General features: G+C 41.8%; 2 protein-coding genes across 2 annotated transcripts; one reads left to right on the forward strand and one right to left on the reverse strand.

Moving 5' to 3' along the window:
- The first annotated feature begins 14406 nt into the window (after positions 1 to 14406).
- Positions 14407 to 15916, forward strand: POU3F2 (POU class 3 homeobox 2). The gene has a single exon (XM_048298848.1). The coding sequence runs from the start codon at positions 14513 to 14515 to the stop codon at positions 15821 to 15823; it is 1311 nt and encodes a 436-aa protein (XP_048154805.1). The 5' UTR covers positions 14407 to 14512; the 3' UTR covers positions 15824 to 15916.
- A 19109-nt stretch (positions 15917 to 35025) lies between these two features.
- FBXL4 (F-box and leucine rich repeat protein 4) lies at positions 35026 to 96647 on the reverse strand. The gene is made up of 9 exons (XM_048296892.1): positions 96570 to 96647; positions 90112 to 90276; positions 88933 to 89522; positions 79615 to 79960; positions 72374 to 72618; positions 63824 to 64037; positions 49665 to 49736; positions 48648 to 48960; positions 35026 to 40402 (listed from the first exon to the last, which is right to left on the reverse strand). The coding sequence occupies exons 3-9, from the start codon at positions 89439 to 89441 to the stop codon at positions 40239 to 40241; spliced, it is 1863 nt and encodes a 620-aa protein (XP_048152849.1). The 5' UTR covers positions 89442 to 89522; positions 90112 to 90276; positions 96570 to 96647; the 3' UTR covers positions 35026 to 40238.
- Positions 96648 to 144179: the final 47532 nt, after the last annotated feature.

Below are 144179 nucleotides of genomic sequence, written 5' to 3' on the forward strand. Positions count from 1 at the left end.
GAGCTTCCTGAATATGTACCTAACCCCTTGACAGCTTTTTAAACAGCACACTGACTATGGCAATGCAAGGATGATGCTAACATATCCAGAACTTCCTGGGACATATTTGTGTGGAACTGATAGCACTGTCAGCAAGATATGGGACAAGGCTCCGATAATAAACTGGGCTACATGGGCATCAAAATGGAAAAAAAGATGCAAAAAGTAGAAGGCAAGAATCCCAAGCCTTCTTATTTTTAAAAAAGTGAACATTTCAAAGTGAGTATCAGGCACCTGTTGTTATGTGCTAATGGAGAAATCTTTCCACCAGATCCACAGGGCAGGTCTGAGATAAGCAGCTGGAGAATGATAAGTTATCTCTGTTGCGATTCAGGAAATATAGATGCTTCAGATGCTAATGGTGTGTCAGCAGGGAACCAGACACACAGTGAACTGGGGTTAAGTAAGCCTAGGAAGGTGTTTATTCATGTATAACATTTGCAGAGAAGGTGACTCCCTACCTCGCTCCTGGCTGCCCAGAGGAACTGCTTATAACCAGAAGTACGCTCAGAGAAGTCAAGCAGAAAGGTCAGGCAGGGCGAGAGGTGAATCCCAGCCATGACAGCCCTCCCATGAGCACTGGCACTCCCCAGCTCTGCACATGTCCTGGGAAGGACAGGGGTCTGGCCACCTGCACCTGCCAACCACGGCACCTCGGCATAACCCAGGCAGGCTCCGGTGCCGGTGCCGGCAGAGGGGCACTGCCAGCGCTGAGGGACCGTAAATGTGCTGCAGCTCAGAAGAATTAGAGGTCACTTGTGCATCCTTTGGCACTGGGCTGGATCGAGTGTAGCTAAACCATTCCCAGCAGACATTTGTCCAATCTATTTTCAAAATCCTCCCACTGTCACTCTAGGCAATCTATTCTTGTGCTTTCCAACTGAAAGTTAGAAAGCTGTTCTTAATGTCTAATCTAAATCATAAGTCAACTTTAAAAATGACAAGTATGGTTAAAAGTTTTAAGATTTTTCCTAATAATAAATGTGATTTTCATTTTATTTCTCTGTTGGTTTCTGCACATTCAGGGTACTTTCAAATCACTTTTTAAAACATCCCTCTAGAATCATGATGTATAGAAACCATATTTATTATTTTTCACAAGAGCTGAGATTGTCATTTAATTACATAAATCCAAGAGTAGGAGATTTAAGGAGGAAAAAAATTGCAATAAAGTCCTGAGAGAGATGCCAACACTTAATTTAGCTGTAAAAGGTTTTTGGGATTTTTTTTTATCTGTATGCCTCACAGACCCATTGCCCAAAAATGTTCTGAAGTGATAGCAATGTCAAGCAGAAAAGATATCTCACCCATAACTAATAGAGAAAAATATCTCGGGTGTAGGAGACATATTCCTATGTATTTAGATACATATTCCTTCCTTTACCACTCATCAAAATCCCTTCTAACTATCCCAATCATGTGAACACTGTCTTTCAGTAGATAGTTTGCAAGACCCCATTCAAACCAGTTAATAGCAGAAGAGGTAGTTTCCTCCTGCCTCACTGAAGATGAACCCTTAGAAAACTGCCACTTTTCTCTGGTGCTTGAATTCAAAAACATTTCTCAAAAAAACCTGGACTCACTTCCTGATTCAAGCTTTTTGAAAGTGCAGCTAAGGTTGCTAGCAACCCTGATTCAAATGCAGAAACACAATAAAAACACAAACCGGAGCTCTGATCTTTTACATCAACAGCACCAGACATGAAGGAAAACTACACTGGCTCAACTTTCTAGATACACATGGCTGGGCACTGATTCATCCCTGGAGACAAACATGCTCAAAATTTACATCCTCAAAGCTTGTTATTTATCACTGGAAATACCCAGCTTTTTAACTAGGGTGTCACATTAATTTTGTTTAACTTTACATCCGTGGCATAGTCAGCTGTATCCGAGTGAGTTACCCTAGGCACTGCACTTCCTCCTAGAGCAGACACAGAAGCACAGCAGATGAGCTGTGCCTCCCCTTGGCTGCCAATGGCTCCTGCACTGCAGACATCTGAAGTTAGGCCACATTATTGTCACCCTCACTGCCTGCATCCTTCTCTCCAGAGCTACCCAGGGAAGAGAAGAGAGCAATTCCTGCTAAGAGACAAGTGACTGTCTCTCCTTACCATTTCCTGTCAGCAGGCTCAGGTCAGCCAGCCTGCCCTTTTCAAGGTGCCTGCTTATCAGGATTGTAATTGTGATAACGTGGAGTGCACTTTCGGGCTCTGAATTCCCTTGGAAAGCCAGATATCTAAAAATTAGGTATTGCAACCCTGAGTTTCAGACCCCTTCTATGTATCTAGCCTGAAGTGCATTGCTAGTCTCTCTTCTGGACCTTCAGCAAACGCAAGGGAGGGAAGAGGGCTTCTGGGTGTCCTAAGCTGTTTATCTTTTTCTTTTACCACATCACACTGGACCTATATGTAGGATGTGCCTTTTTCTTTATGGATATAAAACATTATCTACAAATTACATTGAAATCAAGAAGCAGTGGCTATGGTCTTGTCTTTTGCAGGCTAATCTAAGACAATAAAAATGGTCGAATGAAATGTCCAGGAGAGTTTCACTCCTAGAAAAGAAGAGCAACCATTCATACTCATTGTGTCAACCATGCACTTAGAATGTGAAGGCATGTAATTTCCAAATGGCCCAAATTTCCACCTTCAGCATTCCTACAGGGCATATAGCATCAAGCTGGATGATCTCAGCCATGCCTGGAAGGGCTAGTTCTGCTGTGCTATGCGCTGCATCTGAAGCCAGTCCCTCTCAACCTGTTCCCCGCTCCTTAGACTTTTTTCTTTGCCCCACTGTAGATTAAAATCTACAAGATGAAAATTTTTGTCCCCATTTCCAAAGCGCTGTGTGGTGATAGAAAATCTGGGCCTTATTGATGCAATCTAGCAACATTATAACCAAAAACTTGTAACTGGAAGTATCACACAACTATAACAAGGGGCAGCTCTCTCATTCCCGCCTGTAATGACCAGGACGCGTTCAGATAGGAAGCAAGGAAAGAGTGAGGTCTTCATCTCCCACCCTTAAGACCAAAGCAGGCAGATTTTTTAATGAATGCATTTATTTTTTTCAGCAGCTATAAATATGGACCTCTTTCTAAATAATGCATGAGCACTGTATGTTGACCAGGCTTTTCTGGATAGTTACTGGCTAGATATGTTGGTATAGTATAAAAATGCCTGTAAGAAAAATGAAGAAAGGAAATAATGGGGGGGTGGGGGGAGGCAGTACAAGAAGCCCTGCAATAAATTTGTGAGAGCTGGTAGAAGACGCTGCACCCAAATCACCCTTGAGTAGTCCAGCCTAACCATGGCTCACCATCCCAAAAGGTTTGAACCAGCAATGCCAAAACTCTGGAGCAAAAGGACTAAATCAGAGACCCTTTTGGCGGCATGAAGATCTTTTATTTTGAGCAGAGAGCAAGTTGTCGTGAAGCCATGGCAGGGAAAGCACACTGACACAGGGTCCCCCAGGATTACTGGTGCCAAACACAGAGCTACTGTCAGTTCACAAAATGCTTTACTGACATGCCAAAGATAAAAATTCTGTATTGCCAACTACCCTTACCACACAGCCCAAAACCTGCCATATGGCCGAAAGTACGACAATGGATTTCTCCATTCCTCGGGTTTGGGTGTGAATTGACAATGAGTCTAACATATAAATTACATCATCTTTTAACTTTTTGTGATATATAACATCAGACAGCTTTGTCTGGGACAATCCATCATGAACTAGTCTTGTTGACATTCTGGATTCTCTCTTCTGACCTTGTCCTTTCAGCACAGGCATAATTGTGCTTATGATAATTTTATTCCCAGTTAGGCAGTGATTTTGCACACCTTTGAGTTACAGAATAACTAAGAAGCCTGTTCTCTGTACGACTGCTGAAACAAGGCACCTTGAACCAATTTATGCTGAAGCGCAGTCCGGTAGTGTAGCAGTAAATAAAAGTGGATAAACTCACCTCTCTCAGTGTGCATAAGTAGGTTAACTCTCTTTAGTCCTGTTTACTGTTGACTATACCACAGGTGCACTCTCAGCTGGGGGCTCCCCACTGAGGAAGCACCAACCATATGTTTGCGCAGCAGAAAGTGGAGGGGGGAGATGTAGGACCCAGTCTTCACGGTGTGAAGGGTCTAGCAGGCAAAGGGAAGGAATCCAAGCTCATTTCTTCCACCCAGCTCACGTGCAGAGAGACTCCCATTTCAGCCACGGAGTTCTAGGCTCACTTATCATCACTAATTTTTCTGTACTTGCATATCATCATGGGGGTTTAGGGATTTTTTTAGAAATGTAACACTTTAGCAATCATCTACGGTGATGGGCAAATCTTTTTTGTTGAAGGATCGGCTGTTCGGTGTCACTTTAGTGGGAATATACAATTATTATGGTACATGAATTATTTGAGCTGTTCCCTATGAAGACTGATTGCCTTTCATGAGCCGTGTGTGGGAGCAGCAGAGAAATCCCTGCTGTTCCAACTGGTGTCAGCACCCCCAGACAGTCAAGCATAGCTGCAGAAGTGCAACTGTCTCGTCACCTGTAGCAGTGCCTGAGTCATGGTCCCTGCCCACCCTGCACTCAGAGCAAGGGAGTGATTTAGCTTGTTTCAAACCACTGGATTCACACAAATGTGAGAAAATAAGTTGGACTGCAAATACTTAAAATTAAACTTTTTTCTGTCACTCACCACAGCAGAGAGAAAGGGGCATCCCACCGCATCCATGTCTGCATTTTCAGTGAAGAAATGGTTATGTCAGCTGTAGCCTCCTCTCAATATGAAATGTCTGGACCAATTACTAGATTGCTATAACAAATAGGCTATTGCACTCCCACTGTGATAACTTGGTAAGCAGAGTGCTGGTGTGTTTTAGTTGAAGACCACTACCACCCAGTCACTTCTGCCCTCTTCAACACATTTTTCAGCCCGTTCAGCTCTGCCACTGAAGCTGACAGGAAGATATGCAGGAACACACATCCGCTTGACCAGAGGCAGAAAGTTCATTCCTAAAGAATCAGTTGTTCTAAAGCTGGAAAGAGTGGCAAACTGCAGGCTGCTACGTTTTTAGCTGCGTGCCACAATATTCTTTTGTGTGGTTTCTGGATCTGCTTCTGTTACATGTGTTTTTCAACTGTTTCTGGTGGAGGTTCTTGTTACTGAAGTGTGAATATTTTGTTGAAGATCCTGTTCAAGTTTGCAGACTGCTTGTGTGCTACAAGCTAACTTTTACTGCCCTCAGTGCCTCTGGTCCCCCGTCTATCCAACTGTATTTGCCATCAAATTTAAAATAAAAGATATTTTTTATTTATTGGAAAGATTAACTCCCTGGGGAGTAATGACTTGTTTTTAGCATTGGTCTGACTGCTTGGCCTAGGCTTCAGACCTGAAGGAGAGCTGCTACTGGAGATCAGGGCCGAAGAACAAGACAATTAACTCTTATCTCCTCCACAGCCTCCTCACCTACTCCATTTCTGGAAGCTGTTACTTAATATAGCATTAAACATAAATGGTTATCAATCCAGTCCAGAAAGTGGGCACAAGACAGTAATAGACAAGAAATTGATGTTTTTGACAAATACTGAAGCTCATGGAGGAGCAGTAACACTGCAATAACAGAAACTGAGTTTCAATTGAGTTGAAAAACCAATTATCTGGTACTATAGAATGAAGTGAGAACAAGGAAACATTTTATGATGTTATGATTCCTCTTCCTCACAGTTTTTCGAGGTGGGGAGGGGGTTGCTATGAGTTTTGCATTTAACTATGAGGCTACCAAAGGCCACCTCAGCTCTGCTGCCCAGTTGCTCTCCCAAAACAGCCTCTGGGTAGTAACATTTGTCCTAGTCGGGCTTCCTCGGACTTTTCTTCGGGAGCTTTCCTGGAGGCTCAGTACAAAGGCAGACACAACGAAGAACCATCGAGGCACAACCAGCATCCCACCACCAGGCCGGGGATGCTGCCGGGACGATGGAGCCGACAGGGTCGCCTGCCCCCGGCATCCTCCGCCCCGAGGGTGAACACCCACGCATCCGCCCCCCACATGCTACACCCCCCCCCCTTTTTTTTTTTTTTTTCTTCTATTTATTTTTCCCCTGCAGAAGTCGAGGGTAAAACCCTGAAACCCGAAGCCGTGAAACCGAGCTGCTTGGCCCCGCCGGTGGCACGGCCCCGTCACACACGCCCGTGTCCGCTGCGTGGCCCGGGCGCCGTCGGGATGGGAAGGGAGGCGGGGGAGTGGGGAGGGGACGGGGGCGCGGGCGAGCGCAAGCAGCAGGCTGCTGCCCGGGGTGACCGTGACCCGTGGGTTATGCGTGGGTGACCGCGGGGCTGGAGGGGTGAAGGAGCAAGGGAGAGGGGGTTTCTCATGGGCAGGAAAAGGCAGGATCCCGTGTGCCTGCGTGGAGGAGGGAGGGAGAACCGCTGAGGTTTTATTCTTGACAGAAGCAATTAAACTCAAATTAGTCGCACTCACGAGGTGGAAAGATAGCCCCATCTCTCTGGCCTTTCTCCTCGGGCCGGCCGACGGGGGCAGCTCCTGGGGCAGTGTGGGTGCCCGGGCCGCTCCTCAGAGCATTCCCGGGCGGCGGGCGAGGCGCCCCCGCATCTCCCTCCGCACCCGCGCACCCTCGGCTCTCCCCCGCCCCGCCCGGCCTCGCTCGCCATCACATCCGGGGCGGTGGGTGAGGGAAATTCAAGTTAAAAAAGGGCTGACCCAAAGCTGCTCCCCGGCCCCGGTCCCAGTCCGCGGTGAGCCCCCGGGGTTCGGGAGGAGTGGGACGGGGCCGGGAGCTCTCTGTGAGGCCGCCGGGTGCCGGCGACCGAACAAGTCCGGTCTCCCCAGCCTGCATTTTAATCCTGAAATCTGGAAATGGAAATTGTTTGATGTATGAGGAGACGTTATCTAATTAGGGCGTAAGAAATTTAATCTTTCCAGCAGGCAGGTCATATAATTAATGTTAATTTAACGCTCAAATTCTCAGTCATTAATTTTTATTCTCTTAAATGTAGTTTGGCAGGGCCCCCTGATCCATGGCAATGGATTTTACTGAATGTAAGAGCACACTTGGTCTTTGGAGTGAATTACTGGAGCCCTTCCTATCCCAATAACAAGATCACATCATGTATGCATTATTAAGCCATGTAATTGAATGGTCCATAGTTTGCATATCAGACTATTAAAGTAATGTGTTTTGCTTTTCTTCCAACACGTAATGTTAAAGCCTTTGCGAATATTTGGTGATTCTGATAATTATCACCAAATTACTACAAATGTTCTCTTCATTAACGTGATTTCTCTCAAGCATTTTTAAAAAAATGTGAATAATGCATTAAGTGGTGGCTTGTAAAGTGTTTTTTAAAATAAAACTTGTCGACTACAATTCGAAAATTAGAAAAGAAGAAGAAAAAGAGAGAAAGAGAGAAAAAGAAAGAAAGGAAGAAAGAAAGGGGAGAGAATTAACAGTTGCACAGAAAGAAAACAATTCTCCTCTAAGATTGGAAAATACGACTTTCCTTTTTTCCCTATTTCAGATAAGTGACTATACACCTTAAAAGTTTCACTTCATCGGGAGCAAAAGTGCATGCAATCTAAAGAACTGTCGATTGCAGATGATACAGAACAGATGGAGGCACAAAGTTGGAGCTTTTCCCTTTACAGGGGATAGATGGGGACATAGGCAGACAGACAGAGAGATTGATTTGAAAAGATACTGACCTCTCTCCTTCAGCTGCAATTTAACTTGTCCTGGGGGAAAAAAAGAAAAAAAAAAAAAAAAGAAAAGAAAATCTCACAAGTGAGACCTGCCTCCTCCCCTGTCGGCCTCCTGCCTTCCCCCGCCCCAAGTTCGCACTGTCATCTGAACAAACTGCTGCGCCGATCTCAGAAGGTGAATAATTCTCAATTAACTAAGTAACTAACTTTCTTTGTGCAATCTTGAGTCACTCACTTAACTAAATCTTAAGCCTTCGAGACCCTTCATTATTGCCTTCCCCCGCCACACTATTTTCAAAGTTCAATAGCAAGGCAACAAAAAACACTGCTGCAAAATAAGAGTCTCTTTTAAAATTAAAGAGCTGCTCATTTGCATCGGAAGAAGTTATTTTTTCCCCTGCTTTGAATTATTTAGGCACCAAAAAAAAAAAAAAAAAAAAAAGAAAATTAAAGGACACCCCACAAAGCCTCCCGCAGTCCGTGTCAGGATCAGTGTCACGGATGCTCTGCGGGGTGCGAAGCCACAGTGACCAAGTGGGTAGGCGCTGGATCAGGTGTGCTGTTGGGCTGTGCGACTCGGAGCATCCCGCCGGGCTGGCAGGTTGCTGCTCCGCAGCCAGCAGCGCTCGGACCCCGCCGGGCCGGGCGGCGGAGAGTGCGCGGCGGCGGGCGCGGGGCGGGGCGGGGCGAGGCGGCCGCCCCGCGGGGCCGGGGCCGGGGCCGCGAAGGCTCCGAGCCCCACCGGGAGCCCGGGTCGGTCTGCGGCCCACTCTTATTTTGGTTGGGAGCGGGCAGCGCTGCCGGCTGGAGCCGGGAGAGCGAAGGGAGCCGAACTGTGCTCCTCTGTTTGGTTTAGGGTCGGGTATTTTTTTCTTTCCCTCTCCCTCCTCTCTCTCTCCCCTTCCCTCCTCACTATAGCAACCAACGCCAGCCTGACAAAAATGCACCCTCTGTGGACAATGGCCCAGCCTTCCTGCTCGCCTCGCTCCTCTTCTTCCTCGCCAAGCAAAAGAAAGTTTCCAGCCCCCCCGGCCCGTTCTCGCCTCTCCTCCCGAGGCAGGCTCCTGTGCAAATCCCGCTCAGCCCCGCCGGGACCGTGCCGACCCCCACGTGGGAGGCTGAGGGCGGGGGGACACAGAAGTCGCCTCCCAGCCGGGGCCCCGATTCCCCAACCCGCCTTGGCAGCGGGCTGGCAGAACGCCCCTGAGCCACCGCCAGCCCCGCGTCCGTGTGCGGGGCCGCCCTGCGCGGCCAGGGCCGGAGCGGTGCTGCCCGCTGCCCCAGCGGGGCTCAGCTGCCGGCTCCTGGGTTCGCCTCTTTTCTGGAGAAAAACAGCATCCCCCAGTCTGGAGCGCTCCGCACCTGGGGGACGGAGCGGGGCAGTGCCGACCGAGAGCCTTCTAAGAAGGCGCTTCTCAGAGTGAGGAGCGGGAGTCGTGCCCAAAAGTGCCCCGAAAGTTGTAAGAGGGGAGGGAGGACCACGTCGCCTGGTAAAGCCGGGGCACCATTTATCTGAGCTCTTCCCGGGGATGTCTGCTTGTCTCCATCAGGCACGAGCACTGACAAAACAAACAAAAAAGCAACTGTTAGATTTGTCACAGAAAGCCGGGCACTTTTCTTTTTTTTTTTTTTCCCCTTTCTTCTCTTCTCTTTTCTTTTTTTTTTTTTTCTTTTTTTTTTTTTTTTCTTTTTCTAAAATCTGTTGCTGTGTTTCGTCCTGCACAACTCTCTGAACAGAGCAGGCTTTGGAAAGACCTTTGTGAGACCGCTTTCCCGAGCCAGAGAGGCTGAATCGCCTCCCCTCTCCTTCCAATTCACCTGCTTTTCACGCTAACAGAAACGCCCTTCCAGCTCCAGCACGGGGCGGTCATTTCCCAGCCAGGCTTTTGAACACTAAATTGCAAACTCCGTTGCACCAATCGCATCTGGGTCTGTCTCCGAGAATTCAATAAACAAGCTGTATTAACTCCAACCAGAATTTATCTCGAAGACTGATGGAATTCGTCTTTTTTTTTTCCTTTTGCTTCTTCTGCTTCTTTTTCCCCCAAGGCCTCATATTCACCACTCAAAATTTAGCAGCCTGCCTTTGATAAATTACTCAAAGTAATCCCTGCAACAGCTAAGTCTGACTGGTTGACGTTGCGTTAGAAGTCTTCATAGCGGTATCTGTCTATAAAATATTCACTTGCGGACTACAAAGGGTGGATCATTTTTAATGACAAGATTCAGAACTGGAGGATGAAGGGAAAAGATTAATATCCGTGAATTCAAATAATTTAATTTCAAATACTGAACTTAGAACATTATATCCCACTAGTTTAAACACTGATGCAGATAAAATACCAGATTCTCAGATGAATGAAGCGGCCGGAAGAATAGAGTTGTGGGGAATGTTGGAAATGAACATTAATACAAACTTTACAGGAACTTTTTTTTTTAAATTCTACACCTTTCTACGTTCTGTGTTCTGGGATAATCAGTATTCTAGCAGGGCAAAATGTGCATGATATTACATGTACACGTATGTATATCTATATACTCAGGGAGAGAGATTTTATTTTCTCTAGAGATAGGCGGAGAAATCTATTTAGATGGCAGATTTTAATTTCAATGGGTAATGTGAGCTTGTGCAATCAAAGTTATCAATTTCTGTCCTTTTTGTTTAGATTTCTTAGTTAAATGTGCTTGTTATATCTACCCCGAGGAGAAGCAACTTGAAAGTGTAGCTTTTGAGTCATCTTATAAATACATCCCTGAGGCTGCAGTTCTTGCCGCTTTAAGCAGTTTTCATTAAAGCAGCCAGCTGCCTCTTTGTGTAGACTGGATTTTTTTAAAGCAATCACTTGTGAAGCCCCGGCCTCAGTTTTGTCTCTCCGCAGGCCCTTAAAGTTGAAGTTTCATTCATGTCTTGGGTCTCTCCGCCGAATCAGACTCCTCGGAGCAGCACTGGAAAGAGCCACACGAAAGCACAGGCTTGAATACCTCATAGAGAAAGGTTAAAAAGGAAGCAGAGATCAAAACAATCCCATCTCACAAAAGGTGCATTAAATGCGCCCCAGCAATAAGCACAAATCTTCCAAGTTGGCCTTTAAAGCGAGCACCAGGAGTCTCACGTTTATTGCACCCAGCAATTCTCTGAGCGACTCTCCGCGTCTTTGCACTCCTGCCGCATTTCCTCCTAAAACAACATCTAATGGGTAGATAATAGACACGCGGAAAGGAGGCGCGGGGATTTCTCCCCCTCCTCCTTTCCTTTTAGCTGCGTGAGTCTATCTCAAGGTTTGGAGAGCAGAGTTTAAAAAAAAAAAAAAGCTTTTCACCTCTAAACACAACAGGCATATGCAAATATATATTCCCCACCCTAGAGCCGCACGCATCCAAACGCACATAGGAGCGCGCGTTTGGGGACCATTCCCCCAGCCCCCCGAGCCGGGGAGGCTGACGAGCGCCGGCTGGAAGCCGAGGCTCGCTAGGAACGAGCCGTGCTCGTTTTGTTGCTGGAAATGCAGCTTTCTCTCCGGCACGCACGGAGTTGAAACAACAGGGAGCCCAACATCTCGTCAGCCGGAGCCCGCCGCGGCAGCTGGGGGCGGGTGGCGGGCAGGGGACCTCTAGGTGGGGAGCTGGGGGGGCCGGCGGGGGGCGGCCAGAGGACTCCCGCAACCCGCCCGCGTCCTTCTGGATGCACCTGATGTGTATGCAGCACCTCGCCTCCCAGCCAGGAGTCAGCTCCAGTTAAGTGGCGCTCTATGTATTTTATAGCGAATATTCTCGAGTAGCTGCACTGCAATGAAGGAGATATCAAGGAGGCCTGTCAGTTCAAAGCTTTTGGGGTTGTTTGAAAATCTTCTTCACGTCAAAGTAAGCAGCCCTAGTATTTGAACAGCTGCTTTGAACAGTGAAAAGGGCTGAGCTGAATCAAAACACTGCAGTGTCTGCCCAAGACACCGCATCACCTTCAACCTGCTTTTATGCGAGCAGAGAAAAGGAAAGAAAGGCTGGTGAGACCTCTAATCCCGCGGGGTCAGCTCCGCCAGAAAGGGGCCACATGACTGTCTCTTTTACATCCCGAGTGGCCCGGACCTGAGCAGCGACCAGAGCCGGAGCCCGCGGCGGACAGCGGCGAGGCGACAAGACCGGCGGTCGGGCGCTCGCTCCCCGCTCCCCGGCACTCCTCTCCACGGGGGGAGATAGGAGCGGAGGATGCTTAAGGAGCGGTATTAATGACAGGGCTAACAATGATGGGGAGGACGAGGAGGTGGAGTCTGCGGCGGCACTGAATGCACCGGCCGCGCTCCTCGCTGCTCCCAGCTGCGCCTCCATAGGCGTGCGCTCCGCCGGGGAGGGGGCAGGAGGGACGGCGGGGGGCTCTGCCGGGGAGACGGGGTTTTGTCCGCCTCCTAAGGCCGCGGTGCTACTTCGGTAACTGTGATTACCGTCAGGCCGTGAGATCTGCCGCTGGGGCGGCAGGGGTGAGAGGCACACAGGACGGTGCCCGCAGTAGGCAGCACCTGCCAGAGGGCCGGGCGGGACAGAGACGGCCGGGGAGGGGGTCAGGAAATGCACGACTGGGCAGGCTGGAGCAGGCCTGGAGGGGTTTTTCCCCCCAGAGAAGTGTTGGTTGAATCTCGCTGACCCCGTGTCCCTTCTCCTGGTCGCGGCAAGCCGCGAGGAGCGCGGTGCCGCCGGCACTCCACGGGGACGAGCTGCCCGTGGGGCGTGCACTCGCCGTGCGGCCGGGACACAAGGGAGGTCCCTCTGACGACCACCGGGGTAGGTCCGTGCTCGGCGAGCTGGAGGCGCCCGCGCGAAAACCTCGCTCTGAAAACGACGCGTGGCATGGCCCGTCGTGTCTCGTCCACGCACGAACTTTTGGCAGCGGACCTGGAGGCGGGCTGGCTGGAAAGCCGCCCCCGGTAGAACTTCGGTGGCCCCAGGAACGGGGCGGGAGGGCTGGCCCGGGCGCAGAGAGCGGGGCGGCTCTCCCAGGACGGTCCCCGCGATGCCTTTGCAGAAGCCTGCTGCGGACTTGCCCTGTTGTTTTGTTTCAATTCACTGGTCTACACCTAATTGGGAGGAGAGAGACGAGAAAATGAGCATCAAATTATAAAATTCCTCGGTGCCCAGTTGTTTACACACGGGAAACAAAAGACAGAGCTTCACTTCACAGGCACTGACTTCCCTCTCCACAACCCTCGCAGAACAGGCAGTATTGTTCTTCCCTTCGCCTGCACCTCGAAGAAATGGGGAAAAAAACCCAAAACAAACCTTAGGAAGAATCTCCACTCTTTCATGGACAAAGTTTGCGCCCTCCCCTCCTCCTCTCCTTCTCCTCCTCCTCCTCCTCCTCTCTCCCTCCCCTCCCCACCCCCCAGCAGAAGGAGCTCTTGATACGCCGCTAAACTAACGAAACGAGGTAACTCCTGCTGCGCCCCTTGTCTCAGGGCACTGGATATCCTGTTTATGCTGCTGCTGTGTATATGTTTATGTGCAGGAGCCCATCCCCCTCTCCTCCACACCCCCACGCAGAGGAATATTTCTAGGCAAGGAGCCTTTCCAGCGCTCACGTTAAATACGATGATTTATAAACAACTCGCTGAAGAAAGCTGTTTCTTGTTAGTAGTACTAAATTCCCCGGTCCGCCCTATTGTGTTATTTCGATGAAGATAGCGGGAGCCTGCGACGCACACCTACCCCCGTGAGCAGTTTATTTTCGAGACAAAGCTATGAGGCTTTCAGCTCAAAAATGGGCAGCGAACTCTTTTCGCGTCGGCCAGGCTGGCGCTGCTCATTCCTAGGAAATCCGAATCCAGTTCCAGGGTCTCCTTCCTTCCTGTCCGGGCCGCAACTTCTTTCTTTTTCCCTATCCCCCTCTTTTTTCTCTATTTTTTTTTTTTTTTTTCCTTTCTCCACCACCCTCTCATCCCCATTTTCCGCATCCGTGCAGAGTCGCCAGCGCCGCTCAGGCGGTCCCGCAGGCATCCCGTCCCCACGGGACGAGACAAGCGGAAAAAAACCACCTCCGCAGTGCCGAGGTGCGAAGCCCCGACATCCCCGGAGGAGCGGTGTGCTCCGGCGACCACCGGGTGCCGGGAGAAGGGCAGAGCCGGCGAACAGGCAGGGGGCCGCCCGCTCCCCGCCCCCGGGGGTGCGGCGCTCCCCGGCCGCTCCGGCGGGGCTGGCTGCGAGGCGGCGCTGAGAAAGTTGGGGGCGGGCAGGCGGGCACCCCCCGGCCCGCAGCACCCACTTCGGGGCGGCGCGGCCGCGCTCCGCGCAGAGACGCGCGTCGGGGCGCGAGCAACAGGAGCCGGCGGGCGGACCGGCGGCGGCGGCGGCGGCGGCGGCAGCAGCATCCTCCCGCCGGTGGTGCGGGGCGGGCCGGGGCGGGGCCGGCGGCGGCGGCGCGCCCCTGCGCTCCCCCCGCCCCGCGGCCGCCGCTCCCCCGCGCCCCGTTCCCCCTCGGAGTTGGGTTCCAGCGGGGGCGGGTCGGGGGCGGGGCCGGGGGCGGGGCGCGGCCGGCGGGGAGCGCCAATGGCGGGCGGCGGCGGCGGCGGTCGCCGGGAGCGCCGGCGTCCGTCAGGGCGCGGGGAGCCAATGGCGAGCGGCGGCGGGGCGGGGCGGCCGCGCGTGCCTTCGCAGTGGGCCCCGCCGCGCGGGCCGGGGGGGCGCGGGCGCCGCGCGGCGCCCGAGGCGAAAAAGTAGCTGTCAAATGCGCGGCGCCTTTAACCGGCGCGATCAGTGCGGCTCGGCGAGTCATGGCGACCGCAGCCTCCAACCACTACAGCCTGCTCGCCTCCGGCTCCCCCATGGTGCACGCCGAGCCGCCCGGCGGCATGCAGCCCGGCGGCGGCTACCGCGACGCCGGCGCCCTGGTGCAGGCGGACTACGCGCTGCAGAGCAACGGGCACCCGCTGAGCCACGCTCACCAGTGGATCGCGGCGCTGTCCCACGGCGGCCCCGGCGGTGGCGGCGGCGGCGGCGGCGGCGGGGGCGGCGGCGGCGGCGGCGGCGGCGAGGCGCCTTGGTCGGCGGGCGCGCTGGGCCAGCCCGACATCAAGCCGGCGGTGGTGCAGGCGGGCGGGCGCGGCGACGAGCTGCCGCCGCCGCAGCAGCACCCGCCGCCGGGGCGGGCGCCGCACCTGGTGCACCACGGCGGCGGCGGCGGAGGGCACCACGCGGCGGCGGCGGCGGCGGCGGCGGCGGCGGCGGCGTGGCGGGCGGGCGGCGCGGCGCACCTGCCGCCCGGCATGGCCGCGGCCAACGGCGCGCAGGCGGGGCTGCTCTACTCGCAGCCGCCCGGCTTCACCGTCAACGGGATGCTGGGCGCCGGGCAGCCGGGGCTGCACCACCATGGCCTGCGCGACGCCCACGAAGAGCCGCCGCCGGGGCCGCCGCACCACGGCCCCGAGCACCCGCCGCCGCCCCACGGCCCCCACCCCGGGGCGGCCGGGCCGGCACCGTCCGCCGCCGCCGCCGCGCCCCCCGGGCCGCCGCCGCACCACGACCCGCACTCCGACGAGGACACGCCGACCTCGGACGACCTGGAGCAGTTCGCCAAGCAGTTCAAGCAGCGGCGCATCAAACTGGGATTTACCCAAGCGGACGTGGGGCTGGCGCTGGGCACCCTCTACGGCAACGTCTTCTCGCAGACCACCATCTGCCGCTTCGAGGCCCTGCAGCTCAGCTTCAAGAACATGTGCAAGCTGAAGCCTTTGTTGAACAAGTGGTTGGAGGAGGCGGACTCCTCCTCGGGCAGCCCCACCAGCATAGACAAGATCGCGGCGCAGGGCCGCAAGCGGAAAAAGCGCACCTCCATCGAGGTGAGCGTCAAGGGCGCGCTGGAGAGCCACTTCCTCAAGTGCCCCAAGCCCTCCGCCCAGGAGATCACCTCGCTCGCGGACAGCCTACAGCTGGAGAAGGAGGTGGTGAGAGTGTGGTTTTGTAACAGGAGACAGAAAGAGAAGCGCATGACTCCCCCGGGAGGGACGCTGCCGGGCGCCGAGGACGTGTACGGGGCCAGCAGGGACACGCCGCCGCACCACGGGGTGCAGACCCCCGTGCAGTGAACTCGCGGCGGGGGCGCCCGGCCCCTCCTCCTCCTCTCCTCCTCCTCCTCCTCCTCCTCCTCTCCTTCCCCAACTTTTGATTGTCCTCCTTTTTTTCTTTTTTATTTCTTTTTTTTAATTTTATTTTCTCCTATCTTAAAAAAAAAAGACAAAAAATCAAAAAAACGAACAAACGCGAAAAAAAGAAAAGAAAACAAAAAGCGAGCGAGCGAGAGGGCAAGCGCGAATCACAGCGGACAGACAGATAGACAGACAAAGCACCTGCACCACACTGTCCCATAGACGGTAGGAGGTGTGATGCTGTATTTTGACCTTTCCAGGCGAGTGCCCGTGCACGGGAGTGGAGTGGGTACCGCGCACGGGCAGGCAGGCGGGCACCGGCAGGGCAGCGGCAGGCACCGGCAGGGCAGCGGCAGGCACCGGCAGGGCAGGCGCAGGGCGAAGCGGTTCGCACAAAACTCCCTCGCTCTCTGGCCAAAACATACGGCGCTGCCCTGCCGGAGAGGGGGCGGAGGAAAAGGGGGGGCACAGCCACCGCGGGTCCTCTCCGCAGCCCCCTCCCGCCACACAAAGGCAGATTGCATTGTGGAATGTCGCTCGGTGTTGGCACATGCTGCTGTGTTTATTTTCTGTGGATCCCCTGTATGAATATATGTTAAAAAAAAAAAAAAAAAAAAGGAAGAAAACCGAAAAGCTATCCCTTTTGATGTAGACAGTATTTAACCGTACCAATTTGCACTGCAAGAAAATCGAAGTTTACATAAGCAAAATGTTTATTTTGTCTTTTTTCCCCCCTTCCTTTCCGACCTTAATTTTGCAAATGACTTGCATTTTCCACAGTGAGCGTTAGTCAACCAGTGACCGGTCTACAATATGTTACTGTGTTCTAGCCTTTGCTTTATGTGTATATGTGAACTTTTGTTATAAACAAGTATTCTTAAATACGTGTAATGCTTATTTTCTCCTTTTACCATAGCAAAAAGGATTAGTATATGTGTGTGTATGTATACATATGCATGCGTGCATAGACATACATACGTACACATATATATAATCTCTCTATATACACATATATTTGCACCTCAGCTTCCATTCTCCAGAGATGTGACTCTCATAATTGTTTAATATATGCCTTCAATGGCAAGAGTCGAGTTTGGAGAAGGGAGAATAATGCAAATCAACAAAGTAAACTTCATTTTCAGGCAGTGTGTCTGGGGGTCGAGGCGCAACCAAAGGGGGAGGAAAAAATATGTGCAGCCCTTCCAGATTGTGTCAGTGCGGGCAAGCAAGGCCTGGTGTGAGGAAGGCGGAGAGGGAACAACATGTTTCCAGAGTTTTCCCAGAGAAAGTGGCATTTCCTTGAGAGGGAAAGGGGATTATTTAGCTTCCCCACCACCGCCCCCTCAGCGCCCTTTCTTTCCCCTCCTCCCCCCGCGGCTCCCCTGCGTGCCTTTGGCATCCCCAGTCTTGTCGCCCAGGCCGATATCAGCCTCCAAACTTTCTTGTATTGAGAAGTTTTACGTCAAGGCAGAGCCAGGGAGAGCCTGAGGAGCTGCTGGGCCCGAGGTGGGGGTCGGGTGCTTACACCTGCCTGTAAACACTCGCTGCCCCCTCCTCTCCACAGAGACCGTGTGCATTTCTTTTTCACTTTACTTTTCATATTTATTTTATTTTCTATTTGTATCCAGCTCCTCTCCCTCCCCATCCTCCCCTTGTCCTTTGGTCAGATTGCGGTATAATTTATTGAAGGAAAGGACCAGTTTTAACTTGGGCAGCCTTGTGTCTTTCACTGGGGAATGAAATGAAGTGGGAAAAAATGCCATTTATCAATCCGTGTTTCCTCCCCCCCCCCCTTTGCTAATAGTTTTAAAGTGCATTTCGTGACATTATCTTGATGAGAAATGGTTAACTTTCCAAAATAAAAAAAAGAGAAAAACCCACGGGGACAAAAAGAAAAAAAAAGGAAAACAAAAAGGAAAACAAAAAGCTCTGAAGGGAAGCAGAAGAGCGGGACCTCGGAGCAGCGCATGTATGTGCGTGTGTCTGCGTGCGTGTTTGTGTACTTATGCACACACACAGCTATGCATATACATTAGAGGAACTTTATGATAGTTATAAATTCATAAAGGGATCATTTAGTCAGCACAAACGGGTGCTATAGAGACAAAGCATTTTTATAATCTAAAAGTTTACTTAGTTGAGTGTTGGACAATTATGGAGAAAAAACAGTGGAGCATTCTCTCGCAGAACTCTCCTATAAATATTGCATTCAGTAGCTAAGGCTTTAGAATATGTTTCTCATTGTCTTTTAAAATGCCTGTGACACTGGGTTTTCTTTCCTTCTTTCTTTCTCCCTTTCTTGCTTGCTTGCTTGCTTTCTTTCTTTCTTCTTGGTAAGACAGTTGATGATTTCTAAGAGGCACATGCATTAGCCTTTTTCCTGGTTTTCCAACAATTGTTAAAAAGATACGGGCACCAAGCTTTTCTCTTTTCTTTCTTTTTTTTTTTTTTGGGGGGGGGTGTTTGGTTTTTTTTTTGTTTGTTTGTTTGTTTATGTGTTGAGCTGCTTGTTATTTAAAGTGTTGAGGACTAGCGCCTAGTGAAGTGAATCAGATCAGGGCAGATCCAGTGGTAAAGGGAGGAAATGAACTTTCAGACACTTATTAATATGTGTGTAAGGTCAGACAACGGAGTCGAGAGGGTGTTTGAAAAAGCCTCAAACTCCAAATAGGTTTACTTAAAAAAAAGTTACCACGCAAACCTTACCACTATGTATATATGTTTAATATTTGTCCTTTGAAATGCAGAAATAGTTTCAATGTTTTCTTTGTCTATCTTACTTTTTTTTTTTTTTTAAATGCTACCCAGGGAAATATTTTCATATCATTTTTAAGTGGCCTGCCTCAATGTATATTTATTTCTTTTAAAGCAAACAGGTTCTGGAAACTGTTTTTCTGTAGCTTTAAATGAGTAGGTGAACAAAATCTATATGGGATGTAATTTTTTTTTTGGTTCAGTCTCTTTAAAAATACTTTGTTTTGGTACATTTGGATGTGCTTGTGGGGAAAAATAAAAACGCAGAGATCCTTATATATTTATGTTAAAGTAATATTTTATTATCTACATAAAACAGAAATGCACAATACCTTCATAGTTTCTTCTAATTATTGAAATATCGTTATTTTATTTTTAGAGATAGCACAGATTTGCATAGTTCTTAAGATTTGGAGGGAGAAGACTTATACTGAGTTGAGTTCTGTGTAAAAGAACCACCGTTCCTTTATATTTCGTGGAATTTTTGGAATAAATTTGATGCCTATACCGAGAGGTTCCACGCTCATAACTTTCAGGGTCTTGAAGGAGAGCCTCGGGAGCTGTGTTCATTGTGTCTCTCTGCAGATGAACCACAGCTGTGTGTTTTGGAGCATTGATTTCTGTGCGGGTAGGGCTGTCCTGCCTTTGATGCTGGTGGGGAGATCTGCTCCTCAAGTTTGTTGCATGTTCTGGCGGAAGGCACGGGGGAGAAGGGATTCGAGTCTTCTCGGTCTCTTTTTATAATTTAACATCTGACTCCTTAAAAAAAAAAAAAAAGAGAGAGAGAGAGAGAAAGGAAAAAAGCAAAACAAAAAGGCGGGGCTTAATGATGGGAGTACCGTTTGCAGGAGGAAGGAAGAATGCGGCTGCCCAGCGGGGCTGCGCACCCCCGGGCCGGGCCGGGCCCCGGGCCCCGCGGCTGTGGCCCCGGTTTCACGTTCGGCGTCTGCGGCTCCGTGTGACGAGCCGGTCGGTTTTCCCGGACGGGTACCGGCTGGGGACCCGCGGGGCTGGCGCGCTGACAAGCGACATCCAACTGCGCAGTGTTCGCACACGCGGCGGTGTGTTCAGGTCCTTCTTGGCTGGCTCGGTTTCCTAAGTGCGATATCTTGCTCTTCTCCCCCCTTCCCCTCCTTTACGATAGTTTCTGGGCTTATGAGATTTAATCATCTTTTCTAACTTCTAGTCAATATTACACTCATCCCGAACAGATTCAGCTAAATGATCTTATCAATAGTTTCGAAGAGAAGTGACAGAAAGAAGAAGTGTTTTGTGACCGCAGACGTGCTGACGGGTAAAATGTTGAAGCTGGGTATGGATTTAAAAGTCCTTGGTCAATAGCCCGCGGAACGGGCTGCGGAAAGCGAGCAGCCTCTGCCCTCTGCAGGACACTCGGGTGGGCGCCCAGGGAATATTTCGCCTTTGACGACAGGGCCCCGTTCTCGGGGAGCGTTCCCGTGTCGGGTGGACAGGAGATGACTTGGATGGATGGTGCCTCGCTCGGCGGGGCAGGCCCGGCGCCGCGGGGGCGGCCGCCTCAGCCGGTGGCGGGGTGGCGCGGCCGGCCGCTGTTCGGGGCCGGGCCGTCCCCGGCGGGGGTCCCTGGGCTGCTCCTCCGGGGCTCTTTGCCCAGCAAGAGACTGAGCTTAGGGGAGTGACTTCGGTCGTCCTTCCGGACTGGTTGTGGGGAGGCCGGCTGGTTCGGGGGTCATTCTTTTTATCTCCTTCGGTTTCCCTTTTAAGAGAAAGGAGAGGGGGAAATGGAGCAGCTATAGGATGCTCCTTCTGCAGGTGGCTGTCAGGGTGTGCGGCAGCTTCTCGGGCTCCCTGGCTCTCATTTCCAGTAGGGACACTGTCGTAGGTCAGATGTCAACAACAAAAGCCCTGTTTCCTCGGTTCGCTCTCTCTCTGGTGGAGGCCGAAACTGGAAGGCGAAGGGAGACTGCATATCCTCAAGTCTTCCAGTCTTGATTATTACCCCCAGTGTGGCCAGCCCCGCAGGGGCGAGAGGCAGTAGTCGGTGCTGCCCGACCCGGGGAGCTCCCGCCGCCGCCCAGCTGCGCCGTCTCTCTTAAGGGTGGGCAGTGGGGGCCGGAGTTTGAAAAGAGAGAAGCGGAGGAAGGGGAAGTAATCCCACAAATCCCCCAGGCTGCGGGGCAAGCCGGGATGGTGTCTGGCCAGGTGATCTCTCGGGCCGGGCAGCTTGTGAGAGCCCCGGCGGGGCCAGAGGCTCCGGTTGGCCCCGGCTCCGCCCCGCCGTGTCTCTCTCCGTCGGGCTTTGTTGGCGGCAGTTCGGGGTTCCCCCTGTGCCCCCTTCTCCAGTGCCCCGGCTTCCGAGAGCGCTTGTGGCTGTCGCGGGGCCGCGGGGGTACGGCGGGACTGTTCGGGCTGCCTGCGCCTTCCCGGTCTCCGGCCTCAGACCTGGCCCCAGCCTGGGGCTGCTCCCTGCCCTCCGGCTGATCCGATGGGGGGAAATCCTCTCCCTCGGCTGCCTACCCCTGCTTGCCGGGCGGCCCCAGGCCTCGGGGTTGTCCCAAGACGCGTTGTTGGTTTAGTGGCTCTTTGTTGCGGTGCCGTCGGTGAGGGGGGAAGAGGACGGATGTCCCGGCCGGCGAGGGGAGGCTACGGCCTCCGGTGGGTGATGAGGCGCGGGGGAGAGCGGTCACTGGCGGGCGGGAGAACTGGGCTTAGTCCGGCTTAAACCTCTGGCCTTAGGTACAGCACTGGCGGAGGGTGGCGGGCACGGAGAGTCCCCCCAGCCCGAGCTTGCTGAGCAGAGAGTGGGGATGGGGAAGGAAGGAAATTGCCTGCGGCCTCTTGGCAGTGGATGGGGCAGCCGCGGCCTTCTGCTGCCTCCAGAACGGAGGCTGGGCGTAGGGGTCTGTCCTGGGGATCGTCGCTCTCCCGCCTCCCCTGCTCCTGCGGGCGGCTGTCTATTTATTGTGCGTTTCGGAAGGGACGCAGCCTGGGCTGCCTCTCTGGCTTTAAATCTCGAGACGGAAAAGATAAAAAAACAAATTTTCAGAGTTGCAGAGGCTAAATTGGCACTCTGTGCTCGGGCTGCCGTCGGGGATGTAGGAAGATGCTCCGCAGAAGTGAGTTTGCCCCCGGCTCGCACGGGCGATGCTGGGGGAGTGGGCACTTCTCCGGGGAAAATTAGTTAGAGCAAAGGCAAAGCGTGCTTTAGCAGAAATAGTAAAACAAATAGCAAGGACTCGTCCTCAGACCCGACTTCTCATCAAACTATAAACCAAACAAGTGGGCTTTTAGGCAGGCGAGTCCCAGCTGCAGCGCGTGGATTCTCACGCCCCAGTCGGCCTCAGCCCGTGGCCTGGCCCACGCTGTGGGTCTCTTCCTTCGAAGAGCTTATCTCTCCCGGCCAACTCCCTGTAAATACCTCCGAAACTCGGCCAAGTGTCCCGAGTATGCCGGGATTTCGCGCAGGGCCCCCGGGGCCGGGAAGGCCGCCTGTGCCGGCGCGGAGACCCTTCCCCCGCAACCCCGGCTCCGCAGCGGCCCAGCGCCAGCGCCGCCAGACCCGAGCATCCCCGCGGGACGCAGGCATCCCATCCTGCCCTCCTGTCGGCAGGCAAAGAGAGAGAGGGACGAGGCAAGGACAGCGGCAACGGAGCGGCCGAAACTGTGGCAGCGTTGCCGGGAGGAGCGGCGGGTCGGCGGCGGGCGCTGCTCCCCGGCCGGGGCCCGGGCGGCGGGGGAGGGGGTCCGGGACCCTTCCGCCCCACGGAGGCGGCGGGTTTGGCCCGTGTCTGTCTGGCCTCGTCCGTGCCCCCGCCGGGGCACAGCCGCTGCCGGCCCAGAGCAGGAGCTCTTGCCTCCCTCCGTGAGTGGGGATAAAGGGCGTGGGGCCGCCCGGGGAACCCCATGGCTTCTACGGCAGGGCCGTCCCAGCGCCGGGCTCCAGCTCCCGCCCGGCTGCAGCTCTCCCGGCGGTCTCGCACCGTCCCGCCCGGCCGGGCTGAGCTGTACCGCTCCCTGTGTCCCTGGGCCTGTCCGCACAGATGACATTTTTAAGGATTAAAAAGAGCAGGCCGGTAGGAAGCTGGTGGCCGGTGTTTCTCCCCCCCTCCTTGCACGACGGTAAATCCTGGCAGGCAGAGGTAGCTCGTAAAAGTGATGACGAGACCACTCTCCCCCTCCTCTTCCCCGTCCCGTCTCCTCCCGTCCCGGGAGTTTAAGAGGCGCTCGTCTAAAAGTTAGGACTTGTTTTTAGCCAGCCTGACTCATTCATTAATTCTCTTTCCCTCCTTGATTCATTCATGTCTACAGTCATTCATTGCCAAGTCCATGGAGGCATCAGCTCCTTGGTCAGTAGGGGAGACGTACAAACAAGGATGGTGCTATTTATTTCCCTCTGCCTGTGGATTTCTAAGACGTTCAAGCAGGCACAATCATTAAACTAATTTGTATTTGATTGTTTGGGCGGACGGGGGTGAATTTTATTGCAGTAAGCATTCAAGCACGCACGCATCGCTGATTACCAGTATACATTAAATAAAGTTGTTTGTACACATTGTCTTACCACATATAGGCAGTCTTATTATTCTAATTACTCTAATTAGTGCATTGAAATGTTTTCTACTTGATTTGAGGAGACAGTGATTAGTTCTATTACTTCTTTTAACTCTTATTTCATGGAAAACTGTTGATGCATGTTCCAATTACCTTGTTTTTCTCTTTAATACAGCGTGGGCCAAAATTATTATGAAATGATATCGTTGGCGGGTAGAAACATCCATCTATTTTCCCTTTTTAAAAGAACTTCAATTTTATTATACTCCCCCCACACCAGATAGAACACCCCCAAAGCGTTCACAAGTAATTATTTCTAGCCAAAGCAGCACGTTTCTTCTTTACAATTTCTTCTGCTAGTGCTTTAGTACTTTGTTGTTGTAGCATTAACCTTTATAATTTTTTTTTCTTAAAAAGAGAAAAAAAAAGAGTCTGACATATACTTCACGCAAAGCTATTTGATAAGTTTTAAATTAAGGTTACTATTAATTGATAGGATCAGTTCATCAAACATGTTACTTCGATAGGGAATTGTAATTAAAACCTTAATCCCGTTTGAGACTTAGTTTTATCTTAAACACTTTCTTGAGGGATTTTTCCCCCCTTTTCCTTGGCGGTTGGTGCTTGAAGCACGGTGGGGGTACAGAGCGGAACCCAGACCCCACCTGAACAGGGAGGTTATTTCGTTATCAAAATACCCATCTTCGCTTTTGAGCCAGTTGAGGTTTCGTGTCGAGTTTTGGAATGTGTGTGTGTGTGTGTTGGCCTTTTGTGTTGATGTGGCGGCCACTTAAACCCAGACGGTGACAAAGCGGGAGGCGAGGATGGAATCTCGCCTTCCTTTCACGTTACAGACAGGGAGACTGGCTATTCCTCGGTTATAAAAATGCTGCTATTTTGTTGGCGTTTCCCCCTTCCTCTTCACGTTAGTTTGTTAAATAAATACGAAGGGATGGGGGAAAAATAAAGAAGGAAAAAAAAAAAAAAAAGGAAGAAACGCAAAACGCAAACCATCCCTTAAATTCTTAGAAGTCCAGGTCTGGAGGGAAATCTATAGAGTTACATAGGTAAATACTGGGCCTAGGCTGCTTATACTTTTAATATTTAAACTGGGATTATAGGGGATCTAGAGACGCCTTCCTAACCTTTGCCAATTGCCTGTGCGAGGAGAAATCCCACAAGATGCACAAAGGGGTGAGACGGCTTCCCACTGCCTCTGACAAACGACTCCGCCGCTGGTGTGGCTGGGGACCGACTTTCCCCCAGGGTCGACGTTGGCGGGGGACAGGCAGCGCTGGGCTTTGGGGGGTGTTTGTAGGTGGGGGTCCTGTTTCTCCTTCCCGCGGAGCATGGTCTCGCCCCTCTCCGTGGACCGGGCTCAGCACTGGCAGGGCTGCGATCCGAGGAAGGCGCCACGGGCCCGGGGCCGGGATTGGGGCCGGGAGCGGGATTGTGGCCGGGAGCGGGACTGGGGCCGGGATTGGGGCCGGGAGCGGGGCCGGGATTGGGGCCGGGATTGGGGCCGGGAGCGGGACTGGGGCCGGGATTGGGGCCGGGAGCGGGGCCGGGATTGGGGCCGGGATTGGGGCCGGGAGCGGGGCCGGGGCCGCGCGTGGAGTGCGGGCGCCCCCCAGTGGCCGCCGCCGCCGCCGCGGGGGCTCCCCCGGGAAGGGCAGGGCAGCATCCCGCATCCCCCTCCCCGATCCCAGCCCCCTCGCTCTCCTTGCGCACAAGGACGACGGGGCTGGCCTCAGGGACATCCGTCGGAAAGGTCGCTGGAGCCCGTGGTGCCTCTGGGCGGGGGATGACAAAGTCGTGAGTACGCTCGTTGTCTTCCCTTTCTTTTTTTTTTTTGTTTTGTTTCTGTTTTTTGGTGGTTTGGTTTTGGTTTGTTTGAGTTTTTTGGTGTTTTTTTTTTATTTTGGGGTTCTTTTTTTCTTAAATATACACACAGCAACATCTAAATCTCACGTTAAAAGTGTTTCTTGTCCTGTCGTCTGGATGGGATTAAAAAAAAAAAACCAATAAAAAACCACCACCCATGGTTTATTTGCAAGCCCCCGACAACTGGGAGAAGATGCTATTTGCCTCCCCTCCTCCCGCTGGGGAGTTGTGCAGTCCCTCAGACTGGCAATCCCTCTTCCTGCGTGTTGGATAGCAGGAAAAATCTCTGTCACTTCTCCGTGGCACAGAAGCAGATCCGCGTGGTCCCATGGAGGGGGACACCTGTGGGGCTCGGCTGTCCTGACCACGCTGCGTGGGCGGGGTGTTGCTCCTGCTCCTGCCCTCAAGCTTGCAGGGAGGTGCGAGCCCAGCGCCAGGCATCCCGCAGCCGCCGGGAGCTGTTCCCGCCCGCCGCACATCCCCCGGCAAGCGAGGGCACAGCCGGGGCGGCGGGAGTGGGACAGGTCCCGGGGCCCTGAACACACCTCTGCCAGCGCCTTCCCACAGGGCTCCTTTTTTTCTGGGAAAGCAATAGGCTCAAATCCCTCCATTTCACCAAATGGCTTCTGTTCTTGCTGAAGCCAAACCACCCCACATGCCAGACCGGTGTCACCAAACACCTCCAAAAAAACCTCAACAACCCCAAAACTCTCTTCCAGTGGAAGAACCGCCCATTTCCCAAAAACAGAGATCCGGGGACAGCCCTGGTCTCTCACAGAGCCTTTTGGATGCTGGCTGGGTGCTCTCTTTTTACACCCAAGCTCATGACAGCCTCCCCAGGCCATCTGAGAGCTGTCAGGAGTTCGGATCTGTATGGGCCCAGACCCTGCAGCAGCACGGGCTGGTACGACCACACAGGTTTACATCTTGTGTTTATTTCAGTGCTGCCGGTTTGTAACTACCACTTGCCACGCTGTGTATGTAGGTGCTGAAAATGTTAAAATATTGTGAATATCAAGAACCCAAGACATTCAGACATTCTGCTACAGCAGACTTCATTGCACTGAAAACTGATACGTGACATATCACGATCTCAGAGTCTCTTGTTAACTCAACAAGAAAATTGAGCTGAAACAAAATAAAACAAAACACCCAAGACAGATTAAGTTTTAGAAAGAAATAAGCATTCTGCACAGAGCTAATCACGCTACAGGCAGCCAATACTGTAACACTGAGCAGACATGGGAGAAAATAATCTGTTTTCCAGCTGAACATCAATGCTGGACTTGTTCAGATAACAGAAATGAGATGCTGTGGTACAGCAGGACTTGGAAAGGTAAGCCATGGCTACGTCTTCAACTACAGACCAAGCCTGTGTCCGTCCTACCTGTGGAGATAGCTCTGTTCACAGTAGGCAAAAAGCTGTAAGAAAGGTTCAGCGGCTTAAGGGAAAATATGGCTTTGTTCCAGGGACCCTTCCTAAACCAGCTGATAAGTAAGGATTGATTGATTTGCTAATAGGTCTGAGGAGCTGGAGAGCATTGGCCTTTTGCATACTAATTTTGCATACATGCTCAGTATATAAATCATATCCCAAACCAGAGGTTTTTAATTTTGGGTGCAATCGAGGCCTTTAGCTTAAAGCAGTGCCTCATTTAATCATGCAAGTCTGGCCCTTTGAATTGTGCAAGAAAGGGGACAGCCAACCCAGCGTGCCCACATGCCTTGTGCAGCTAGCCAAGAGAGGTGAGTGTTTCGGAGGACCTGCGGAGAGGCCTTCAGTCCATTCAGCCTCTCCAGCTGACCATGCAGCAATACAGGCCCAACGACAGTAGTGGCCAGGCTGCATGAGGTTTTGTATCTATAGGTTAGATTTCCCTCCCCTTCACTTCCCACAGGCTCTACCCACAAGGCTGAAATCAATCTCCCTCTCCCCTGCCTGGCTCGGCACCGTGACTCTTGCCCTCCTGCGTCTACATCTCTAGTGAAAGGGCAGAAGGGGGCTCACCCCAAGAACACACGCATAACCCGGTGGCTAAGCCTCAGCTGAACTTCAGTTAATTCCCCTTGGCCTGAATCCAAGGCTTCCCACATTCTAGCACTGCTCTACTGCCAGACTTGGACCTCTCACCAGAGGAAATCAGGCTAGCTGCAGTAGGCTCCTGCTACTCCTAAACACGCAGCCTACATGGCCACAGGCTGTTACAGGCAGGGGAAAGCCCCGTCATTTATATGTGCTGAGTGACTTCTAGTTAAGGTAAAATTCAGCAGTGACCAGAGAGTCTGGGGTAAGAAGGACACACTGTGGAGTTTGCAGGAGTCCTTAGAGGCAGCAGCTGCAGCAGCTGTGAGTGTTGTAAAACACGAGTAACAGCCTCATTGAAATGTTACAATTCCAACCTGTTACCCAATACAGAAGAGCATCCCAAGGGAATATGGGCCATTTTCTCATATCTGTTTTAAGACAAGATACAGCACTGCTATTTCTCAGCCAGAGGGAACAGCCTCTGCCTTCTCTGGACAGATCCTGCTATTGTGTGTGAACAGAGCCACAATAAAGTGTTCAGTAGCAGATAGAAAGATGCAAGAAGCTAGAACTCCTTCACTCTTCCAAATTTAAGCTCATTATCTCAGGAGACTCCAGGGGAAAAGTGTTTTTTATAAGGAGACAGTGCTGTTCTGAGGAAAAAGATATGCTAGGGAGCAAGACAGTACATGTACTTCCTTGCAAAGAGAGAGGAGAGTGTCTGCGTTCACTTAGTCTCCTAAACATTTAAGGGAACTGAAAGGTGTAAAAACTGCCTAAGGACTGTATATTTACAAAAAGGCAAAAAGAGGGGTTGTAACCCCACACCCCCACAACTGACTTCTTCCTAGCAGGTGACAGACAGCACTCAATCTTTAGCTGGAGATCCTTAATCCGTACCTCCTTTACGAAGATCTGCCACTTTGGGCAGAGGAGACACAGACGTGAAAGCCTCTGCACCTTTTGGAGAGCAGCAGAATGTCCACGGATCAATATTTTTACTTGAAAGCTGCCATAATTCTCTGAAAAGACTGAATTATTTAAAAGGATCTATATAAAAAAATCAGAGCAGCATTGTAGATCTCTCAGTTTAATCAGTGCCCACAGTATTTTGATCTTACAAGTCCTTTCGCTTAGCCAATTCAAAGATAGTGATTTATTCTTGCATAACATTTAAGTTCTCCAGGAGTCTCATTAGTAACAGATACAGTAAATACTACCCGGTGACACACAAATGAAAAGTGAATCAGAACTTCTTAAAAACTCTTCCCCAGGTCAAGCAGCAGCCACAGCACTGATAAAAACATAATCCAGGGCACCTGAAGGCTGTGTCCCACCATTTCTTTTCCCTTCCACAATCACTTAAAAAAGAGGAGCATCTTACATTCAGCACTATGTAGTGGTTCTAGAAAAGATATCTGCTGGGGGAATGAAAATTCCTGCAAATCATCCTATCATGTCTATCAATGAATGATATGGAAAAAAAAAGATGTGTTGAAAATAGCGTATCATCACCTTCAATGAACCAGATAATTTTGCAGACAAACCCTTTGCAATTACTAGACAGAAGCAACGGCAAAAGCACAATGAAGAATTCTCTAAACAGAGACACCACACAGTAAGTTCTCTGAAGTTTATCCCAAACACAGTAATTTTCCTCCAGATTCTTCTATGATAGGCCTTCTGTGCTACAGTAATGTTAACATTTATTATTAGATACTGGTACTAGAAAAGATAACCTAAGTAGATTGCCAGTCACATCTTTCTGTCACAATCAGTATAGTTCTTAAATAGAGACTATTTAATGTCTTTTTTTTTTTTTTTTTTTAATATTTTGCCTGTGGTGCACCTTGAGCCCTGAGCTTGTAGCCAGTTAACAAGGCTACATCTAAGCATGATTCATCCTTTTCACAAAGAAACTATGCAGACTGCATCACAGGGTTCCAACTGCATTTAGAGACCTCTTGGCCTGAAGTTTGAACTGAAATTGTTTGTGCATTTGCATCCAGAGGGGCGGGCATGGCCTTGCTACAAAAATGCTGCTGCATTTACTTTAACTTCTGAAGATATTTGTCAGTACAAAACTGCCTGGTCACGGCATCAGGGCATTTTTATTTCTAGCTCTAAAAAACTGTGAGGGAAAGCATTATGTTAAAATCTGTTTGTAATAATAAATGCCTACATTGTATATAATGACATTTGATTTTACCAGTGAATAAAAAACTGCAGCATGCATGGTATCAGATCTGCAGCATTCTGTTTAAATTTCAATCAAGATTGCCAATTGCATTGCAAAGTAACAGAGACAAGTTCGCATTTTTTAATGTTTTCACAGAACACTAAGCTCTCCTTCACCTGTCTGGACACAGAGCAGGTTAAAGTATGGTTATGGAGAACACATAACCCCTTTCAATTGCCCAAATAATGCACATCTGCCAAATAATAATGTAATGAAGTGTATTACAGGCTCTCAGGCATTAAAGTCTGCAAATCCTGAAATATTTTGAAATCTGGCTTTATCTATGTGGGTTTTGAAACTGTTTGCATTACCAGAAGTGCCACACAGAGGAAGACAGACACCTGACACATTTCAGATTTTTTGGTGTGAATTTTCAATACTGTGAAACAGGTATCAGCAGAAACAGGGCCATCAGAAATGATGTCTGAAACTGTACTCAGCAGGTGTCAAAAGTCAGCTGTGTTTTGTCCAAATGCACAGAACCCAGGTCCAGTCTTGTTCTTACACTTCTGGATAACTGGAAGCACCAGCAGCTCTAAGTTGATGCTAGAAGACAGTTTTTACACATTTGAAATTATACTGGCCTGAGGCAAAGCTGTGATACAAAAGCTGAACCCTTTAGGAGGTGCTGGAGATTAAAAGTCTTATTAAGAGTTTCTTTAGAGATGTTAGAAAACTCAAAGCTCTGTATCTGGTTTAGTTAATTGCCTTGAACAATTAACACTATCAGGAGAACCTAACACTCGAAAAATTTGTCTAGAAGAAAATGGGCACTGATTAAACCAACATCAACTTTGGAACACACAAAACCACTTTAGATAATTCATCAAAAGGAGGACAAATTCTAGCAAAGCAGTTGCTCATTTTAAATTCAACATTTGGGTTGTTCTTGACAAGTACAGTCCAGCTGATCACCTGTCCCCTTCTGGTGCCCATTTTCAAAGCTGCAGAACTCTTAACATTTTTGCTAAATTCAGAGTTTATCATGTTACTTAAGTTCCACATTTAAAAGCAACTGTACCAGTACGTACATAATTAAAGGGATTAAGAAATACCTTATGGTAGCATAATTTGTGCTAGAGTAGGAAATTATTCTTGAAAGAAATTCAACAATTATATTTTTCTTGGAGGTCTCTCTTGGTACATTGTAATCTCCGTATTCTGCTTTATATCCCATCTGTCTACATACATCTGTTGTCTCTTGCTCTGTACCACAAAATGTTTCAGGCAGTGAAGCATCTATTTTGTGTAACACACCTAGTTCCGTGTGCTTTCATAGGACTAGAGGAAGCTAACCATTAAACAATAATACACTTTTCTAATAATAATAATTTTTTTAAAAAGCTAGCTTACAAATTTATATCCAAAACCTTCCAGGGTGTCTTATTTCAAAATGAACAGTGATAAAAATATTACCAAAATGTTCCTCAGAATGCATCATATTGTGTTGTATTTCATTGTTTTCTAAAAGGAATGCACAAAAGGTCAATGAATGTAGACAAATAATTTATTTTTTATTTATTCATTATTTTATGTACACTTGGCATTTTGCAACAGAGTCAAAGGGAAACAAATTAAATGCAAAGCAAGATAAATATTACAGGTTGAATATATTCTAACACATTTCTGTCATCTCTGAATTAGCAGACACTGACAACTCAGGGAGAACATTAATTTGAACTTCTTTATACTGGTAGTAATGGAGTAAACTGCACAACACAGTATTATGACATTTTAAATGCTCCAACACAGCAGAAGAAAACAAGCTTAATTTGCTAAATAGAAATCATTGGTTAAATTTTAAAGATAAGAAGAATTTACCTTTGAATTAGCAACATAAGGCATTAGATAATTTCTCCGTAATAAATGAAATCCTTCATGAATACAGGGCTAACATCTCTGTTTTTTGTGTACGTGTGTGTTCAAGTAAACCCCGACCTCATACCCCAAAAGCACAAGTCAAAGGTATTCAAATGAGGAGGAGCCAGGTATCCATGCCTGAGCTGTGTCTGCAAATGCAGACACCTTTGGGTTTACACACAGAAAGAAAATACGGTAGCCAAATCAGAACAGAAGGAATACACCAATAACATTATCTTCCACTTACTCTCAGTCAAGCAGAACACAGATCAGGGGAAAAACCTGGTTTTGAAATGTAATCAAGTACTTGCCTAAGTGTAAAAGGAAAGCATGAGTCTCAGAGAGGAATATTAAAAACAAATATACAGATGTTAAGATAAACACTGCTAGTATACTAAGAGGAGCACAAAAGTAAAAGTAGGGCTAATTGCTGAATAGGAACACAGAAAACAGATTTGGGATCTAAGACTGCACATACAGAAAGAGCTCTTGGAATACTGACTATATTTAGGACTGCAGTGGTGCAAAGGAGTGGATATTAGCTTCGTGGGCCAGTGTAGCTTAACATCAGGAAAACAGTTCTGAAAAACACATCCAAGAACTGCTGCCCCTCCCTCCAGCTTGGTTTGGCTAACCACTGCCTTCACCATACTTTAAATACGCTCTTATTAGCCTTTCTAATCTAAACCTTCCAACATCTGTTTGGAAGGAAGGATCTCTGTTGAATTTATTGAAGCCAGTTAGGACCTGAATGTTCTCATATGTTCACAGTAACATTTTATACTTTAGGGCTTGAGCCACCATCATGAGGTGCAAATAAACAACCTCACTTTGGATATTTTTGTGGCACAGTACTGAGATGAACTATATAAAAATTAAGAAGCTTTGGATCACAATCTAGAGTGGCTATCCTCATTTATGTGAATTTGAATTAAAACATTTGCACAACCAACATGCTCCCACCTGCTGCTTGTTTAGTTTTTTTTTAATTGAAGCTAAATGCCCCCTTCCTTCTGCTGGCTTTAATAGCCAAACTGGGAGGGTAAAAAAAACCCCAAACAACCAAAAGGACAACCACTCGAAAACATAATTTTCTAGTTTTAACCAAGATATTTTGTAGGAAACAATCAAATCCAGTTCAACTAACAGACCAAGCAAGTGGTGGCCTTTGGTGGAAGCAAGTGAAGCTAGGGGACTAATAGAGAGCACTGAGGGGTAAGCAACCTCTTATTCTGAATCCACTCGTGCTAGCTTCCAACAGAAATTTTATTTGGTCTACACAGACCTCTGCTTTTCCAAAGGTCAATTCAAGACCTCAATTTAAGACTAATCTGATCTGAATTACCCTCTAGAAGAACCTATCTACCCAGTGACAGGACCTTAGGAGGCTAGTTTCCTAACTTTAGTATCTACTCTAGAGATTTAAAATTCAATGATATAAATATCCTCCAACTACAGAAAATGTGCTTAGAGGCAATTATCCCTTTTGTCCTTCTCAACTTGTTATTACAAAAAGGCATAACTTGCTTCTGGTGCTTACAGGCATAGCATGCACAGCACAGATATTTACAGATAGTGTCTGGAACTATTCCCTCTATTCCTGCTCTTCCACCTTTATAGAAATTAGTTTCTTTAAAAGGTAACACAGTAGGAGTTTCTTGTTACATTACTTAAACTCCTATTGTTGTGGCAGAAAATGGAGCATAGTATTAAATAATAAATACAATGCAAGTATTTTGTTGCTGGTTATGTGATGGGGGGCAGGGAGAGACCTACTATGTTTAAATTAATCCAGGTGTTGGGTTTAGGTATTTAAATGTGAAAGTCTGGAGATGCCCTTCCCTCTCCTCTGCACATATGAACAAATGTGATCAGGAAATTTCCCCAGGCAATTCACACACCTCACTTGCAGAGATCAGGCCAATCTCCACAACCCCCAATTCCACCATCTGCCTGGCAAGGACATGAACGCAAAATGCCACAAAGATGCTGAAGAGATGCAGTGGCTTTATGTTCACTAACAAGATCCAGAAAGATCACCATCACATAGACTTCACTGTGACAGCTGAAGGGCACCTGTAACTGTCTGTATGCCAAAGTTAAATCAGAAAGTGCAAGGTCTCCCTGTAAACACATCAATTCCTGGTTATTTCAGTTTATTTTCAGTAACTATTCCAAAGCAACTTCAAGTACAGGCTAGCCATTAGTTTCCAAATTACAACCAAACCAGCTATTTTAAATTCATTTCTGTTCGTTTCAGAACAGTGGGTATGTGCAGAAATCTGTGGCACTGCCCTAAAGAAAAATCTAGAGAAACCAAGGTCTGATAAAAGGGAATCCATCTTCTGATGGTGAGCAGACAACTCTTGACAATGGTAAAATAGTAAATATACAAAAGATGGGAATTCACTACAATTATACATGGTATCTCCCTAAAACACTCAGACATCTCAGTGTTTTGTAAACTTGGTCCTCTTTTTCACCTGAATTCAAATGTTTGTGTTTGACACTATGAACAGGTAACTCCTGTACTCAGCTTCCAACAGAGTAAGCAGGAATAACTGGCACCTACACCATGGCAATCTCGATTCAGCGTAAGGTCTATGTAAGCCAATACTAAAGATACACCAACTAAACTGTTCCTAGTGTATTACAGACAACTCAGTTTCTAATCAGAAACTATTGCCAGTGCCCAAGAACAGCGTTACTTTTCTTAGTCGTTGGTGTAGCTTTCAGACTTTGGAGTGACAACCATACTCCCATAAACCAATTGTGTGTTTTGCATGTTACAAAACTGCGTTGAAAACGTTACCAAAATTTTATTTCAGTAAGTTGCACTGCTAACTTAAACTGAGAGAAATGTTACTTCTAAAATAACAAAAAAAGGAAATGCCCAAGATTCTTATGTGTGTTCTCAACACCACAAGTTCATTATGATAGGTATTCTTTCCTTCCCCTCTCCCTACCTTCTTCAGCATCCCCTCTCCCTACCTTCTTCAGCAATCAGTACACTGAAGCAAAGAAACCAACCACAGGCATACCTCGGATCATAGAACAAAGAATGGATGAGTTTGGAAAGGGACCTCTGGAGGTCATTTGGTCCAGCCTCCACCTGCTCAAGCAGGGCCACCCAGTCAGTTGCCCGGGACGATGAGTATCTCCAAGCATGGAGACTCCACAAGCTCTGCAGGCAACCTGTGCCATAAAATGTGTCATCCTTGTGTGCTTCAGTTTGTGCCCACTGCCTCTTGTCCTGACCATGGGCATCACTGAGAATTTGGCTCCCTCTACTTCATTCTTATATCCATCAGATATTCCTATACATCAATTACACTTCTCTTGAACCTTCTCCAGAAACTTTACCATTTTTACTCCCAAACTGCAGTTTATTTGTCCTCAGAAAAGGACCACTTGCAAAAGACCTGAGCAATTAAGTCTTACATGCACCTGTGTGTACATGCATGAAATAGTTACATTAAATAACAAAAAACATGGCTTCACAGTGGTAGGCAAAGAAAAAATATTTTTATGTAGTTGATAAAAATGAAACAAAGAGACGTCATGACTTACTGCACAAACGTGTGCAAAAGGTCAGTATTAAGAGCATCTAAATGGTAACTCTTGATTTAGAAGTATGAGCATGTGATAGTATGTGGAAAGCTATGTTTCTGGGAAAGATAACAGCTGATCTAGAGCAAGGCACTTACTTTCCTCACATCTATAAGTAGCTCTGGCTACCCTTCTATGAGTTTCCAGATAAAGCTGGATAAGTACCCCTTTTTTTCTGTTCTCAACCTTCTTGACATTTGCATTTCTTCAGAATCCAAGGAAAAATGCATTTTCAAATAGTTGAAGGTATTTTTATTTTTTTTTATTTTTAGAAAAGGTGAACAAAACACGCAAGAGCAAAATTTCATTCCTCACAATGGATCCCCTTCAATTTAGGACGTCTGTCCTAACTGCACCATTTACCATCCTTAAATGAAAACAAGACAAGGAGAAACCAGAGCTATGTAACTCAAACAAAAGTAACAGTATTTACTCCATTAGCTGAAAAGGAAAATCTCACCACTGCCTCCTATTACAGAGGCTGAATCTTCTTAAAGAGACTCCTCCTGCTGATGCCCTTCTCTGAAGCTCATGAGGATCTGTAACATGCAACATTCATTTCTCAGCCCTTCCAAATGTCAGTTACCACAACTTGTCCTGTGCCTGGTAACATTTAACAAAGAGCACCTTCTTGCATTTCATTATCAAGTCAGAAATCTAAAAATCACAGAAATCATCATCTCAGTGAAGGACTAATGCCTTCATCTGGGAAAAAATGTTGACTGCATCTGACACAGCATGTGCAGATGCATTAAACCAGGAATTTTTAGTCTAGCAATTTCAAAAGCGACAACTTACAGAATCATTGTAAAAGAGCAGTAATGAACATGTAAATCATATAGATAAAGTCACTCCCATAGTCCTCATAACAAAATGCTACATTTTATCTAGTTTTTGTAAATTTAGCAGTCCTGCAGATGTGACATGGGAAATATATCCCATAAGATGCAATAAGTACACACAGTAAGAACCAGGACCCAGCACACAATTTTTGCAAATGCACAGTGGGTGACACTTCTGATGAAGTAGAGCAGTTAAACTACTCAGTCTTAATTATAGCAATATGAAAAATTATCAAAATAGTGGCAATACATTAATTACGTTTGTCTGTTCATTTCATGCATTTACAGAACTATACATACAGCCAGTTAGGTACACAACATTTTGGAACAGAGAAAAGGGATGCATTTCCAAAAAAGCCCAAAACCAAAAACCAAACAAACTAACAAAATAAAACAAATTACATACCAAAGGCATTGGCAAGGGGCAGAAGCAGATCCTGGCATTAAGAAAACTTCTCAAGTTTTCAGAATTATTTTATTTGCTTCTCTCTTGATGGAATTTGGAGGGGTTTAAGGTTTAAGGATGGATGTTGTTTGAGTCTTATTTTTCAAGACAGGTAGTACAGCACTGGATGGAATTAATCTCAGTTTTGTATCTAACCTGAGCTAAATCACAGCTTCCAGAGTCTCCAGAGAGGTTCTCTAGAACATGATTCATTCTACTTTCCTTAAATGTCTGTCTTAGGAGATTAATAACTCCCTAGAGGTGCCCAGATTCCTCCCTTGAAGTAGATGTCTAACTTTCAGAGAACTAACATTCAGTGAGATGAATTCTACTCATTGTGTACCACGATTACTGCACATCTTGTATCCGGAAAACTTAGCATAAGAGCTCTAAGGAAATACAAGGGGTTTGGTAGGTTTTGTTGTTTGTTTGGGCGTTTTTGTGTGAAACTTGAACCTCCAAGTACATGGGGGATTTATAAGGTCCAAACTCCTATGCAAAACTGTTCTATATAAGTCATGCTCACTAATGGACTTAATCAGGTATATCATTTAAAGAGCAGAAACCCCATCCATTTCCATAGAGCTATGTAGCCAGACAGCTCAAAATTACGAATACAAGTAAGTACACTACTGAATTAAAGCCTCGAAGAGCTGAGAAGATGCTTTAAATGGTAAAGTTATCATACTAGTTTTTAAAACTACCCAAGGAACTATATCTTTACCTATAGGCCATCCCAGATCAATTTCATACAAGAGGGTATGGAAGCCCCCCTTTAGTTTACAAACAGGAGCAGTTTGGAGCAAACCTCTTTTTGCGGACACGTTAGCCATGGGTTTTTAACATTTGTTGCCAAAGCACATATTTTTCAAAGCTTCAGAAAGACAGATAATCAAACAACAGGATTAAAAAAAGGAATATCCTTAACAGCAGAATTTAGATAACATGACTGAGGGACAGTCTAGTGATGAAAATAACAACCCAATTCAAGAGTAATTAAATTCCTCCAATGGAGGAATTGACATAATTAATTTTGGATTACATGAAATTAGAATATGTTTCCCTCTACACAACTGCTTTGCAAGGAGACAATCCACAGTAGTTATCGGACTTGGCATTCGCTCTTCGTACCCTGTAACACCTTTCAGGAGTAGACAAACCAAAAGGCACTTTGGCAAAGCAACATTGGAAACCCAGCACATCTCCTGTCCAGGCTTTTCCTGCTGCATGGCTGGAGAGGAACTCAGGCTCCAGGTACAGTAAAGCAACAGCTGAAAGCAGAACTGCTATGAAACATCTTTTGCTATTACACTCACTTCACAAAAGTAATTCCTACATGAAAAACTTAAAGATTCGTACACATTTAAGTTTGTACACACATCCAAAAAGATTCATACATACACACGAAGATATGTGTGTATATATATAATTTATGCATACATATGTATAAATAGACACACTTAAGTAGAAGATAGTGGAGCTAAAGAGACAGCGACCTACTCTTGTTTCTTTGTGATGTATAAGGAAGGTCTAAAAGCAGGTTGTTTTCTTTATCCTACAAGTATTACAAATGTCAAGTCTGGTCTAAATTCATTTTGCTGGAAGACTTCTTGGACTTATAAGGCCATAGCTAAAAGAGCTTCTTACTTCTCTGACTGAAAGTTGAAGTCTACAACTACAGATGGAAGCCATTCCCAATCATTTCTCAGCTCTTTGAGTTAATTATATATTGGCAATAGCTACGTTTTAAACAATCCAAATAAAAAGTCAACTTCAATTTATCTTCCAAATAACAAGAGAATTCCTGAAAAAACCAATTTCAAACAGAAGATGCAATATAAGAAAGAAAAAACATTCAGTACGAAAAAAATTTCAATTTAAACCTTCTTTACGCTACCTAAAAAGCAACAGAGAATGAAATTCATTACATGTACATGATTACAAAAACACTCATTTGATTCACTGATGAGAAGTTAAACTCTATTATCTACCAAGTTTACCAGTTTGAAGGCACAATGGCTATCACTTCATCCACATCCCATTCTATTTACAGTGAAAAACAAACACAAAGGATCTCTACAGAAAAAAAAGGACATAAACACAGAACAACCCCTGAGAAGTGAAATTTTACAACAAAAACATTTGTTTTGAAATTCTGTTCTTTGTAAACTGCCATTATCTGAACCTGTGTTCTCCTGTAACTAGAATAATAATGTTTAATACTCAATTACAATGAAAAATATAGACTAAAAAAGTTAGAAGTTCCCAGAAAAATAAACAAACCCCAAACTGATTGAGAGACATGAGGTCTCACAGAGAATCATACCAAAGCTGACATCTTTCAGTGTGGAAAAAAAAAAGTAAATCAATCTTAAGTTCTCTGACAATGCCCAGATTTCTTAAGAAAAAAATGGAATGGCATAATCTAGTTGGAAATCCCATAGTGCCATCTGTGTGGAGGAAAAAATCAAAAAGCCAACTGTGCATGCCCTTCTTTGGATCTGGAATTCCCCAGAGATTCAGCAAATTTTAAAAATCTGAAGAACTGGGTCTTTCAATAAAATCCGGTAAATGTTTTGTAGCTGTTTCGTGACATGGTTTATAAAGTATTGGCACCAGCACAAAAAGTTCAAAGCAGTCATTCAGGAGTCACAGAGATTGTCAGATTTTTAACGATTTGCAGCAGTCCTCTAGTAGCAGTTCGTTATTTACTGCATGAACTGAAGTGTTCTTTGTCACCGATCTTCAGAACAACACTGTACTTCTTGCAGACAAAGTCTTTTTCTTCTCATCCCAGTAGGTAATAAGTGCCATCAGTACAGGAATAACAGAACCAGTATCAAATGACAGCCTATATTTTATGGTCCATATTCATCAACAATGGTTAAAAAGGTAAAATTCTAAACCAAAGCTATACATAGCAACATACTCTAGCAGTGGTATTTGAGGGGAAAAAAAAAAAAGAGAAATGCTTCATCCAAGAAAGTGCTAAAGGAAGAAACTTCCAGAAATTGTCCACCAACACAGTTTACTTTCTCCAGAGGCTAAGCAGTCTTAAAGAGAAAGTGCAATAGTACCTTGAGCTAATCTCCTCTTGGAAAAACAAAACAAAAACTCCAAACAAAACAAATCCAGTACTAAGGTTTAGTGATCATAAAATCATCAAATCATATTGCCCTTGTTTCAAGCCCGTTATATTTTCATTGCTGTTTTACTGAACAAAGATGCTTTTTTTTACACCTGACAGTAGATTTGATGCCAGTGAAAGGGACAGTTGCTAATGCATTACCCTAAGTTCTACTTTTCATGGTACTCTGCATCCAGATGTATCACAAATCAAGTCTTGACCATGACAAAAATTTAAAAAAGAAAACTACTCCAGAGTTTTCTACACATTACCAGTTACAACATTAAGTACCTGGCTTAAATTTTGTATCTCAATACCAAGAAGCAGCTGTTAATTCTATCTTTCATTTCTGCTCCAAGTTCAGGTGGTCCGGGTTCTTGCATTTATCTGTTGTGTCGCTTAGGCTGGACTGTAAAACACCACTACATCTATTTCAGGTGAAGGAAGGGAGAAAGGTGTAACAGATACAACTCACTGCGAAAACTCGAAGAAGACAAAGTGCCTTTTCTATCTTTCTTATACACACTTAAACTGGCTTTCAAATAACTAATTATAGGCCAGATCATAAAATCTTATGCTGTAGGCCAAGCTAGAATGCTACAATATCTGTGTATGTATATACAAATACATATGTATACATTTATATATACACACACACGAGCACATGAAAAGGAAGCACCCATATTTTCCTTACTGCTAAATATTGAACTTCTGCTTTCACCTGGATATTAACAGTGTACTGTGTGTAACACCCTGTGAAGGGACATTTAAGAAGACATTCATTTGCTTCTCATTAAAGCCAGACATATGGCTAGTATTTAAAACATGCAGTGCCACCAATTAACAGAGTAAAATAATTCTTAGGTACAATATCAACTTTAAGAAACATAATACATTCAAATGTATTTTACCCATTTGTGTAGATAATTAATAGTTTCCGCTATTTCACAGCAGATTTATATTCTCCTTTAAAAAATCAGCACAAATTTACAGGAAAACAACTCTGTCAAACGAGTTCCACAGCAGCATATGTAGGGAGTCACTGGGTGAAACTCTTTTTTATGAACACATTAGGAAAGTTGGCATTCAGTTCTAGCACAACTCTATTATCAATCTGTGAACAGAAGGACACATCGAGTAAAGAAAGGTCTTTACAAGACTCCAGCAATTTTCTTAAAGATGCAGGGCTCACCATCCTCGTTCCTGTTCAAAAACAAAACAAACAGAATTGTAAAGTTACCAGGAATAGTGGAAAGTTTCAAGCTGTTAATACTGTGTCATGAAAAAATGCTACTAAACCACAACTTTTATCTAGAGAGTTTATATATCCAACACTACTGCAGAAAACTGCTGGCAGACACCAACTCACAGAGCTCCATCTTCAGCTAACTAGCACCCCAAAAAGCCATCTAGTTCAGGATCTTGTCTATGTCAGGGCCAATTATGTTCCCCACCCTCCTTACCTCCCCTGCAAAAAAAGCAGCAGAGTTTTTGAAGTAGCTTTTTGTGGTGGCCGGTTAGCCTGTGGTACAAGGGATAAAGAGTCCGCTGGTGGGACAAGTCCCTAGTACCAAAAGAACCTCCTCAGGTTAGGGTGACCAGAAAGGCTTCTCCCAGGATGCATTGTTATGTTAATCTACCCCAGTTCTGCTTCCCTGGTTGGCCCGTGGCCCCTCCACCCCCTTGCTACATGATACATTTCATATCCTAGAAAGTTCTCCATTCCAGGTTCCCCCCACCGGCCTCTGCCCCTCACCACTCCCCCAGAGCTTCTCCATCAGTCCCTGGCACTTGCCCCACTGCCATACTTAAACCTGAGCTTTCCATTGTTTTCGTCTTTGCCTCTGGAGTCCTTCACAGTGTAGAAGTAATAAACTGTTCCTGTGGAACTCCACGCAAAGACCCTTCCTGCCTCTTTGCCGCTGACCCCTATCACTGAAGCCGTCCGTGCATTTCTGCGTGCACGTGTGTGAGAGTGTGTGGCTGATCCTGCTGAGCGGCTTCGCTAAGGAGATGCTTTTAGAAGATCGCTGCACCCTGCGCTCTGGCACAGAAGCAGAGAGCCCAGGATAGCGATAGCTTTTCACTGGTGAATCTTCTCAATTGCCAAAATTTATCATTTTAGGGTTTTCTAAAGTTATCTTTCATGAATTCTACCACTATTCTGAATTTCTTCATACTTACAGCCCCTTCACAAGTTCCACAGTTTAACTACATAACGTCAAAAAAAAAAAAAAAAAAAAAGAGAAAAACCAAAAACTCCAGCCTATTAATTGCAATAATTAAGGTGCAATGGAAAGAAGCAGTGAGATCATTCCCAGTTTACTATTTCTAAATCGTTCATACTCCCATGCACATCTCTTCTGTTCCCTCAAGGCCATCTGTTTTCCAGACTCCCTTGCATCTCAAAATGACCCTTGTTGTGTTGTTTCTGCACTAATTTAGTACTTTTGAAACTGGATGACCAGAACAATACAGTACACTGAGCACACAGTCAGTAATTTTATAATACAGTCTTACGGCATTTTCTCCATTTCTTGTCTCCCTAATCTTCTCTACTCCCATTAGAATGATGCTGGGCAATGAGCTGATGTTTTCCAAAAATTGTCCACAGGATCTCTTTCCTACATAACAGTAGCTAATACAAACCCAGCCCCCTATATATTTTAGCTGATGTTATTTTGCCTCATGTGATTTGCATTTGATTCCATGCTTTCCTCCTGCTTTATCACCTGTTTAATAAATATCACAAGATCATGCTGCTGTTTTTCAGAGTTAATTCTTCAGTTTAAGATTTTTCAACTCTGAACACCTGTGTGTTACCCTCTGGAATTATTCACCCCTCTGCCTGGATTAGCAGACCCTTGGTGACCACAGCAGTGACATAACTTCAGTGTGAAGAGATGATACATTCTTGTCCTCTGTTGTTTCTAAAACACTCAAAATCCAGAAGACAGCTAAGTTACAAAAGCAGCACAACCTTGGCTAAAGCTTTTGAAAATCCAGTGCTCTATGGATTGGAGTAGTGCTCATGTTCACCAAGAACTCCAAGGAATTCTAAATGACTGGAGAGGCATCCTTGCTGCGATGCAGCTCTCCTTCAAAATATGGTAATGTCCCCTATATGTCCACTGACTGACTTTCTCATGGCTGCCACTGGTTTACACAGAGCAAAAGATGATCTTACTGTTTTGTAGCTCCTAACCCAAGCCCTTTACAGAAGGTTGTGCCATGTTTGTAACCCTGCATTACTCTAGCACCGAGGCTGATTTAGGAGACAGATCACACCAGAAATAAGATTTCCAGAGCCCTGTATTTGAGCTCATTTAGAACCACTACATAAATACCATTAAGTCCTAACAATTTATTATTATTCAATGTATTGATTTGTTCAAAAGCTTTCTGTATTGGCATTCCAATTTAAGGCAGCTTTCCAGGCTAATCTCCAGGAAAGAATGGCTCTGATGTAGAAGCCTGCTTGATCCCCTCCGCCATGAACACTAATGGACAGACAACAGTTCTCCTGCAACAGCCTGGTATAGGGGTGAGCCTTCACATCTGGACTATCTACCAAGCTCAGTCACTCCTGTAGATGTCTAACACATCTAGCTGAAGTACAGGATCATTCACCTCTAGCCAATGGCTCCTAAATACTTCATATTTACTGCCTTACTGTGATTTCATTTCACTTTCTAGAGTTCATCTTCCTATTTTCATTCTCTGAATGGGATTCAATTTCAGAAAGACTCCAGATGGTTTCAGTAGTCTCCAGTACTCTTCTGCATAAACAAGGGGGTATCTAAATGTGGTCTTCAATTATCCTATGTCAGGCTCTCAGATTAGTTGCTTTAAGACCTTACTGAACATCACCCAAGGACAGTCTTTGCTATCATGTCCCCAAATTTTATCTCCTCCACAGAGACAAAGCTTGTCATTATCATTGTGATTTTTAACTCCTTTATCACTATATAATCACCATCATCAGAACTGTTTGGTGGTTCATGCAACAGTCCCTAGGGCTTTACATAGAAATTCTGTAATATGCTTTATTTATTCACTTCATTTGACCATGAACTTTACCACAGCATCACTGTTCTACCATAAGGACCTGCTCTACCATTCCAAATGCAACTCTAGGAACAACACATTATGCTACTTATCTTTTTTTCCACCAAGCCTTAAAATTGCTACTACATCAGCACCTTCATCTAAACCCAGTCTCATTTATGCATCACAGCTTTTATGCTTCAAGATCCAAATGTGTGTTTCTACAAGCATGCTAGATTTAGATGCCTAGCTACAGATTTTTTGTGTAGGATGTTCTTCGTTCCTTCCTACCTGAACTTTGATAGTTCTCCTACCATTTCATCTAAGACTTTTAATAGATTTGCAACTAAGTAGGTCATCCTAAATTGCATGTTTTATTGCACCTGGGTTTTTTTCCTCCTCAGACTCAAAATTTTATGTTAGGAAATACCTTCTTCTAAAAGCAATCCAGTTGGGGTTTGGTTATTCAAACCACAGGATAAGTGAACATTATCTGTAGTCTTACTTTTATTTATACAATGTACAGTTAGTAAGGTATGTATCTTAAAAGCCCATTCAAAAGCATTTCAGAATTTTAATACAGCACATTTTCCTTTGTTTTTGAAGGACTGACAACGTAGCCTGCTAGTTAATTATCTATATAGTGCATTTTTCTTCTGGAGTTTGGAGGCTTTTGGACCTTTATTATTTACTACTTCTCCTCCATGGACTAATCAGCCATTTCTCAGAATACATACATAACCAAAACATTAAAATCTGCTATTTACTTTTGTTGTTCAGCTAATTCTCTGAAAAAATTCTCTTGCATCACCATTGCAAAAATCACCTCTGAGTAATGATCTCTTTGCTAGAACAATTATGTTTATTAGCTGTAAATAATTTAATTTATATCCATCATATATCCAAGTCTTCAAATTCTATAGCAGTTTAGGAGACCTGTGCACAACAGCTATAAAAACTGCCAGAACCCAAATTTCTTGGGCAAGGGATACTACTACACACAAAACAGTATTTCAGAGTAGCAACCTTGAAAATAACTAGCACTCTTCCCTCAAATATTCTGACTTTTTTTCCCTTCTTCCCCTAGACCAGCCAGACTAGCCTTTTATTCTTTACATTTTATTCCATCTATTGCACACAACTCAAATTCAAAATTTTAATGTACTACACATTTTCATGTTTGAATTGACTAACTACGTGTTGATGTTCTCAAGATAAAGCTGAAAAGTTTGACAGCTGGCAAGGGGGCAGTTGGGTTTTCTGTTGCTCAGGAAGGTGTGGGAGGTGTTGAAATGTAGATAGGAATACATGAATTTTGTGGTAACGAGGGTGTCTACTTTTCATTACTCTTCTTGTGCAGGACAGAGGCAGTTGGAACTTTTGGGGAGCGAGGTTAATATGATTTACTCTTCACCCTTGACAGCAGCTGAGAACCCCACAGCAAGAGAACTAAGCAGCTGATGTGATGTGCAAGAAAAGCTCTTGGCACTGTCAATTCAGGTTGCCACCTGACTTGTCACATTGCTCAATGCTGATCACAGTTTGAAGACTAGTTTTTTAACTACTGGTCTAGAGGTGTCCACTTAACTTTTGATAGCACTGGCTGATGTACTGCGTCACTACAGAACTGTCAGATGATCATAACTGGATCATTCTGACAGAGGGTGGAAATATGCCATGTCAGTCAGTGGAAAAGATGTGGGTTGGGAAGGAAATGATACTTGTAAGCAGCCAGTTCAGGATGTAGTGGGTAAAAACAAGCTCAGAACTAAAAGTTCAAGAGAAGCACATTGTCATGCACTCAGTGACACACTTGCACCATGCTTCCTCTTCCAAACTTATGATACAGCAAATATGACCAGCTCATGATTTTTTTGAACAGAAATTTACTTTCTATGTTTTATACAGCACAAACACAGCCTGACATCCAACAATGCTTTACATGGGCTCTTGAAAACCAGCAATTTTAATCTCCTACAGAGTTCTCTGACTCTGTAACAAGGAAATTGCCAAACAATTATGCTAAAGGACAGATGGGTAGCAAGCCTAGGACCTATCACCTTAAAACACCATCCAGGCTATATATAATGCGTATTTTGCACCACTTACAGCTTAACAAGATTTCTTTCAGAAGCTTAGACTCCTCCATCCCTGAAGCTATTATGATGATAAATAACCTATAACTGAAACAAGAAGTTTTCTCTGACAAGTTTGTAAGTTCTAACAGCTGCAGAGAGACACCAGTAAAGTATCTTCAACACTGGTGACTACAGTGAAGACACTCTGACCCTTACTTAGATAAGTGCTTGTATACAGCAAAAACCATTGCTTTTACACAGCTTTGTTGAAGCAAAAGAAGTTCCTTTACAGCACACAGTGCTAACCTAGCAGCAATACCTCTAGACCCTTCACAATGCATACACAAGCCAGACATTTCTGTACTTGGGAGATGACAAAGGATATAATGAGAGCACCTCTCATTCGTTCACATCACAGAGAAGACCCACTGTTCAAGGTTACTCTTGCAAAGCTGAGTACTGACCTCTGGCCTCTTACAGCTTCAGACCTGTTGTCACACTTCTACTAAAGGACAAAAACATACTACACATTTATGTAGCTTAAAGTAACAGGATGGCCCTGTATCACATGCATAAAGTAAGAGCACAAACAGACATTTATGACTTTCTTGGTACTCCTGCACAGTGAGAGTCTCACTCTTTAGTTCAGACAACAGAGACTTCTGCACTTACATGGGAACACCTGGCATATCTACCTCCAGATGACACGATGTGGTTCTACTTGACAGCTCTTTCTTTTAACCATAGACTGTAGTGGTTACTATATTCAGACAAAAAAATGAACAGTTTCCTGGCTGTTGCCAAAAAAGCAGGGTAGGTCCCTCACATATATTTTATCACCTTGTACTGACTTGTTTACAGCAGAGGACAACCTTTTTTTCATCCTACCAAGTATTTCTCTGAAGGAAGAAAGTAAGATTTTTTTTCAGATTATTCATTTTGCAGATATTTCAACTGGCTATCCCCTAGAGAGGATTTATCTGAACCCAGCATGCAGTCTCACTGGAAAACTTTGACTACAAATCCACCTAACTCAGGAATATTGGTAAGCACTCAGGGAACAGAACAAACTCCTTTTCCACCTTCACATGGTATTTAAAAAAAACCCCAAAACATTAAGATGTCAAACTGAATTAAAATGTGAATTCAAACACTAAAGAAACGTGGCAACAAGCCTTCACTGCTGTCAGAGAGGCAACAGAAGTAATAGACTATCCACAGGCTTAACAGAGCCAAACTATTCTCTGAGGAGCCTCTGGTGCAGTAAGGAGGTCTTTGCCCACTTTGTGGGCAGACACCAGGTCATTGCATAAGAAACACATGGAAGTGGGTGGTCAGGAGCACATAAGTGTTTCTGAAAGACTTAATTCACTACACCACTTGGAAACTTTTGGTGTCTGAACAGGGCAATGTGCCCCTGATAATTTCGCTACAAAGCAGATTCTCTTAAAGATATGCAAAACACAGTACCCCCAGTGGGCACATAGGCTCTACAACTTGTACTAGGGGGAGGTTTTTTCTGTTTATACTCCTTCTCCATGTTGCTCAGAAGGTAACTTTCTCAGTCAGAGGTGAGTAAAACTCTTTATCATGACGGAAGAGTGTACTGTGGGTACAATCTGAAGCCATATGCTAAACACTTTGCAATAATACATGCTGATAGCCTTAAACTTGCTTGCAACATTACTCACATTGATGTCTCTCAGTTCTTTGCAGTATCCCTCTCAACCTAAATGTAATATTTTCATTATAATTATTAAATGTTAGAAGTACACAGAGCTGTTGCAGTGCATGTGGCAGTGGCCACTACAGCAGAGCATTCAGAGGACTGATGGACAGGCCTCCAGAACACAGAGGTCTGATTCTCACCTTGGTTACAGCGAGCTCCCCTGCTCCAAGTTGTTCTTAGTTTACGTTTTAAGTTTATTGGTTCAGGAGTTCCCCACCCAGTTTTATGTATAAGTTCATGTTTATGTATTTCCCTTAGTTGCTTATGTATTAGTTCTGGAAAGTTCTCCCTTCTTCGATGCCCCATTGGTCTACTCATGTAATTCCCTCCCCTAAGTTATCCCCATTGGTTATTCCCCTGTTGTCTGCTCCTCCTCAGTTGGTTCCCATTGTTTTTTTCCCTTTGTTTCACCCCCCGCTATAAAATGCAGTGCTTTCCCCCTTTTCCTGGTCTTTGTCCCTGGATCTTCCACTGGCAATAAACCAGCTGGAAGCTGCACAGAGACTCCTCTCTCATCCTTTGCCTCTGCCGATGCTTTTACACCACCATTGTTTGGGGCTCGCTCCTTGCGAAGGAGCCAGCTTTCCCTGCAAGCTGCAGCCAACCCCTGCCTGCAGCAGCAGAAGCCAAGGACATCTGCAGCTGGACGCTGTGCTGCCTCAGGCAGCCCCAACAGTGTCACAGAGCAGCAACTTTATTCCCTTCCATTTAAATCTTCCTTTTTCAGATAACCTGTGAAAATAAGTTGGTAAAAACACGAAGAATTTTCTCCCACATTGATGTCACAAACATCCCTGCTGTCCTACATTATTATAAAAAGAAAACCTCATATGCCACCATAAAAGAGTAAATTCAGCATCACACAAAACTATACTTCTCAAAGTCCTTACTTGAGAGTTCAAAGTATATTTACTTTAGATTTCTAAAAATACTTTCAACTATGGAAGTTGCAGAGGATTAGAAATTTCAGATTTGCTATGCTTTTTAACCCTCATCACTTCCTTCCCACCTTACTAGAAAGTCTATTTAAGTTTTGCTGTTAATTACCCTTTCATCTTTATTAACTCAAATTCACTTCCTGATAAAAATGATGAAGAAATTCAGTATTGCAGAGTATATACCTATATAATATAAATAACAAGTATTTACTGCACAAAAGCAAAATCTGTTTATTGATCAGAGACTCATGCTATAAACGTACTTCATCACACTTCACAGAAATAAAACCACAAAAGCAGAAGGAATGATAAGAAATTGGATCTTCTGATAATCAAAAGAGAAAGGCTTCAGTTAAAAAAAACGATGGTCATGAAAATAAAAATTACTGGAAAAAATCTTGCACTTAAATTCTAGTTTAAGCAATTCATACTCAGCAATCAAATTATACGGCTGGTATAAATCCACTGGATTCTGAGTCAGAATTCATGCAGTGAGTAAAACATCCCTCTTTTTTTCCATGTGCTAAACCATAATTTTAAGAAATAATTATTTAAAAATTATGTTTAGAAGACAGTTTTGTCTTAATGACTCCTCTTTAACTGAAAGGCTTTCGAGACACAGTAAAACAAACACCAATATTCCTACATCCTCTTACCCAATATATCCAGCTGCCGTAAGTGCGTACAGTTGGCAGCGAGCTCCTCGATGTCTGTGTCACACACAGACCTGTTGGCCGTGAGAAAGAGCTTCTGCAAATTGGGGAGTTTACGTGCAAGGTTTGTGAAGCAGCCTGTACTGCTCTGTAGCGTAGGGCACCAACCAAGATCAAGTTCTTCCAAAAGCTGGCAGCCTGAAGCCAATTCTGCAATCCCGCTTTCAGTTATGTTTTTACATCTCCACAAATCCAGACTGCGAAGCTTTTTGCATTTTGCTCCCATCATGCTTGCTATAAGGTCATAGTCTTCAATCTGCAAGGAAAGCAAACACTCGGTGACGTGTAACATCGTTCCAGATATACAGAGGTGTTTCAAGGTTTGCTTCCTAACACACATAACAGATGTCTGAAGCATTTGTCATTTCTAAAGAGCTCTGAGAATTGTCCATTGTATGGTACAGTGAGATCTACTTTTATAAAAGACAAAAATAAAATAAATTTCCTATAAACCCCAAATATAGGTGTTTTTAAATTCACTCAATACTGAGGATCAAAATGCAGCAAAAGTTGTTTCTTTGGAGAAACTTCTTTTGCACAGTTGTTTTCCCTTAAAAAGATGATTACAACAGCTTTTATGACCACAGAAAGTGTAAGCACTGAAGAATGCTTGAAGAATTTACTTATTTCCATTTTACATTGATCAGTTGCTACATCTCCTTATGAAAGTCTCATTAACTACTTATTAAGTGATTATGCATATAGAGAATGCCCAAAAACTTAGAAAGAGGCTGAAGAACTCTGAGAAAGCCTACAAGCTATGTTTTAGGCCTACTAAACCAGTACGTAACCCTTAAGTATATGACCAAGCTGCATTCATCTTGAACCTTCCAAAGAGTAGAGTCTTGTATCACCGTCACACTTAACACACCTTTGTGAAACAAACCCAGACTGAGTTCCAAAGCAAGCGAGTGCACACACCCACACCCACACCCACCCTGAATGGGTGGTGTCACTCACCATGACACAGCTGCCCAGGCTGAGGTGCTGCAGCTCCGAGCAGAAGTTCAAAATACTGAGCAGGGCTGTTTGCTGCCACGGGGGAACACATCAGAAGGAAATATGGAAAGTGAAACAGAGAAGAGGTCAATTAGACATTAAAGGCTGTCACCGCATTTCCTGAAATACAGCTCAAAACTCTTTTACAGATGCCTCAAATGCCACCTAATGAGTCTCTGGGTACTTTACCCATTGATTGGCTTAAAGAAATGGTAATCGTTACAAACATTTATGCAAGTCACTTTGGATGGGGTTCTGTGCTGCCCTGAAGATACCCACACACCACTGACCTATCCGCTCATTTCCCATAGGAGAGCTTATGAAGAAGCGTGGCAAGATCAAAAAACAGGCAAGGCCAGCCTGCAAACACAGAGGGCTGGGGACACACCGGGAGAAGAGAGCAGGCTCTGACATTCACCCATCAGCTGCAGCCTGATGGAACTGCCAATAGAGCTGCACAGCATTAGGGCTGGGCTGGTGACTTTAATGTCAAAGGAGGCTCCGTGCTGACAAGGATGCTGACAGCCATTGAGCACTTGTAACTACTATCACGCACACTGAAACAGATATAATGTGTATTTTACAGTCCTGTTCCTGTCATTTAATGTGGCCATTCTTTGCCAAAAGTACTGCACATTGCTCAGCCTGAAATTGGACTGCAACATCAGATGCACCTTACATAAAGTGCACAGCTGTTCTGTTCCACAACAAAAGAAACTACAGATTTTTACCTGTGTTTCTAAGATACAGTAAAGACCCTTCTGCATTGTCTGTAGCCATATTTTGTTTTGTAGTTGGAAACACACACAGTGTGAAAAAAAGAACATAATCTGGGATTCACATCCCAAATATCTGTGCATCACACTTAAAACATCACTTCATTAGGACTTTGTAATCTATATGAACTTTAAAACAGGACTAGGCTTCACAACACATTAACAACAAAAACGTGGATTTCTACAGGATATCCAACAATTTCTAACAGAAATAAACCCCCAAGCAATATACAAGTGACAAAGTCATCGACTGCTGTTAAGTGTAATTACAACAAGAACACTAGTCAACAATGTTTGTATGCAGGGGTAGTATAATTTATAGTTTATTTAAATATAAATTTACTTGTTTTCAGAAAGTTTATAGTTAAATGCTTTACTTAGTTTCCTCAGTTTGTTACATTCCAATGAAACTTGGCAGAAATATGATCCTTCATATCGCCAAGAAGAAACATCTGATTCCTTGCACTGGAGACATGGAACAGGGACACAGCACGGGGTATTCACAGAGACCATTTCAGACATTTAATTTAGGTGTCTCCAGGGAGCAATTATAAACACCCAACACTTGACATGTATGGAATCTCGATTCCAACCTGGCCTTCTAAGATTTGATTTCCCAAAGGCAGCCTAAAAGTAGATGCTAAGAGTAAGCCTTCCTCACACGTATCTTGGTAGAAGTCTAGAAACTCACTGTCCCCATAAGTGCTTGACTTTCATTTTTAAAGGAAAAGGTAGCTAGGGAATGAAACACAAGCATTAAAAATTCATTACTAAAGAGGTTATTAAGAATATTTTAAGGCTGGTAAATGTGTAAATATCCAATTCATTTTAAATTGCGCCCTTAATAAGCAAATGGTTCATTTGGATCATTAAAGAGGAATAAACAAATAACTCAAAGAGAATGAGACATAGTCTTTCCTTTTCAACTCAGTGAAAGCTATGAGCTTTAGAACCTACCCAGACACACAAATTAAAAGCAAAATCCCCAAACTGCTGTCTGCAAACCTTACATATCGGAGCTAAACAGATCAGTCTCTGACTGCACACAGAGCTCCAAACAAGGTTTCTGCAGGTATTCAGATAACTCCACAGGAAAGCTGAATATACTGCTGCATTCTACCAAGTTTTTTAGTAATGGTTTCCAGACTGGAATTTAAACACTGGCCTGAAAGGCCAGTGAGAAACAGCAATCTCTTTCCTTAATTGACACAAACAGTATAAAAGTGAACAGTCACTCTGAATAGCTTGTACGATGTGGAATCAATTCCATGCTTCTTCAGAGAGGGGTGAAATAGAGAGGAAGACTAGTATTCATAATTATCTTCGTAGACAACTGAGCTCCTTGTGTTAACATGAACAGGAATGTCATGGATCTCTCGGAGTACCTTTTAGTCCCTCTCTTTTTTAAGACAGTCCTTCCTGTACTGACATGCACTGAGTCCACATTTTCAAAGGTCTTTTCACAATCTATTATTTTAAATCATTATTTTAAAAACCAAAACAACTTAAAAAAAACCCACTAGAAATCTGAGTAATCGAAGGGAGCTTGGTAGAACACCATGTCATTCCATCAGAAATCATGCCAAGTCAAGCTCAAGAGTAAACAACTACATACTCAACATTCATTTCACTGGCTATATTAATTCCTCTTCTGGGGCGCATACATGCCCACACACAGCAAACCAGATTTCCTTCAGACGCAGTGTCTGTTCTTCTGTAACTGAGGTGGGCTTTGCATATGTCATGTAAGAAGAAAAAACCCTTTGTGCATGCCTAGCTGTGTCTCAGTCAGTTGAGAACCCAGGTGGCAAAAGACATGAAAATAGCTGGAGAGAATGGCAGCTCACAGAATCCATATGCACTACATATAGAAGGACTATCATTGTAATAACCTGTCTGTGTCGAGCCATCTGTCAGTACAACAACATGAGTGACAACACTCTACTTAAGCAAAGGAGATCAGCAAGGCAATCACACGATCCTGGAGCTGTAACACAGGCCAACTTCCAAATGTTAAAGTGCTTCACAGGAAGAGCTAAGAGGCCACCTAAACTCCAGATCAGCAAGCCTTAACCTGGAGTCTAACTTCACTTTTTTGGCCAAGCACAGACAGTCAAATCAAAGACTGTCTAACAACATCAACGACATCTAACAACATTCTTTAGCCTACTAGCCAAGACATATATAGTTTGGAGATTTTTTGAGTTTCCGCTGAACCAAAGGCAAAGTTTAGCTTCATACATGCTCCCTTTTACAGTGATTGAGAGAAGAGTGGATGATTATAAAACCCCAAAATACACTAAAACAAAGAAACACTCTGGAAACAAACTTTAGGTAAGATTTACTTTTGCTTTGTGGAGTCATGGCTTCAGTGGTCTGAATTTCTTATGCCATCCAAGCCAAACCAAAACCTACCAAAACAATTAATTTTTATAAGACACCATAGACAACAGGAAGAGTTCAAAGTGGGTGAATAAAATGGTCTGCCCTATCCTCCATTCCCAGGAAAGATGTTTTCAGATGAGGAAAACATACAGTGACGAAGTTGCTTTCAGAGAGAAGACTTTGACGCCAAACTCATCAGAAGGATATGACAGTGCTGCTAAACACAACATTACAGAGCAGATTTCAGAAATATTTTAGGGCATAGTAGTGAGTCATAAACCTCAGAAAAAGGGAAGATGGTCTGAAGATTCTCTGAAATCTTTATATACTGGTACAACAAATGTCTGTCAGAAAGGACATCAACAGGGCTGATCCTGGCTTGACCTAGAGATGAGATTACCACTTGAAATCCTACTTTACTCCACTTAAGACAGGTGACAGGTCTGCCCAAACATCAAAGTCTTCCACTCTGTAATGCATGCCTGGATACATACAGTAATACCTACTGGAAGACAGTTATGTGCTGTGTATACTTCAAATAAATAGGTGATATTGGACTAAATTGTATCTTGTCTTTGTAAAGGCCTTGGCCATCACACAGGTTTTGACTTCGATGTTGCAAAAGCCTTGCTGGTTTGAACAGACAACCCACCAGCAGAGAAACCAAACACTGATGCCAGAGGATTACACTTGGTAAGACTGAATCTTGCTTGACTTTTTTCAGGATTTTTTTACATTCATGATCCAGCAGAAAGCACAAATCATTTCTGATGTTACTATGATAAAGAAAGCATCCAACTGAGCTTGAGCTCAATGTCTGTTCAAACAGAAAGCCCTTCTGTCTGTGGCAGATGGGACTCACCTGTGAAAGATGCACTTTGAATATTTGACTATTTACTCATTGCAGTTTCATTGTCAAGCACTCAGAGATTAAAAAAATATAAAAAGGGTTAAAAAAATACAAATGATGCACTATAATATCACGTAAGAGCTGCACTGCCATACAAGGTATGAAAACAAGTGCACCACAGTGTGACTCTGGAAGATTAAAGGAAGAGCTTAAGAAAAACAACAAAGTTTTGCTTTGGGTTGGGTTAGGGAAGAAATAATCTGCAGCTTTTAATTAACTTTCTATAGATAAATCTTTAAAGATACTTTAAAATTTGTTACTTTTTTACTGGAGACAAACAACAGGTTGTTTTTTCCTCTTCTCAGAAGAACTTTGACATAAATTGGGAATTCTTCCAGCCCCTCAACAAAACAAGAGCCTAAATCTTTTACAAGATTTTTATTCTTCTGCAATTTTTTCTTCAAATTTTTCAGTGAAGTTAATGCTAAGACAAAGGAATCTAAAGACTATCATAATTAAAGACTGCTTCCTCCCTTCCCTTGCTTGCTTTTAATCAGGGTTACTAATTCTCCAGTTAACCTTTTTGTTGAAGCAAAAATTGAATTATGCAGGATTTAATTTTGTATTTTTAGCATTAAAAATCCAAGTTACAAGTGAAAAGTATTTCCTTCAATACCCACCCCACATCCCTGCCTCAATGAGGAGAGGTAAATGTGGTGGTAATGAGGAGGTAGCTCTGCAAGGTGCTCTAAGTATTCTGTCTTCCTAAAAACTATCTAAGTCAATAACTTTTGAATTAATTCCTTAAAATTCTTGGAACCTGAGATACTGAAAGAAAGAAGAACTTGAGAACTGCAGACTAAGGCCAGGCCAGTGAAATCTCTGTCTCTCTCAAGCCCACCAATCACATCCATAATTCTCAGAAGCTGATTCTTTAGCAGAAAAATCAGAACATTCTTAGAACTGTACAGAAAGGCTCCTCTTTCATGATCTGGGCAGAAGCTTCCCTTTTGTTCCCAAAAGGTTTAAATTTACAGCATGGGATGTTGGAACTGGCTGACTCACCCAGAGAAACACACAACTGTGGGAACAGATTAGCTCAAAACATCTCTAACTTCAGCACACACACCATGAGCACTACTTGCTGTTTTTAAATTAAACTGTATTTTCAAATAGTTGATGTATCAGTATATCTTAAGCCAGTGAGCCAGTGAAGTAGTATTTCATAGGTGTCTTTGTTTGAAAGACAGGTGTCTGCCAAGGAAGGCAGAAGCCTCCCTTGAAATGAAATATGCAACCCCCTTCCCTCTGAAATATTATAATTTTGAAATTAAGGGGTTTCAGGCAAAGATATGAGGAATAGGAATATCAGTTCTTTACTAATGTATAACCAGTCAAACAAACAGCAATAACTATGGCAGTAACAGGAAACAATCACAAACCCAGTGCCAGCCTTCTCGGCTGTCAGGCCCTTTCCCCTCGGGTGCCGTTCCGCTCGCAGCCGGCAGGGGCGCTGGCGGCTCCCGGTGAGCAGGGCAGGTGCGATGGTTCCCCCGCGGCTGCAGGGGGCGCTCCGGAGCGAGCTCGGGGAGCACGCGGCACCGGTGCCCTGGGATCCCGGGAAGGGATGGGACAAAGGAGCTTCACAAACCCCTGGGCAGCCGATCCCCGTGTCCGGCCAGACCCTCGGGAACAGCAGGCTGGAACAGCAGGGACGAGCACAAATCCCGGGTGGCAGACAAGATGTATTAAACTCAGGAGCTGCAGCAGGAACTCCTGGAGGGCTGGGCAGGCAGGGCGTGCGGGGCTACAGAGTAGCGAAGGCTCAAAGCAACGGCAGGGGCAGGGCAGCTGCAGCTCGGCTCCCAGCGGGGCAGGGGAAGGCGGGCTTGGGAGCCCTGAGGTTTTTCCTGAGGCACCCAAGCAGATGGTGAACAGGTCCCTCTTTTAGTAAGGTGGGCTGTTAGGGTCCCAGTGCAACAGCCACTCCAGTGAGCAAGCTCTACTCACAGTAGAAGGAAGGCAGCCGAAAAAGCAGAAGCCTGCAGTGCTGATGAATTCCCTCCACCACGATGGCAGCCTCTCTCTCCGTCCAAACACCGAGAACCACAGCCCACAAGCCCAGGTGAAAGAGAGTAACCCGCTGGACCCCTCCCTCTGTGGCCAGGTCTTTTGCTTCTCCCAAGCACCCAGCAATTTGTCGCCCCAGTAACATATATGGGAAAAATTCCTCAAGAGAAAAAAAAGAAAACAGAAGGGGAACTCCCCAAACCCCAACAATAGGTACCACACCAAAAAAAGTTTCAGCGTACTAGAACTACCTGTAGTAAAAAACCCCATCAACCAACCAAGGAAATCCTCAGAAGAAACCAATTCTATTTCAATCTGAGTGCCACTATTGCTATAAATATTTGTAATTACAAACACCCCATGCAAATGTAAAAGATGATCTTGTCAAGACTGTCAAAAGTAATTAAAAATCTATAAAAAATTTACAATACTTATTTTTTCCTCCCTTTGGCATTATACAGCACTAGAAGAAAGACAAAAATCAACTGTTTGGGTGAGGGGATTTTCTTGGCACAGTCTGTGAAAGAACTAAGTCAGAAATTACTTGGCATGTGCTGTTCTACCACAACGATTAAAAACCTCTTTGGATGCGAAGCCAGAATTCTGCAAACTTCTATTAAACTATGCCTTTTGGAAGGTACAACAGGGCAAACCAATACTGCCTGTAAGTAAAAAAAAGGTCTACTTAGTGAATTTCAAGGTAGCATACCTCCGCATCTAAAAACCTACAATCATGCTGCAGTAGTCCCCAAAAGCAATTTTTTCTTACAGAAAGAAGAACGTAATACATTAATAATGCAGAAAACCAAATGTAGAGTAATGGTGAAATACAATTTTCATCTAAATCTGCTCCAACAAAGAAACTGTAAAACATGATTCCAGGATTATTTCCTCTCCCATTCATTCCCTGCCCACACAGTATTTTAAGGCATCAAGATAACTTCAGTTACGGACTTGTTGGTCTATGATACTTCAAAACAATTATGCTAAAGATACAAGGTACTGTGAGAGATTTATAGAGATGAGATGAGATGCATGCTTATAAACATGTAAGAGTCAGTGGTTTAACCAGTTAAAAAAAACACAAAGTTAGTTTTAGATAATTATAAAGTACTAGCCTTAGTTTTCAGAAGAAGTTTTCATACCTGCTGGTTGCCCAGAAAATACCCATCTTTAGACTACTTCCAGGATTTTGAGTTCTGAGGATAAATACCTATTCTCAGTAGCTTATTTTTTACAGAAAAAAACCCCACATCCAGGGATAGTACACTAACATTCAATAACACACAAAATACATAATATACTATTTCTTGAAACTAAACTTGGATCTGTGGTCTACACAGCTAGTCAAATCGTTCACCTTCTTTTGGTCTGCTTTCACTTCTCTATATGTTAATTTTCAGCTAAATGAAATGTTACAGAAAATGTCAGTTATTGAAACTGGCAGGGAATCATATGTCAAATTAGAACTAAATGGTGGCCAAATTTATTTAATGCTTAAGTCTTTCAGTTCCCCAAGCAATTTCATAAGGAAACAAATAGAAGTGATCACCTCACCCTTTACAAGGTAGTTTTTGTGGCCTTTTGGAAGAACAAGATGCCTATGTAGTCCCAGACAGAGATATCACTGCAAGTATCCAACCATTTTGTGCCCAGAAATGATTATACCTCTTAAGCAAGCTTTAACAATCCTTTTCTCAAATTTTCCAGAGGAAAAAAGGTAAAGCTTTGTAACAAACTGAACTTCCTGCAACTTAGAAAACCCTGTTATGTTATGTACAGTATTTCAAGTCCTCACACACACCCCTGTACAGAGTATCCTATATAGTACCACACATGTCAGAGAATCTCAGCCTTCTTTATATTTATCCTCATACCACAGCTATAAAATGAGTAAGTTGCTACTACACAAATTTTACTGATGGAAGAAGTGTGGCATACAGAAACCGTGCACCTTGTAACTGGCCATGGTCCCGGTCAGAGATCAGGAGAAAAAAGCTCCCAGGTTAAGTCCTCAGTTAGTGTCATCAGCACTAAGTCAGAGAATCACACAAGAGCTAAGTGTGGGAAGGAACTTCTGGAAACTGTTTAGCCCAGACCACCTGGCTCCAGCTCAGCTGTCATCTCCAACCTGACTGAAAAACGCTGTCAAGAGATGTAAGACCCAGTCCCTTTCTGGGATCAGCCCCCCACTCTGTCCTTAAATACCACAATCACAAGTCTATTTGAGTGATACCTTCTTATAGTAATGCAAACAATTTTCATTTATAGATTCAAAATAAACATGGCAGCAAATAATTTTCCTCTACAGTAGAAGCTGGCATTAGAACAGGAATTCTGTTCTCCCTCAAGCATCCATCAGCTATCACCTTGCAAGATACAACATGGAAAGAAACATGATGAAAAGGAAAATAACTGAAATGTATTTATTAAAAATCAGCTTCCCGTCTTCCCCTAATGCACTTGGATTACAGGATCATTTTTGAGATATGATTTTTGAGACAATGATAAAACTTTTGTCTCCAAAACTTTACAACATGTTTTAAAAAGCTGCTGCAGTATGAACACTTATAAGGTGGAATGAGCCTTACTACCAAGTGCAGGTGTAGCCTTTCAAAAGTCAGAACAACTTGGCTCCTCAGAAACAGACCCAGTATAATTTGCAAGCTGGGATTCAGAATATACAGGGGCACCTTTTTGTTCTCTACAGCTAATTGGCAGTGCCAGGGGCACAGCAGAGACTGGGACACAGCAACACAGCAATTACTGAATTAATTCAATGAAAGTAATAGTCTCAGCAGTTAATTAAATTACTGTATTCTGGTTTTGCTTTATTTGGTCAAATTATGTCCTCCCTTATGTCTGAAAATCTGTTTTACACCTTCATTCTTCCCCCTCACTTCACGTTACAGGCTCAAACAACCAAATTCCACGCTATCAGCCTGACATGAAATCAAAAAGCACCATCAAGGCCCTGTATCACACGATTATTTGTCACTGACTCAACTTGATTCCAAGAATCCACATTCCAGCTAGAGCCTTTCAACTTTTTTTTCCCCCACTATTTGCTTGCAACTCTTCATCCTAAAGATTCATACCCAAGCCAATGGAATTTTGTCCAAAGTGAAAACCCTTTAAACAATAGCTCTCAAAGGTATGATATGACCCATAACAGGTTATTTCTGAAAACTCTGTAGAACAGTTTTATGGCAGCATTAACTTATATTGCTCATGGCACAAGAAAATAAGAGCTAAAATTACTGCTACAATTCTTCTGCTTCTTTTTGGTATCCAAGATTCCCAGTGTCCTCTCTCACAGCTGCCCAAGTTCCAAATTTGTTTTTGGTCAAAATTATCAGAGATAAAATCTATAAATACAAAACTTGCTTTAAAAGGTGTGAAAAACAAAATCCTTTGTCCATTGTAATTGGTTTTGAATTTAATTGATTTTGTATCTCAAATATAATTCAAATACAAACTTTAAAAACTTCTTCTTTACACATTAGAAAGATTTCAGAATGTCATGCAACATGAAATATATAATCTTACATTAAAATTTACACCCATCAATAAGAAGACTGACAAGTTCGCCTACTGTAATTGTGGCTTTGGTGTCTTTAAAATACAATTTTGGCTGCATTATTTATATGGACTAAATACTTCACAGTAAGCATTAAATTAAGACAATTTCATGCTTAAGGATAAAGATATTGCCAGTTACTATATACAATAATACCTCCACTGTGTGGTAGCCGATTGGCCTGTGGCACAAGGGACAGAGAACTCTTGGTAACACAATCTCTGGTGCCAGAGACTTACTGGTCAGGGTTAGGGTGACCAGGAAGGCTTCTCCCAGGACGCATTGCTCTGTTACAGTAACCTACCCCAGTTTAGCTCCCCCGGTTGGCTGTTGGCCTCTACCCCTTGTCGCTCCCCCAGAGCTTCTCCATTGGTCCCTGTTCCCTAGCCCCGCCTTTTCCCTGCCCCCAGATAAAACCCCTGAGTTCGCCGTTGTTCTCTCTTTTGCCTCTGTAACCTTTGACAGTGTAGAAGCAATAAATGCTCCTGTTGGAACCCCCACAAAAGAACCTTCCCATCTCTTTGCTGCTGACTTTATACAGAAGCTAGCCGTGCGTTTGTGCGTGCACACGTGTGAGCCCACAGGGCCGGACTGAGACAGTAATACCTCTGTTTATTGTATTCTTCAAATTTATCAATGCCAACAAGTGCTTAAGTTATGCTGTGAATACACTCTCAATGAATAAACATGAAGGAGTTATGTATTAGTGAATACCAAAAACACCAGCACAAAAATCCCACAAATACAATAGTGGTCTTCAGCACAAAGAAATTACATTTATAAAAAGTTGAGATTAGTTTCTCAAAGCAAGATACAAATTATTCAAGCATACACATAATCAAACAACCTTTGAGAACCTTTAATAACGAACTTATAGCACTGGAAAAATAAGCTACATTTTGTGGGGAGGAGTATAGCCAGGCAGGACACTTCTTTCAGTTACTAAAGAGTTACTGGAAGTCACTGGACTTCCTTTCTTGTAACAGAAAGGTTGAAATAATTCAAAGGCATTGGAAGCTTCAATTCAGAGGTTTGAAAACAATTTTATACACACAACCTCACACTCAATATGTCAAGGAAATAACATTATATATGGCCTTAAGAATCAGCAGGATTAGGACCAAAGAATACAACATCCTCCAGATGGTACAGCAATCTTCCGAAGTAGCAGTGCACTAAGTAGCAGAACACCAGCATTGCCCATTTCACTAAAAATATATACTTAAAAATTGGAGCTTTGATTACAGAGACAATGGCAACATTTTCAAATACAAAACCTATTCAAAGAAAATAGCTAAAATAAGAAGAAACTGTAATTACACTTGCTCAGACAACATAACGTTATCAATTTTAATAAGTTTCCACTGTCCTCAAAATCTATGCATCTAAAAAAATCATTAACAGTAGTCAATTTTCTGCAGAGCGCTTCCTTAGAACTTCTCTATTAGTGTCACAGTAACCATATACATGGAAAAAGTACAACAAATACTTTAAATTTAGATGCTGAAATAACTTTTTTCCTCTATTTTAGTATTAAAAGGCAAAAAAGTAAAGGGAAAGGCTACAGCAAGACTTAGACTGCGTAACAAAATCCTGTATCTGGGTAGGTACTTAAGGGTGTGAATGGGAGAAATACAATTTCTTTTATTAAAATGTTAATTCTGTAATTTTTATTAACTGTAAAGCAACACCAGAAACAGCATTATCAAATATTGACAAATAGCATGGAGGATCTTCATCTCTTCCTATGTTATTTAATCACGTCTAAATCCACAACCAAAAGCAAAAGTTGTACTATTCACCCAGATGTGCTCTAACACATGAAAATTTTGTGATTTATTTTGAATACTGCTTGGTTTAAGAAAAAAAAGCAAGCCACTAAATTATTTAGGAAAACAGGCTAAATGAAGTGAACAGATTTTTCTTTTGGTTTCTTCTTCCTGGGTTCTGAGACAGAACTTTAACAGAACACCATATCAGCTCTGTTCTTCTCACCTTACTTTCTCATAATAAACACATACTTGTGATCAGTTTGCAGTTTTTTCTTAGTGGATTCACAGCCTCAGATTCTTTTCACTGAGCAGATCCATTGGCAACAATACAATGCCAAGTTCTTGATTAATCATTAGCATTGTTCCTCTGTTTGCTCCTTAAAAGCTCCAACAATGAAGACTGCAGTACAAATTTCACAAAAATCACGAACACTTACCACTCCTTGACAAGTTTTAGAGAAGTCTCAATCACTTCACAGCATGCTTGATCAATCTATCCTTTTCTGCATATAGCCACCACTTACTAACAAGCATTTCTGTACCAGCTGAAAAGTACAAAAGGAATGGCAGCCTATTTTGTACAGATAACCAAAGATTTGCACTAAGAGAAGCTAATGTTGAGAAAGATAATGTTATTTCTACAAATCTATGACTTTTGTCACAGCTCTAATACTCTAATTCAAATCCTATGCTACATCTTCATTCTTTTCCTTTTATTTTTTGACTTGTGATGCACAATGTATATTGTTAAGTGGCTTCATATTAACAAGTAACACATAAGCATCATATCCAATTTACCTATTTAAATTTCCAGAAATTTCTCTTCCATTGTTTGTTAGGAATAGTGCCTTTTGCTCATAATTATGCATAAAATGGAAGTGCAATCTTAAATAAACTTGATTATGAATGAATGTTCTTGTCAGCTACAAGCAGAGGCATGTCCATACACATGAAAGGCAGAAGTGAATCTTCACAATTTAATGGCTTCAAAGCCAGGAAATCTTTACCACCTACATTCAATCTAATTTCAAGCTCTGCTCAGCAAAGCGATAGCAGAGGAATGACAGCTACCAATCACTTCAGAGTACATCTCATCTGCTGCACTATTACAAGCATGAAGTCTCAAACTTCAGAAGTTACCTGAGTAGAATCAAGAAGATTCTAATGAATCAACAGTAGAAAATAATAAAATTATACAACCACTACCTCTGATACAATGATCTTTCCTGGATCTGAAAAAGCTTTGTGAGTAAGAGCCAACAGTCAAAATGAAATAAAGGAGATTAATCCAAGATTAACAGAAAGACTAGTAATGTAGAAACAGAACAGATACACCCAAGGCACCAATTCAGCTCTATTCAAAAAATTCAGGGCTCACCAATTTGCTTCTTGAAGAAAATAATAATTGCTTCAATACAGAGAGCAGCTACCACAACATAACAAGTTACTGAGGGGCACTGGCTTCACAGTGACTGCACACTCCACTGCAAACCCCACAGTAAGCACCAATCATCCCAGGTAGTCTAGCCTTTAATCTACCTACCTTGTGTTATCCACTCACCATTACAGACACCTAGCTAGACCTTGGGCACAAACGTACTGGGGATTCACCAAATAAAGGACAACAAGACCCAGCTAACTCTAACACGCGTCAGGTGGGAACTGCTTATGAATGCAATGTGGTACTCTTAACTTCAGATGTCCCTTGCACATCTGGTTGACAGAACCTACTGTTCCAGCTTCATTCCTTTTATTACACTACAGATTAAGACCCCACACAATCGAGTGTCACAACCTGGCTTCCGTGTACCAAAAGCACAAGCACAAGTAACACACACAACCAAACTCTTCTTAAAATGTTTAATCTAGGATTAGAAGTAAGGAAAAAGCCTGCAGAGACATGGGGTTTCCCCCATTTTGGAGCACCTTTTGCAGCAACAGAAGTACACGTACGACAGCTTCCAAGTAAACCACAGTAGTAAGGCTGTAACATATGAGTAATGGAGCTACTGAGAGGGAATGGAATTTTTCTGATTCAAAATCCCGAATTTACAAGCATACAACATTTGTAAAATGTAGCAAACTACAAGAGACTTCTCAGCTGTAGCACACAAACCCATTCCATCCTAGAAGGAAATGTGTTGCACCAAGCAGTAACAACTCTGATTTGGGCAGTCAAGTAACTGTACAAAGAAGTAATTTTTACACCATAAATGAAAAGTTTTACAAAAAAATTGTGTTCTGTGTCTCAAATGCTGCTAATATACAAAGACTGTAGGAATCTAGTAACTAGCAAGTCATTTTAAAGGAGAGAATGTTGTGAATTAAAGAAAGTTACTAAATATTATAATTTTACAATTATATTTACCAAATACAGTTTGTCTAGAGTACACTTCAAAATAAGAGAAGAGCATTAAATTTGTAATTTTACCACATTGCTTAAAACAGCTGGTGAAAAGTCACCAATGTACCATGCAAGTTAAAACATGCAGGCCGAAAGCTATTTTGAAAATAAAAAATCATCCTAAGTTTTTTTAAACTACCTTTGGATTTTCTGGATTTACCTCTGAATTTACACTCAAAATTCTAATTTACTTCTTCATTATTGGAAAAAAAAACAAAACCCAAAACCAACTTTATCAGGATTGAAAATATTTATTGCAAAGGTTAGAAATAGTTGTTCCTACCTCCACTTTTGTTCTGTAGAGAATGAGACGCTTCAGGCTGCCCACTTTGGCTATGTGGTTGAAAGCCTGAGGTGGTATTTTATCACATGATGAGAGATTTAATTCCTGAAGATTTGGACACATTTCAGTGATGACCTCCAAGCACGTTTCATTGAGGAAATGGCCACAAGACAACTCAAGACGTACTAGTTCAGAGCCACAGACTTTCAAGAACCTGTAAAAGAACCCCATGTTTAAAGTGAAAAATTAACATACTTTCAGGTGAGAGTAGGCATACTGTCAAAACCTTAACCACGTAAACCAGGAAATAATTCCTTTCAACAAAGAAAAGACACTAGTCTTGAAAGTTCTGTTTTGGTTTAGAAGTTAGAAAATGCTTTGTTCTTAATATTAACTCTGAGACAATGGAGCAAAGTAAAACACTGATCATGTTTGAAAAGCTTTTAAACAGCTGAAAGCCAATTTTGACAATGGCCTGCAAATTTACACCAATAATTTCATATTTATCTCAGAAAAATCTGCAAATGTAAAAATTAGGTTAAACAAATACTTTTAAATGGATGAAGTGTTTTAAGACTTCCAGAAAAATAAGATCTCATTCTTTTCATTAACAAGTCAGAATCAACACTTGCTAGCTGTTCTAGAACACAAATTCCTAAGGAATATTTGACTTTCATTGGAATTATAGAAAATTAAGACAACAGATGACAAAAGACCTGAAATTCAGAAACTTTGATGGTCTCTATATTTTGCTGTCCTGTCAGAGATCTCGTGTCAGAAACTCAAGCTCTTTTATCTCTAATCCAAGCTGTAACTAAAACCACATAAGCTTAGTCCCTTTTCATTGCAAAGATAACCTTCAAACTATAAATTAATCACTAGCCTTGTAAGCTTGATACTTTATAGGATAAAAAACCACACACATTTGCCATGTTTGTGTTATATTTTGGTAGTTTCTCCAGTAGAAAAACTAGTTTCTTAAACTAGGGGCTGTAATGAGTTTCCCATGTTACTTCCTAGAATAATGGAGCTACTTGCCAAAGAGCATGAATTAGTTTCTCATAATAAATGTTCTTATCTGCTCTACTACCTACAAAAACATTCATGCACACAAAGCAGCTTCAGGTTCTGACACTTCCACCACAAAGTTAGTATTACTTCTTGGGTTTAACTCATGTAATAGAAATGCCACACAGACACAAGGCTCCTGCTTGCACAAAAATTCCTACTACTGAAATGAAAGAGTTATTAGCCTTCCCAAGCATTTGTTCATGCTGAAGCTTAGGATGAAATTGCTGCTGGTCTTAGAAGAAGACACATTCAGGGAGGCATTCCTCAATGACACCAACAGTAGCTCAAGACTTTAAATCCATCTTTCAAGATCCAAGTTTTCAAACCGCCTCCTTTCCTTATTTTTTCATTACTCACTCAAGTCATACTTGCCATTCATCATCACCTTTCTTTATTCCTTTCACCTTGCATATTAGATGGCCTTAGTGTGATTATGCATATCCTAAGGAATACAGAGGGAAAAGGAGATTCTAGGGTGGTATCTCCATCCCTGGGTGTTTCCAAGAGTCACCTGAAACCTTGACTGACCTGATCTAGCGTTGGGGACACTGGCACTTCAAGTGGGAGCCTGGAGTAGACGACCTTCAGAGGTCCCTAACATCCAACATTTCTATGAGCCTAAGCAAACAGAAACAAAGAGAGGGTCTGAGACACAAAAGGGGAGACATAAGCGCCAGAGCCACAGGAGTTCTGCCATGTATGGTCTTGAAGTCTACTCCTCCACTGTTTTTTTCTAACTCTACAGTCTCTATCTAGAATCTATTTTAGCTTTTAAAGTCAGAGTTTAGTCAAACACCAAGCAGTTTCCATACTGGATACAGTGAATTCACAAAGACTGGTAAGCCTTCCTGTGGGAATGTCAGAGCTGAAATGACATGACAATTGACAACAATTAACATCGGGTATTTAAACATTTAAGTGTTATTTCAGACTAGCAATAGAGTTCAACACTGTTATGGAGAAATGCAGGATGGAAATCCCCTGGAAATCAGAGTAAAGATATATGGATACATTGCTGATTACCAATTAGCCAATTCCTCTATTTAATGAGTGCTTTAACAATACATTCACACAGCTTCTTTCATTAACAAATTATCAGGTTTGTTTGAATGATGGTAATTTTCCATAAAACTTTGTCAGTCACCACTTATTATACCTCTACCTTTTAATTTGCTAACAAATAAATATTTTATGAATTACTCCATTATAATAATGGATGTTAGTTTAACTGCCATATAGTTTAACAGGGCTTGGCTGTTATAAATGTTAGTAGAGATCAATGCTTTTCTCTTTCTAGGACTATTAAAAGTTAACATTACCAGGTCAGGGAAACACTCAGTTAACCCCCTAGACTTGGAGAAGAACTCCAGGCTCACCAGCTTGAGGAGTTATTATCCTCATAACGTTTTATTTAAACTCATTACACTTGAAAAACACAGGCAGAGAGCAAACACAGTGACAGCAACAAGCATTGCCCTTCATGGCTTTGCTGCCTTGTTGGAAAAGGTTATTTAAGAGACATGAAACAGAAACAAGAGGGGGATAAGGAATATGCAGCAGGGTACAAGAATGAGCAGACATGCACGTAGGAAAGAGAGGAACAGGAACAGAAGGAGGAATCTGAGGAAGTCACCAACCAGCACAGGGCAGAGAACATCAGGCAGAAGTGCACAGTCCTCTGAATGATGGGGACACTGTGATCTTTGTTTGCATTAAACAGACTGCTCAGTACAGAGGTTTTTGCTACTTTCTACATGGATCTCCACGTAGAGCCATATGGCAAGGTAGAATATGAGTTCTCATGCTTTCAAAACAAACGTGGTATGGTCTTCATACTTCTCAGACTTAACAGTATCTGACTGACTGGCTCGATTTAGCTAATTTGAAAACAAACAACACCCAAAAAAGCACCTTCTACCCAAATCAAAATTTCTTCACATACCTCTCCTTTAATCACTGAGGATTGACTGGTTCCTGTTCTCAGTCTCTCCTCTGTTCTGCAGTCATCCATCCCCTTAGTTTTCCTTTTATTATCAATATTTTATACACACCATTTCTGAAGTGATTTCTCTTCATCCCTTCATGTTTATTATAAAATATGACTAAACAACCTAGAATAATGTGCATTTCTTTTGCTAAACACTGGATTGGGCCTTTCCCTTGAAGTTTATCCTCACTCTAGACAACAGTATTTCAGCCTTTTTAGTTATTCAGTTTTGGTTTTTTTCGGTTTTTGGGTTGGGGGGGCTGATTTATTTTCCTGGGGGGAGGGGATTGTTGTAAGGAATCTCACTTTCTATCACCTTCTGCCTACTGTCAAGAACTGCTGCTTATTTTCAACCCCTTCAGCTTTTGGCAATGAATAAGTCCTAGTGAAGTTTTTCTGAAACATCAAACATATTTATTAGCAGGCAGGATGATATTTGCTCATGGTGATGTTAAACCCATCATGATCACAGGGTCACTTAGCCCACTAACAATTTCCAATCTTGTAATTTATGTCTGCATCATAAGCATATCTCATGATACAAAATTAAAATCCAAGGTACAAGAGAGAGTACTCTTCATGTCAGAATATAAGACCCCCCAAACAAAATTCTCAAAATACCTTTAGACATGTGCTTATGCAGATACTGAACACATCACATTTGCTCCAGTGGTTTCTGGTGGAACTGCACTGGACCCAGAACCTACACTTCACTGTTAGCTTAATGATCCTCACTTACTCTATACTCCCCAGTTCAAAGTTACTGAAAACTCTTCAACAAGCAGGGATCACAGTCCTGTTCTCTTTCGTGTATTCATCCTCCACGAACACAATTAGCTACCTAGTTTTATATTCCTTCAGTGCAATTAACACAACAGCTTTCTATCATGCTGTTTTTACCAAATTTTTTTTCAGTTAAAATCTTCAGCACTGATTTTGTACTCATTGACATATATTTGAATTTGGTATCCAAGGGGGAGGGTGGAAAAGGCAAGCAACTTCCATTTGTGAACAACACAGGGTTGGACAGAACTTTTTCTTTAGCACCTTCCCTTGCAGTGTTACCTAACATCAGCATCCACGCTAGGCATGTTACCTCTCCTACTTGACAGATATAACACTGCCCCATTTGCCATGCCTTCCTTGGTATCAGCCTCCTAGAATCAGTATTTTATAAAAACTACCATTTCTGTTTGCTTCAAGCCAACTACATGCTCCCTCCAGTTACTCAGGTCTTCTGCTTCCAGAGCCTGCCACCAGATAAGAAAAATGTCAAAATCCACTTGGATTTTATTCTTTCTCATTTCACTTCCAAGATCTTGAGGTCCCCTCTTTCTTATTTAGTTCTATCTATATTACTTGCACACGCTCACAGAGGACTTTTTGTTTTACAATTACAGTCTTGCATTTAATAAAATGGTTTGTGGAATTACATTTTAATATCCTTCTTGTTCATGTATTTTTAAATTCACAGTGATGCTTTTCCTTTCAAGACTGCCACATTACATGACAGCAGCAGCATTTAGCACGGGTAATTGTAACAAAAGTGTTAAGGTTGGTATGAGTGGAGAACAACTGGGTACACAGAGGTGTAGAAGCAGGAGAAAGAACAAATGGCAATACAAGGGCTGGTGGAGAGGTGTGTGTTGGTGGAAGTCAGATTAGCAGGTCACCGACATCCGTGAACGTTTGTGCACACAGTTTCTCAGGGCACATGGCTTAGGAGATGAAGGACAGGAGCAGCACAGGACGGTGAGACCACATGCTGGACAAATTTATTTGGACACATATCTTGGTTCTCTTGGTGCATGCAAGTATTCATGCTTGAGAGTGAGACTTTTGGAAGTAATTTGGTTTTAAAATTAAGTCACTTTCCCTTGCTCTAGCTATTCTAATTGGTACAATGTTATTTTCTACTCTAGCATGTATTACACCTTTTTGGTAAGCAAATCCTAAAACATGGCATGTAAGTAGGAAGAATATTAAGTATCTGATCTTGTGTTTTTCTCAACACAGATTAAACTATTTCAAGACAAACATGCAAAACAAACATTATACCTTACTCTCAGCTACAGCCAACCCTAGTTTTACTAAAAACCTCTGGAAATTAAAGCAAGGGACAGACCTGATTTTTAAATTGAGAATCCCTGTGAAGTCACACATTACTCCTATTTTCTGTGACTATTTGATGCACATTTCAGTAATTTCTCTGACCTTCCTGGTAGTTTGACTCATAGCAAAGCCTCACCAAATTGAACATTGTCAAAACACACATTGACTAAAGTCAATGAAAGCCTTCAAACGTGAACAACAAAACTGTTAAAGAAATATTCCTGGATGTGCTTGACATGCAAATACTGCATCACTTGCCTGAAAATAAAACACTATTAATTCTTTTTCACAGTGTAAAATGTCAGACATAAATAAAAATCCTAATTCCTCATATATTTAAAGCAGAAGAGTTTATACAAGTTAATGACATTATCAGTGATCCAAGGAAACCTGCATGCAGAACTCTGTTTTTAAACTGTCATTGTCCTTGAGCTGTTTAAACCTCAGAGCATTTATTCAGCACCTCAGTATTTAGTACACCTCCAATCAACTCCCCTCACTCTTCCTATTTAAGTCCTATCCTCCCACACTGATATTCCCCCCTGGCATGAAGAGATTCACCAGACCTCTAAAGCCAAGAAATGCAGTGCTGCTTATGTAATGCTTGCTGTGAAATCTTTGCTTATATACCCTGTCATTTTGCATTTCAGACTCCTGAGACTGCTCAGATACTCCTTTCACTTTTTTTGTACACTTTTAGTCCAATCTAATATAAAGTTTAGTTAATTTATATTATATGCTGAAATGAAAAATTTATTATAGTAATTTCTAGCCCTAAGGAGTAGATGTTATCAATAAGTTAAAATACCTTCAGCTTTGCCTCAGGATGTTCATATGCCTGAAGCATTCTGTCTTCTCATGAAATACAGTGTTTGCTCCAGTCACATTTCTTAAATTACTCTTAATTTTTTTCACTTTAATACATTTTAAAAATATATATTTCCAATAATTTCTTACTATTTTCAATAATTTCATGCACATATGAACATTTTAAAATAAAAAATTTACACAAGCTACTAAGTTTTAAGACTGTCTTAAGAAAATACAGATAGAAACATTTTTGAAAGATATTTTCCAAAATAAGATTTAAGCATGAGTATCATTTAAACATACCCCAACTTGTAGAAATCATAACTTAAACTGTACAACTGTAAGAATTAAACCAACTCCACCAGTTTTGAATTCAACAGTGCCAACTGTAACTCCAAATGCTGAGAAAAATGCAAAAATATAAGTGTCCTGCTTTGGGACAAAGGAAAAATGGTGTGAATTCTTGATTATGTGTCCTGGATGCTGTAATATCCCCAGGCTGGTGATATCTTAATGACAACCAGGGCAATAGAACTAAAGCATTTATTAACAGATTTTTCTGTCAAGGAACAATATCTCTTACCAGGAAGCTCCTTTTTCAACAAGAGTTAGATTAACGCTTTTGAAAAGAAACTCTTGTTCTAGTAAGTATCCTCTATTAGTAGATACTTTCATAGCAAATGAGCAGCAAATTTTCTTCTCCTGGGGGCCAGCAAATTTGACAAATATGCTGGTAAAGATTGCCAAAAGAAAAAGTTATGTTGGGGAAATTTTACTAAAAAAGACTTCTACAGAACAAAGAGTTGCAAATTTTTTTCTGTAGTAGAAAAAAGTTTAAAGCCAGACCTAGTTACAGTGGAGAATTTTTGTTTCAGAAGGGAAAATAAGCACAGTTTAGACATGAAAATTATTTAGCTTATAACTTTGCTTCTAAAATTTACAACTGAACTGCATCTCCCATTCCCAGACTGCATTCATCTCTTCCGAGAAATATTTTTTCCTAAAACTAAGATAACTTCAGAATTGCATCAGTGTCAAAAAACTTTTTTCCCCTTTGTTACAAATAAATATAATCCCTTAAAACAAATATACACTGAAAATATTTACTCACAGATTATTAATGGTCAAATAATGAATATTTATTATTTTAAAATGCTGTATACACATAAATGTTACTTGTAGTTCAGCACTGAAGTGAAAAAAAAATTAGTAATAATAAAGTCATTTTCAACTAAGTGGAATTCAGAAATGCCAGAAACTGTAAAGTTTATGTCTGAATTTGGCATTAATTTCTTCCAAGACTAAAAGGATTTTTAGCAGTACTAGATGCCAAAAAAAAAAGAATTAATGGAAATGAAAGAAAGTTGCCACAAAGATGCACGTATGTTATGTTTTCAAAAGACAGACTTAATAGCTAAGCATCAGAAAACAGGCACTTCATGATTTCAGAGCTGAATTCTCAATTAAAGTGTGTGCATTTATCCTCTGCATAACGTATCTAACATGAAATCCAAACTTAGGAGAAATTTTTGTACCCAATTCAACAACTAGCCAATGTCTGTTTTCTCTTTCTACTAATAAGCACAAATATGCATAGGGTTATTGCATTATACTGGAGGGTCTGGAAAAACAGAAGTGACATTCCCATCTTGACAACGTATTTCTTCAAAATATTTTACTTCCTCAGGTAAGGAATTTAGGCATGAAAGGAAAGAAAATGTCTGCATACTTGATTTAAACTTTTTATTCAGAAAACAAATGAGAGTTAAGACAACTTTTTCAGATATATTAAACATGTCTGTTTCTTATCAGTCAGTTTCTGCTTTCACCTGCCATTGCTGATTACCCTTTAGTTGAAGCAGCAACTTTCGCTTAAATGAAATGCATTGATAGAAGCTGTTTAACTAATGCAAATGAGCAAAGAAGCAAGAAATGATATCTTAAGAAAGCAGAGAACATGGCTGTTATACAGAGAAGAATCCCTGCAAATTTGCTATTTTAATGACCTACAGCACAGCCATATTTTCAGCTCATTGGAATATGCACATGCAACCCCCCTGTTTTCCAACAGGGCTAATGTTTTAAATCATTTTTATGAAAATATTTGCATTTACATTGGACTCCAGTGATTACTCGGCTCATACCATGTGAGCATGCAATCAGTTTATTACTGCAGCCATTCTAATACAGTCCTACTGATGACTCATCTGTACAAAGAACAACCACAAACATTTTCCTTGCGAGATGGATTTTTGACAGCTCAGTTCTAGCTGAGTGTTTCAGAAGCCCAGAAGAAAGCAAAACACTGCTCCCCCTGGAAGAAGTCTTTCAGTCACAAGCAGCTTGTAACATGCAGACTGTACAGATTGCAATGGACTTCTGCTGCTATACTTAGTATCTCTTACTGTTTTAGCTGCTCCTTTTCTCTACGTCATAGCAATCACACCCTTTATAGTAAATCCAAGACATTACTTGCCTTTATAACAAAGTTTCAAATACTTAGCGAAACTACCATGCAGCAGCTCTGCAAACAGAGTTTGTCAAAACATTTCTGTACATTTAACACTGACCTGCTAAATCCAGAAACAGAGATGGCTCCCCTGTTTCCAGTCCAAGATAAATTCAGCCACTGGATGAGAGTGCAGCGAGACTGTAGGTACTCCAGGGATGTGTCATTAATCCTCGCCCAGTAAGGTTGTAAACTGAGATGAATGTATTGTAGAGGATCACAGCAATGTTGATACAGTAGCTTACAAGTTTGTGCTAGTCTACACAGGTCTGGTACTGTAAGGTGACTCAAAATCAACTGGATGAGCTACATTAAAAACAGGAAAAAAAAGTCACAGATGGTCATATGGCACTTAAAACATAAGGGAAAACTGCAAAGGAATAAGAAAATATGTTCTAACTTCAAAGAAAGCAAAACCTTTTACTTAAAAGTAACTTCTCAAATCAATCATTGATTAACTATTAAATAGAACTGCACTGGCTTCTCAATTTGACAACATGCTAAACAAGAAAGGAAAAAGCAGACCAGCATATGAAAGGGACAGGAAGCTTTCAAATTAGAAGTTTCTTTACCCATGCAAATTTAAAGAGTGATATATATGTAAACACTATGTTTATATATGTCCTTTCACTAAGTCTGCTCTTTCACTGAGCAGAAAACAGAACTGGCATCCTCCTTCCTCTCCATATTTGGTTTTTAAGATGGGAAATATTTGCAAAGTACATGAAAAAACCATACCATGTCCCAGTTTTCCCACACCCTGAACCAATTTCAGATTTATTCCTCTTCTCTCTGCTTTAAAAATCAGTGTTTTGTCTTCCATATTATATCCTCTCCTCTGGACTATGCAACCAGGTAAAAAATTCAACATAATCAGATCTCCTTTTACAATGTCTTCATTGCTGTAATACCTCGAGAGCATTTTTGTTCTACACCAGAGTCAAATCTGAAAGGCAAAAACCCCTTTTTAACTGTATCAGTTGAATCATCTCAGCTTCAGAATAATCACCAGCCTTTCTGACTGCCATCACTGTAAATGCTTTTGTAATGACTTATGTCACACTCAGAAGGTAAGAAATATTCCTTCCTTCCTATCACACTCTGTTTTCCTTTCTAAGGAAAGATCAACACGCACACAGACATAAATACTCGCTTTAGGAAATAACAAAAATGCCCAACAAAATAAATAAATCTCCTTTGGCTTAGGAACTGAGAGAAAATGCACTCAAAAAGTGAAATCTAAAAATTAATGTTTACTTTACCAGAGCTGTCTCTAGCAGATATAAGTACCTGCACTCAAGTTATATAACTAAAATTGACTGTTTTCAAGCAGAATGGGAAACAGTAACTCGCTGAAATGAATCAGTGTAAATTACAAAAACCACAACAACTCACGAATCAACTTAAACTGAAGAGAATCCTGTGGACCTTTCCAAATACCAACATGTTTCATTTTAATGTCTTAGAAGGATTCATAAGACAAATCCGCCAAAAATAAGAATAAAATCTGTGACGTAAAATGAAAATGGAGCTTTTTTGAGATCCAAACAGATTGTACTTCCAATGCACCAGTTTATTATGCAGCTACTTTCCACCTCCCCCCTTCATTTTTGGAACAACAAAACAATTCAACTTCCTGCAAAATGGAGAATGTTACTTCCTACTCAGCTCCAGATTTAGTATTTAGATTTCCAACAGATCTACATCTCTTAAAAACTTGTAGTTCAACTGCAATGCAAAAATACAGTGTCTGATACACTCCAGCTTTTTTCATGCTTGATTTCAAGCCTTTCGTGTTCTCCTCTCTTTGCTTGTCCTTTTCCCTAAAAATAGCCCAGGCTTTTGTCTCTGCAGGTGTCTGGAACTCTTACTCAGATTGATGCAGAGGACCTGCACGGACATTTCAATGTAACAGCATTATATAATTTTATATATATATATATATACACACACACACATACAATAACTGCAGTTATATTATAATCAGAAATGTTTGCACCCAACTGACATTTAGGAACTTGTTGACATTTTGGAACCTAGAATATCCAAAATAACTAGGAGCTAACAAAGACATAATCCCAAGTTAGTAGCTTGATTTTTGCTCAGCTCAGTCCCATAATTAAGCTTTAAACTTGTCTAAAACAGTTTTGTTTGTCATTCTAATAGCAGATACCTAAACATATACCTGTTTTTCTGAGACCACTTCTGTATCTGAGTCCACTTGAAATAATTTTCGATATTCTGAAAGACAGCTTCAAACTATTTCACAAACTTTCAGCTAATCCACACTACAGAAGTCAGCTAAATATCTAATTTATTAATGCCTTTTCCCTCCGATTTTTCTCCCATGGTTACTTACTAAGTTTTCTAGAGCTGAAAGCTCAGCAGAGGCTGCACAATCAGCAGAATTTATGTCTACAATTAATGTAACATAATAATGTCTGATAAAAGCAAAGTAACACAAATTTCATTCAATGAGAAAAAAGTTATTTTGTAACTTCTGAGCAATACAGAGAATGGTGAATGAAACTATAAATGACTGAACAATGTGCCTTTACACTCATTGATGACTTCAGTGAGTGTTTTGTAACACGCAGGATGTCTTTCCACACCTGAGATGAAATCTCTTATGTCTCAATCAAAAAAATCCATCTTTATTTTTGACTGAAATTATATTACTTCATAATACCTAGAATGAAAACACACAACAAAATGTCACTCCTATGACATTGTATTATAAAGTGCTTTTTCCTGGCTTTTGGTTAAACAAAAATAACAAGTTCGAAACATGCAGGCTAATAACCATTAATCACCATTAGCCTGGAGTCTGGTGTCTGTCAGGAACATGCTTTTTATGTCTATGTATCCTAGCATAAAGTACAATTTGATACCATAATGAGTATGTGACATGATGTGCTGTACACAGCTATGCTGTGCTCGTGGTGATTCCAAGAATGCTACAGAACTGAGTATCCGCTTTGAAAGCTAATTTCATTATGCAGTTTCTCACAAACAACAGTTTTTACTGTGCTTTTATGAAAAATTATGACAATCATTATTATTTCACACTTTTTTATAAATCAATCAGTAAAAAACAGAGTTAATTAGAAAAACCAATAGAAAGAGGAAAACAAAATATAATTTACAACACTGATTGCCTTTTTAGGCTATGATGGACTAAAAGTACAAAAGTACTCCCTCTCCCATTTCCAGGGCAAACATGGCACATGCCAGCTTTAAACATGTGGCAAGATCAATGCCAACTGCAGTGAACACCTCCAAAACCAAAGGTTTCCAAATCATAATTCCCCACAATTCCACAAACAATAGTACACAAAATCATTGTGTGCTGAGCACAAAAAGGATCCTGATTCATACCCAGTCCATATTTTTAAGATCATTGCAGTCCCTGATTACAGCATCTCACATACATGCATATTTTTTGAACTAACAACTAAAAAAATATAACATCTTAAAAAAAAAGAAAAAAACAAACAAACAAAAAAAAAGCATCTCACCCACTGCAAAGTTTGCTTATAAGCCCCGAAAGAATTTCCACACTTCAGTAGAGGGGGCAAAACTTTACCAATGGTGTAGTTTCTAATAATGCTTATTGAACCAAAAGTTTATCTAACTTTTTTAAGCTTTTTTGCTGAATAACAGCAAGGAACAACCATTTGTACCTAATAAAACACTACTTGTGGTAGAGCACAATAATGCACAACTTGGTTTGCTCAGAAAAGAATGCCTGGATGCTGGTCAAACCTACAATAGCTGTACTTTCGACAAATTCCCTTTTTCAGTTCTTGCGCATGAAGATGAAATTGTTTTCCAATAAAAAAATACACTGGCCTATGCAAACCACTCATTCAGAAACAGACAAATGAACGACTTGCAATTTTTTTACTCTGCAGCTAGAGGAGCTACAGCTTAGAATCCATTTAATTAGAACTGATATTAAAACATGCTCAGGTAAAGGACAAAGGATATGTGCACAAAGAGGCAAAGAGAAAAGCTAGGAAGAAGAAGGTATTCTAGGGCTTTCTCAGCATAGTTTAAGAAAACACACATCTCTGGTCCTACAACAGCGTGACTTGCACCAGCAAATGCACACACATTTGACAGTGCATGTGAACACCAGCAGACACCAACAGCTCATAAATCTCGTAGGCAGTTTTTGAAAAATCAGCTTCAAGGAATGACAAAGATGTCATTTATATCTTTCTATACCAAAATTTTTATAAAAACTATACTTTGGACTGGAGCATGCAGAGTGTCCTGACTTTCCTTTCTGGAGAAAAATAAGCTGGGTTTTTGGTAGCCAGCACATCTTGGTGAGTCTCAAACTGCACAACATGTATGCTGTGGCAGGTATTCCTCAGCTTTCCCAACAGCTTTGAATTTCTTCAGGCCTTCAGGCCTCAAGTATTCCTGCAAAGCCAACTAAGACTAAGGCCTTACTCCTTCCACTTTACAAGCAGCACAAGCTAGTCAATGAACTGGGAAGAAAGACAAGGACATGAAGTGTCTCCTCTAAAATCCTTCCTCCATTTTAAGGTAGTTCTGGAGAAGAGATAGTACAAGTACTTCACAGCTACTAAGGGCTGGTTAACACCATCCAAGATTAGGGAAGGAAAACTCTCTCACCTAGGTCATCCAAAAATTTACACTTTCTTCTACAGAAGTCTGTGCCCTGGGAAGTTGAGCATTTTTCTCTTTTTTAGACAGAAGCAATTTTACAATGTCTTTAGAGCTCACGATGCAGCAAGCCATTCCTAATGCCATTTTCAAGAACACCAGACTCTATGAAAGGATAGTCTATGGAAGTTTCAGAAAGACAACAAAGGCAAAAAAAAAAAAAAGGCTGGAGGAGCTACTGTCTACTTAGCACAACCAACTCAGCTTGTGTATTTTGTGAATTACAGAGGGTAGTATGAAAAAGCTTCAAACAGCTCAAATAAGGAATAGGCATGTGCGTGAAGACTTAGGACAGTTACACATTGACAATCAATATACACCTACAGAAAAGATACAATTTTTCATGTAATGTATCAATCAAAACTGGAAGGAGTCAGCAATCGCCTTACTTCATCCATAGTTTGAACACTTCCCATAAAAATCTGACATTTGTCAGCCTTAAGTACAGCATGCAGAGTACGGCTCCCATATCCAGTGTGATAAAAAACTGTCACACTACCAAGGAAAACATTTTTGTTGTTCTGATGCCCAACCCTTCCAGCTGGACTACAAAGTAGGAAACTGGGATTTCTGCTGTCACAAAACCAGTCCAGAAATAGTCTTTTATAGTTTTCTGATGAATATTCCACCCATATTTTTAGTTTCTTTAAATCAAAGCAGAAGAAAAAAGAAATGTTCTTGGTATTGATAGACCATGTAAATTTATTCATGAACCCAAACATGCTAAAAAATGGATAAAAAAGGAAGCTGGTAGACAAACAGGAGAGCAGAAAAACACAATAAAGTACATGGAGACAGAAGTTCATAGGAGTAACAAGACTACACAAATACTTTCTAAATTAAAATTTTAATATGTGTAATCAACCATTTATGGTTGGATTCAATGATCTTGGAGGTCTTTTCCAACCTTCATGATTCTGTGATCACATGGAACAGAAAAGAGATTGATTAATCTCCCTGATATTCTACTATACTAGAAGTCAATTTATCCAGCCTTTTCAAACAAGAAAAATTCCTACATTTAAATAAAGCTTTATCTACAATAATTTCTTTGAATTACTTAGACCAACATGTTTTCAAACTTTCAAACAAATATGCAAAGTACTTTCTTTACTTCAGTACTGCTATGTAAGCACCAAAAGTAAAATATGTTAAACACTATGTGGACTCCAGGGAAAAACCAAACAAACAATCCAAAACAAACAAACAAAAAAAACCAAAAAAATCCCCCACCACTACCTCATTTATTATTCCACTGCATCAACAACAAAAAAATCCCAAACCAAACTCAAGAGGTTTCGTTTCAAGAGAAGTTTCAAGAGAAGACAGGTAAGAAATGTTACATTCTCTTCCTCACTCTTTTGTCTTTACAAGCACAGCAAATTTCTGCAGGCTACTAGGGTACATGGTCACCCAACCATGGCCTTCATGTGTCAAACTGGGGTACTTAGAGTCAAAAGATGTGGTAAGACCAAAATACTATTTGATTAGATCAGGTATTTCTGCAGGCACCCTTCCATCAGTGGCAGCACCTCACCACACTCCCTTCCCTTTCCAAAGCAAGTCTGGTTAAAGCCACAAGCACTCTGAGCATTTGCGGAGTTACCACAGTAAATGAACACTTGCTGCCTCTGCCAGACTGCAGCACACTGAAGAGCAGGAATAATCTTGTCTCTGACCAAGTCCAAAGGTCTGACCAGTAAGTAAAGGCTCCTTTCCACTATGTGCCAGCAGTTTATTTCAGGAGAGGTGAAGGTAATTGTTTCGTCTCTCAATTCTTACTCCAGTCAGGGTACCAGCCTCCATAAACAGCTACACCCCACTGAGAATTGCCTGGCTGGCACATGGTATTCAACAATCGTATTCCACAACTTCATTATACTGGAAATTAGAGGAAAGAAAATTCTCATCTACAGACTCTGAGCACACTTGCAACTGTCAGGGGATCTGAAAGGAGTTTATTCACAACTGTTTTCTCTGCTAATGATAGAACAGAAAGTAGCAAGCATAAAAAGAAGACAGTGTGCAGAAGTCCAGCTATACGATACTTAACCTGCACCACAATTCACAACTTAGCTGGATGGAAAAGGCTCATTTATTAATAATATAAAAATATTATGGAACTTTCAAGAACAAAGCTCTGTAAGTTTTGTAAGACAAGGAACAGGAAAACAAACTTTTAGCCTATTACAAACTATTTCCACTTCCAGGTGTCGACTGAATCTTTTCATATATCTTCTATATATTTTCTTTGTCAAGCATGAGGACTAAAATCCTATCGGGAAACTGCTAAAAGCTTCTAAGTTCAAGAGCTAGAATAACTGGTGTAAAAACTGTGTGTGAATGCACAGATTCTTGAGAAGAGGGCAATAACTATGCAAATACCTAACATCCACCCACATAAGCAAACAAACTTGCAGAATTCAGGCATACCTAAACAGTAAATGCAGGAGATTCACAAGGAATGCAAGGAACTGAGAAAAAGCAACTATCCTGACCAAAACCCTGTAAAGCACCTTTGCACCCTTAATGATCAAGACAATTGTGATTACATTTTGTAATTTTGACAATTACAATTAATGAGCATAAACATGCTTTTCTTACCTCATAAGGCAGTTTATCAAAATATCCATTAGTTGGCCATTCCCTGAGGGTAACAATGCTGAACTGTTTATTAAGGGTGTCCATTCCACAGCCAAACTTTTCTTCATCCTCATCTTCATCTATATCATTCATATCAATCATTGAAGTCTTAAGTGAAAGCACAGGCCTCTCTTTCACACCATGTAGTACTACTGCATCCAATTCAGTGTAATAGTCCAGAAGAGAGCTGTTCACTTCCAGTCGGATTAAGTTTGTGGGAAAGTTTATCTGTTTGATACAAGGTGTGAACTGCCGAGCCTGAGGACCATTCACCTTTGTAGGTGCCTCAGACCAAAGTATTTCCCATCTGTGAAAAAAAAAAAAAAAGGACACACATACAGTACAGGAATTAAAATCAAAGTTACTAAAGCAATTCCTGAGCACAGTAAGACAGCAGCATCTTCTGTCAGAAGTATTTAACAGGCAAGAAACATGGCTGAAAAGATGACTTATGAAATCTATGTTTTCCCTAGATTTGATAAATGGATGAATTTAGGGATGAATTCAACAGGACACACTAATTCATGACCTTAGCATATTTTCTCCGCATTGTTAAATAACAAAACAAGCTGTAGACTCAATCACTTGTGTTAGTGTTATCTGTGCTCAAGCTTTTCTAACATCTCACAGGTAAGGCAATCGAAACAAATGGATTACTGATGTCTTCACAATGTTAGTGTAAGTACACAAGGAACAGTCTTGCCATGTAACCCAAACAGAGTCATCTGACCTCTCATTTCCTACAAAACAAAGAGAAAAACCCCACTGCTCAGACTCTTTAACATCAAGCCTATCCAAATTACAGTATTACAGGTCACTAAAAAAAAATTAAATTTTACTTTGCTATCTGTCTAGGCAAGCACAAAGTTCCTTTTAGAAGTCATTCACTGACAAATTAGCAAAGAAAGTAGAATCTTCAAGTCATTTTTGAAAGGGTCCTTTGCAAAGGACGTCAGAATTTCCAAACTGCCAAACTGAAAAGCCTTTTTCCTCTTTGGTCCAGTGACAGAAGTCCAGGGCATGCACAGAACTACCATATGTAGTTTCACAGACACACCTCAAATCTCCTCCAGTAAGTGACAGGGAAACTTGCTGCCAACTGAGTAATCTGAAGAACCAAATCTTACATTCCTTAGATCTTCAGCACTCCCAAACCTGCCTAAAGGCCTCAAAACAGAAACATGCTGTTTACATCTGCATGGGTCCTCATTCAGTGAATGGAGATCCCTCTGTCACTGATGCCCATATTTTTCCTCCTTCAAGTCCAGTTAATTCTTAAGGAAAGCCTCCAGCAGTTACTACTGCTATTCCCTTTGACAATATGTTTACCTCAATACTAATCCAGACACTTCCACATGTGCTCCATCTCCTTCTGATCACCCTAGTCCCAGCTTCAAGGATTTCTCTCAGAGTACTTATCCTGTCACATGAATCTCAGAAGCCCTCTATCTGCTCCTCAGTACCTCAGCATCTTGGCTTTCCCTACTAGATACCACTACTTTGAACTTACAAGTATTGTTCAACACTGGTACCTACTGCAGAACACTTGTGGGGATAAGAGGGGAAATATTAATTAAAAAATAAAATCAATCATGCTTTACTTTCAGAACCAAATGCTTAAACTTTTTCCATCATAACAGAAAGTAAAACAAATGTAGGGATTTTCATTAAAACACTGCACACAGCATAAGTAAGGTTGAGAAGTTTGATATTTGCTAGTAGGAAAATCAAGAAAATTAATCCATATAGGCTGAAACTTCCATTTCACAACAGACATTTTCAGGTATGCACAGATAAATTTTCCTATCCTACATCATGCTGCTCTCCAAGTACCTTATAGTAGAATGGGAGACTTGCAGAACTCTCATGTCCAAAGGAGAAAAAAAAAGAAGTAATGAACTAAAAACAAACATACAAGACTAGTGAGCATATGGCATATCAAAGTACTAACGTAGGAGAGTGGACAGCTCTAGCCTAAAATTAACAGTTTTCATAAGAGAGACATAATATTAAGGAAAGATTTCATTAATTTACAAAATGAATGTCAACTCATGGCAAAGTAACAGCTGTAGTCCCACTGTCACACCCTCTCACATAGGTCCATTCTCTAAGCAAATACTTAATGCTGGCAATGCACATGACCTTCCTTGAACACATCCAGATCACCATCTGACATTTTGCTTAGACACTTCCATATACCCGCTCAAGTATCCTTAGGGAACTCAAGGCTATTTTATCATTAATCTAACACATATTGGACCATCAACTTCTAGCAGAATGTGTCTGTTATTGACTTCTCCTTTTGTACCCTGGAGAGAGGATTATCTAGCAGCAGTAGAGCTCTGGGAAAAAAAATAATGCATCTGGAGATCTGGGTTCATCAAATTGCAGTGCAATAACCAACTCCAGCAAGCAGTATCCAGTTTCCAGTCTTTGTAATGAACTAGAGAAACTGGAAGACATGGAGCATGACTTCACAATCTTGTGAAACTCCACATTACACACCAAATGCTGATGAACAACAAAACTGGTGACAATTTTCCACTGTCCCTGTCATACTGTCTACTTTTTATCAACAGCCCACCAAACTAACTTCAAAGGAATTAGCTCTTGGTTTGTCTGGAAAACCTCAAGTCTGCCAGGTTGACTTGATGATGTTCTCTGCTGTGGTGGCACCACACACAAGAACAGACAATAGCAATTGCTCTGTGTCAGGGCCGGTAAATCCTTCCCATGTGTAGGCTTGCTCTTAACCCATAGCTGCAAGTGGAAGTGATCTCCTCCTCTACGATCACCACTGTGATACTTAAATGGGCTGCATGTAATCTGAATGGGAGTGAAGAATTCACAATGGGATCTAAAAAGTCTAAATTTCCAAGAGGCTTCAGCAAGAACATCATTCTTCTGTTCTGGAACATTCTTTTATTATGGTAATCCATTTAAAAATCCTTCATAAGAAAGGCATTATTGCAGTCAGTCCTGGTTTGGGGATATATATCAAAATCAGTTTCCCTAATAAGGTTGCCTGCCATTTGTTCCAAGCTTACAATGCCCAATAAACTATTTAACCCAAAACAAAGAGAAACTGAATCCTAATAAACCTTTAAAGAAGTCAAAGGATTTCTGCCTGCCCCACATCCCAAGTTAATTAGGTAGCTCTCAAAAAATCAAGTAGAATCAAATGAATGCAGGTTGTACATTATTTGTCCTCCAGTCTTGCAGATATACAGTAACAGCTGATCAAAGATGTCACAATGAGAACACTTTGATAAGAAGGTTTCATCAGCAATGTGCTAGAAAGCCTCAGTATTTCCAACAAGGAGTGCCAGGCAAAGCCTGAATAAGAGTCAGCAATATCTGTGTTATTTTCTCTAGTCATTGAAGAAAAAGAGGACATTAAGCGAGTTTCTCCATTCAGCCTTAATAGACTCAGTTTTCCTATTAAATTTCTGTCTCATGAAGACAGACAGAAACTCAGTTTTCTCTGATACTAAAGACTCCATACACCTATGTGGTAAAAAAAAAAAAAAAAAATCCCATTTCCCTTCCTTCACCATGAAAGAAAATACAGTTTAGTGATTTCTAGGCTGAGAATCGTAAGGTCTGTGTCAAACGAGAGCATATATTTAATGCTTGCTTAATTTTTTTTTTGACCTAATGCTGTTGGAAAGGTTTTTAATGGTTAAGATGATGCCTGAGCAGACCTGGTTATTTCTGAAGAAATATACGTAATAAGAGAGAGTCTTTGGAAAAAGGGCTTCTAGGAAAAGTAATCAGATTTCTCTCCAGCAATACAAGATTAAACTTTGCTTGCAATTGCTGAGGTTTCTTGTATTGTCAAATCAAGATAGGTGTAGAAAGTAAAAAAAAAAACCACTACAAGGAATCCAATAAATGCCTTGCCTCAAGACACTAATAGCTGAGTTAAAAGCCAAAAGAAGGGAGAGTTCCAGATAGACGAACAAGGAGAACATAAGGAAGCTCAGAGAATATTTGATGGAAATGCACCTTGATGAAAAAGCAACGCCTTTGATGAAAATGCAACTTCTGCAACAATTATTATTATATGCTGCTCTTAGCCAAGCAACTGCACTGCAAAGAGCAAAGATCTATAGATTACCTACAGGAAAACATCTCCTGCCTGCAAACACACCAGGGATGCTTCAGCACACTAGTTCAACCCAACCTGGAAAGTGTACCACTGACCTCAGCTGTGAGCTCATAAAGGCAGGGAAGACTGGGAAGATCATGAGCATAATTTAAGAATCATTCAGGTTAAGCTGATAAGCAGAGTTCATGGCAGTCTAATTATTATGGGAAAATACACAGCAAATTTTAATTTCTACCAAGAGATCAATTCTGAAATACCAGAGACAGCAGACAGGACTCCAAGAATGCTCAGGACACTTAAAATAGCAGAATGGACTTCAAGTAACTGTTCTGTCTACATGAGCTTTTTAGGCATTTCTCAAAAATGACTGTATTCCATGAATCCAGAATTCATTTTTCTATGACGGACATCAGAACAAGAAAAAGCTGCTTGCCTGAAGATGTCAAAACAAGTTTTAAGTAAGGATGCAAATGTCTAGAACTTGCGTGTTACACATAGGTGAGATACAGGCCTGAAGGTTCCTTATCACACTCTAATGTGTTGATGGTATCAGCAGTGTTTTGGGTGTTTTCATCTGAGATTCACAGGGAATAAAAGGTAAAGTGAAAGAACCATCTGAATGCCACTCTCTACAAGAACTCATGATATTTTACATTCAGCACACTGCCTTTCTGGTTTCACTCCCTTTTTTTAAAAGGGGGGATTTTGATCCCTCCTGGCTGCTTAAATACAATAAACTTCCCGTTGGAAGGGGAGGGAGCATTTTATTTTGTCATCTTCATTAGCCTGACCTTCTTGTTTGTAGCAGCTTCTGCCTCTACATGACTTAAGACTTTCAGAAACAGAAAGAAACTTTGTATACAGCAAACACAGCAAAGCTTGGAAACACTGAGCCACGCTTAATTTTCTAGCAAAATTCTAAACGACATGATTCTAAACAAATTAAATAGAAATAACAGGAATACACAAGGCACAATGGAAATGGTCCCAGACAAATGATCATGGTATCTCACCCGTGAGAAAAAACCTAATCAGTGTCACACTTTATCTGTAGAAAACAAGAAAAAATTAATCACAAGAGAATCTCTAATTATTGAAGAAGCAATCATTGCACAGCAGTATGGACATACGCTATGAAATACCACCCCAAGTATAGCCACACATTCCAGACTAGTTAATAATCTCTGATTTTGAACCTTTGTAAAAGCACATGAATTTACAGTGTCACTATGACATATATGACTTAAAAACAACTATCAAGTTAAAAAAGACCACAACAGGAGAATAGGGACCAATTTTTTCTTTTATATTCCAAACTTAAAAACCAGAGTTATTTTTATAAAAGGAAAAAGTTGAAAAACTTCTGAAAAAATTATTTTTTACTTGGTGACTCCCACTTAAACAAAGACTAACAACAGCTAACTATTAAGAATATCAAAATGTTTTCAAAAGGGCTGACACTGAAGAAGCCATTAGGGAATCACCAAGAGTAAGACTTCTGGGTAAAAAAGGGGGAAAAAAAGGAAAGAAAACATTTTTCTCAACACAGAAGCTAGCTGTATCTTACCCATCAATCTAATACACTATGAGAAACAAAGAAAACTCTCTTGGTTGGGTTCAGCTCATGCTGAACTATCAGCTGCATTTGTCCCCACCACATGTGTGTAGAGCTCTGCCTCTTCCAGTGGCTGAAGCTTGGTGACAACTCAGCATTGTCACCAAACCCTACAAACAGAGAATGTGCACTACAGTACGAAGTCCCAGGGCCACACTAGTATAATAATCATAACGCAACACAATCAAGAATAGGGATTGATTTCTTCACCATATAAAAACTGAGACTTTATGTTACAGTATTTTCTTAATCTCAGACTATTAGTTTTTTCTTGGGTTTTCTGCACTCAGGTAATTCATGCAACAGATCTGTACATGGAATGTTAGTATAGTTTAACGAATTACCAACACTTCTCACCAGCCAAGGTATGACAGGCACAAATGAAAACCACAAAAGATTTCCATGTGCTGTAGAACAGCAGTTTCTCTGATATTTATGATTTTTAAAAATCGTTTAATGTGGAGAAAAGTGATATAATGCCTTCTGTGTTTAAAGCAGCAAAAGGTATGAGGACAGAGGATCCTCCAATTGCTGGATGCCAGTTAAACCATAAAGAAAAAAACTTTCAAACTAACTGTTGTGTTCTAAGCATTAGGATTACTTAGAAACAATTACATGCCCTCTGAGAAGTAAATGCTTATTCCCATTCCATGAAGATCTGACCCCACCTCTAAAGACACTCTGAATAAAGCTCACCAGCATCATACAAAGCTGTGACAGCAGTACTCAGTGCACCAGCAACAAAGGAACATGACCAAAGACCATTTTCTGAAAACCTGCATGAGTTGTTCTTTCATGCAACTGAAGCATAAAGTAATATATTGACCAAATATGTGGATGTTAGCCATTTTTTAACAAGAATACATAAAATTCTCTTGAGCAAGAACTGTGATACACTAGCTCCTTACAGAGACTCTTGTAGCCTAGAAGTTTTTGCACACAGCAAAGTTTTGAATGAGCTGTTCTAAATACTAGCCAAAGAAAAAAAATATTACCTAGTTGGAAGTACATACATAACATACATAACATTTAAGCAAGTCTGAACAGACTTTTTCCTCTTAACAGTTTTGCCTTCACTGTTAGTTTGGCCTTCTTTGTATATCAAAAGTAAGAACTGGTGAAAAAGAACTTTGCTAACGACCTGCCCTTTCTACACCGGTGTTCAGAAACAGATACAGCTGATAAAACAAAGCAGCACTGAAAGGTTTCTTTGGTAATAAGGTGATTTAAAACCAAGTATCAAAATAGTCAGAAGAGGAAAACAAGGTTCTAAGTGCCTTTTGAGTAAGTAGGTCATGGCCTTTTTTAACAGAAGAAAATAGCATGGCAGTGCTTCAAGACCAAAACATCAGTTAAACAAGGAATCACCTGAGATTGTAGCAGCATTTCATCTTCAAAAAAAGAATTCTTAGCTGGTATCTCAGAGAATTTTTGCAAGTCAAAACAAGGGACCATGAACAAAAGCAGAAAAGAGACTGCACTCCTGCAACTCTTCCTATTCCCCTCATAAAGGTGAGCAAATGAACAGAGAAAAAATACTGTGTACCTCATGTGGAGAAAGGCTTCCTACATCTTCCCTTCACGACACCATACATAAGACATTTGCCTCCTTTAGAAGAAAGGAAACAAACCAAATGTGCAGCTCTTAACAGACAAGTCTTGCTGAGGAAAGGTAAGCCAACAGAAAAAAAAAACCAGGTCGCTCTAACACTTCTCTAGCATCAAGACTAAGAAGTACTGAAGAGGCAGCACAGACAACTGTTTCCAACGATGCCTGAGACAACCTTTTTCTAACCAGAAATGCTGTTAACCTATGTAGGCAGGACAGAAGGGATTCTTGACTACAAATTAAAAAGCCATATCCTACAGAAACTTAATCTTCTATTAAGAAGGGCATCTGAGCTTTCACTCAGACCACACCCCAAGAGAAGTCATAAAGCACATACCCCGAAGTTTTATATTAGTATTTTCACTTCATCTCCTTTTAACTCTCTGAACAACTTTTTTTTGTGCACCTATTTAAATAGGTCCTTCAGTTAACATTTCTTGACCTTTGCTCCATTCTGTGCTCCATCATAAAGAAGTAAAATCTATATCATAAAAAAGAAAAATGGAAGTTCACAGAGTAATTGCCCAAAAGTCAATTCACATTAGGTTTTGAATTTAAAAGTCTTAAAGCTGCCTTCACCACATACCATTCTGTAAATAAGTTCTGTATTACAGTGCCAAATCCTCTCATACTGCTAAAGTTAGGTGGCCTATCATTATTACTTTGACCTATCACTGTTCCTTGAATTTGGATATTTACTTTAGAGCTATACAACATATTCTCATTTGACCTGTAAAACAAGCAACTGCACTGAACCACAGTAGATGACAGAATCATACAAAATATATTAGTCGAGAATTTTGAAAATAAACCATGACACCTGATTTTCCAAGGGTTTTTGAATGAACATCAATGGCCTAGTATTAGGAAGAAAGGGATACGAAGTTAGACTCAAAAATATACTTTTTAGCTGCATCTGTAAAAGGTAAGTCTGGAAAAAAAAATCACCCAACATCCATACTAGCACTGATTATACCACCAAAGTGTGTATATCATAGCAATATAGTATTTGTTTGCATACTAATTTTTGCAGGATACATTTTGTTAAGTATTTCTTCTATCAGCTCTGCCTTCCTTTATATCTTTGGTATCATTTAATCTCTTTTTGATATGGAATGTTTCAGTTGCATACACTGGCAGTTTTTCCCAGTTTTCCCCACCATGTGCTTTGACCTGTTCTCTTTCTCCTTCCATTTCTATTTCCCCACCTCCTCACTAACAGCTTCTTACCTCATACACAGTGTTTTTCTTTACTATCTTACCATTCCCCAGGTTACCACGCTCCTGACTCTGCAACTGGAATTTCATCAAGACTTCCTAGTATAAGGAAAACCAAGAGCATCAAATCTGCTTCTTTTAGCTGAAGTGAGTGTAAAAAGAAAGTGCAGCTCACACCCTTTGATCAGACCAAAAATAAAGATCAGACAAATGGCACCTTTTGTCTGAGTGTTCTGTGCCTCTGGTTTCAGCTTCATTTCCATACGAATAGTTACAGTGCCTGATTGTACTATACATGCAACCTAAAGCATGCAGAGAAGAAAGAGTCTATGGCTACTTGAAGCAGGATGATACAGCAACCATAAATCCTCAGCCTCTTTTACACAATTTCCTCTTCGTACTGGAGGAAGAGCTCAGACCTACCATTTCAAAAGTAGTGCTTTATACAGACATAGTAATTACTGCCCATAAAAATTCCAACACCAAAACTATCATTACACAAATTAAATTTGATATTAGGGGATGCATTAATTCCTACAAAACATCCACATCTCTGAAGTTGCTATCAAAATGAGCCACCACAGTTTTAAAAACATGAAAAAATAAAGAAAATTTTAGTGGGCCAGATACAAAACTATGATAAATACTAGGAAGTAAGGTTCACTAAACAGCCCTATTTGTGGCATTTAACATCTTACAGGAAAGCATAAAGAAGAAAAAAATTACCTTACTTCAGCTGGTGGATTTTGTGAGTAGGGATTTGCAGAGCATGCCAAAATCCTGACTACAGCTCCAGGATGATAGGTTTCCAGAATATGCACTGCAGTGGGATAAACTGGTTCTTCAAAAGCAAGTTCCACATAGTCTTGGCTACAGAAGGTGGACGGTGTCCTCTTGAAAGGCAGCCGAGCGCTTGGGCAACGATCCCACCAGGTCCCATAAGTTCGAAAGACAGCAGTCTGGGTGAAGTCACCAGAACTAGGGTACACGTTGGGAATACCTGCTAAATTCCACATGGTATACGACATGCTGTTTTCACTGCCATAGTGAGAGCTGAAATCCAACACTTCTTTGGCATACTGAACTATTTCAACATTGATAGGTAAGGCTCGGGTGTTCGATTCGATAGCCCTCCGACTGTTCATTTCTCCTCTCGTCGCTGTCCTAGCTCGGCGCCGAAGGCACATGTAGTAAAACATGCTCAGAACTGTTAACATGGGAAACACTGGTGACATCTAGATAGGACTTAGGAAGATGTAAAAAGTGAGGAGTCCTTTATAAGGTGCATTAACTGCCTGTGGTGTTTTGAAAAAGAGCTGATAAAACAGAATGAATAAACACAGATGAGCAGATACAGCATTCTTAGAAAGCAAATTGTGCACTTTAAAATATCCTCTTAAACAAAGTACTGCTACTACAATATTAATAAATTATTGTATTTTATTGTAAGACAATTGTTTAGTTGGAAGCTAGTAAGCATGGCTTCCCACTTACTTTTTACCTTACTTCCCCTTTATTTTTTGTTTAAAAAAAGAGAAGACTATGAAGAAATATTAGCCAAAACCAGCCCTCAAGCAACAAAAAAACTAATGGTCAAAATAAGCATTATCTTCAGAGATTTATTAAGAGAAAAAAAAATTGCACTGACTCAGGGAAATGAATTCAAGTATGAAATGAAATTTGGCTCTCGCTGTAAACAACTTTGAAAGCATATCTGAAGATACACCTTCCCATTGTGAAGATACAGCTTCTTAAAACCGTTGTAAATGGTTTTACTTTCTTAAAATAACATTGTAAATGGTTTTAAGAGTGAAAAGAATGAGCTTTCGGAGTGTTAATCTAAACCCAGTGGTTCCTCTATGAGAGTGCTAATTTGAAACAGAGTTACAAAAATACCGCCTTTACCTTTTGAAGTTGTCCATGACAGCACACACACTGACAGAAGGGCCACCAGCCTCCTGAAGGATGCTCCAAATTCACTAACAACATCATCTTCCTTTAAACCATGCAACAAACGAGGTCTTCAAAAGAGTCCTGGCATCAGAAGTCCCCACAGAAAGCATTTTAATTCTGAACAAGAGAAAATATTTTCACTAAAGTAACAAGTCAGTTAAACACAGAATGTACTAGACCTGCATACCTAAAAAACCCAAGACAAAATATACTATTAATTAAGGATATCTTTGTGTTTCACACAGCCTACACCAACACAAGTAAAACAATCAAATAAGCAGGTTTAACACTTAGAAAAAGCTAAATTAAAGCTAAGTTACTTTACTAAAGTTTTCTATTTACAACAGTGAAGAAACATTTATAGCTGAATGTTCTCTACAGGACACAGGAGGGCTGTATCATATTCCCTACTAATAAAGATCCTCTTACATATGCTTGTCCCATATTGAGCAGCTGCTCCATACCTGTGTGATGTAAACTGTGAGTTTTACCAACACACAACAAAATGTGGAGCATATTCTCCAATTTCCGCTGGCACTACAACACATTTGGGCTATGAATTCACATCCTCCAGCACCACAAACTGTTCCTGACAAAGTGGCCTTCTCATTAACTTGTCCATCAGCTTTACTAGGAGAGAATAAGAAGTAATGCCTGTAACCCGTCAGAGACCAAAACAGGGATGACTAAGAATGTCTCAAAATAGAATAAATGTTTCTTCAACCAGCCCGTGCTGGAGTTGCTGCTTAGTTTACCACAGGATACACACTGTGGTAATCTCTGAATCAACAGATGTGACCCTTCTATTGCAGAAGACACCTCAAGTAACAGCTAACACAATGTCTCACACTTCTAGGCAGACAAACCACGTATTTAATGTTTGCAGTGGGTACAAGTGAGACCCTATTATAGCATCTTTGGAAGCATAAGCTTAAAGTAGGGTAACTAATTAAACAAATTTAAACTTTTTAAAGTCTCTACACAAATCCACAGTGTATGATTTTTGGGTCAGCCACTTGCTCCCATATTCACAAACACACATATGTACAAACAGCTCTCTTTCACCTCAACGTTTTCAGCAAGAAGGCACTTGTGGTAACAGATAAGGACAGGCTGCACTATTTGCCCCTCTTATCATGACAGAAAGAAAGTTTACTAATGAGGTGCTCAACTCTCACTTTCTTGCCTCTTCTATTATTGGCTTTTTGTTTAGTTTCACGTGTTGATGCAGCTGTCACCAACGTGAATTACTCCTGATACTCAGTGCAGAAGGGAATGCATAAGACAATATGCTGGATTTACTACCAGATCCCCTAGAATGCCAACAACCAGTAATGTCACATTTCCCCCAAACAACCTGAGCCACCTTTTAGAAAAGACACTGGTAAAAAACATAGCACAACCCTGAACCTCTCCTGAAAATAAAAAAAATTAAAAAATAAAAGAAACAACTCCAGTCTGAAAATCGTTATTTTATTTTTTCAAAGCAGAGATGCTACAAGATGTAAGTAAAGATTACAAATACATTCTCCTTCTGGATTTTTCCCCTCTTAGAAAGAAGGATCTATTTAAAGAATATGCCAACAGACATTAAACTTCAACAAATGTACTGCTATCAAGCCCTGGAATCATGGGTAGATCAGCATATACACCACCTTCAAACTCAAAATTTTACTGATTAACATGATTTGAAGCCTGCTCCATGGAAATTATGGCTTTACAGATCTCAATTTTAAGAATCATTCAGCTGTGGTACTTCAAGATGAGGTGGGAATCACTTATCTCACATATACAACCTACACAACTTCACATCTGCACTGCAAACTCCAAGTTTCCTCTGGCCACTGCAGCTCTTGTGGTGCTGCTGTAAAACCCAGCAGTGCTCCTTATCTAAGCTTGTCCAAGACCAGCAAAACCATCCAGTGGTTCAGAGCTGTACATCAGGTAGCTGGCCAGTTTAAGCCAGGTCTAACAGAGGAAATAACCTGAAATCATGCTGAAGATTTTCCATTAGCAGTAATGTTAATTTGGGTCATTCCCCCTCTAGCAACTTGATGATTTCACAAAACCTGTAAAAATTTCATATCCTTTACACTGACACGATTTTGTCAATTTTGGCTGGCATTGGTCAACAGGGTCAAAAGTAAGTAAGCAGGCACAGAAAGCTTTCATGAAAACATATTAGTCTAAACAATACAAGTGGAGGCAAATTAGTTTTAAAGGGTTCAGAACAATATCGGATTTAGTAGTTTATTACAAGTAAGACAAAACAGAAAACTATTATAAAAGAAGGATTAAATAAGCGTTAGGACTACAATACAAATAGGAATTCTTCTTCTGGCATTTAAAAAGAATTGTGTGGAGTTAAAAGACGAATGAAAAATTGCTCCAGAGGTTAAAGGATAATAAGCTAGTGCAAGAATTACATTAAATACAGATCAGTAGGGCCAGATGATACAAAGAGATTTTTTCAGGAACTACCAGAAGTCAAGCTGATTTCTAATTAAGAGGATTCAACTTTGCAAAAAAAATTAAAATTGCAGACTCAGGTCTATGCAAAGCACCGAGATAAACAGGTCTGGAGTTCATGTACATAAGTTTATGTCAAAAAGTCCCCCCTCCATCAAACTGCTTGATTATTTTTAAAAGATCCACTTAGGCCGGTGCAACTATGCCTTTCAATCTCTGGCTGTGTCTTTGGCCTGTTGTATATTATTAATTTTTTTCTGTACAGGCATAATTATGCCAAAATAAAGTCTAATAAAGGTTTCTTATAAGTGTGTCTTTTTATCCTCCTCCCAAGCAGCAGCCTTCTACATCTTTTCTTTCTTTCATATCATGATTTTTTCTGTCTATTCCATTAAATGGACTGAAATTGTGCTATTAAATACCAGAACCTTCAGCAGCCGCCAGAGACTAGCACAGAAGGTACCAACAATTCGGTTAGAAACAAAAAACAATATGCTATGAACACACAGTGACATTGTGAGCTATTATCCTGTGCCTACGTGTCCATCTTGCATTTGAGGCTGGATCCAATTCCCAGCCTCTCTCTGGGGCTGCATGAGCCCTGTCCTCCCATCCCGTGCACCACGCAGCCCATCCCTCTCTGCTTCACAGCCACCTTTCCAGCCGGCACTGCTGGAGGGCCAGACAGATGAGCCTTGGGGCTTGCCCAGCCAGACATGAAACACTCCTGCAAGCAAGTGTAGTTTTCAGTCTGTTCTTCTCCCCAAACCAACACATGAAGTCAGTGCTGGCTTGAGGGGGGAGAAAGAGTGCACAGGCCCCAAGTCAGACCGGCTCAGAGGGCTACCAAAATGTTATCTCTACTTTTACAAGTTAGACAAAACTCCAGGAAACCACCTGGGACTAGACCTGGAATAAAATTTTTTTAAGAGATATTTTCTTTCAAAATACATTAGAGTCCATCATATTATTTACAGTATCTCCTACCCAGACTATTATTTAATTGACTATTTCAATTATATGGGCAAACTCCCTTTCTCTATTCCAAATAACCCTTCTTCTCTTTGTGCTATACATACAGAAAGGCTTCCAAGACTGAAATTCACTATTTCCTTCTTCCAAGCACAGCAAACCTCGATAAAGTAAAATGTCTTACAGTTTCTGTAGAGATTTCAAGGGAAAACACACTAATTAAGTTAAAGCATTCAAAAGCACTAGATCTCTTCAGTCTATTTTGCCTCTTTTTACAAGGAGTTTTTGTATACAAATCTATTTTCCAGCTTTGAAGCAACCCATCCAATTAATGATTATTGTACTTGAAAAAACAGCATGAAGCTGAGTCAGGGCAGGCTTAAGCTGGATATGAGGAAAATGTTTTTCACCCAGAGGGTGGCTGGGCACTGGAACAGGCTCCCCAGAGAAGTGGTGACAGCACCAATCCTGTCTGAGTTCAAGAAGCATTTGCACAATGCTCTCAGGCACATGGTGTGATTGTTGAAGTGTCCTGTGCAGGGCCAGGAGTTGGATCGTATGATCCCTAAGGGTCCCTTCCAACTCAGGATATTCTATGATTCTATTTATTCATTTTGGTTGTTTTGGCAAATGCAACTCCTCAATAATCACAATTTTATCCCATACAAGCAGAAACAGGACAGAGTTATTCACCAACCAGACTGCTGAGAAAAGGTGGGAAATACACAGAAAAATACTTGAGATTTCAAGGGGCTGTGAAATGAAGGATGTGTGTGAAAACATAACAAGTAACAGATACTAGATTTAGAAAAAAAAAAAAAAAAAGAAATATGGCACATTTCATCCTTGAGCCATCCCTGGAAAAGCACATGATAGGCAAGAGTTTGTACTATTTCAAGAGAAGCAAATGTTGTACATGCAAGTCATGCATTCACCAGGTTTGATTTTTAAAGCCAGTGAAGTAATAATTCCTGTTTACACCAGCTTGGCTAATCTCACATTTGGGAGCACTGAGCAGGGTTTTCTTTCATTTGACTATAAAAGAAACAGAAACATTGACAAATTACAAAGAACGTATAAATGACAAAAACAATGGATTGTCCTATCTCTCAAGAAAGATTAATGCAATTTAATATGTATGTCTTAGATAAAAGATGGTAAATGGGAAACCTCTTAATTATCTTTGTACATGAATGCACAGAGGGAATACTGGATCCTTACATTACAGTCTAAAACAGAGTACTTTTACCACAGGTTAGCAACTCTTGCTGTTAATTACCTAGATTATACCAACATCTACACTCAACTTGTTGAAACTAGAAACTATTATTAATTAGAAATTAATAAGATCTTACAGTATACTTTAAACTCAGACCTCATTTGCTGTCTTTCTTCCCATAATATATTCTGGCACTAAAATGAGTCATTTTATACATTTCTAACTTATAATTTTACTGTTTGAAAAAAAATTGGCATATATGGCAATTTTATCTATCTAAAATCTTGTGTTGCCTTCATGAGCACCAAAACATGCAAAATCCAAGAATTTCAGACTACTTCACTGACTGCCTTCCTGCCAGGACCAGACTCATCATGTGGTTTACCATTGAGATAAAATGGAGACAAAAGTTACTTTGGCATCTATTACACATTCCAAGTGGCTACCCTGTCTTATGGAGGCAGCTTTCCCAGACAAAAGAAATTGTTTCTCAACATGGGTAAATCATCAGGTAGCCCATTCTATTCAAAGTCTGAAGTTACCAGCACTAAACCACTTCATTCTGACCAACTACTCTTCCAGCTGTGGTGAAACTCTCCTCTTCATGTCAAAAATAATTTTTTTAATTCACCATACTACTTTTAAAAAGGAATTTGCATGCATTTGTCTTACTTGTCTTTTCACTTTTCTCTTGAGATATCATACTGCCTCTCCATGCAGGCATACTCTGTATAGCATTTACTTGCTGGTCAGCTGCTTCCTCACTGCACTGATCGCAGCTACTAGGCCATGTAGTTGTTACTGTCCACTGTCACAGAATCACTGAATCAACTGGGTTGGAAAAGGCCTCTGAGATAATCAAGTCCAACCTAGGACCTAAAACCACCATGTCATCTAGACCATGGCACTAAGTGCCACGTTTCCTTAAACACCTCCAAGGACAGTGACTCCATCACCTCCCTGGGCAGCCCATTCCAATATCTAATCACCCCTTCTGTGAAGAAATTCTTCCTCATGGCCAACCTAAATATTCCCTGGCACAACTTAAGACTGTGTTCTCTCGTCCTAATCATGCCCATTCACATCCAACTGATGTCCATTTGTCGGACTACACTGGTAGCAAATAACAATCCACAAGAAGTGAAGCACCCCAAAGTACACACCCAAAAAACAAAAATAAAATAAAATAAAATAAAATAAAATCGCTAGTTCAGCTCCTATCCTGCTTTCTGTTGTGTTGTGATCGGGCAACTGGGTGAAGCCGTGTAAGTGTGTAACACCGCAGGGACCGAGCAGCGGCGGAGGACCCGCAGGAGAGAGGAGCACAACCCGTGCCCAGCCGGGCCCGCTTTGTCTGGTCCCAGCACTGTTTCCCCTCCCTGCTCCATCCCATCCCTACCACTTCCCGCTCCCTGGGCGCCCGCGCTCTCTACCGACAGGGGCAGTTCCCCTCCCCGGGGGCAGTTCCCGCCGAGGCCCAGGGGCAGCGGCGAGCAGAGACAGGCAAGACTGCCCAGCGCCGCCGCTGCCTTCCGCGTCCCTTCCCCGACAGCACCACCAGCCCAGCCGGGCCCGGCCCGGCCCGGCCCCGCAGCCTCCCACGGGCGGGCGGGCGGGCGGGCGAGGAGCGCACACCCGCGGCCGCCCGCACCGGCCGCCCAGGGCCGGCCCCGCACCGGGGCTGCTTCAGGGCCCGGCGCTGCGGCCCCCCCGCGCCCGCCCGGCGCCGCCGCCGGAGCCGCCACCCTACCCCGTCCGGAGGGCGGAGCCGCCCGGGCCGCCGGAGCCGCCGCCGCGCCGGGCGCCGCCGGAAGCGCCGCGCACGGAGGGCGGCGGGGGCGGGAACCGGGGGAAGCGGCGCGGCGGGGGCGGGGCCGCCGGCTGCGCCTGCCCGAGCCCCGGCGCGGGGCGGGCCCGGCCGGTTTGTTGTGGGATAGCAGAACCATGGAATTATACGGGTTGGAAGGGCCCTTAAAGATCATCTAGCCCCGACCCCACTGCCATGGGTAGGGACACCTCGCACTGGACCAAGTTGCTCAAAGCTCCATCCAACCTGGCCTTGAACAATGGCAGGGATGGGGCATCCACGATTTCTCTGGATGATCTGTTCCTGTGTCTCACCATCCTCATGGTTAAGAATTTCTTCCTAATGTCTAACATAAGTTTCCCCTCTTTCAGTTTATACCCATTACTTCTTGTCCTATCACTACAGTTCGTGATGTGGAGTCCCTCTCCAGCTTCCCAGTAGGCCCTTTCAGATACTGGAAGGTTGCCATGAGGTGTCCACACCGCCTTCTCTGGTCCGTGCCGAACAGCCCCAACTTGCTCAGCATTCGTAGGGGAGGTGCTCTAGCCTGGACTTGCACCAATACTTTCATGTTCTCCTTACGCTGGGGACAGCAGAACTGTCCACAGAACTCCAGGTGGGATCTCACCAGGGCAGAGTAGAGGGTGAGAATCACCTCCCTCGCTCTGCTGGCCACACTGCTTTTGATGCAGCCCAGGACTCCATTGGTTTTCTGGGTTGTGAGAGCACATTGCCAGCTCATGTTGAGTTTTTCATCAGCCATCACACGCAGGTCTTTCTCCACAGTGTGGTTCTGTCTCTTCTCCACCCACCATGTAGGTGTGTCCCTACAATTTGTGGATTGCCACAATCCAGGTTCAGGACCTTGCACTTGAGTCCATTGATCTTCATGAGGTTCACAGAGGCCCACCTCTCAAGCATGTCAGGGTCCCTCTGGATGACATCCCTTCCCTCCAGGGTGACAAGTTATTGCTGTGTTGTGGTTTGCGACTCAGGCCTGCTCTGCCTTGTGTCATGTGGCCTCTGCAGACACAAAGGCTGTGGTGAGGTGGGTGCCATGAGCCCACCTGCCCGTGACGAGCCCCAGTTTGGGTTGTCCCAGCGCTTTTTACCAGGCAGCATGTAAGTCTTGCCCCAGCCTCAGCCCGATCAGGTTATGCTTTCAAAGTCAAGTTTGAGTCCCCAGCATGTCATAAGGGCAGCCCTGTTTTTAAGTGATCTTAATGCTTGCTCCAGCATACTGCAGTGCCTCTTGGGTTCTTACCTGGCATATTGCAAAGGAAGTGTCATGGTTTGTGTCCATATAATTTAATTTGGTACGTGTGTTCAAGCACTTGTGTTTTCTCTCCCAAACACCCCTTCCAGTCAGAGCTTTGGCAATGACTGCCAAAATTGCTGTTACTACATCTGGTCTCCTCAGGTCTCCAGCAATGCATTGTGTTAGATGGTACCTGGGATCGTTCAGTTACAGTAGAAAATGGAGTTGCTGACTTGTATTAGGTGGTCAAATACAAATCTAAAAACACAGAAAATATGCAAATGCTTCCTATCTAAGGTGCTTTTTGTATAATGCTTTAATATAAATTCTATGCATTTATAATAAATTGCAGATATAGAAATGTATAAGTTTCGTATAGAGTACATCTCGGTTGCTAACCGCAGTGGCAGACAAGCCACCACACAACCCTGCTTTCCACAGGAGACATGCCAGGATGACCAGCTTATGGGTGATTCATACACCTGCATGCACCTGTGTGCACACATGCAGAAATGCACATATATACACACATGTTTTATGTGCCTCAGACACCACTGTACTATTTTAAAATAACAATTTGAGCCCCAAATTTTAAGGCACTGCTTCTATGGAAGAGGAAGCTAGACTCCTCAGGTTTCAGTGACAGCAGTGTAAAGAGCCTTTTGGCATCATTTATCCTCACCTCAGTCCTACAATTGGATGCAAGCTACTAGAGTATTTATAAAGGTGCTTTCAATAACCACCTTCCCAGGAAGTGTCCAGCTCAAAGTTTGAATTTTCAATACAAAATTAAATTGGAAACAAGACTATGAATAAGTTTGATGAGTCAGAAAATAGGTTAGGCATGAAGATGAATTTTTGTAGTTTATTTTGTTTATGTTATTGTTTTCATTTTAGGTTTTATACCTCTCATGCTATCCTCCTTTTTCAAATTAAATGAAGAGAGAGGGAATACTTGGAAGACACAATTTATCTAACCCATTTAAGACTTCTATATTAGCATTCAGTCTATCACCTAAGAACAGGAACCCAAAAGTTTCTATTTCTGCCTATTGTCTGCTATAAAGAGAAAGGAGGAGACAATTCATTTGTACAGAGGTCTATGTTTGGCCAAATCATTCCTATCCTGTGTTTATTTTAATACTGTATGGAGGATGAATTCTGTATCAGTGCAAAAGGTAGATGGATAAGAAAAGTTTTTCTCGCAGTCCATTCATCTGCCAGCTCACAGAGTCTGGAACAGATTGCTTTTAAAATTACCATTGTCAAAGTTCTATGTTTGCTCTAGTCTGCTGGGCTTATTCTGTAAATCATGGGAAGACATGGATACCTCCAGGTGATCCAGCAAATCCCATTCACTCCTATGGTAGGTGTCTAAGGGCATGGAAGGTGTCACTGGAGTACATCTCTCTTCACTTAGAACAGACCATCCTCAAGCTTTCAGACAGCAAATAGGATGTGCTGTGTGAACACATCCTTAACAAGCTAGAGAAATTACAAAACCAACGCCATCATTATTCACAGAGGCTGCCCAATGGCATTTATATTTTAAAACTGCAGAGAGACTAGTATTTATTGAAGGGGATAGCGGACATTGGGTGACAGTGTCCTTTTTGTCTAGGCTGCTGTCTCAAAGTCACGCTATGTGCATTCAATATGTGCTCTAAATTACTGTCAAATTGTCATTCCACAGCCTTTGCAAAAATCAATTGATGATCTGTTTTTATTCAACAGTTATCCACATCTGGAGCCGACAGATAATTTCCAGTGAGCTATGGCACATGAACACTTTATACATATTTCTATATCCACATCAGCAGTAAAATTTGGCATAGAATATGTCCCAGAAATAGTCCACTGTGTTGAAAGGAAATACACTGGTAGAGCAGTACAGGAAACCTTCTGTTTGTAAAATAAGAAAGAAACTTGGCTTCTGTGTGTTAATCAAACTTTGTAATCACGAAATTCATGTCTTAATCACATCCTGCTTCTCCTTCAGGTTTTGCTCATTATTATAAGCAGTGGTATGTCTTGTTCATGAGGGGAAATCTTACTGCAGGCAATAGGAATATTGTTATTTCAAAAATAGGTATAGAGCATGGAAAGGCCATGTGAGTGGCATGGATAAATGAGAGTAAGTTATGTCTGTGTCTATACCAAAGGCACATAAGGGAGTGATATGGCGGGTGATATTTCAATTACTTTTGACTCCCAAGGCAGGTCACTAGGTCTTGGGTTCACAGTCAGGTACTTTAACTCATCCCAAGGCACCATTGCTACAACCGATGAAAATGTCAAGAGGGAAACTTTCCACAGGAGGAGGTAAAGATCCCACACATCAGCTATTGGCTGTTGGAGGTCCAAGGCTCATTTATATTCTGCACTCACAAAAGATGTCCAGATCCACTTTACCAGGCAAAGTGATTGTTGAAAAGGTATATGTAGCAAAGGGATTTATAGTGAGGACAAAGGATCTCCTGATGAAGCAGTGAGGCTTACCTGAGCCTTGTGTAAAGCCTTAGGAGACAGCTCCTACTGAAAATAAGATAACACTTTAGTTAAGTTTGCAAACAAAGGAGGCTTGTGTTGCTATTTCTAACTTATCGTTTGAGAAAATGTTTTGTAAGTAAACAATTCATGCAGGAAACTAGCTGACTTTTAAGTCACCAGGTCCTGCTCCCAGCAGGAAACTAATCTGAATTTTATTACCACTTTGCAAATCTTTGTATGTTAAAGTGTTAAATTGAACCCTAAAAATAATGAAATCATTTTAATCAGTGAGTTATTTTTAATACAATAAACTTAGCCAACTGCTAACTGCAAAGCAGCTCTGAGTGCGTATGCATAACACCATTGCCACTGGTGTGAGTTGTTCTTTCTGGCTTCCTCTGCATCCCAGGATATTAACCCAGCATGGAAAACATCTCACTGCCTTTTGGACCGGCATTACTGCTTTTTGATATGTGAAATTACATATGTTCTTTGAAATGGAAGAGAAAGTATACTAAGTCAATGTGACTGAGTAAGTTTGTAGGTGTTTCCATGAGCCAGGCCTAACAATTCTTTGGCTTTTATGTTAGCTTGAAATCTTTTCAAAAGGAAATTTTTTATTCCCTGTGAGGTTTTTTCCCATGTAACAATATTTTGTGTAGCATTCTCTCTATCTCTGCTATGCTTTATGAAAATTCTGTATTGTGTGGTTGATCATATTTACTGCATTTTATCTTTATTTTCTTTAATTTTTATCAAGAGATAAAAGAGAAGAATGTGCTACAGTACAAGTATGTGCTTAAATTTTATATGCTATTAAACAGCTGCTGTGTTTCATCTGTGTCTCTGCTTCTTGTTACTAGTTCTTGGTAGATCACATAAAATTTAGGCTACAGACTCATAGAGCAAGGGTGGTGTCTTCCTTTGCCTTCTGTAAAATCCCTAGTATACATGATTTTATATATATATGATTTATAAATTATATGAGTGTAACAGATTCAGCATTTGAATGGCTAAGCACTGCCTGTACTGTGTAAACACTCCACATGATATGTAATTAAGCTTTAAAAAAAAGCATAAAGAGTGAGAAAATCCTGATTTATGAAAATACAGTATTACCTGGACATGTCATGGTTAAACATCTTTCTTCTTTCCTTTTTGTCTTTCTGCAGAAATATGAGCAGTAATCCTAAAGCCTGGAAAGGATGTGCTGACTGAAGTCTTTATGAGATTTTTGATGAGGATTAGCGAATCTGAGATAGCAAAATCTACCGTATACAAGGAGGTCGTTGTGCAAGAATCTTCAGACAAGTTTTAGACCAGAATCCTTTGTCAGCAACAGTAGGATCCAGTAAGGATAATGTGCTAATTTTAACCAGCAGTAGGCTTCATATAGGGATCTAAAGAGACAGAGATAGATACAATCTTATTAAGCTTTTGTGTTGACACTGCACAGCTTGTTACGGCATTCTATTGAAATTTAAGAGCAGGACTGTAAAACCTGTATAACATTTTAGTAAGATATACAGTAACATTGAAACCTGAATAACAATTGAAAGAATAAGTAGGAAATTCCCTCAGCCCTTGGGCTACCACCATTTTTCTCTTCCAGCAGACAAGTAAATGCTCTAGGTGTCTGTGCCATAAAAATTTTCCCAGAGGCAATTCTGGCAAAGCACCTACTTTCTTTGAACCAGACCTGCTGCTTTAACCTTCTGAATGTCAGTTTTCTAAAACTAAGTGCTCCTGGTGCAGTGCTTGGCTGTTTCTAGTCTAGGCTTTCCTTGCAGCCTGCTAGGAGTGCAGAGAGATATCACAGGCAGGTACACTGAAGGAACAGGGACAACTGATTCCCTCTTTACAGCAAGAGAGCTGTAATGTACATTTAAACAAGGTCTCATTGTAATTTCATGAAAATTACAATGAAAAGAAAGTTCTAACAGTCAGAAGGACAATTAGTGTTTTATCAGACTTATGATATTGATTGGGAGTAACTGTTAATCAGCTCAAGTGTCATTTATCATGCCATTACTTTTTCTTTAGAAATTTATCAGTGTTTTCATATTTTAATGTGGAATGGCTGTATGAAATGTCTGGCAACAAGGAGTAGGGGATGGATAGTTTTGAGATAGATGTGTATAATGTCCACACTGTGTGTTTTTTCGGACAAAAACCAGGGGAATAGATACAGCTGCAGTGCAGGACTTCAGTGTTTGCACATCTGAGCCATATTGATCTCAATAGAGATATGTCATTTAGCCTCACAAAAAGACATTGTCATCCTCTCATCAAGCATCACATAACTATTTTAAACTCTATACAATACCTTCATATGACCAGAGATATTTTTATAGGTCAGCTGTGTTCCATGGCTACAAAACGGACTGTGGCTCATCCACTGCTGCCGCCTTTCACAATGACATGATCAGTCAAATCAGAACTCAGCAGAACTGAAGAGTTACAGACACTAAACAGTGAGATGATTCCACCCAGGGCTTAGAAACCTGGAAAGCATTGAAAAGTACGTGAAGTTCTTACTGCTGTTCCAATTGGATCAATGTTAGCATTGTTATCAGCAGCACTGAATGGAGAAGCTGGTGGTGGTGCTTTGCAGATGATGTCTTAGGCTTCCGATATGATAGATCAGATGGGCAAAAGTTTTTCTTTCAGAAATAGCATATGCATCCACTGATGCAGAAAAGCTGTTTTCAGCCATATAAATATGCCAACAGTAAAACCATATGCTTATTTAGTACGTTTCTCCATTGCTAGAGATATCACACAAGTATGAAAAGTAAAATTGATATATTAAAAGACAGTATAAGAAAATATATCTATAAAAAGTTAAGGATGTTATAGTGCTTGCTGTGTTTTATTAAAAAAAAGAGGAGCAGAAATATACAAAGCACTTTGAAAAGCTTCTTTTATGATGGAATATTTCAGAATATATATTAGAATTCAGCACCCTATTTTGTTGCCTTCTTCTAAAACAAAATTATTCTGAATTTTAGTGAAGGAAAGTCTGGAAGCTCTAAATGTATGCAAGCTTTAAAAAGTCATGGGAAATCTACCACAACTTGGGCAGTTAATGACCTCATGACCTCTTGGTTAACCTAATGAGTCCTCTTCAGCAAGCAAGGGCACAAAAACGGAAGCTATCTTCTCAAAGAGATAGGGTCAGTTTGCCAGCAGAAATTCAGTCCTCTCAGAGTTGAGGATAAATGGTTTCTGGTTGTCCATCTGAGCTTGTCATTCAAGCATTCTTCCAGACTGTAGAGCAAACTAGGGAAATGGATTGAGAAAGGAGGGCTCATGTTGCTAGGGCAGGTGTTTAAAGCTGGCAAGATTTCTCTAGTTTTGATCTTTGTCCTTTTTGTTTTGAGCAGATAATGTGTAAGTAAAGAAACTGACACTTCCCTAAATAGATAAGCTTTTAGCAGCCAATTTCAGGAAAGACTTAATGAGCTTCAGCTTCTAACTAGAAGCTTGTATCCACCTTCTTTTCCCTGCTATACCAACAGCTAAAAGGTACACTGTGTATGTGTGCTTGTAAATTCCATACGCATAGACACACACACTCAGGAAACACTTCTGAACTCCTTAATTTGTGGAAGTCCCTGAAGTATGGATATGGTACAAATACAAAATAGCACAGTCAGATGTCTGACCCAAGCATTCTCTGCTTAGTAATGAACTTCTTACAGCAATAGAAACAAATGGACTAAGTCACTTCTGAAATATGCATGGGTACCATGTTGGCATTCAAATGACCAGAATATAAAAGCCATGGGTCTGGGGTTTTTTCATTCTTGGCTAATAATTATACTGGAATTTTCTACCTTAGTGAGCTGGATGCTTTATTTCTGTTTTACAGCTAGTCAGAAACAAGCAAGCTGTTAGTTGTTAGTAAATTGTGTCTTAGTTTATTGAGCTATCTCCTTCTATTTTGCAACATTTTAGCTTTTGAAATTGACATATTTTCTTGCAAGAATTTGGCTGGTTTCCCTAATTGATAAAGTAGGTTCATGATCTAGGTAATATTTATAAAGAGAAGGTTAATGGGAGGCAATATCAAGCAACGCGGTGTCGTATTAGTACACAGAGGAATCATAATGGGCAGAACATTTACATATAAGTTCTCCGTTCAGCATTGCCAGGGAGAAATACTGGAAAGTGGGAGTAAATGCTAGCTGATCCCAAACAAGAAAAACTAGGCATCATTTTCAAATAATTCCTTTTCTACATCCGCACAGCGTTATTGCTTTGGAGGGGTCTTGTGGAGTAATGGGAGGTGATGGTTCCTGGCTATAAAATTACCAGCACTTTAAAGACTCAGGTATGTTCAGGCTGAGTCAAACACAACAGAGTCACACACTGTTAAACCTGCATGGTCTCTGATTTTGTCAGCTATAGGTTGATTCCTGGTATGTTAATGAAGATCTAGGTACAATTTTCTTGATCAATGTAAGGCTTATAACTTGTAACTTAAGCACTAAATAAGATATAGTTTTTTGAGCTATTGCATCTGATACTTCAATTATTCATCCTGGGAATTAATATACAATTAGCATGAATTTGTGCTCTCATGGAAATAGATGGTTATGTTAATTTGGATGCAATTGTTGAAAGAATTCTGAATAATGAAAAGACTGATATTAATATCTTTCTATTGGACACAGCTCAGATTGTGTAAGGAATAATTTTTTAAATGTAGAAATATCTTCACTGTTTTATTTGTTCCATTGTCCCTTCAGTTTCAGGCTATTAGGGACATGTGCCAATGACTTCACCTAATTATGACTGTTCTATAGTTTTTTACTACAAGTATATATAAAAGAGTTGGCCTGCTTCTGTACTGATTTTTACACTTTGAAATGACTGGAATTAACCCATTATAAAATAGCATAAGGAAGATCTTAGGTAGGTCAGTTCTTCCTGGAGGTTTTTCTTCCAGCATATCATGAAATTTGTCAGTGAGTTACTGGTAATGCAATTAATTAGTTTATCCAAAAACAGGGCAACAGTGTGCAGTTGCTAAGAACAGTGGAATATGTTTTTCAGGGCAGAGTGATTTTATTCTTAGTTTTTACCAGAGTGGTGTTTGGTTTGAATCTGTTGGTTTGGGTTTTTTTTTAATCTGTTGATTTCTCTGTTCCTGCATCAAAAGGTTTCCTTACTGTTTGGAGAACATAGCTAGGAATCATCAGTCCAAGCCTGAAGCTGCAATGACATCTGCAGCTCCTGCACAGGTTTAGGATGCACAGAAAACTGCTTATGTGCAAGCAGCCCACTCACCTCCACACAGGGGATAAGAAGTTATTTGGCATAACCAGCAAAATTAAACAGGGGGTTTTTTTGCTGCCTGCTGTTAGCTTCCAGTTCTCATTAATGAAACATATTTAGCATTGTTTATGAAATTCTTTTCTCTTCTATTATTATAACCCTTTGAGTGTTGTCCTGTCCCTGGCTTCCTGATAATTACTTATTCTGGGCACATAGTTAGTTCTGACAGTGGCATTGTTATTGACTGAACCTACTAACTGCTTGAGAAAAATGTTGATTACTTCACATTCCTGAAAATTAATCCTGAAACCTTCCTGAACTATATTAATCAACTTTAACTTTTTCTCCAGTGGAGAAGGTGGAAGCAGCAATGTCATGGAAGAGCAGGTGCTCCTCCCTGCCTTATTAGCACCTTGCCTTCTTCAGCTGCAAAATCCTCAAGCCCAAGAAGGCTATTTATTGCTTTTGAAAAGCTCCCTTGGCCTGTCCTATGTCTGCAGCTAACCATTTGTCTGCCTCTTGCACTGTGTTAAATCAGCCCCTTGTGACAGCACCCTCAAGACGAGCAGAAGCAACGACTCTGGAATGACGTGGCAGGTCTGAGGGAGATGGATGGCAGCTGGAATGGGGGACCAACGGGAGCATTTAAACACAGCAGCTTCTGAGAGACTGAGTCAGAAATCAGGGGAATGAGGATGATCAAAGGGGAACGTGAAGGCACAGGAGGGAGGAGGAGCAGGGGCTCCCATGAATAAGAGCCGGATGTATCCCAAGACAGGAGGGTAATGTCAAAATGCCTGCAAAGCAGATGCTGGTAACAAATTACTTTTAATTTTTTAATATGTGTGTCCAGAATGTATTACAATCAGAGTGAGAGAGAACACTTAGCCTTAATAATAGAAGCCATGTTAGAAAAAAATGGGAATATTTTCTTCCCTGTATTTGCAATAATTATCTTCTGACAGTCATCTTTGCATGATGCTTCAAAATCAAATACTACTCTTGGATTGTGATCAGCAAGACTCTTTGTAGTCCTCTGTCTGCAAGGTATATCTCAACAGATGTCCTTGTGGTTTCAGGATATCTATGGATGATTTTTCCTTCCATGTGCAAGGCAGCACAGCCTGACTAGCCAAGGGTATTACTCTCAAGCACCAGGCCAACCTACTTCCACACACACTGGATACTGGGAATAAGAATCAGTATTTCAGGTTGGCATGAAAAATCCTGTGTTTCTAATGACAGTAGTGATAACCACGATGACAAGTGGTTTTTTTATGATGTTAGAAAGCAGGAACCTTTAAATGTTGATAGTTGAGGTGTGCAGTGCAAGTTAATGCTGTGGTGACCCATTTTCAGCACGTAGGAAATGTCCCTGTACAAACTCCTGCTTACAGTAATAGCTAGGCACACACGTGGAAATCAAATACTCTAGGTAGTAACACCCAGGCCAGCTGCAGCCAGCTGAGTGACCTTAAATATCTATCACTTATCTATGTATGCAGATGCTCCCCCTTACAAAGGAGGATTAATGATGTTACTTCACGGAGCTAATGAGAGAATGAATTGGTTAATGTTTGATTCACAAGAGCCGTAAAGCATTATATAGACGCTTTTTTAAATTCCTCCCTCTATCATTCTGGCTAATAGGTAGTATTTTTCATATTCATACTATTATTAAAATCACATCATATTTCCCAGATAACCCAAAGCATCTTTCTGATACCCTTTTTCTTGCTTCTTTTCCACTTAGCATTTCTCTTTCAGGCTACCTGGGTTGCAGAATCTCAGCTCAACAATATGCATTGGTTAGAAGATACAGGCAGGTAGGATCGTGTGTGTGTCCCCATCCCCCCTTTCTCTGAGAGTCACAATCAAAGGGCTTTATTCTCCTCTTACAATACCTAATGATCCCTGATTTTTCTTCAGTTTCAGGATCTCATTCTTGAGATCCAGTTTACTTTTCTGGATGGAAAGTGTTTCAAGGATCTGGCTCAGAATTTGTCCTCCTACTTCTATAAATCTGAAAGAGGTCGTTCTCAAACAGTGTAAGTCCACATTTGGATAGAGCATATATGCTTTTCCATCTGGCCCTTGCACTGGCTAACAAACATGAAAAGACATCATCAGCAAATGATATGAAGCATCATGTGTCATTTCTTTCTTGTTTATTACTGGAGGACTTAGAATTTTGTAAATATTTTTACAGGGTCTTAGAACCACCTGTATAAAAGTTGGTTCATATTCAATAATGACAGCTCACCTGTGCAAGCCTGTGCTTGTTAAAATAAAAGGTAGCAGCAATCACACACTCGTAATACAAATAAGAATTCCGATCTATGTTCATCTCCTTCTTTTTTGTTTGTTTTTATTTTTTCCAGTAAAATTTCTGGTTATCAAACCCATACATTCTTCAAACAAGTCAGGCTATATCCCATCCTATTACAAGCATAAGTGTTCTAGGAACATAGTTTGAGGATGAGGCAGGTCCTGTTTAGAACTCCCAAATGGCTCTTGTATTTCCTTTAAGAAAAAAAGCAATAAATCACTTTTTTATTTCCTTCTGTTACGTGCTATTAGCCTTGCCAATGTGAGATGCTTTCTTGAAGCAACTGAGACAGCAGTTCGTTTGAAGCCTGCGTGAAAAACATCTTTCCACACTACTCTCGTTCCAGTCCACCCAGTTAGAGAGTTGCTTTTTACTTCTAACTTTCCATCTGGATTCAGAGCATTCTGAAAAATCAGTTCTCACTCTGCCAGGGGTTAAATTTCTGCTAACAAATATGGACTATTTGGTATAAAAACCATTATTGTTTGATATGTCAAATAAAACATTTGTCAATCAAAAGTCTTTAAGCACTGGGCTATGTGACATTTACTCTTTTATAAACCGACAAAGTCCCTGGTGGCATGCCTTTCTTCCTCTCATTTAAATAGTGGTAGGAGAACAAATCACACTTCAGGGCAAGTTGATAACTGCCAGTCACGATTTCTGCCTTGTTTACTATAATGAGCAGGGTAATAAATGCATCTGACCATTTCAGCTGGCATTTGCATAGATGAATGATTTGTCCAGTCAGTCGCTCTCCAGTGATTTGGGCCTTTTTGTCAGCACAAAGAGCATTCAGTCTCCCTGGAATTTACAGCAGCCAAGCTCTCATTAGCAAACATCCTTTACCATGAATGATTCAAATAATTACCACTGAAATAATAAACTGTTTCACAAAAACATTTTATTTGATGGCTCCAAACATCAACTTTTCTGAATTGTTGACATTCAAATAAGCCAGAGAGCATTATTGTTGAGCAACAATGATCCCCTTGTAAAAGGGTGGGCATTGTTTTACCTCCAGCAGACCTTTAAACTTGGCCAGATATCAAATGTGTCCCTCAAACAGCCAGCCAACGTGCTGGGTAATTGGAGGGCATGTACCAGATGGAGCTATAGTAAAACTGTATGTTCAGGCTCCCAACTAATTTTCACTAGATTTACTTAGGATATTGTGAGCGTAAAATTCCAGACTAATTAGCAGCAAGTTATCCCTTTGCTTCTACAGGAGTTGTGTAATTATTAAATGCTTCTGCTTGCACTGAGCCCTCAATTCTGAGTTCTCTTCTGTAATGGTATTCTACTGCATAATTAAGTGTTATTTGATATAGTTTTGGAGTTCAATCAAATGAGCAAGCAACAATTATACCCCATTATGATCTCCTCCAGTGCCTGGCAATAGGAATGATGTCACTGCATTTCCAAACCCGTAGCATGAGGCAAAAGGAATTTCCTGCTATCATTCTCCTTTACCCTTTTACTATGCATAATTAGGAAAGTTTTATTAGTTAATTTAGAGTAAGGCCATTTACTATAGGTTTTCATAGGCTGCAGGAATGTATTCAGTTTTCATTGCAGCATTGTTTGTATGGGTATGTGCATGAAATTATTATCTTAATATCAAGCAAACAGGATTCAATTGCACATTTTATGCTTCTCTTAACTGTAAGGAAACAAAATAGAACAACAGAAGGGGGAAATATTTTACTCATCCTAGCACATTCTTCATTGCATGATTTCACTTTCACATTATGGTTGGGTAGGTAACAATAATCTCAAACAGCCTAATACCTGAGACCTTGATGTTCAGAAATAGAATAACTGAGCCCTGATTTCCATTTACAGGCCCTTTATATTCCTCTGGCAAGATAAATTTCTTCTGCTGCCAAGGAGAGGTAGAGAGCTCTTAAAATATGTGAAAGTCAGGCCAGTAAAATTAAATACATTAAAACACATGACTGTTATTTGCAAGCCGTAAAGCACAATCCCTAAGATATAATGTCTAATAATTGTCCTGAGTCAGGAAGGCAAATATTTAGAACTCAACTTTTCATACTTAGGTATTTACAATAGGACGAAAAAAATCTGCCTCATTTTTATTCACCCAAGGGTAATTGCCCATTGCAACACCCAAATTTGGGACTATATATCCTATTTAAGCACCAAGCTTTGTGAGCTAAATCCAAGTGAACAAAGTTACTTAGATAAATTGAACACCATCTTTAAGCTTTCCAAGTTTGTCCATGGACATTTCTTCTTCATCCAGCCAAGACCATTCACGTTCAGTCTAGTTCAGTTATTTTATATTTCCTCCTGCTGTTTCTCTAATCTACAGTCAGTATCTAGATGAAATAGACTATTTCTCATCCTCCTTTTTGACTTCTCAGGTGCGACATCAGAAGGAAATTAAGAAATCCCTTAATAATTCACTTTTGACAGATATGTAGGGGGTTTTTTTTAAATTTCTAGTCCATTTTGGTGTTGATAGAGCTAAGGAACAAACAGAATTGGCTGGAGCTGTTTACAGATGACTGCAAATAACATTTTCTATGCCTTTTGGTAGTCCCGTGTTCTTTTAGACTGAGAGGAGCTTTCTCTCTTGCAATGAAGAAGAGTAAACACTTGGTTAAAAGCAATGCTGCTTTCCAGAGCAGTCCCCTGAACATGTCAGCAGGAAGAGAACCTGCATGCTCATATTTACCTCACAGTCTGCTCTCTGGAGTCTTCTGTAGTAAATTGTTCACACTATTACCATCCTGCCAGTGTGGCACAGGTGAATGTGCTGCTTCTGTCACCACCAAGCTAGACTTTAAAGTTGACATAATTAATGACCTATTCAATCTCAAACTGCAGACATCTTAGATATCATCACAATTTAAATAGCAATAAAAAAATGTCCAGTTTCAATGAGAACAAAAAACCACCAGAATTTAAACCAGAATTTAGAGTGGGATTGAGCTCCAAATAAAGGTGCGTAGGAGGCAGGTATGTAAGCTCTCATCTCAGTAAGTAGAGACCTTGTCAATACTGTCAAAGGACCACAGAGAACAAAGTCAGGTCTCTGTTGACCTTAAAGAGTAGAACTCCACAGGCTACAAAGGAAGATAGATATTTTGTTCACCTGTAGTGATCTCCATGTGGACACATAAGTCTCAGTTTAGTTACATAAATATAGGCACTTTGTGTTATTTGAAATATTCTGTGGAATCTAAGGCATCTGCAGAGGGCTATGAGCAATTTCCACACCTCTGGAACAGCAGCTGGAGGCTTAGTGCAAGCAAAATACCACTAAAACTCATGTCTGCAACTCTAAAAAAAAAGTATCTTAATCCTTCCTCAGGTCTACAAATCCATAAATGCTGGAAATTCTAGCTGTGACAAAGCTGGAGCACCCTGAGTAGAGTTGGTTTTAGACACAGGCAGAATAGGTGCCTGCCTAAATGCTGCACGCTACTGCTGCCAGGAAAGGGACTATTTGTGTATTCCTCAGTTTCTTGGGAATGTGGCACCTTCCTCACATCTCCCCAGTCAACCTCCACTGCTGCTCCCATTTTTACCTGGTAGTAGAGTACAAAGTCTGGCCCCAGTACAAGAACTATTTACAGAAAGAGGTTGTATTTTATTTTGCCAGCTCACTTTGTTGTGCTTAGACAAGCTACGTGATTTATCTCATCAAGGCATTGCAATACCTTGTAATTGTAAAATGCAGCTGCAGTTCATTAGTAAAATATTTTTTTAATCTCTTACTTATGTTTTTCTTTCTAATTAGGAGACTTCCTACATTATGTCTGACTGTTGTTTCCTTTTACACCAGAGAAACATAGTAATATTAAGCAAGCCTAGTGAAATGAGAAAATCAGTGCCATCTGTAAGCACTGGGATGGTGTATTATAAGAAGATTCTTCAGATGGCCTTCTGTATAACCCTTCATTGTGACAAGGAAACCCCAATTAATATCTATGTAACAGAAAAATGCCACTTTTTTTTTTAAATCCAGTGCTGTGGCAAGGTTTTAACTGGTAGATTTAAAATTCTACCACACAAAAAGCTTTCTGTAAATGTGTTTTGTTTGCAGTTATATTATCTATAGCAAAATTGGTCAATCAAAAATGGATTTGAAAAGTAGCCAAAAGTTATCAATCTGGAACTGTTGTTTTTAGAGTTTAATTCAGACTTTCAAGTCATATTTTAGTGAAGCAGACCCTAATTTTATCATGAGAAGGTATCAAATAATTTTCTGTCCCATGCAAGAGTGATTGTTCTGAAGATGGAAATGTTACATAACAAAATGCCTACCAACATTTTTATATGACTTCTCAAATGGAAATATCAATTTATTTTAAGCCATTTCCTATCCTTTTATTTCACTGGTGAGGTTCTTCTTGAGAATTGTATAGTATAATCACTTCCAGTTATTATGGCAAAAGTAAACTTTTCATTAGAACTATCACATATTATAATATTCCCAGTTTCAGACAGGCAAACAAACATAATTAACATAATTAGTTTTTGGTGATATCCAGAGTAAGTTGGGAGTTTAATGTGACACACATAGTTCGTACTGCAGTGAATGCTAAAACGACTTAAGGTATAAACTATTGCACAGAATGTGAAGAATTTCAAGGTAATGCAACTTTATAGAATTATGTTCCAGATAGTCCACTGTATTACACCTTAGTCTGTGTCTGGCTGTTTGTACTGGATGTTCATACTTTTGTCAGCGTGGTCTTTTCCTGAACACCCTGGCCCTTCTCTGGCAGTATATTTAGAAACTGTCAGAGTAAGGAATACACTACAGTACATTAGGTGACTCTCAATTTTGTGAGACCGCTCTCTACTTGAACTCTTTGGCAAAGCTTCAATGAGACCTGAGGGGGAAAAAGAGACAATTCTCATAAGAAGCAAACTTCTATCTTTCAGGATGGATGCTTTCACAAATGATGTGTTTATAACCAGAGGCAAATGCTCAGCTTGCCATCTTCACATAAACAAGCACCAGGGTCTTATGATCTGGGCTACAATAAGATGCTAAAAACCTGCTTTCTCTGCCTTTGTGGGTGAGTCACAACAAGTGACCATTTATGAAGTTTGTCCTCAAACCTCATGACTCTGAAGTCTGTGTTCTTTGTGTATGCAGATCTACTGTTTAAGACCTAAAAAAAGCTCAACAGGCCATGAAAAATAAATAAATCTCAGCTACTGAATTTCCTTGTAAGTCATGTCCTCTGAAAAACTGTCTGACTCCTCCAGAAGTGAGTCATTTGGCCTGAAATCTCTTTGTCAGTGAGCCAGATCCTGCCTTCTCTTATATCCCTCTTGTAAAGATCTCTGGCAATTCCCCAGGTGCAGAAAGAGTAAATCAGCCCCATGGCTGTGTCTTTGCCACAGGGCAAGTGTTCTCGGAGGCCCTCCTGGAGAACATTATAGCTTTCTTGCTCATGTGCAGTCCAGACCTTGGTGGGATGCTAAGCCAGTTTTCTCATGCCGCAGAATCAACATTTCCTACATTTTTACTGGGTGCCATATAGTCTCGAATGAACAAATACAGTGAAGAGAGGGAGATGGTGGCTTGTGAGTGGGAGAAAATGTATTTAATGTGCAAAGTGTGTGTAGTGGCACAGACCATAGCCAGAACACAAGGTTGTCAAAGCAGAACAGCTACAGATGGCAGGGAGTGGAGGAGCCCCTGTGGCACCCAGATCGACCAAAATTAAGAAGGTAACAAAATCACAATGTTGTTTATTTTCATTCCAGTCCAAATACCCAATACTTCCTCATCAGCTTTTACAGCTTTTAACCTGACTATGGAGTCAGAGCAGTACTGGAAAATAAAAGAGGAGCTGTGCAAAAAACTTAACGTGGAGATATCATGCCTTAGGCTTTAGATCTATAACAACTGAACATGCAGCCTAGTAAGCCTGCAGAGCCCTCCAGCCTCAGAAAGGTAAGTGCTTCCAGGGAGTCTTTTCTATCCAGCATGAAAATTATAGCTGCTGTACAGCTGTTTTGCAGTGGTAGGAGTGGTGCTCTGCCTTTCTGGGACACAGCACTGTGAGCACAAATCTGCCCTCTTTCCAGGAGAGCAGCTGCTGTGGGGCTTTCCCTTGAAACGATCCCCCTGCACTGAACATCTACACCTCAAGTTCCCTAAGCTTGACTTCATTTTAACAGAGACAGCAAGGAGTTAAACTCCCACTGTACTAAATGAAACTGTACAAAAAGGATGTGACTCCTACATATCCCAAACTTTCAGATGCCGAGCATATTTTCTTGAATGAAAGCTTTCTTGGTATTTTTCATTGGAGAGGTAAAAAGGCATTTCAGAAGAATCAAAACAACAAAGAGATTACAGATAGCAAATATAACACTGCACATATTATGATGGATAAGTACAGCAAGCATGGATGGCTAATTAAGGGAATTCTTGAGAATGTCTTGAAACAGGATTGCTATATACATTTCTGATGAGCCATCCTTCAAAGGCATCGCATTCAGGAAGTATAATGGAAAATCTTGTTCCTTCCTACCAGAACTACTTTATCAAAAAGCTAGCCTCATTTTTATTATTTACTAAGCTTACAGTAGTGCTTAGAGTTTCCAGGTGTTAATCTAGCTGCTTAACAAATCTTGTTAAAGACGGCTGCTGACTCAGATTTGTCAGGGAGAAATACTCCTTTCATCTCTCTCCAGATCATCCACACAGCACCTGGGTGTCTTCAGGGCCAAGTAGCATCTTTGCAAATCTTAGATTTAGTCATGACTTCCTCTGTGTATTTCTTCAGTTTGAACTACTAGATTAATATGAAACTTGTGCTGCAGCTCGCTAGAGCAGTGTTTTTACAAAACTGAGTGCAAAATCCTCCACCCTGCCTTTCAGAAAAAGACCTGAGGGTGAATCCAACCAGGAAGCTACCTCTGCCTTGTCAGTGAATGACTTGCCTGCAGTGATGCCAAGCAAAGCCAGCAGTGGGAAGGCAATATAGTGGATGCATAACTGGGGCCGAGAGTGCATTTCTTTGTTCTTCATTCATTTAGTAGTACAGATTGACTCCTATAGAAATGCAAGAAGTTGCTGGGACAGAGTGGAAACTGAAGCTAGATGTCCTGAATCTCAGTCCTGTTATGCATCCACTGGAGAAGCTCTTCCTCGCTTCATCTACTATGAAAAGCCACCATACATTATATATATATATTAAAAAAAAAAAAAAAAAGAAAAGAAAAGAAAGACACAGTTCTAATTTCTTATTTAGTGTTTAGTGCTCTTGAAGGAATAAAACTCTTTCCCCCTTGCTGCTGTCACCACTTTAAGCTCCCCGCTTCTGTCTTCCAGAGTTACAGCAGAAAATCTGTGCACAGAATGGATTCACTGAAGATAAATTATGCTTGACCAACCTGATCATTAGCAAAGAGAAAAATGTTGTCATCAGAATCTAAAGTACTCTGAGAATCAGCAAACATTCCTGCTTACAGGACAACTTTGAGAATTTTACCTGGTTTGCTTCTACCTTCTTTGAATCTAATGAATATAAGGGCCATCTAGCCCAAGACACTTTTTTCAGCAGATTGGAGGGCAGATGGCTACAGAAAAGTATGAGAATAAATAAAACACATCATGGTATTTCCCAAAAATACTCTCCTAGCAACCACAAATTGTCATCTCAGAGACTTTCTGAACCAGAGAGAGTGTTTGGTTTTCAACAGCCATTGGTGGATTTCTCTTCCATGAATGGCTCTGAAATAGAAGCAAGGAACAAGTCAGAGACTACTACATTTACCTATCTGAATGCAGGAGTCAATGGAGTAAAAATGTCACAAAACAAAATTCGGCCTTTTTTTCCTAGTGCAAAATGCACTGTTTTTCACGCTGATGGTACCACAGTACATACCCAGCTAAAAATTTAAGTCCATTTTGTTAATCTCCATCATGTGGATACACCAGAGGAGTCACGCTCGAGTAGTATAAATCACAAGAGTCTTCATGAGGTCAGTGAGTTTCCCCATGTAAACCACAGGAAAATTTGGCTCACCATAGCTTCCCCTACTTGAGATTCTCTTGATTAGCAAGGCTGGAAAGAAATATTGCATGTATTCTTGAGTTGCAGATAAAAATGATGGAGGTTTTTGAAGAGAAATTGCTCAAAAAACGTCAAAGAAAAAGAACTGCATGCTCTATGTTGTATTTAAAGGAGTTAAAGAGTATCTTGGGTAGCCTGGTATGATGTTAGATAGTACAATTTTATTCTGTTTAGGAAAGTTTGCTATCCAACTTTATCAGGCTCCATAAACTTTCAGTATGATATTTTAAAATCTATCTAAAACAGCAAGAACACAGATATGTGCAACACCATGAATATAAATGCAAGCCATTTAAAATATATCTAAGCAAGCTATCCAGTAACAGTCTGATCATGCAGGAGAAAAACAGATAATCTGAATTTGTCTATATCCATGTCTCTCTCTGTAAATATCTATCTATGCATACTCATAAATATTTCATCTGGATCTAGTTTGAATTTGGATTCAGCTCCTAACCTAGATGGGCAGAGTTCACAAATTGCCTGTTCAGTGATCCTGCTTTGTTTTGTAAGTGTGTAAGGATGTGATTCTCACAACCGATAGAGAATCAAAAATCCTCAAAGAAGGAAAACTCCTGAAGGACAACACCTTTGGTTCTGATTAGTCAAACACCCTAGATTCTTGCTGCAAGGTGCATTATGGAGGGTAGTCAAGTCACTGCTCAATTTCATATTAGAGGGACTGAAGTGAGGGCCTGGTTTCTAAATAACTTTTTCTATCCACCTTTGCGGGTTACCACCCAGGGCACTCAGTTGTAATGCTGTTGAGCACCTCCTATGGCATGTTTGTTCTGTGCTTGGGAAGACTTTTCTTAAATCAGGAGCAGAGTGCATAAGATATTTTTATCCCCAGAGAGGTTTTGGGATTTTTTTAATACCTAAAAATCAAGCACACCTGTGACATTTTTTATTTGCTTATATAAAATCAGTTTTCATTGGTATGAAATATGAAAGAAAGAACCACATATCTTTAGCTCATCTTTTCTATAAGATTTTTCTTAAAAACATTATCTGGTGCAACATATATGTTCACACATCTGGATCCAGGATATACAGTGGGTTTGCTTGTAAAAAGAATTTTAGGGTGAAAATCACTGGTTTTCTATATTCTGTCCATTCTAAACTGGCTTAGGCTGAGAAGAAATGCTTGAATTTCTTTCTAAAAGGTAGATTTTCAGGTAGGTGTTAGATCTTGAAAGCAAGAACTTAGCAGTACCTGTCTGCTCGAACATAGTTACAGCATTGCTACTGCAACATCAAAGAAAAGCCTTTCAGCCCTACATGACCAGCCTGACTTGGACTGTCAGCACCTGCAGTGCTGCCCCCCAACACATTGCCTTGGCTGAGCTAACGATTTTTTCTGAAGACTTCCACCAGATCTATTTTTATACATCACCTACATGTGTAACAATAAGCAAAAGTATAAATATCTGGAAAAACTAATTCAAACCTTAATTGTGTCCTCATAGAGCTTCACAGAGAAAAACACTTGAAAAAAAATTGCCCAGTTGTCTTCTTATAGACCAATTTTTAATGAACTTTTTTCTCTTCTTACACTTTAAATCAGTTGAAAACAGACTGTGTGAAATGTACCTACCTCCTGTTACATAGTACTACCGAGCTCTGGAGTAGCTGAAACGACAGCATGCATGGGTAGCTGCAGCACAGAGAACTCCAGGCAAATGTGCACACAACACAAATTTCCCAAATTCGGGTCCCAATTCAGCGAAGTCCCTAAAACATGAGCATAACATTAAGGATACAAATAGTCCCAGTGAAGCTAGTGGAATTATGTTCCTCCTAGTTCAGCGACATATTCTGAGGCACACGTGCACAAACAAAGCCATATAAACCCCCATCTATCTTTCAAATAGCTGCTGCTGACAGCTGCTGAATGCGGACAAGTATGCCCAGTGCCACTCTGGCTTCTGCCGGCGTTATTGCTTGTGTCACCCCAGCGTGAGGCCAAGGGAGCACTGGCAGCTGCTCTCAAGGGCCAAAGGAGACTGTAATGAACAGGAGGGAAGCAGGCAGAAGGGCCACATGGAGCTGTAAGGAGCAAGGGAGAGAGATGTGTTGGCTGCAATAAATCCCCTCGCTGGAGCCATAAAACTTGGATTTTTCTGTTAATAGGGCTCTGAGTTCCTCTGTAATGTCATCAGAAAAAAATTACAGCATTAGAGATGAAGAAAAGGGAGTTTCTTGAAGGTCTAGGCTGATTCAAACTAATTTGAGCAGACTGTTTCTTCATTAAGACAATATACTCTAATACTCTTAAATCCTGATTCCAGTATTCTGTTCCTTTAAAAGTATACAGTCTCTTCCTAAGCTCATCTACATACACTAAGAGAGGAGAACTGGAAGAAAGATCTATCATAGTAATCTCTGAAGAGATACTTGAGGTAGGGTTGTAATTCACCACAGCATGGAGCAGTTACCCATGTGCCTCTAGCATCCCTGTCCCCTTAGGGAAGAATTAGATAAGGCTGCCAGGGCCTCTACAGTCAGACTCAATCTAATCTGAAGACTGTAGATATATGTCTTGAATGTATAGTGTGAAGAAACTCCACCTTTGCTGTATTACCCTTGTTTTCAAAGGAAATGAGGTCAATGTTGTCACATTCTGTAATTGCATGTGCAGCCACACCCTCTCTCCACATCCCAGCACTATCTGAACCTAAACATTTGGCTAGTTCTGACCAAATTTAGCAGAGAGGCAATAGGCCCAAAGACGCAATCTGCTGCACTTCTCTGAAGGAAGGCACCTGCCCAAGGAAGGGAGATCCACCTGAAAGAAAGACAGGGGTGTGTGTTCAGCCCTTCTTCAACATGGAGAATCCATGTGACAGAGAGAGGCTCAGAGGGCTCAGCTGTGACAGAGGCTTGCTCAGTGCAAGTCCCTCAGTAGACACTTGAGAATCCAACCAGAGACACACACCAGTTCATAGGAAGCCAAGCTCCTTCAGTCCTACTGGCCAGGGAGCTACCCTGCTTCCAAAAGGGAGAGCAAGGCACTGGCTGGAAGAGAATGACACTTCTCAACTGGTTTCATTTATTTTTACTGGTAAAATCTTAGCACTTGTCACAGTTTTAACTTTCTAAGGTAAGTCCTGGGCTCCACCTGACGGTGCTGCTCAGCCTGCCCACTGTACAGCCGGGGGAAGATAAAAGCAAGCATATTCTGCACATCAAGCTGGTTCAGTTCCAGTGCCGAGTGTGGACCTGCCTGAGTGCAAGTGGAGCTGTCAGCTCATACAGGCTTCACTGTCAAGGGCTGTGTCATCTGTCAGTGTCGGTTCCAGCTCACTGTACCACATAGAGGCGATGCACTGGTGCCTCCCAATTGATAACACGCTGCCAGAAGCATGTTACTTTCTCATCTGTCTTCTTGTAGCTGTCAAAACTGGAATCCATTAATTAGTTTGTTGTTGTGAATTTTATTTGTTCTGAAGACATGTAAATTTCAAAGTAAGACACGGAAAAAAAGAAAAAAAAGCAACCAACAAACCACGAGGAAGGTGCCAATGGGGGGTTCACAAACCCGAAGTGGCAGCTTTTATGAACAGTAAGTGCTGGCTACAAGAGCCCCGTCTAAGTGAATATAATGATGTGGCTAGTTTCACCACATTGCTTTTAATGAGACTGAGCTGCTTACAGGGGGCGAGATGTAGTGACAGCTGAGGAAAGGCAAGAAAACAAGGCACGAACTAGGCAAGTCAGCTGGGTTAAGAAGACTCTGCTTATTGTTTGTATAGGGGGATTTTCCTAATTTACATTGTTACTTAGTGGAGGGAAGGTTTGACTGAGCTTCATTTCCCCATATTTTATATCTCATGAAAGACATACTGTGATTTCAGATGAGATTTTGCCAGCTCTGTGCATTAAAAATGAGACGCTTCTCAATCTAGTACTTGAGTGGACGGTGCCATCTCTAAGCAGAACGGCAGTTCCATTGAAATTTCAATATTAAATAATATCCTATTATTTAATATTTACATGTATTTATTATTAATAAATAAATAAATTTGGTTTTATTTCACAAGGGTGCCTTTGTCCACTCTCTCATTTTTTCATGGTGTCAGCAAAGAAACTTAAGGTACAAGTTTCAGAAGCTCCCTAAGTGAGTCTTCAAAAGTGAGTAAGAGACTGGAGAGCCTGCATGACTTGAGAATTAATGGGACCTTAGTGCAGCTAAGTGTGGTGTAGCAGTCCCTGAAATGGCACCACATGAGCACAGCCTTGGAGCCAGCCTCACCACAGGCATCAGAAGAGCTTGCTAGCTCTGTCACAGGCACACAGACACCACCAGGCAGAGGCAGACTCAGGCGGACGCCGCTGCAGCCTGAGCTGAAGCAACCATCCGGATTTTCCAAGCAATCACTGCCACATGCTCTCTTGGTTCTAAGCTCAGTCACTTTCAAATTTGAAATTATGTTCATGCACTGCTTAGTATTTCTGAAGTTCCCATCCTAAGGAATATCACACACAAGCTAACTTCAACTTGGCTGTCTCGCTTTCTACAAAACCCTACAAGGTGAACTACCTATAGGAAACCATGTGCTGAAAGTTTTGGTACTCTAATGCCTTCTACTTGAAGGGCAATTTACTAATGCTGTGACTAGACATGATTTGTTTTAACATTTTCTTTAAAGAAATGACAAAATACTTTCCTAGATTCTGTCCTCAAAATAGCTGCTTCTCTTTGAAAAATCAAGATATCTCCTCGTTTTTGTCCCAAATTATGCCAACCAAGGGCATATAAATATATTCGCCCAATGTAAAATGTGGGACTATATATTAACAGATAAGACAAACCTGTTTCCAGGAAATCAGATCCTTTCTTTGCTTTTTCACTGGTTACAGAAAAGGAAATGAAGTCCAAATTTGCAATTCAACGGGGTTACTTCGGTGTCAATAAAATACCTTTCATCAAAGCTTTATGGCCATTGTACTTGGATATCTTCATTTGCATGCATTTGCCTCATGTGGCAATGCTCACTTTCCTAGGTATGTGTTCATCTTTTTTAATATCCATTGAAAATTTGGCTTAGAATCAGCTCTTTAGTGGTTTCAGTTTATCCACTCACACAGGTAATCCATGAAAGAACAGGTATTTTAAATGCTCCTCAGAGAAATAAATAGCTGCTTTATGTGTGGTTTGGGTGTTTTAGGTACTCCCATAAAGAAAAATAAATACTGTTTATGATCACTGGTTATATACTTGTAGTAATCCATATCTGAAATCCCGAAATCTCACAGCCTGGATGATGATCTCAATGCTACATGCAGGAATGGAGATCTGTGTTGTTTAGCAATGCTTGAACTCTGTCAGAGCTGCTGCCATTGCCTGTGCCTTCAAAGCCACCCAAATCTGGCCAGAACAGCAGATTGCACACAGTCAGACCCGGGGCTGGAAGAAGGAGGCTAAAAACCAAATATTTGCACTGTGCCAGGGGGAAAGGGACAGCCAAATGCAGCCTCCTTAGTTCTGCTCTTTGCTTCTGCACTCAGGGCTATCAATGCACCCCTTCTCCTTGCCTGCACACTTGGAAGACAAGGAAAGTGTCTGCCTGCCAGTCTCTACCAGCTTAGCTCCAGCAGGCTGGCAGGCAGGGTCCTTCCCAGGCTATTCATCTGCTTGCAAAAGCGACTTAGAGAAAGCAGCAAGCTGCATCCTCCTGGCTGGGGGACAAGGGGTTACCCCTCTAGGAGGGAAGAAAGCACCAAGCCTAGCTATGAGGATGTGAGCACCAAAATGCCTCTCTACAGGGCTGCCTGGACTTGGCCTGTTAGAAGCATCTACATTTTTATGCACTGCAGTGATGATGTGTGGACCCTGTATTGCAGGTGCTCGTAAAAATAAGCAGCAGCTACTGTGGATATTTATTGCCTTATTTTGGGAATCTTATCTCTCAAGTAGCAGCAAACAGAGTCATTTGAATACAGTTGCTGGCTGAGATGCACATGAAATCAGAAGTATTTGTTGGACAGAGTCTTTTTAATGTTCACAGCACCACAGGACTTTCTGGAGCGGGATAGGACAGAGGTGCGCTTGGGGAGTGGCTGGCGAGCAGTGGCCACCTGGCAGGGTGCTCTGATGGGAGCCCCCAGTGCTGGCAGACAAGACCCAGAGCTGTGGGGCTGTCTCTTCATCCCTCATGCCCTGTAGGCACAAGGGCAGGACATTTTACCTATGGGTCTTGTAGGGATCCTGAAGTGTGTGACCATCTTTGTCCAGAGTCAAGCTTTGCCTCTGTGTGCAGTGGAAGACTTTAAAGAAACCTCTTCAGTGGGATTTGTCCCGGGACGTTCTGCAACGTGGAAATGATAACATTTACAGCTAGATTAGAGGCAATCTCTTCATGGTCAAATTGCATTGCATAGGTCAGCTGTCAGTGATACAACCGATTGTTTTATTGTAGAAGGTGGAAACTAGATTGCCCTACAACACTTGCCCACCTCACTTCCCCCAGGAATAGAGAGGGATATGCACCCAGCTGGTATTTCATAATAAAGTCCTTCAGGACTGTATTTGCCTATGAATACTTAAAGAAAGCTTCTGCTTTCTACAGTGGATAGAAATTCATACTTTTATTCTCACTTTTTTCTTAATGACCTTCTGCCATGAGAGCAATTTGCTTAGTCCACTCCAGGTGATTTTGCATGATTTGCAAATCTAATTTTTATCTCCACGTCTCACATTTGAAAATTTTTTGCCACCATATTAATTTAACATTTTTATCTTTTACCTACCCAGACAGCTCATCGTGACCTTTAAATTCACTTACAAAGGATAACCCATTGGTTAATCTGGACCAATTGGCCTCAGTTACACACTTGGTGACAAACCATTATTTCTACTCCAGTTCTTTAATTGGCCAGAATGCTCTTTTTTATCAGATATATTAGCTGTCAGAAGTGTCTGCTAGCCTTTGCGTACTTCCTGGATGGTGTCCAGGTCATTAAAGCAACATCTTCTGTTCAAGTCTGGAATATTTATCCTGTGCCAAAATCCTAACTTTCTGCCTGCTTTTAATTAATTAAAGCCTGAAGAATGCTGGATGGATCATTCTACAGGCAAGCCTTTTGAAATGGGAAAACTGATACGAAATGTTTCATGCTCTTTTTTCTTTTACTCATTCAGCAGTTTTGCTTCACAAATCACAATTTTATACTATTTAAATTTCATCTGGTTGAAGTATTTTACTTTTATTTCTGCTGAATTATTTTGCATTACAATAAGGCAGGCACAGTTTCATGGGCAAAGAGGGAACAGCAGGAGCCAAAGGGGCTGTAACCACCAGCATATGATGGGAGAGCAGCATCCCTCCTGGTAGTCATTCCCCCATCCATAAAGGGATGACATCTCATCAGGAATGAATCCTCTGAGAATCAGAACCAGCTTTTGAGAAAAGATAACACCCCACAACTCTGGCCAGTTCTCACAAACCTCTACACACTTGCCTGCAGGGAACAGCCAGGCAGCTGAATCTCACCTCCCATGTGGTGCAGACCCTGGCACACCTCTTCAGGGTGCTCAAGCACTGCTTGTACAACTAGCATACATGACCCACTACCTTTCTGTATTTAATGTCTAACAGAGATCCTGGTAACATTAATAGTCCTCCATCCCTTGCACTTCCAGGGCAGAAACATCAAGATTTTGACTGTCTTGGTACCATAAATATTGTATTCACCAGCCAAGAAGACCTGGTTAAAATAAACTTTTACAATGAAAGTTTATTTATTATTTTATACCACAGTGTTTATTGCCATTCATAATCTGTATTCTCTGTCAGTGACTCACAACAGAACAAAGGACTTCTTGACAGGAGATGTGGTTAAGTGTGGTGATTTCTTCATACATATGTTGTAAAATATTGTTCATTAAAGAAACATCTTGTAATATCTCTTGATATTTTCCTTTAAGCCAGTCTTCAACATAAAATTCCAACGTCATCCTATGATAAAAACGGATTGACAGTCTTCAAAATGTCATAAGTTTATTCTGGTTTTGTCACTGTTATGTGAATTTGAAAACAGACCTACCTCGGTGAAAATCTGTTTTGTTACAAATATTTCTTGCAGCTTCATGTTCTTCCAGCTGTAATATTAACACTCTGTGAAGTGTAAGACTGGTGTCTAAAGGTATGCCAAATGGAGGTGTTATTTGAATGGCAAATGATGAAAAATTAATGTAATACTTCTATTCTTGCTTCATGTTTTTGGCTTATGGAGCAAAATCAATGTATTTTAAAAGCAATTTTTTTTTTTTTTTTTGCTGTTTCTCTGCTTTCTGTGTATTTTCCTTTTTATATTTATTTCTTATTTGGATTTAGATAATCTTTGAATAGTTGAAGAACATTTCTGGGAGAGCAATGTTCCTGCTTTGCTGTTTGATCAGGGATCAAGCTTCACTATTGTTTGGATTTTTTTTTCCCACAAGAAAAATGTTTTTCAGGCAAAACAACAACCCTTAAGTAAAGTCATGGGGGCCGCATGACCTGAATGAGGCAGAAGGGCTCTACTAGACGTGCTCCCTATTGAAACCTGCAGTGTCACCTATCAGCAAGTCCTTCAATCTCCAGCATACTGTATGTTTAAATGCTGTGTAAATACAGCTCCTGCACTTCCATTTATCTTTGTCTCGCTTCTGCCGTGGCGCTGCCAAACAATGCTGGGAGCAATGGGGCGGGGGGAGGTGAGCACGAGGCTGGTACGGGAGCACATCTGCCAGCGGTGATTGAAACGTTCAGGAGGTGAGCACTGGCCTCGCTGATGAAAAGCAAGTCCTGCGGTTCACAGAGGCTGTTTCACACCGGCTGGGATAGGCTGCTCGGATTTTCAAGCCTACTGTATTTTTTGTAAGGTGAGGGCTCATGTTTGCAAAGGGTCAGAAGATGCAGTTGCATAGATCCTATTCAGGAGGAGGCCCTTTATGTGCATTTGTTCTTAAGGAACGATTTTGCTGTAGCTCAAAAGGAATTGTATCTTGGTCATGTTTTTGATTTTTCTCCCATACATTATAGTAAATGTAAGTCTCTCAGAACTGCCTTTCATTTTGGCATCTAAACCCGATGCAGACATTTTTTCTGAAACCTTGAATTCTATGTCTGTTCTGGTTTCTGATTTTTTTTTTAATGGATAAGCAGTTTATTTAATGAGACTTTAAAAATTAGTATTGCAAAAATTAAGCTTGTGTTTGAAATACAAAGATGAACCCCTGAGGAGCATCTTGCAAGCTAGGAAAAATCCAAAAATTTGCCTTTGGACCAAAATGTGAACAACATTTAAAAAATACAACAACATATAGAAAATAAAGCTCGAAAAACCCAGGAAAAAAAATTAAAATGCACGTAGTTGCTGAGTTACTTGGTTTGTTTCACACAGTTTCTTATGTACATTGGGTGAGCAAGGAGAAAGTAAACTTGGGCTATTGCTTACATTTTTGAATTGGTAGCTTAATACTCCTTCATATATTCTCTTTGGAAGTAAAATAGGTATAACATGAATACTCTAGCTCAGTGGTACCCAAAATCCAAATAGAGAATGAACAGGAAAGAAAATTAAAAAGTCACAAGGAAATCCCCATGTCAACATAGTTAAAAATTCCGTTTCATACAACCAGACTTGTGTATTAGAGGACATGTATTAATTACACTTTTGAAAGGCTTTGCATGAGAATATTCAGAATAGCTGCAAAAAAAAATCTTGTGCAGAAAAGTCACTCATCCTGCCAAATTTGAAGGCACCACTCCAGAGCATTTGCATTAGAGAGTTCCTCAAATATATTATTTTTTTTAAAACTTAGGAAGACAGTCATTCTACTAACCTGTCCTCAGAATTAGCTGAGTCATTTTTAATTGAATTCTTTCAGATCAGCCACCCGAAATAAGCCACTGAATGAAAAAATTTCCACTCACATGGTTAGAGCTTGTCAGCTGGAAACAGAACATCTGCAGAGAGGACCAGTGTACCCTAAGCGTAGCAGGGGCTTATCCTGTTATGTTCCTGCAGGTGGTGAGCACGTGGAGCACAACACCATTCAGGCATCATCTCCAAAAAGACTTTGTTCCAGAAGCTGAGGAACACCACTTCCAATGGCAGCACCTTTGCTTTCCATGGAGCTGAACTCAGTGCTATATCTCTGAAACAAGACAGGTGGAGGACTATGACTGAAAATGTCCATTTTAGCACCAAATCGAGAACTCACATTTTGGCTCAAACTGAGTTATTCATCACTTTCACTACACAAGCTGATCAGAAATTGAATTGAGGAGACTCTCATAGGCAATTATGAACTATCTTCTAACTTATCTGCTTGCAAAGAAGGGGAATAAATCTCCTTCAGTGAAAGCAAGATAAAACTAGGTTTAATTTTATGCCATCTGAGTACACAAATAGTTTACTCTTCTGCTTGTCAGTTGAGCTGCTATGTATTAGTACTGCAACCTCTCAGGATATGTAGATGCATTGTGTTGGGTATTCTAGCCCTGTGTTTGGTATAAAACAATCTCTGGATAAAACCAGGACTAAAGGTAGGAATGGCAGCAGCATTCCTCAGTGCCAAGCTCAGTGTCTACAGCCTCTTCAACATTGTTAGCTGTTGAGCTCTTGGCTTGTTTGGCTGCTTTTTAAACATGTTCAGCCTATGAACTCCTCTGGATGTCAAACTGCAGCCGATGATCTGCTGCTTGGAATTGGGAACATTTGGTGGGATTTTACAGGGACCTGATGTAAGTAAAGTACCATGGAAATCAGGTGCAAGCCACTGCCTTTGCCAAGAAAACAGCTTTAAAGCTTATTGTAAGGCAGAAGCAGGGGATGTAATCCGGGGGCAATCTTTGTCCATTTCTCTGTTTGTCATTTCTGATCTGTATTAATATTCATCCTAACCCGACCCCAGTGGGAAATTACTATGCATTTGTTCTAAATCGGTCAAAACTCCTGAACCAGCCATATGGTGTGAATCCCTGTTTGTCTGGTAGTGCGGAGTCTATCTTTCACAGCCCTGATGCACATACAAAACTGTCTGCTTTCACTGCTTCATAGCAGTGTTGTAAATATAACTGAACTTGTGAAAGAAACAAGGTGTTAATTGATGGTGTACATATTTGTCCTCATAAACGTCTGCTCCAAAACTACTTGTCACAGTTTCTAAGGAAACCCTTATTCCTTAAAATGGCCAAGGTTCTTGCTCATAATACAGTTTAAAATCTTAATTATCTAAAGCACTTTTTGCTGTGAGGGGAAAGGTGTAGATATGGCCCATCTGTATATTCAACAGTTACTTTGAACTTGGAGGAAGGGAAGATTTTTGTCAGCACTGACTGTAGGAAACCATCAATTCACACATTATGGGAAATGTGATACCCTATTTTCAACTCCAGCTCCTGACTTTCTCAATTAAGTCTGTGCGAGACATGCCAGAAGAAAGGGACTGTGTGTCTGATCATGTGCAGGCAGTTAGAAACAGTTGTCTGTGGTTGCTTCACTCATCATACCTGTCCATTTTATCTGGCTGTGCCAAGATGGGTTGGCATCTCATGAAGGAAAGGTCATTGCTAATAACCTCAGTGCCTTCCCTTCTGTCATGGTTCTTGTTGCTTTGCTTCCCCACTGTGTCCCACCAGCCAGGTTGGGGCACAGGTACCAAACCCAAGGGACCAAAGCTGGAGACCAGCTGTCTTTTGATACATCCCTGGGCAATGGATTCTCCTGGGTTTTTTTCCCAGCCTACACAACACTAATTTATTAAATTCCCTGAGATCATGCCCTTTTTCTACAAGAGCAACTGCTGTGTTGGTCAAAACAAGATTAAGGTTTCTAAATCAGAGCATGTGTCTAGTATGCTGTTTGATTTACATTTAAAATGTATACAGGTATCTCTGTAACTCAGAGAATTGTAACCACTGTAGCAAAAGCCTCATAAGAAAATGCCCAGATCTGAACAGACCTAGTAGGATACCTGAGCATCAGGTGTGAGTCATGTGCCTGCTGACTTACAGCTGTCTGCCCCACTGCATATCCTCCAGCTGCTTGGACATGTGCTGATCCCTCCCTTTAACAGAAGCAAAGAACGGGATGTTCAGGAAAGCTCAAAAGTGACCATTCTTGTCATATTGATCCTCCTCACAAAACTGTATGATATAGCTTAAGAATCATCTCTTTATTATCGCAAGCAAATCTTCAGAAAAAAATCTGAAGATCTGTGATTTTGTATTTCCAAATCGTTACTGAAAAAACAGACTTGTAGGTCTGCCAAATCTTTGGCTCTGCTAATACCCTAAAGCTTCCCTGGGCTGTACAAGGATGAGCAATGTTCTCTGGCCCTCAAAATCCTCACAGTTTCAAGGCATAAAATGAGATGCCCTATATTTCTGAGGTACAGAATCCAACTGGCACTGTTTTATTATCCCCATGCACTGCTAGTGCTTCCCAATTCATTTTTAGATGGGATTGTATTTTCCCCCAGAAAGAAAAGGGAATTGTCCGGACTGTATTGTAAAGTCTGAGTCACTGCCCAGAAGATTACAAAACCATGTGGATAAACCTGCCCAATTGCAAGTGGACAACTTGCTGTTGTTATCAAATAACTCTCCATCAGTCCTGTCTTTCAGCCACTCAACAACTGCCTTGGTAGAAATTACTGAACACATTTTCCCTGCCATAAAAATTGGCCAGGACTATATTTCTGGATTCCAAGAAAGCTTCTGACAGCCAACCATGATACTTTATGTAATAAGTTGTCAGCACACTGTGTATCACCTAGCGCTGTCACTTGGCTTAGGTCAAAGCTGTCAAATTGCCAACAAAATATTGTTACTAGAAGCACTAAATCTTCTTTTCAGCCTAGTCCTGTTGGGGTCCATCAGACATAGTCCTTGGCCTGTTATTGTTTATGCTGTGTTTAAATGACCTACACATGAATATGCATGAAAAACAAAGCTTACATATATGTAGACAACATTGCCAGCAGATGCCGCAGTCACGTTTCAAAAAGATCTGTGAACCACTAGGGAAGGACCACTTATGGTCTGCTTATGGTTTTAAAAGCACACATAGAAAATGTTCTGGATCACCATCATCATCAAAGTTCAGACTTAGAGCTTCTCTGTTGTACGTGCAGTTTATGATTATGTTGTACATTAAATTGACACCTGAATTCTAGGTTTTACCCTTTGATTATAAAAAAAGATGAATTTTTGAAAACTCATGCAGCCCTGGGGTGAGACGCCAAGAGACAAGAGAGACACCTGAGAGGGGAATTTGGGAGCTGTCCTGCCTGGGATGCAGATGTGTACTGCCTCAATGCAGCTGATCTCTGAAGGCTTCTTCTCCTTTCACGTCTTCTGCGCTGTGGTGTGACAACTGCTTAGCTGATCCTAGAGGTGGAGAAAGGATGGAATGAGAAGGAAGAGCCCATAGTCAGGACTAGATCTCAGCTGAGAGCGTGAGACCATAAAGCCTGAATTGTGGGTGCAATGCTCACACGTCAAGGATGGCTTTGGAGAACAGAAACAATTTTGTCTCTGTTATGTAAGAAGAAGACTTGAAGGGACCAAAGCAGTGCCTTGTCTTCTGTTTTCTCAAATATCTTTAGTCAGCCTTGTAAAAACACAGTCTTTCCAAAGCACTCCACACAAACAAGTAGTGTTGAAAGCATGGAGGTAATTTAAGGATGCACATGTCCATCACGGCCAATGCATGCTGCGGAGTGCAAAATAATATTGGGCTGTCTTGTCTGCTTGGCAGCAAGTAGAGGGAGGTGAGTACCAGTGTCAGTGTGATTTCTTCTTGACCCCTGAAACATCTGTGCGTTGGTGCTGAAACTTTATATTGATGAAACCCCTTTACCATTAGTGGGAGTAATTCCCCTTATATTGGAATGAGCAAGAACGAGTCAGGCCCTTGGAGAAAGTACAGCAGTGAGATATGCTTACATATCATAATGAGGTATCATATAGATAGAGAAGACTGAGGAGACCTCAGTGAGGCATTACAGTACTTAAAGGGAGCTTATAAAAAAGAGAGAGCGACTTTTTACATGGGCAGATAGTGACAGGGCAACAGGGAACAGTTAAACCAAAAGAGCAGAGATTTAGGTTAAATCATGTAAAGAAATTCTTCCAGTGAGGCACTTGAAAAGGTTGTCCAGACAAGTTGTAAATGCCCCATCCCTGGAAGGGTTCAAGGCCAGGCTGAAAGGGGTTTTGAGCAACCAGGTCTAGTGGGTGGCATCCTGGCCCATGGTGGCAAAGGTTGGAATGAGATGAACTTTAAGGTCCCTTCAAACCCAAGCCATTCTATGATTTGGTGAACCAGAGATTCAGACCAGGAATTTCAAAAGTAACCTATGAGTTGAGGCTCCTTGGTTCCTAGATGCCTGGTGTAAGTGTCTATAAAGGGTCTTAAGTGTCCACAATGCTGAGAATTAACACTATCTAAAACCTAAGATATCAACATTCCATACTGAAAGGCTGTTCTAGCCTAAAAAAACACCTTTGCAAATGGGATGAGAAGGCTCAATGCATCACCTTACACCAGCCCTTGCAGAAGTACCTCCACCTGAGATGTTTGCACTCCTTGTCACAGCAGATGTATCTGTACTGCTAAATTAAATGGAGGACCTGTTCTCTGGCTCTCTGGCTCAGACAGGCACAGCCTTAGCAGCTGCATATCACTAGGCTCTGGCTCTCCCCTGGGCCCTGCAGGATGGTCCTACAGGCCTGGGATATAAATGTGACGTTCTGGCTTTGTCATTGCTGTATTTGGCGCTGAAACACGAGGGTTGCAGACCATGAGGGTGATGTTTTCCTAGCAGGAGCCCCCAGGCACTGTGCTGCAACCGCATAGGATGAGGCATTGAAGAGAGCATCCTGGATGCCTGCGGGACAGAGGCAGCAAAACCTGGTGTGCCCTTCCTGACTGTGCCAGCTGCATCCTGGTGTTCCCTGAGGGAGGGAAGTTGGCACGTCTCAAGACCACTCTGACGTGTGAGCTCCCAGCTAATCGCTAAGCAGCCCAGACGGCCAGCAGTCAGGCTTGCTCCCTAGCCCTGTGTAATTTACCAGCACAGACACAGCCTGTGACAACTTGATTTTTGCTTTGAGAGCAAGCGCCAGGCTCATCCGTGGGGTGTAACGTGTGACTGTGCCTCCTGGATCACTCTGTCAGTGCAATCCAGGTGTGACACAGCCTGCAGTCCCCTCCACTGCTGCCCGTCACTTTCTGGGAGCCCAGCCTGACACTTGTGGTAATTTGTGCCTAATCCCGTGTTGCTCGAGAGACAAACAAAAGGATGAAATAATTTTGTTTGGCAGCTTTATATAGGACTGGGAGGAAAAAAACCTCAAACTTGAGTCCCTTTTTTCCCTTTAATGTAAAGCAATTGTTAGGACTATTTACAGATCTATACATTTAGGTTCTTATTGCTTTGGTTAATTATTTTATTTAAATGGAAGCAAAGGTTCTACCAACTCTGCACTACTGATTATGTGGTCAATAAATGGATACAATTATTATGCCAAAATGCATTCTTATATTAATGCTGATGTGAAGACATTTCAAAATATAAATCAGCAGTGGATATGTTGTGACTCAGAGCAGAGAATCAAAGTCACAGCATGGGATGGCAATAAAGAAAAGAACACAGTAATGAGGAGAAAAGTCTAGGAGAGAAAAAAAGGCAGCACTTGACAGACTCTTTGCAAGTTAGAAAACAAGCAGTTCTGAGAGCCGCATCGTTAATGAAGCCTAGTTTACTATGAAACTGTGTCCTATATTCCTGTTCCACTCCTCCTCCCCACCACCCTAATCCTCACCACGTTCCCTATGGCCTCGATGGCCTCCCACAGCATCCTCCCCCCATCCCCTTGTTGTCCCCCAGCACTGTCACCTCTCTGCCACCCCCCATGTTGCCCGAGTGACAGCGTGTGCCCTGGCCTGTCCCAAGGGATGAGGGTGCCGGCTGTCTGGCCAGTGAGCACCTCCTGCTTGGCCAGCTGGCAACCAAACCCCGCAGATAACTGCTGGGCTGAGGCTCCTGCCACTGAGCTCCTCCCCGAGGAAATCTCCAGTATGGCATTGCCTTGGATCCTTCTTCCTTTTGCAGATGCTGCTTTTCACAGTTTCTGATAAAATCACATATCTGAGAGCTACAGTCTGTAAAACTTGTTTACGTCAATCATCAGTGGATTAAAGAAGTTATGAGGACTGGGATGGGATAAAATGAGGGATGGAGTCTTAGGAAGTAGAGGTTTAAGTCTGTTTTTTAACTTGCAAACCAGGGAAACTTTATCAGAATTCCTGTCCTGTATCTACTTTTCCAAATGAGAGCTACAACAAACATCACTGATCAAAAGTCTCAGTTACAGCCTCATTCAAAAGCTCATTTTCCCTTTAAAGAGATATTCAGGTTAGCTACATTTTGGCATAACATAAAGTCCACGTAAATAAAGCCCAACAACTAAAACAGCCTCAGTTTTCCTCACCCGTTGGTACGCCATGGAAAAAGTAATGCTGCCCTCTAAAAAAACTGCAGCTGCATGTACAGCTCAGTCTGAGCTTTGGCTCACAGCCATATTCTTCATTTTAACTGTGACTTGCAGAGTCATGAGGCTCCCACTCTTTCATCCCAGGGTGTCTGGGGATAACTGAGGCAGATATGATGTGAGAAGTAATCAAGAGGTTTAGGCGTTCACAGCGACCCAGGATTCTGCACAGGACTGCTTGATGGCATAATTAAAAGTCTAATTCAGAGACCAGAATTAAAGTTCATTTGCCACTTTTATGCTTTTTCCCTGCTTTTGGACCTTTAATTTTTCTTCATTAATAATATTCTAAGAGAATGCCTATGGATGTTTTTTAATTTCTTTAAAATGACTGGAATAGATCTAGTCTGCTACATACATAGATCTGTTAGTGCCAGGAGGTACAACCTGGGATCAAACTTTCTGTTTCACTTAATGTAAAATTTCCTGAGTTATATGGATAAATTTCCTGAGTTGTATGGATAAAACTTGGACACTAGAAGTGACAAGCATCTTTCTGGCATCTTATCAGAAAGATTTCCATACAACTCCAATAGCCATTGAGAAAAGCAAAGTGTGATTTATATACTCCTACATTAGGCATTCCCACAGAACCACTAGGCTGTGATCACAGCACATTATTAAATGTGGAAAACATGACAAAAACAGGACATTTTATAAAAACCCTTACAATTTTTTTCAAATCACAGCTAATTTCCACCAGCTGACAGGAAGCCCATTTTGCTCTTCTACACATCCTCTTTCTCAAAAATGTCCAGTTTATGTTTGTTTTGACAAGTTTGGTCTCATTTTAAAAAGTGTTAGGTTTTTAAAGTTTAAAAAATGCCTAAGCCAACCACCTTTCCAAATAAATGGATAGATAAATAAATAATTACAGAACTGAGAAAATGCTGATGGTTGCAAAGGAGGAGGTAAAGAGTAACAAACCAGAAGCGGGTGAGAAGGTGAAAATGGTTATATGGTCCTAACTGCAGGCACTGAATAGAGCTGTGTTTATGAACAAGTTCAACATACACATGTGTCACACGTTTAGGGTAATGACGGCCATATGGCAGAGCGTGGAACTGCCAGGAGTGACAGTATGACTAAATCATGCCTGTGTATTTGACCACCTCATTGACTCCCTGACCATCCATCTCTGCTGAAGCTCTTGAGATGTTCCAAACCTCTAAAGAGATAAAGGCTTTTCTTCTAAACTAATTTGCTAGATTATTTCTTTTGTATTTCCTGCTCAAGCATCAGGACAGATGCTTTATATCACTGGGAAGGAAACCTCTTCTTCCCAAAGATGTAGAGGTTACCAGAGTCACGGAGGAGGTTGAGGCTCTCTTTGAGCCTGGGGAGAATGTGAGAGAATGGACTTTCAATGCAGTACAATTCTATGGGCTAAAATCTATTGTAGGCCAATTCAAGAAGATTTTATGTCTTCCTCTGGATTGTGGACCCATATTGCTTCCTTCCTGGTGAAAATATGGTTCAAGGTTATGGATCCACATTGAAGTTTAATAGTTACTTCAACATCAGAAATATTTGTTTGACTTGTATCTCCCAATGTCATAGAAGTTCAAATACTGCTGCAGCAATATTTTAAGGGAGAAAACCGAGTTAAAAATTTGAGGCCAACAGGTCAAATATTCTATCATTAAAAAAAAAAAAGGAAGGAAGCTGAGCGTCTATTTCTTAAAAGTTATTCAGAAGACCACCAGATCTTATGCAGAAATCTGCTTTTTAGAAGATGTGTGTTTTAAAAATGCAAAGAAGAATCTTAATCAAAGAAAGTTCACTTCATTCCCTTCCCCCCCTTTTGAAAGAAAATAAAATATGAAAATTCGAATTGAAGAGTGTATCTGTGAGACACTGGAAGATGCTACCCAAGGGTGTTCACTGCAGAGAGGAGGATAGCTGTATTAAAATGAATAATTTTGTGGGGAAAGGATAGAGAGTTGTTGCTGTAAGAAAAAAATCTTTTTGATTGACATGAGAAATTGCTGCCACATGAAACAGTTCATCTTCTTTGAAGGGCTCTTTTGTCGGTGAGGTCAGGTCAAAGAGGTTTGAAAGGTCCTCATCAAAGGAAGTTGCCCTTCTAGGCCCAGTACATTCCCTTGCTGGAGTAGTCTTGGCTTCAGGAACTGTATGGAGATGTGGGAAGCCGGGGGATGGCAGCTGCATAGCTAAGCAACCGGGGCTGGCTGAGCCATGAATCAACACTGTCACCTGCTGTGGGCAAGACAGTCTCCTCCTCGTCCAGGCTGGTGGATAAGTGCTGCACAGAGGCGAGTGTTCTGCAGCCCTGGTCTGACCACAGCACTGCCCTGCTCGGGTTGTGTTTGTAAATACAGAGCAGGAGGGGGTCCCTGCGCCCACCACTCTGCACCCCAGAGCCAGAATTTGGGTTTGCAGCTGAAATAGCAATGTGAGCCCCTTCCCACCTTTCCTGTCCTAGTGTTATTCCTTCGATACCCTCCCTCATCTGGGAGTGGGAGTGTTCAGGATTTTCCACTTGGTGAAGGAGCATTGTCCCTGGGGAGGGCACAACACCTCTTTGCAATAGGAAGGAGCAACAGACATTAAATTCTAGCCCTAACCCTCTAGTCCGACACACCTGTGTCACCTCTCTGCCCTGATGTCACTAGCCACTAGTCACTAGTTTTGTAGGTGTCCCCCACCACCCTACTTGTTGATGGGGATGCTGAATAACCAAACCCAGAACCAGGGTGTAGGGTCTCAGACCCAGCCAGCTAGCCAGTCACTGTGCTGCACTGGGCTCAGCCAAACCAAGCCAGTGCTGCAGCCTGAAGGGTCCCATTCCTTGCTTCCACCCTGCTCCCACAACCTCCTGCTCCAGTGGGACCTGGTGTCGCCCTGCACAAAGAGAGTATGGGAATTGGCATCTCATTGAGATGAGAGATGCAGCTCCCACCTCTGCCAGCAATGTGCAGAGCCCAGCCCTGGTAAAGGGCAGTTCATTTTTTAAATTTTTTTTTCAGGGTAATTTTTAGGAAACCTCAAAAAATTGTGGGCTCCTGTTTGTTCTCTAAAAGGAAGTTGCCCTTCTGATATAATTGTGCAACTCCAGGCTCTGCTTCCTTGAGTAGGAATTTCAGATGCTCAGTGCCTTAAAGCCTCACTCAGCTGATTGCAGGCAGTTTCCCCCACTGCTCACTCAGCCACATCTCAAGCTATGTGAAAAATCACCTCTGTTGATTAGGACAGGGCTTTCCTTCCTGATTGCATTGCCCTGTTTACTGTCATTGAATTCTTGAATCAGGATGATGTTTTGTTTGTTTCTCAGATTTTAATTGCTGTATGACTTTCCTCTTCTTCACTAACCTGCTCTTACGTTTTAGCAAACAGTTCCAGAGGTAATTGCCGAATTTATATATTCATGGAAATCCAGCAGATATGTACGATAATAGCACAATTCGATATTTATGAACTGCCACTTTTCTATAAAGGTAGAATTTCAGTTAATTATCACCAGCCTGTTTATTAACACTTGGAAATGGAAAAATAATGAATGGGCACATCGTTTATTCATTAAAATGCTGATGATGAGTTGCCCCATTCATAAATTAGTCTTGCATTTCACTTCAGCGTAGCACTGCCTGTGCTGGTGGGTTTTGAAGGTCAATTGTACTTTAACCCATGGCTTCCTGCAAAGGGGGAATCTGTCACCTTGGACTGTGATCACAGTGACTCTTGTCAACCAAACAGAGTCATTCTGTGAGCAGTTTGGCTTGGCAAGGTGTGTAGGCAAGGGGAGAGAGCTGCAGCAAGCACCACTGCTCAGGACATAATTCTCTTTCACTTGGAAGCAGTGCATCTGTCTCTATCAGACAGTGAGGATTAATACACTGGGCTGGGAAGGCACTCCTGTGGACATTCTGATATGTCACTGAAATCAATGCCCTTCCCTCCCACAGACAAAATCCAAGCTGTTCTTGGGGAAAGTTCCACTTTGCTGTTGTCTCTCTGATGAGAAATCCCACCCCACTGACTGGCAGAGCTATGTGGGCAAGGCATTTTGATATAGGTGCAGGTGAAATTCAGAGCAAGTATCTGAATATTTTGGGCCCACTATTACCCTTTTTATTTGGGAGACCCCTCTTCCATCCCTGGGAGGAGTGTGTGAGGGCATGTAGAGCCCTGTGGGAGAAGAGGGACAGCAGCAGCAGAGCTGAGACAGAGAGGCTGGGCAGAGGACACCTCCTCACTGCTGTTTGCTGTTCAGGGCAGCATTGAGAAGATGCCACACTAGAATGAGATCCGATAGAGAGACTTTCTCCTGAGTTGCTCCAGTCATTAAAATTATCAAGGACTTCTTTCCAGTATAATGTTAGCCCTGGGTCAATATAAAATTATGTATTTAATTCTGCCCATCCTCAGCCTTCCTGCAGCACAGGCTGGATGTTGCCTGGTGCAGTTGAGGAACCATGGATAACTGCTGCCCTGGGGGCAGCTGGATACTTTCTGCAAAGTTCACTGGATGCCGTTGTGCAGGGGTGCCACTGAAATGTCAGCTGTTATGAGTGCAACCACTCTGCCAGATGTGCTAAACATGACAAAGATGAGAAAGTAGGTGCCAAAATATTCTATGGTGTTTAAATGGAGAAAATGTCTTTGAAACCATCTTGAGCTGATGCCCATTTCCAATAGGTTTGGAGTAATCCACAACACAGCTGGAGCTTGAGAGAGACCTGAGGTGGGAAATGACACAATGAATAGCTAATAGTGGCTGTTTCCTGGACAAAATACCTGCCAATATCAAAAGCGAAGCAAGCGCTTCTGGCTGCGGGCTCTGCTACTGGCAGTAAGCAGCTCTCTCTTCTGAGAAAAAAACCTGTATTGCTATGAGGAGGAAAGCTAATGCAGCTTAGCCCAGCAGCTCCAGGTCTGGAGATGACCCTCCCTCCCACCACACATCTGGGTCAAGCTCTGCTAGCAGCTCCAAGGCATCCAGTTCCTCTGAGTGTGGTCAGCAGTGATGTTAGCTGGGTGCTCCTGTGCCACTAAGGCATTTTCAGAGGATGCTATTCCTTTCTGATAGCATGATCACTACTTGCTCAGGTGAGGAGTAAAAGACTTGTTTTAGGAATGATGGCAAGGCAAAAGAATGATCCCGAAGGGCCACAGAAGGACAGGTGTGGTTATCTAAACATGAAGCCACTTACAAGCAAGGTGGGTTTTCTGAAAAACAGGTCTACAGTGACCTTGAACGGGACCAATATCCTCTCAAGTGTTCATGCTGCACAGAGCTGTTCAGAGACAAGTCCAGGCTGCTAACACTGGTTGCTAAGACTATATATTGACTTATTTTTCCAGTGGCATGTTTGAAAACAAGAATGCAAGAATCAAATTGAGGGTGGGTTTTTTTTAGCTGTCTTTAAAAATGCATAAAGTTTTGCTTCAAGTGTCACTGTTGGAGTTTTACTATTATGCTAACAATCCAGGCTACCCGCTGAATGCAACGGGCTGCAGGCTTCATTTGGGGATTTTGCCTACTGTGAGCATTTTTTCGTTTCTTTTAAAATAAAATACCATTCTCAAGTGCCCACCTTTCAGAGTTTTTTTTCATATTTTTTTAAATAAAAGAAAGCTTAGAGAAATTATCTCTGCATTCACACGTTGCTTATAAAGTCAAAGAAAAGTATTTCTCCATTGTTTTTTCCCTCATCAGCTACAATTAAAATGCAAAAAGCCACTGAACTTTTACCCAGTTTAAGGTACACTGCATTCTTTTAAGTACTGTGATTCTTCATGAAATAGCCAATTGCATTTTAAAATGCATGTCAAATACAATGACTAGCAAGGACAAACTAAAGTTAACATATGACTTTTTCTTTTGAAGTACAACTAATTTTCTTGCAAAACTACAGCATCGGTTCCTGCAAAGCACCTTTTTTGTTATTGATTGGAGAGATATAATATATAAAGCTGCTGCCTGTACCACTCTACAATAATTAAAAGTACTTAATCATGCAGCTTGGAGATTTATTTTAAATGCACAAAATATGTTCCTTATTGTGATTCACAGGAATTTACTGGTCTAATTTCTTTAGAGACCAGCAGGAATATATATTGACTCTGGTTTATTTATAAACCAGCTATTTAAATTACCAAGTTATTTACACTGTTATTGTCTCCATCATTTAGTCACCATTTGCAAAGATTTCACATTGCTCTTAATTTGGCACTCCCTAGCGCTAGGAGTACTTAAGGGAGAGGGTTATTTAGGAGGTAGTCCAGCAAGCCATCTTGGTACAGGTGATCTTCTTGCCCCAGACAGGCTTGTTCTCTTGGTGACCTCCTGTGAAAGGGGACAACATGCAGAACTGCACCCTGGAGGGTGTTGCAGCTACTTACCATCACAGTACTCAAAGGAGATAAGGCAAATTGTAAGGACCTGTAAATCCAGGAGGTTCAGTTACCCTCGAGGTCTGGATTTAAAAACCTCTGGCCAGATGTTTATAACATTACCCAGCAGTAAATTGTTCTGTTGGGGAGAGCAGGGAGCACCAGGGGAGGAACATGGTCACTAAAGTCCCCTGAGATCCTGATTTGATTCTGGGATTACATGAAGGAAAGAACAGACTTTGGGTGGACTTGGCTGACTCTGTTCCATCTTAGTCCACCAAAAATGTATGCAAAACATCAAGACCACAAGGCTCTGAAGTTGCTGTAGGACTACCTGAGGAAAACAGTTATTAAAGGAATATTTCATTCCTGATGGTGAGGACATTACCTGCTCTTTATTTTCATTTCTAGCAGCACTTTTTTGTCAAAGTCTAAAGCACACAGAACACTACTTATTTTCACAGCACTCGCTCTCCCTTTCTTCTTTTCTTTCCTGCCTTAAAGTCTGTGTGTAGAGGGTTGAGAATAACAGCTATTATTTAATGTGTGGCTTTTACACCACAGCTGGGTCTTGCACTGAAGGACCTCCCTGAATATCTCCAGTCGAGAGACAACTGTCGAGGAGACCGTGTTGAAAAGCAACCCCAGTGGCCCCTGTGGGGAGAAGGGCGGCAGGTGCCTCCCACTTTTGGGGGTTGCATGGAGAGAGGGTCAAGTGCCCTGGTGAGCCAGCCAGCCCCTGCATGACAGCAGAGCTGCCAGGCACTGGCAGGGCCAGGAGGTGCCATCTGACATTGCGCCAAAAGCCTTTCAGAGAGGATGAAAGGGACTGCAACTCAAGTGTTTGTACTGGGCTCTGTTTTCGGTCGGTTTTAGGATGATTGTCTCCAGGGTGAGCTTGGAGAGGGAACTTATGTTTTAGCTTGGGTTGACCTCAGCACTGCATGGACTGGGAGTTGTGTACAATTATACAACTCAGTTTTCGTTTTCAACAGCAAAAAAAACGAATGGATTCAAAACACCCAAGGGGGAAAAAGCCCACAGAAGTTTGCAAGCACTGAGGTTTATTTCCTTCTAGATGCTTCAAGAAGGAGTCTCAGACAGAGGGAACACCACACCAGCCACATGCAAGGGCAGTGTGGGAGCCACCTGTGGCTTCAGGACAAAGTTGTCCAAACATCACCTTAAAAACACAGCTCCGTGCAGTGCCAAACCAAGGTGTTCACCAGTCCTAGTACCTGCCATCCCATGTTTTGTTGTGGCTGCTGCTGCTGTGATTAAAAAGCCAAAAACAACAAATAAACTCTCTGACATAATGCAGTCTCTTCTACAAGGAGATGATTGCTGCTTTCTTAAAAAGGAAATCACTGAAGTGCGCACTGCTCTGTTGCCTTGTATTTCTAAAGCCCATTCTACATAAGGGATTAATCCCTTCCCTTACACAATGCAGGCAGATTCAGAGCACATTTTGGAATAAGGAGAATTTAAATTTTATTTCAGTGGTCTTTGGATCACAGCATCAGGTTTTAAATTCAGAACAGTTTTAAGGGAACTGAAAGAGTTTCAGAGGTATGGGTCTGTTCTCAAGCCAAGAGATGCTGATCCAGAAATTTTACAACACTGTACTTTCTCTCAAGATATCCAAAATTCCATGAATTATGTATCCAACCTTGAAATGTTGTTAAAAATATAATAGAAAGTCACACATTGTGCATATTTAAGTTTTTTTCAATACTCATACTTCATAGTTTTGAGCCAGATTTCTTCTCCTCTGTGACATTTGTCCACACTGAGAATTGAGTCTGAAATATGCTTAAGGGCAATTGAAAGTTGTTTGGAGTGTTTCTGAATCAAAGCATTTACTTACTGTGCAGGCTGCCAAAAATCCAAACAGTTTAAAAACACTGGGCACCTCATTTTCAGTTTTTCTCAGCAGTCATCCCATTTATTTCTTTGGAGCTTTAATATTCTTACAGGTTTTATTTAATTTTCACATCGTGCATTTCAAGTTCATTTCTGTGGAGTGCCTTTAATAGATATTGTTTTAATTCCCAGCATACAGATCTTCATTGTTATTTATTGTTAATCTTTCCTCTTGGACTAAACCCAAGAAACTGAAGAACTTGGCTCCAGAATATGGCAGACACATAGAGGGAGTGCTCTGACAAGTGAATTTGGGATTTAATTGGCTTGTACCACTAGATGCTGGGTTTGAAATGTATTGTCAGAAAATGACTGAAAGAGAAGCCTTGAACGTAACAAGTATTATTACCCTGATAAAATAGAGAGCAAAACAAGTAGTGACATTCCTTTCTCTGGTTGTTATCAGCCATCCAGCCTCCCCAAAACCAGCAGAGAAGCTGCTCTCCAGTAAATCTTCAGCTGGTGTAAAGCAATTTCCTTTCCAAGTCAGTGCAGGTATGTTATTTTATACCATCCATACATGTTTGCTGCCACCTTTGCAAGCGAAAAACAGATAGTAAGATAAATATTAAGACGGCATCTGGCAACAAAAGAGAGTCCCCAAACCAAAATCTGACTGATCTGAAAAAGAAGTACATAGCAGCTTTATTTCAACCCACATGGACAGTAGATACAGGCATTCAGTTACAGATAGGACAGAGGATAATATCTCCCCACTCTCTGAACTCCATATACTCTGTGGAGAGATAAAAAAAAGGTTTTAAAAACCCCAAAACCCAAAAAACAAAAAGGTCTTTGACATGTAAGGAGAAATTCCAGAAAAATCTCTGCTCAGAGCACCAGTTGCAGTCAAGGATTCTGGTATTCATCCATCTTCCCTCTAACAACCTTTCATTATCAATAATAAAGATAATTCAAACATTGGTAGATCCTATTTCACACTGAGAAGAGCTAACTATGGTCAAGGGCAAGTCATGAAAAAAATCTATTCTGAATTTTCAAATCGTGAGAAAAGGAGACCTTGTATCACACTAAAAAGAAACCTTCATTCGCATAGGTATTGAAATCCTGACCTTTCCTGCTCTAGCCACATTACTCAGATGGGAGGATGGAGGGAGCGAGAGAGGAGCAGAAGATGAGAGGTACAGATTGCCTTATGTCATCAATTTGTGCACTGTAAATGAAATTAGAATACATACTTTTATGACACTAAGTGCTAATTCTTCAGATCTTAATTGATGCAGGGGGTGGATTTACTTGATTAAAGACAGTAAAACCCAAACCAGCAGAGATTTCTGCTTAAAAGGAACATGCATGTTATGGTCTGTAAAGGAATCTGAGAACTGGAAAATTAAATACACTACTATATTTCTTAGAAGAGATAAGCTTATTCCTACTTGGAATGTATTTAATTATTACCAAATCCATTTTCTCTGAAATTCTTAGTTTCAATAACCTTTCACAGAGAAACAATACCTACTTGAAGGAGTCATAATGCACTGTGTGTTCTGGTGCAGCAAAAGGAAATGCTACAAACCTCTCTCAGATTTAGCAAATGACTTATTTGTTCTTCCCCTTCTAAGTCAAATTATGTACAGCATTTCTGAGAAGGAGATTTCATGTCACCTGGATTAGTATAGGTATACACAGCAGATTGCCTTTGTCAAATATGAGGTAGCTGAAAAAGCAGCTTTTACTTCTCCTACAGGGAGTATTTGTCAGTCTGCTTTGCAAGAGCATTGTGATTCACTTACACATGTTCCTAGAAGCATCCAGATCACCTGCTGCTGCTGTTTACTATTGGAGGGGGATTTTTAGCCTTTCTTCTGGCTCTCCTTATAGGTCGTACAGTGTGTATGCAATTCAGTCGTGCTTACACAACAAAATGGACTAAAAGTTTGCAGATTTGGAGACTGTTTGTTTAGTGACTAGTGAGGCAAGCAAGGAGGGTACTGGCTTGTAGTGCTTCTTTGTCCTGCAGGCATCAGCCAGTGCAGCAGATGGATCAGTCCTTAAACAGAGACACTTGAGAAATCCTAGTGCTTGTCTAGGCGTCAGTGGGGACATAACAGTGTCCTGTCATGCTTAGAGTTTAGGATTATATTAGAGAGGAACATAATAATTTTTTTCATCTGTTTGAAATTGCATATCTATAACTCTATATGTGAGCTCAATAACTGCAAATCTATTCCTGCAAAACCCTTCCCATAGGCTTTAAAATGTGTGCAATTTTTGCACTAACCTGGGTCCCTAAAATCACATTCACTAATCACTATTTCACTAATTACCTGCACATTGTATCACAAATAAGATTAAGATCCTGACACTCCCGCAGGAAAAAGCAAAGGTGCAAGTTCACGGGAATAGTGCAAGTCTCCCTCTGCTTCCCACACCACCAAACCTCAGTTTCACAGCCAACGAGCAGCAGTGCTAGTCCAGCCTTCAGCCTTTGTAATGAAGACATTTCCTCCTGAAACAGGAGTAAATTTATTTCAAGCAGAATTCTAAATAGTCTTTAACTTATAAAGTCATGTCATGCTAGGGACAGATTTGATCCAGTAACCTACATAGAAAAAGGCTTTATATCATGTGTTTTTTCTCATAGCAAATAAGTCACCTAGAGCCCAAACATTGGTCCTTGGATTTAAAAATACTTTGCTGCATATTTATAATCTGCTTTTTGTATATTTATGCCTCTAATATTTGTAAATTCTTATTATGCATCCCTCTCCCACTCTTAATCATCACCTAGCAAAGATAACTAGCTATCTTTTCCCTTGTAAATGAATTCACTCCATGCCCCTAATTATTTTTGTAGGTCTTGTTTCTCCTGTAAGACAGAATCTTATGATTAAGGAAGTGCCTCAAATGAATTCGTTTTTCCTGAATTATGTCTGTAACAAAATCCTTCTGAAAGGGTCTGCGACTTTACTTCAGGGGCTGCTCTACGTATATTCAGTTTCAGATTCTGGAGACATTTTTATTCTCATTTTCATAGCTGAGTTGTCTTTTGCCATTCCTGATAGTTCTGTTTCATTGTCATTTCTTCCTACTTTTTCTGCTTTTCAGAATATATGTATTAAGGATAATTTTTCATTAGCAATTTTTTTAATCCAAGTTAAATATATGTCACAATTAGGGAAATATGTGCTTGTGCAGCTTACAAATTTTTAGATTGGGAGGGCTTTGAGCAACCTGGTCTGGTAAAAGGTCCCCCTGCCCATGGCAGGGAGTTGGAACCAAATGATCTTTAGGGTCCCTTCCAACCCAAACTATTCTGTGATT

The sequence above is a fragment of the Corvus hawaiiensis genome, chromosome 3 (genome assembly GCF_020740725.1).
Source record: "Corvus hawaiiensis isolate bCorHaw1 chromosome 3, bCorHaw1.pri.cur, whole genome shotgun sequence".
Taxonomy (NCBI): domain Eukaryota; kingdom Metazoa; phylum Chordata; class Aves; order Passeriformes; family Corvidae; genus Corvus; species Corvus hawaiiensis.

Excerpts from the sequence above, each read along its gene's own strand:
- POU3F2 (XM_048298848.1), top strand. The coding sequence starts at position 14,513 with ATGGCGACCGCAGCCTCCAACCACTACAGCCTGCTCGCCTCCGGCTCC.
- FBXL4 (XM_048296892.1), bottom strand. The coding sequence starts at position 89,441 with ATGTCACCAGTGTTTCCCATGTTAACAGTTCTGAGCATGTTTTACTAC. Across the intron at positions 49,737-63,823 it reads TCTACAGAACAAAAGTGGAG|CAAACAGCCCTGCTCAGTAT; the intron begins GTAGGAACAACT and ends CCCCCGTGGCAG. Across the intron at positions 40,403-48,647 it reads ACGGCAGCTGGATATATTGG|GAACGAGGATGGTGAGCCCT; the intron begins GTAAGAGGATGT and ends GTTTTTGAACAG.